Source organism: Juglans microcarpa x Juglans regia, chromosome 7S, assembly GCF_004785595.1.
Source record: "Juglans microcarpa x Juglans regia isolate MS1-56 chromosome 7S, Jm3101_v1.0, whole genome shotgun sequence".
In the NCBI taxonomy this organism is placed as follows: domain Eukaryota; kingdom Viridiplantae; phylum Streptophyta; class Magnoliopsida; order Fagales; family Juglandaceae; genus Juglans; species Juglans microcarpa x Juglans regia.
Window position 1 is genome coordinate 13,131,860 of NC_054607.1, and position 144,179 is coordinate 13,276,038.

At 36.5% G+C, this 144,179-nt stretch overlaps 1 protein-coding gene and 1 long non-coding RNA gene across 2 annotated transcripts; both read right to left on the reverse strand.

Annotated features, from left to right (window-relative positions):
• Window positions 1–16,898: 16,898 nt before the first annotated feature.
• LOC121240223 lies at window positions 16,899–87,404 on the reverse strand. The gene is made up of 4 exons (XR_005935493.1): window positions 87,176–87,404; window positions 86,993–87,075; window positions 20,029–20,038; window positions 16,899–17,056 (listed from the first exon to the last, which is right to left on the reverse strand). It is a non-coding gene; the product is annotated as an uncharacterized LOC121240223 (long non-coding RNA).
• A 46,285-nt stretch (window positions 87,405–133,689) lies between these two features.
• On the reverse strand, window positions 133,690–139,218 carry LOC121241215 (leucine-rich repeat protein 1-like). Its single transcript, XM_041138900.1, has 6 exons — window positions 138,837–139,218; window positions 137,690–137,761; window positions 137,360–137,503; window positions 136,868–136,939; window positions 136,702–136,773; window positions 133,690–133,990 (listed from the first exon to the last, which is right to left on the reverse strand). The coding sequence occupies exons 1-6, from the start codon at window positions 139,040–139,042 to the stop codon at window positions 133,918–133,920; spliced, it is 639 nt and encodes a 212-aa protein (XP_040994834.1). The 5' UTR covers window positions 139,043–139,218; the 3' UTR covers window positions 133,690–133,917.
• Between the last annotated feature and the right edge of the window lie 4,961 nt (window positions 139,219–144,179).

The window sequence follows — 144,179 nt, forward strand, 5'->3', positions numbered from 1 at the left end:
CCACACCTGTATTGAGCTTGTCCTTGCCCATTGCTCACCCTAGTACGGTCAACACTTTATTTACTTGCCTGGCATAGGGTGAAAAGCCCTTCATCACCAGGTGCTAAACCGTATCAGCCAGACTTTCTAAATTCGCTCTTCTTCTAGACTAGCTACACATTACTCACCCGGCCAACTCTTTGGTGCTTGCCTTTCATCTTTGGGAGGAGATTTCTTCCCTTACGTCGGCCAGTCCTTGCATCCTCCCATCCTTATAAGAAATCTTGTCCTACAAATTTCATGACGACTACCCCTTGTGGCAAAATTGCAAGAGATATGCCTGAGGCAGATCATCCTTAATCCATCTTTTGCTGACACCAGTTAGGGCGATAGCACACTCAATCTTTTGTCCACTTGTGGAGCTTCATCATTTACGACGGGATCGAGTGTTTCCTCCCCTTGTCTTCTGCTACATTTCTTGCTCTAGTTGCAACCATCTTTGTTGCTCTCTTGCATCCTAATCTTCCACTAGATTCAACGTCATGCGACATTGGTGAGACTTTACCTTTGTCCTTCTCTTGTCTATGATGTTCTTGGATAGTCTGTTTCCTTCCTCGTTGACTCACGGCTTCGTCAACGCGATCCAGCATCTCTGCAATTAGGGCCCTATCCCTCAGATCACCATCTTCATCTCGATGGCATTTCTCCTTGATTCGCCAGCATTCCTCCTCCAACCTTGCTACTTCTCATCGCTCTTTCAAAAAATGATGGATAACTTCTGACGGTATGGCTGCCTTCCGTGCAATTTTCTTCTCTAGCACCATAACAATGGTCTTGAAATTCAAAGAGTTATGAATGGAATGGGTAGTTGGAAGGCTATTTATAGTCGTGCTTCAACTCTTGAATTGACCAAAGTACCCTCACTTAATGGACTCTAGGTTAGTTACTACAACTCGAATAGATAGAGAAACTGCTACTACTTGACCTGCTCAGTTTCCCAAGTAAACTCCTCATTTCCTGAGCTTCCCCATTTCACCTTTAGCAACGGTATGGTTTTGGATTGTAGTCTCTGTTCCTTCCAATCTACGATTTGTACCGGCCTTTCCTCCTAAGTAAGATTAAGTTGCAGTGGAACTTGATGGACTTAATTATGTAGTGTTGTTGCTTGACAAAACTTTTTATGAGCGAGAAAATATGGAATACGTTATGGATCCCTTCATATTCCTCTCGTAACACCACTTTGTATGCCACTGGGTCTACTTTCTCCGATACTCAGTAGGGTCCAATGTACCTTGGACTTAGCTCCCCTTTTAGCCCAAACCCTTTTACCCTTTTCATAGGTGAGACCTTTAGGTATACCAAATCACCTTCTTCAAAGGTCAATTCTCTTCTCCTTATGTCAGCATAACTCTTCTACCTACGTTGAGTTGTTGCCATCCTTTCCCTTATGATCTTAACTTGCTCCACCATCTCTTGTACTTCTCTAGCCCAATTATTCTAGCTTCTCCAACTTCGTCCCAACATAAAAGTGATTTACACTTTCTTCTATACAAAGCCTTGTATGGGGGGCCATCTAAATAGTTGCCCAATAACTGTTATTTTAAGCAAATTCAACAAGAGGGATGTGGCTTTCCCAAGAGCCATTGAAATCCAACACGTAAGCCCTCAGTATATCCTCCAAAGTCTTGATTGTCCTTTTTGATTGTCCGTCAGTCTAGGGGTGGTAGGCATTGCTGGATCATAACTTAGTGCCCATAGCTGCTTGCAAGCTTTTCCAAAAAATGAGATGTGAATCTCGGATCCTGGTTTGACACCATAGTTCTAGCCACACCATCAAGCCTGACTATCTCCTTAACATACAATTGAGTTAATTATCCCTTATGTTTTATTTCAGAATTTCTAACATTAGTATACTTTTATTTCAACCCATGGAGATTATACTTTTTGTTAGCAAGGATAATTTTGTAAGTAAGGAGAATTTTGTAAGTTAACTTCTAACTTACACTTAAAATATGATTATGATTATGTGTAAATGCTTCATGCTTATTGTATATGTTCTAATTATTTCAAGTCATTCACATGTCATGCCATGATTAAATTTCATCATCACATGTCATGCAAAGAAGCGTGTATCATGCATTTAAAGTAAATTTTTGTCATGACTCCAATGCTAGGATGGGGGATTATCCTAGTAGAACTCACATGTCCACTCTAGAGTGATTAAAGATAGAGTGGTATCCCCTGAGTTGATAAAGAACATTCAGCAAATTTGAATGTGATAGTAACAATCCCAAAGTGAAGCTAAGAGAATTCTAGCTGGTGAATGCGCTAGAGTACTCATGGTGAAAGTCTTTTTACATTGTCTGAGTATTCTTGAGATGAAGTCACAAATGACATTACCCATTGTGTTTAAAGATAACTAGTATGTGCACACAATTTACAGAGAACCGTGAGGTATCCATACGTATGAACAAGAAAATATGCAAGATGTTTCATATATGTTATGATGTTATAAAGTTCTATGAATCTTGAAAAAGGAATCTAGATGGGAGATAAATACAATTTTCATGAAATGCAAGTTCATTTCCATACATACATGCTCATGTGTTATCTCTATGAATGTTTGTTACATAACTATTTGAGATTTCAAAGAATCTCATTGTGGTAGTCTCACTACCATTCCCATCCCAAAATAGTAAAAGTTGTAATAGATCTAGAGGTAGATAGTCAGGATGAACCAGAGCAAACTAGTTGGGATGAAGTGGACTAAGGATGGATTCGTCTTTGTTGGGAACAACAATTGGAGTTACGATGTATTTGAGGATTATGATACTCTAGTACAATGATGTAAGCTTTCCGTTATGTGTGTTGTTTGATTAATTATGAACAAGTATACTATTTCTTTTGAAGTTATTTATGAATTTGGAGTATTAGCTTATTCTGGTACAATATAATTATTGAGTCACTTATTCTGTTGTGATTTATTTATACTGCTAGAAACATGCTAGATGCAAAGTTTGTTAACTGTCAGGAACTTGACACTTTAATCACTGCAAAACTCCAAGCGGGAGTTGGTGGTGTCACAGTATGGCATAGCGCGGTAAGGCGAACAATATGGTTGGTGTTAGTCGCCAACCTTCTGGACGTTAATACATCTCATTCAAACATTATCAGGTCTTGAATGACACTTGATGTTGGAAAAAACGGCATGGTATTAAGTGCACGATAGAAACCTACATCTACAAGTTAACAGTGTTCGTCTAAGCGTTGACTCCTTAATTTGGATTGAGAGAGCCTCTCAACTCATCTCTCATCTCATCTAATCATTACAACTTTATCAAATTCTCATACAAAATATAATAAACAATTGAACTTTTTCAAATCCCCAAAAAAATAATATTCTAATAATATTTTATTCAATTTTCATCTCATCTCATCTAAACTCACTATCCAAACCTTCACAGTGGTGACGATTGCGTGCCATGCACAACTTGATGGTAAGGCAGAACAGTGTTTTGCAGCATGACTAGACATGGACATCGAAACTTCAAATGCCCCTATTTTCCATTCAGACGTTATACCAAAAGTTTGCCTATAAATACCATCAAACCCCTAAGACATCTTGTTAGAGAATTTCCTTTATTCTCGCCCTATACTTTTGCCAAAACTCTATATAAGTGAGTTGAGTGTATTCTTCAATGTACCAAGTGCGGATAAGGAGTTCTAGCCTCCAAAGAGGAGCTTTGAAGGAGAGTTCACCAAGGATGAGTATTTTTCTACCTATTTATGTTCATTATGTAGTCTAAGGGAGGACTATATGCTAGATATAGTCTCCCTGATATAAGAAAAACATTGTTTTTGCTAGTTATATGGAGAAAACACAAGGTCTTTCTCTATGATCGAAATTTATATAAAAACATGAAATTTCTACCAACATTGACCTAGGGAATTAGAATGAAATAAATGAAAAGTTGGTTCTGATAGATGTAGAGACCCAAAGATTATCAAGATTGAGACATGACTATGAGTCTCACAATGACCCATTTGGACACTGTTCTTGTTCGTTGAAACGATACCAACAGAATTACAAACGTTTTTATAACTTTGTTTTATGGAAATTCTATAGATCAGATCTCATGTGCATCTAGAGAGAGTGAATATGTGTTTTTCGACTATTTAGAAGTTTTTCCATATGGTAACTGAAATTAACAATAATTAAAATCAATCAAAGCAAGAGAAAAGTCACACAACAATTTGTTAAGGAAGTGGAAACTTATTTGAAGAGCATCTACAAAATCTAAAATCATCATGGATATAAGTTACCACCTATAATCTACTATAAAGTTAATCTATTACAACCAATTGAAAAACATTTTCAAGACCTTTCAAGTAGCCAAGTCTAGCTTGTAACAACATGAGTGACCCTTTTGGTCTTTGCATCTCAACAATTTCGAAAGGACTTCTGGCGTCTTCTATAGTTTCTCCAGAAGTACCCATTCAATCTCTACAACTGATCTGTAGCTTCGGAAAAACTTCTGACCAATGAAATCGTCACGCTTATAATGTCTAGCAATCAAACATTAACATGAAGTGACTGTTTATCGAGGAAGTATCTTGAAGGCTTAATGGGCGTCTTTAGGATTTTCTCTCAAAAATACTATGAAATTAGCAATAGGAGCCTTTCACTTAACCCAAAAAACCATGTTTCATAATGTATATGTTGTTTGGGTTTGAGTAGGTTTATCTGGTTTGGTGTCACAAACCTTTGAAACCATTTCAGTTCATTTCATCTCAACATCCAAACACCAATTTCAAATTTTTCATCTAATCATTACCTAATTATTACAACTTTCCCAAACTTCCAAACAAAATACAAAAAACAATCAATTTTTTCAAATTTCAAAATAAAAATTATATTAAAAACTTATATTCTAACCCTCTTTTAACTTTATAATTTTTTTATTCAACTATTTCTCTCTCCATAAAAATCTTAAGTCAAACCATTTCATTACTATTCATAAATTATAACACTACTATTGACAGATTTCTCATCTTATCTCATCTGTGCAACCAAACGAGGCATTCAAATCCAAGTAAAATTTTGATTCTTGAAATTGTTGTTCAAGCCAATGTCAAGCTCATGTTGAACAAACTGCTTGATTGAGACATCTCACACACGTCTAGCGAATCTTATTCTTAATCTTTTTTTCACAGTAAACTTGGGAATTTAGAGGTCTTTGTGAAACATGAAGGTGTAGAGCTTTGAGCTAGCTTTCCAACGACACCACCATTATTCTGTTTCAAGAATAGAAGATATGAATATTTTACCTCGATTAGGTTGATCTTCCTAAGTCTAACAAATTTGCGCTCTAATTCCAACTTAGATTTTACTCAACATATTTACATCTCAACTAGACAAAATGTTATCATAAGAATATGCCAACATATTATTTTACATTAACAATTTAAAAGGATTGTATTTTTGTAAAATAATATACTTACAGCTTTGAATGTCATTTAAAACAGAGTAGTAAAAGCTATAAAAAATAGTTTTCTTTACCATTTCTTAGGATGAAAAGACCATTAGAAGCCCAGTGTGACACTTAGAAAGTATATTAAACTTTGATATTAATAAGAAAAAGGAAAATGATATCTACAAGTAGTCTTAAATGCACAAGTTTCGTGCAAGTCTTTTATAAAAAAAATTAGATCCTACCATGAAAAAGTGTGAAAAATTCACTTTTTGTTAGATGAGATCTACACTTTTACAAAAGGTTTATACAAAACTTGAACATTTATAAAAACATAGGCAAGACAGTTGGAGATCTTTTGGCAACGAAGGTAGACAAACGCTCGTAAGAAAAGCCCGAGTTAAAAAGAGATCGTTTACTAATTAGCTAGCAAATTATTTATTTCGCATGCTATAGGAACATGCTTTTACCTTGTGAATAACATGTCTACGAATTCTGAAAGCACGTGTTTCTCAAATAAATTATCATCGCATGTTTTATGCTTGAAATCTGTTGGAATATAGCCTCACGGATTGAACAAAAATGGAGTTAAAATCTAAAGCCACATGTGTTAAACTGGAAGAGGAGGAGAAGAGTTAGTTATTATAGTTAGTCTGTTATTTCTCATTTTGCCTTGTATAAATATAGTTCAAGTACTTTGTAATTAATCATCCAATTCATTCATGAAAGTATTTTCCAGTTCATCCCCTCTGTTTTTGTCTCTGTGATCTTTTCTCACAAACCAAATTTCAATTCATCTGAAACTTGACATGGTATCAGATTGAAAATCATGATTTTTTGCTTCCGCGACCTTACAAAGATTTTGCTCTGAAATTTTTGTATTTTTCCTTCTACATACTTTCTTGCATTTCTTGGAGAAATTCCAGAAATGACTTCTGACGAAGAAGATTTTATCAGTTCTCATACTTCTCATCGCACAATCAACCCTTCGAATGATTCATCAAGTCCATACTACTTGCATCCAAGTGACAATCCTGGTGCATTAGTTGTTTCAGAAATCTTTACTAGTGATAACTATATTGGATGGAGTCTATCAATCACCATTGCTCTAACAGTCAAGAATAAAGCAGCGAATAAAGCAGCGTTCATTGATGGTACGATTCTTGCTTCTCTTGTTAATCAGTGTGTTCTTCATACTACTTGGCTGTGTGCCAACAATTTGGTTCTCTCGTGGTTAATGAATTCTATTTGCAAGGAAATAAGGAACAATTTTCTATTTGCAAGGAAATAAGGAACAATTTTCTATGTGTTGCATCTGCTGTTAATCTTTGGAAAGAGTTGAAAACAAGATACTTAAGGAGCAATGGTCCGAGAGTTTTTCATCTTGAGAAATCTCTAAGTTCTATTACTCAGGGTTCTTTATCGATCACTAAGTATTTTAGTTCTTTCAAGACTTTATGGGATGAGTATGTTAATTACAGACCATTCCTAACTTGTAGCTGTGGAAAGATGGCAACATGTACCTGCAACCTGTTTGATTTTTTGCTAATTAGATAGTAGTATCATTATGTGTTAAAATTCTTGGTTGCCTTAAATGACTCCTACACTTCAATTTGAAGCCAATTGCTTATGGTGTCACCGTTGCCAAGTATGGCAAAAGTATTCTCTTTACTACTTCAAGAGGAAAGCAAGAGACAACTCAATAATTCTGTCAGCAATGAAACTCATGCTTTGCTTGCCAAACAGAATAATCAGCCATTTGTTCCATCTGTTCCATCAGAATTTTCCAAAGACAAACAGAAGAGATGTTCTCTATATTGCACTCATTGTGGGTACAATGGACATACAGTAGAGAAATGTTTCCAACTTCATGGTTACCCCCCTGGCTGGACTGGACCAAAAGGGAAACGAAATCCATCCACTACTCTTGCTGCTATGTTAACCTCTAAGGTCTACATTCAAAACAGTAACGAGAATCAAAAGTTTTCTTTAACTTCTGAGGAATTCAATAAATTGCTAGCACTTGTAAATTCTAACTCATCTCAAATATCTACCCAAACAACTTCACTAACTGTAAACATTGTTACTTCTCAATTTTCTGGTAAACCTTCAAATCTTTGCTATTCTGTTTCTTCATCTTTATAGTATGTATCCTCATGGATTTTGGATACAGGTGCAACAGATCATATGATTTGTTCATCACTATTATATTCATCTACACCTAAATCAATCAATACCTCTATTAATTTGCCAAATGGGAACTTTGTTCCAGCTTCACATATTGGGAATATTTGCCTCTCAAACACATTATATTTGTATGATGTGTTTTGTGTTCCTAGTTTTTCATTCAATTTACTATATGTTTCTAAACTAACAAAGCAGTCTAATATTTGTGTCTCTTTCTTTGACTCCTACTGCCTTTTACAGGACCAATCAACAAAGAAGATGGTTGGGATTGCCTTTGAGAAACATGGACTGTACCACCTATCTCAAGCTACTTCAAAAGCTGCTACTTGCAATCAACCCAAGTTTAATTCTTCATCTTTTGTCTCAGCTATTACCCAAAATCAATTAGAGACTTGGCATAACAGATTAGGCCATATTTTTAACTCAATATTACCTTTTCTTAGACAACTAGAGTCATCTATATCTTTCAATTCTACCAATGTTTGTGATGTATGTCATTTAGCAAAGCAAAGAAAGATTTCATTTCCTGTATCTCAAACTAGTTCAAATAAAATGTTTGACTTGGTCCATTGTGATATATGGGGTCCCTTCAATGTTGTTTCCTAGTCTGGTTTCAAATACTTCCTTACTATATAGTTGATGACTATACATGTTGTACTTGGGTATACATGCTCAAGATGAAATCTGAAGTTCCTTCTATTCTCAAAAATTTCTGCAAAATGGTAGAAACACAGTTTAGTGCTCCTATCAAAACAGTAAGGTCAGACAATGGACCTGAATTCCTTTTGACTCAATTCTATAATGATGGCATTATACATCAAGGAAGTTGTGTGGAAACTCCACAACAAAATAGAGTTGTGGAAAGAAAACATCAACGTTTATTAAACACTACCAGGGCCTTAATGTTTCAAGCAAACATGCCTTTAACCTTTTGGAGTGACTGTGTGTTAACTGCAGCACACATTATAAATAGAAATCCTACCCCTCTTCTTAAAAACAAAACACCATTTGAAATGCTATTTGATAAACCACCTAATCTTTCTCACCTCAAAGTGTTTGGCTGTCTTTGCTTTGTATCAACTCTCACAAATCATAGACATAGATTTGACCCGAGAGCTACAAAATGTTTATTCTTAAGTTATCCTTCTGACATAAAAGGCTACAAATTAATGGACCTTAACACCAATAAGGTATTGATCTCAAGAAATGTAGTCTTTTATGAAAATGTCTTTCCTTTCAAGGCTTTTCCATCTAATCCTGAAACACATACCTTCTTATTTCCTCCTACAAATTCTACTTCAGATTTCTACTTTCATTCTTCTGATATTCATTCTGATCAAAATCTAGCCTCACGTTAGAACCTTAATTCAGATCAGAATTTTACATCAAATCAAAACCTCACCTCATATCAGAATCTTACAAACCATCAACTACCTTTAAATAATGAATCTGTTCCTCAAATAGCCTCACAACATCTTTGAAAATCTTCAAGAATTAAACAAGTGCCAAATTACTTGCAGGATTATTATTGTGGTACTGCTTCACAGGTTCCAAATGCAACTCACTCATCTGCTATTGCTGATTGCTCTCCTAATAAATGTATTCTTTATCCCATATCTTATTTTCTTTCTGCAAATCGATTGTCCACTTCTCATAAAGTCTTTCTAGTAGCCTCCTAAGAACCCAAAAATTAGAAATTGGCTGTTAAAATTCTAGAATGGCAAGTTGCAATGAAAAAAGAAATAAATGCCTTAAAATTAAATAAGACTTGGGAACTTGTTACTCTTCCTAAAAATAAACGGACCATAGGTTGTAAGTGGGTATTTCAAATCAAGTATAAGGTAGATGGAACTATAGAAAGACATAAAGCTAGATTGGTAGTAAAGGCTACACTCAACAAGAAGAATTGGACTTCTTTGACACTTTTTCAAGCTAGATTGGTAGCTAAAGGCTACACTCAACAAGAAGGATTGGACTTCTTTGACACTTTTTCTCCAGTAGCAAAGATTACTTCCATTCGGCTACTACTTGCTATTGTTGCTATTAAAAATTGCCATATTCACCAATTAGATGTTAATAATGCTTTTTTACATTGTGATTTGCATGAAGAAGTTTATATGGAGTTGCCCCCTGGTTTGGTTGTCAAAGGAGAAAATAAAGTTTGTAAACTTCTTATGTGTCTCTATGGCTTGAAACAAGCATCTAGACAATGATTTGCTAAACTGTCCACAACATTGCTTCATAGCTTTACTAGTCTATGTAGATGATATTCTTTTGGCCAGTGACAGCTTGCTTGAAATACAACTGCTCAAAACTTATCTACATGATAAGTTTACAATTAAAGATTTAGGGGAACTTAAATAGTTTCTTGGATTTGGAGGTAGCAAGATCTAAAACTAGCATATCAATTTGTCAAAGGAAGTATGCTCTAGACATACCTGAACAAACTGGAATTCTTGGTGCAAGATCTGCAGCTTTTCCAATGGAATCGAATTTAAAGCTCACTGCTTCAGATTCTGATTTGTATGAAGATCCTTCAGCCTATAGGAGATTAGTTGCGAGATTGTTATACTTAACAATAACTCCACCTGGCCTTGCCTATTTAGTCCAAGTTCTCAATCAATTTTTAGCCAAACCAGCTGTTAGTCATTACCAAGCAGCCATTCGAGTTCTCAGGCATCTGAAGGCAACTCCTGGACAAGGATTATTCTTCCCAGCTTCATCAGAATTGCAGCTCAAGGCTTTCTCAAACAGTGATTGGGCAGGGTGTATTGACCCTCAAAGGAGTGTAATAGGCTTTGCCATCTTCTTGGGTGATTCATTGATTTCATGGAAGAGTAAAAAGCAAGCCACAATAAGCAGATCTTCTGCAGAAGTAGAATATAAGGCCCTTGCTTCAACAACTTGTGAGATTCAATGGCTCCTTTATGCACTGCAGGACCTAAGTATCAACCACCACCAACCAACTTTGGTTTATACAAACAGTAAATCAGCATTATCTGTTGCAACTAATCCAATCCAACACGAGAGAACAAAGCACATACAGATAGACTGCAACAAAATATCATCAAGCTCTTCCAAGTCCCCTCAAGATTGCAACTAGCAGATATTTTAACAAAGCCTCTAGGCTCTCTTCCATTTCATCATACTCTCCGCAAGATGAACTTCCTAAATATACATGTTCATCTTGAGGGGGGGGGGGGGGTTGGAATATAGCCTCACGGATTGGACAAATGGAGTTAAAATCTAAAGCTACATGTGTTAAACTATAAGAGGAGAAGAAGAGTTAGTTATTATAGTTAGTCTGTTATTTCACATTTTGCCTTGTATAAATATAGTTCAAGTACTCTGTAATTAATCATCCAATTCATTTATGAAAGTATTTTCCAATTCATCTCCTCTGTTTTCGTCTCTGTGATCTTTTCTCACAAACCAAATCTCAATTCATCTGAAACTTGACAAAATCATATGAGATCTATTAAGGAATAGGACCTTTTTTTTTTGCCCTTTTCAAACACAACTTAGGGCTATATGTGATAATGTCAGAACCACGAAATGCAATCATTTACCTTCCAAAACACAAGCTCACTCTTCTTCTTTTCGGTCAACAAAAATGATGGGTTTGGACCAACTAAAGTTGGCTCTTAACCAAGTGTTGCTTCTGGTGGGAATTTCTTTCCTAGTTTGACCGTGATGGTTCAATTAAACACACATTTCCTCTTTGAAATCATGGCTGCATATTCCTATTTCAATCATGGTATAGATAATAAATGCGCATGCCACTACAAGTTAGCTTGGTTCTAGGCGTTGGACCAATCATTTTGATTTATCTTAAGACCTCATTTTGTTTTGAAATCATTTGTTCGCCAACTTTTGATCCAAGAACCATGAAAATGTTGTTTATGACTAAATAATAATTAATTTAGTCAATTTAAATTGACTAAATTAATTATTATTTGGAAAGCTGAATTTTGAAAAATGGTTTACCTAAATTAAACTGAAGAAAAGAACATTAAAATTAAAATTTTAAAGATAATAAGAATAGATCTAGAGCGTTTGACTTCACCTAGCAAATCCTACACAATTTAGTCTTCATTGTTATAGAATCTCAAGTTGATGATAAAAATCCATTAACTATTCAATATTTTCTCTCGAACAATACCAAAAATATCTCCAACAAATAACTCCATATCTCTATGTGAATTTAACTAATTGGAGACTCATTAAATTCTTTAGATTTTTCTTGAAAATCACACTGGTCGCAGTAAAGCATCTCTATTTTCGCTCAATAAATGGTATTTAAAAATAACCACTCGGTCTCATTGCAATCCAAAAGATCGAACAATAGTTAGTTAGAAAATTGTAAACATTAAGAACAAGGAATTAACACTCAATCATGGAAATATTAAAAATAAAATAACTTGGAATATAAATTGTGTGTTCAATACTAGGCTACATCAAAGCTCTAGAAAATAGAATTAGTTTATAATGGAATTAAAAAGAAAAGGAATAAAACCGGTGTTCTGTGTTGAAGTCGGTTGATAAAGCATGCAACTCTCGCCTCTGTCCTCCAGTTCCACCTTCTCGAAAGAACACTTATCAAATACCCCCAAACTTAAGCTTTGCACACCCTCCAGCAAAGAAGAAAAGAAAAGACAATTAAAATAAGAAATGGTTTGATTCATAAAATTTATTGCCTAAAAGATTGTCTAAAGCTTATAATTCAAATGGATCATTCAAGATCAATCAAGTTCAAAAGTTAATTCAAAACTCATTTCCACCGCATTATTCAACCTCACATTCACGCATACCCATCATTCTCACTTCATCATTAGCTCCCTGGTTAGTTTTATGCAAACAAGTAAATCAATAATGGATCTCTAAAAACTCCATAGGCTTGCTTTTCAAATCACTCTCCACTAATGTAGAACAGAAACTATCACCAAGGATCAATAAGTCTTTATCAAGCTTGTAATGTAAGGTCAGGGTGAGGGCTACAAATAAAAGGTAGGATTCAAATAATGGAACAACTTGTGTAACCATTAATTGCTCATTCGGGAAGGTCTCATTAATTGGGAAATTCTTCTCGCCAGTTGCCTCTTTAAACTCAAGGCGAGATAAGTGGTCGCCCACTACATTCACGGTACATTTCTTATCTCTTATTTCCAAATTGAACTCTTGTAGTAGCAGAATCCATCTTAACAGTCTTGGTTTGGCATCCATCTTCGATAGCAAGTATTTAAGAGCTGAGTGATCGGTGTAGACAACCACCTTCAAACCTATCAAATAAGAGCAAAATTTGTCGAAGGCAAACACAACTGCTAACAATTCTTTTTCAATAGTAGCATAATTAAGTTGAACTCCTGTTAAGGTCCGACTTGCATAATAAATAACATGAAATTTTTTATATTTTCTCTGCCCTAAAACAACCGCTATAGCATAATTACTGGCATCACACATTAATTCAAAAGGTAAAATCTAATCTGGTGACACAATGATAGTTGCTGAAATTAATAATTTTTTCGATGTTTCAAAAGCATGCAAGCATTCATCAGAAAATTCAAACCGAGTATCTTTAATTAATAGAGTGCAGAGAGGTTTAGGAATTTGGAAAAAATCCTTTATAAACCGACGATAGAATCTGGCGTGACCTAAGAAGCTCCTCATGCCTTTCACATTGGTCAGTGGTGGGAGTTTGTCAATAACTTCTATCTTTGCTCGGTCGACCTCAATTCCCTTGAAGGAAATGCGATGGGTGAGCACTATTCCCTCCTTGACCATGAAGTGGCATTTCTCCCAATTTAAAACAAGATTTGTCTCTTTGTATATCTGCAAAACTAAAGATAAATTAGATAAGCAGTTATCAAAAGAGTGACCAAAAACCGAGAAGTCATCCATGAAGACTTCTAAAAAAATTTTCACCATGTTCGAAAAGATGGACATCATGCATATTTGAAAAGTGGCTGGTGCATTGCAAAGACGAAAAGGCATGCGCCTATATGCAAAAGTGTCGTAAGGATAGGTGAAAGTGGTCTTCTCTTGATCCTCGGGTGCAATGGCTATTTGATTGTAACCTGAATATCCGTCTAGAAAAGAGTAGTAGGCGTGGTCGGCAAGTCTTTCAAGCATTTGATCAATAAAGAGTAAGGGAAATTGGTCTTTCTGAGTTGCGTCATTCTGTCTTCGATAGTTTATGCATACTCGTCATCCTGTGACCGTCCTCATCAATATGAGTTCATTGTTGTCATTCTTGATCACGATTATCCCTCCTTTCTTTGGGACACTTGCACTAGACTTACCCATGCACTATCTGAGATTGGATAAATGATCCCGGCATCTAAAAGCTTCAATACTTCTTTATGCACTACTTTTTGCATTGATGGGTTTAGTCTCCTTTGAGGTTGGACGATCAGTTTAAAATTATCCAAATCTTGTGCATGCAAATTAAAGGACTAATTTCTTTAATGTCCGAGATGGTCCAACCCAAGGCCATCTTGTGTTCCCGCACGACTCTCAGCAACTTCTCTTCCTCTACATCATTCAAAGAACTGTTAATAATGACTGAAAAAGTAGAGTCCTGGCCTAAGAAAGCGTACCTTAAATTTGATGGAAGCGGTTTTAGTTCAAGCTTGGGTGACGTCGATTGAGATGAGTTTAGTTCTTCCACTTTCGATTTTATTCAATGAGAAAAGGAAGGTGTAGCTCCCAAATATCTCTCACACTCATTCTTTTTCATCTTTGGATTCAATAGACGTAGAGTGAGTAAAACAAACCTCAAGTGGTAACTTTGGAAATTTGGCTCCATAAGTCTCATTGGCCTTGACTATGTCTCGGACGCTTATTTGAAAACAAGAATGTACCTTGGGCTGGAATTCTATAGATTTAAACACGTCAAACGTGACTTGCTCCTCGCCGACCCTCACAATGAGTTTCCCTAACTGGACATCAATTAAGGATCACCCCGCCGCCAGGAAAGGTAGGCCCAGTATCAAAGGGATCTCCTAGTCCTCCTCCATATCGAGTACAACGAAGTCGGTCGGGAAGATGAACTTATCAACTTTCACTAGTACGTTCTCAATGAGTCCTCTCAGGTATTTAAAAGATTTGTCCGCCAACTGTAGAGAGATGGTGGTCAACTTTGCTTCTCCAAGACCTAATTTCCTGGAAACAGAGAGAGGCATTATATTAATACTTGCCCCTAAGTCGCATAAAACTTTATCAAAATAGGAATTTCCTATAGTGCAAGGGATCGCGAAATTCCTTGGATCTTTCAACTTAAGCGACAACTTTTTTTGTAAAATTGCATTGCTCTCCTCAGTCAGCATCACAGTTTCATGCTCGTCCAACTTCTGCTTGTTTGATAATATATCCTTAAAATTTTTTGCATATTTAGGCATTTGCTCTAAAGCTTCAATGAGAGGAATATTAAAATGCAGTTGCTTAAATATACTCACAAATTTAGAGAACTGATTATCAATCTTATGTTTCTTTAATCTTTACGGAAAAAGAATTGGTGGATCATAAATTGAAGGAGAATAAGCTTCGGAAGTAGACTCCCTGGATTTCTTGGATTTTCGAGCCCCTTTATTCTCTCTAGTCTTCTCAGCTTGCTGGTCGATCAGCTTCTTTGGCATTGCTCTCTCTGCGAGCCACTGATAGTTGTTATATGCCAACTCTTCCAGAAGTTCATACGCGGCTTCAGGGGTCTAACTCATTAATATTCTTCCTGAGGCTGCATCAATCATAGATCGATTTGTGGATCCCAAACCATTTTAAAACTTCTGTACTTGAAGCCAGGCTGGGAGGTCATGATGTGGACACTTGCGCAATACATCCTTGTTGTAACAACCCCGCCCTGGGAAGGGTGGAATCGCTACACACATACCTGTCCCTTTCTTTTTTTTTCTTTTCTAGTAATATGCAATCAGCATGAACATAACATACGTGTACACTAAATTTATAATTTAATAAAGAGGAGCACCCGATAGACATTCTATTCAAACATTCAACCATAAGAGACGCTCAGAGTCTATCATACATTCAAAAAAATATAAATGTTTTAGTTAGGAAGGGACTCCATCCCTACCATACATACAGAAGGGCACTAAGTCAATGTATAAAGGGTTACCATCACCCCACCATAACGGTTACACCATACCAAAAGATACATTATTTTAAAGTCAAACCCGACAAAACTTCCCAACAAGGAACCCATCCTAACATAAAAATAACATCCATAAACATGACGTATCATCCATGTAAGGTTGAACCAACAGGGTAGACACTAAGCATCTGTCTCTCCCTCTGCAGTAGTGCCTTGCTCCCCAGCCTCTTCGTCATTATCTGGACATTTAAAACATAAACACAAAGTGAGTCGAATACTCAGTAAGTAGTACACCATGCCTTTAATGTACTAATCATCTATTATTTTTCTTTTGAAAACATGCATACATAAACATTTTGACAATTTGACAATGCTTTCATGCATAAACATTTTAAGGAATAAACAATACTTTCATGCATAAAACATCTTTGACAAATAACTATGCTTTTATATTTCACTTTTCTTTGGCTGGTACACACTATTATGCCCCGTGTGTTAGGGTAAGGAGTCTTCCTTTGGACCTGATTCTGCCCGTGGCCGTGGGTTGGGAATCCCTCAGTCAGGGGGCAGCATTAAGTGCACCGCCAGTACTACTTACCCGGCATTACAATCTGACCAGTCGTTTGGTACCATCATTCATTTATCAGTCATGGCCATTACGTAGTTTCATACAGTAAAACATTCATTTCCTTTTAGTCATTTCTTTATTTCATTCAGTCATTTCCTTTTCAGTCCTTTTCATTTAACAGCTCATTCATGTAAAAAAGATCATTTAAAAGCATGAGCTTAAATATTATCTTTCATAGCATCCATAAAGCATTAGTTCATAGGGACTTTTTAAAACATTTTATTCGCATCATTTAAAGTATCGCTTAAAGCATAAGGCATGAGCCTCACGTCTCATTTCATAAAAATACATACAATACATACTGCATATATACCTTTCCTTTGCAATCAAACATTTTTATCATAACCTTTGGAACATGTTCATAGTTACTTATCGATAGGGTGCTTAACAGGGGCTATCAAGAAATGCTTGTACATAATATATACATTTACTCTTTCGTTAGAAGAACCTTTGAGAAAAGAGAGAGACATTCTTCCATAAGGAGAACTTGGTATAAGAAACATGGTCATAGCTACTTACCGCTATGCTCCTCGATACTTCCAACGTCAATATAGGTCATATTCCAATAAATAGCATAAGCGTGTTAATACTCATACAATATTTTTTAGCCCTTCCTTTAAAAGAGAAAGCCACGATACTACAATCTAATGTCCATTCTATGCTTAGCATTAACCCAAATAATTACTCCTCATGTAACACCCTAATCCCGAAGGTCCGGAGAGTTAGCTTTTAATACTTAATATCAACTTCAATAATACAACTATAAAATCCAGAAAACTCCATAAAATGTTAATCCATTTAATCAATCCAAATATCTAAGTTCCTCAATGGGGACAACAAAGAAATTCTCAACAACATAAATTAGAAATCCTCCAAAAACTCAAAAATATCCTTAACTCACCAAATCAAAATACCCGAAAAATAAATCAGTTTACTAAGTACGACTCTCAAATAAGCACTTGTACCCTCAGGCACTTATTCCACCATGATTATCACACCTTGCTAAAACTTTCTACTCTTGTTCTCTAGCTGAGCCATCAAAATTATCTGAAAAATATATGGAGATAAGGGGTGAGTTATTAACAACTCAGTAAGCAGAGGACATATACCATGGTGTAAACATGAGCATTTATAGAGTTCAGAATGCAGAACATAATCTTTTCTTTCAGAATGTAGAATCAGAATAATGTTTTCAAAATGTAGCGTCAGAACAATGTTATCAAAAATATCAGAGTGAAAGTTCAAAAATATTCATAATCAAAATCACTTTGGCATAGCATAAACTGAAACAACACATCTTATCTTATCATATCATAACAAATACCATGTTTAACCCCTGTGTTAGAGTTGTGCAAACCCTGGTAGCTAACCAAGTAGAAACAGAATATGAATCTTCCCCTTATTCATTCTCGGAGCCCCAAGTTTGCACATAGGAAAGACCAAGCAGAAAACCACTTTGTTTCCAAACTGGGTGCACCAGAAACAGAAAAGTTCGTACCAACCTGAACAGAGGCCACAGTTTTACACCCATGGTAAGATTAGAATGGAACAGAAATAGAAATAGAATGTTATGCCTGAGGTTTTCAGAAATCACATCAGATCATATCAGAGCACAAGAAATCTTCAAAACAGAACAAAATCATATCACAACATAATTTATGCACAAAATTTCATATTCGCTCTCTTTTTCAAAGTCCAGAAACAGAATGCCAAAAATAAATTCATGTCTACACCAGTCATGACAAAAAAAAATACTTTCTTCTTAAACAGAATCTTATGAGTAATGCAGAACAAATAACTGAGATAGTTCAAATTTATTTTCATAACCAAATATGTATATTTTTCAAAAATCAACCTCAGCTCATTTTATTTTAATGCAAAGTCTAGCATAGGAACCCCGCTTACCTGAACTTATTAGCTTTTTTGGAATTTTCTTCAAAATTGTCGAACAATAATTAATCGTCACTTATAAAATAATCACGTAATTCTCGTAAATTTTCAATTAATTACATATTTCAATATTTAATCCTAAGCTTCTAAAATAACCTATTCTAATTTTTCAATATCTAAAAATCCTCATAACCTTAAAATATCATCATTCTCTAAATTTCTTTGATAATACTCAACATTTAAGGTAAGTACTAGTAAAAATTTTGTTAAATAATAATATAAAAATAGCTTTAATCATAATTTAAATGTTTAAAATAAAATTACACAGTTACTAAAATAATTTGCTACCAACAGTACAATTTGAAAATCCTATTTAATTTCTGTAAAATTTCTTATACTTTCCGCATAAACCATGTAAAAACAGATTTAACATAAACAAAATTTCAAATTGAAACCATCCAATAATAAGGGCAAAACTGTAATTCCATATCTAAATAATATGTAAAACTAAGTTTACGTAGACTTAAAACGTTTCATGCGATTTTGGTGCAACAGTTAGCGAGGACAGGGGTGCAAGGTGCTCACCTAGAAGGAAGGAGCTGCTTGCAGTGCGGCGAAGAAGGTGGCTGTCCCGGCAGCACAGCTAGGGGCGGTGGCAGATCACGATGGTCAGGCACTGGGAGAGAGAGAGAAAGAGAGATGAGTGAGAGAGAGAGAGCTAAAAGAAGGTAGAGCTGGAAACCGAGGGATATAGAGAAATCTCACAAATGGCAATGCGTGGGTTGGGCGGTGTTTGATGGTGTTGAAAGGTTCTCCGGCGCCCTCTGTTGCAGCTGTCTGTGGCGACGAGGCCTCACTGTTCATTGTTGGTGGTTGCGCAAGGAGGAGCTGTGTCTTGCGAAGTTTTGACGTAGAGAGAGCGAGAAAGGATGCTGGCCAGTGGTTGATTCACGGAGCACGATGGTGCAAACATGCTGGAAACTCGAAAGGAGGGGTGGCAGCGGCTTGGTGATAGAAACCCATTGCACGGTGGAGAAAAAATGGAGTGCTCTGTTTTGAAGAACAAAAACAGGGGTGTAACTTGCTGAGTTTCTGAGATGGGGGTGGCTGCGTACTGGGTTGTTGGTTGGTTGATCAGATGCTTACAAGGGGATGCACTAGTGTAGCAGCAGTACAGATGACGGAGGAGTAGGCTTTCTTGGGGTGACTCTTGGTATGGGGTGCAAAGTTTGATTTTTCCTGGTGGACGGTCACGCACGGCTGTGAGCACGGAAGGGAAATCTAAGTGGCTGTTGGTTTCACGTGGGGATGGAGGCTGGGGCTTGCGATTCTGCAACAGGGGGAAGCCGTGGCTGGCTAGGCAATGAAACCCTAAAGTGGTGCGGCTGCAAGTGTTTGGGTAGTTTCTAAAAGCATGGGATAATATATGTGTGTATATATATTGGTGACGGAAACCCTAAGGGAAACACTGAGATGAATAAACGTGCATGCTTTGGAGAAAAACTGATTCAAGTGTAACCTAGTGGAGTGCATGGAGAGGAAAAACAAACGAACGTGAAACGGGTAGTACGTAAAAAAAATAAGGTAACACGGGCTTGGGCTTTTTCCTTGAATTATAGGTCCCAAGTCAAACTCAAATAAAAAAAAAATCTAACTTGTTTAAAAAAAATTTATCTCTACCCATAAAATAATATTCAAAAAATTTCCCCTGGGTTTTTCATATACTTAACCCGAAAAAAAAAACTTGGCACTAGGCTCGGCTGTTACACCTCACCTTAACTTACAAGAGAAATAACTTAAATATTAAGACATGCTAACTATCTGTGGAAATGCTATTTTAAAACCTTTCATGAAAAGTAGTTAAGAATTCATAAGTTTGAAGCAAAGTCTCTTTGGTTCAAGCTCACTTTGAATTATGTACATTAGGAGATAAAATCTGAAAATTCTCAACAATGAGCTTTAAAATAAATTTAGGCATCTCAAGTAGGCTAAATAAGCTTAGGAAGCATCCCTTTAGAATAGTTAGTTGTCCCTTATAAGAAAAGGCTCACTTGTTATTAAAATAGGGTATACACATGGGATTAGGCTTGCTAGACAGCTCACACACAATATTATAACATGCACAAATAATCATCTACTTCTAATACCAACTCATACTATAAATCTAGTGACATTAGAATCAAATAAAAGTTTGTTATAACATAATTATTTGGCTAAACATAGCATAAAACAACTAGGTTAAACCCATTAAGTGAACTTGAAAACTTTAAACACCCAGTATTATAATTTACTCATTTAATACATTTTAGAAGCAAGCTATAAAATTACAACGAACCAAGCCAAGCCTTTAAACCGATCCTCTAGCATCCTAATAACAAGTCACCAACTAGACCTCAACACAAAACACATGGCATCAACATATATATATATATATATATACACACACACACATAAGAAAAGATCAACCAACATCACTTATTACTAACCAAGTTAAATAGCAAAAATACGATTTTTGAATGATAGGAAAATACATAGCAAGATAGCTTCAACACACTCGGTTTGGGCCAAAAACATAGCATTCACATTTATTGACAACATAGATAATAACTATAATTAAGATACAAGCTAAAACAACTTAGTTGGCCTCCAAAATCAAACTAAAAACCAAATGGGTTAAGCTAAGGTTTTTACCTTTGGTGAATCGTTCCCAAAAAAAGAAAATGGAGAAGAGGAGAGGTGGGTTTGGCTTAAGGAACTAGAGAGCACATGAACCCTTGGCTAGAAATCCAAAACCAAAACATCAACAACAATAAAAAGAAAACCCACTTGATTAAACCATGGCCAAGTTTGAAATACACAAAGGAGAAAGGTTAAAGGTACTCTTACCTTGCTATTTTCCTCTTGAGAAGAAGAAATAATGGGTGCTTGGCTTAAGATTGGAAGGAGAGTGGAAATGGGAGAGAATGTGTGGTAGTGTCGCACGGTTGAGGGCTTGAGAAGTTTTTTCTTCTTTTCTTGCCTTGGAAGGCGACAGGTTCAAGAGAATAAAGACTTAATTGCTTTTAATCAAACCTTGTTTCATAAGCTAGGGAGGGTGGACGGTGGGGATCAAGTGTGAAAAGATATTTTCCTTATCTACCCATCTAATGGTGGAGGGAGCTTGGGCCATTTCTTGAATAAATGAAAATTAGAAGGCTTAAGAGAAAAATATTTTAAGATCTTAAAATCATGCCCTTGAATTATTTTAATAACCCACATAAAAATAAAAGCACATTCATCTTAAAATAAAATAACAAAAATATTTATCTCAAAATATTTAACTTAAAAAATTAATAAAATGACGTAAAGACCTACATAGTAGGACTCGGGTATTGCACTTGTATCTCTCACACGCCTCATATAATGATTCACCCTCAAATTGGATGAAGGTTGTGTTATCATTCCTTAACTTCGCTGTCTTGGCCGGAGGGAAATATTTCGCTACAAAATTTTGTGCCAACTGTTCCCATGTGGTGATGATGCTAGGCGACAAAGAATTCAGCCAAGCTTTTGCTTTTCCCAAAGTGAAAAAACAAAAAGTCTCAATTGAATTGCATCATTTGTCACTCAGTTGTGTTTAAACGTATCATAAATTTTCAGGAAAATTGCAATATGGACATTAGGATCATCTTGTGACAACCCTCCAAACTGGACGGTTTGTTGGATCATTTGAATGATGGCCGGCTTGATCTCAAAGTTATTGGCTTCTATAGATGGCCGCCTTATACTGGCGTCGCCCCATTAACTGAGGGTATCGCATAGTCTCTTAACACATTGTGCTCCTGGTTTGCCATATTAACTTTGGAGGCAACGACCTCTTTCTTTCTCTCTTTATTGATCTGACGTAAGATTCTTTCAATCTCATAATAGAAAAAGAAAAAGATCAAACTGAGATAAAATATAATTTATATATATATTAAATAAATAAAATAAAATAAAATCTAAAATTGTAACAATCTAGTTGGTATCAATATCAATAACAAATAACTATTCTCCAGCAACGGCATCAAAAACTTATTCGTATAAAAATATATCTGCAAGTGCACAGAATTGTAACAAGTAGTGAAGTGTTTTAAAGAAAATAGTTATCGAACCGACAGGAATAATTATGCTATTGAGTATTGAAATTGACTAAATTAATTACTATTTGAAAAATCGAATTTTGAAGTAAATTAAACTGAAGAAAAGAACATTAAAATTAAGATTTTAAAGATAATAAGAATAGATCTAGAGCATTTGACTTCTCCTAGCAAATCTCACACAATTTAGTCTATCTTGTTATAGAATTTCAATTATCCCAAGTTGATGATAAAAATCCATTAACTATTCAATACAGAAAATATCTCCAACTATTAACTCCATATCTCTATGTGAATTTAACTAATTGGAGACTCAATCATGAAAATATTAAAAATAAAATAACTTGGAATATAAACTGTGTGTTCAATGTCAGGCTATATCAAAGCTCTAGAAAATAGAATTAGTTCATAATGGAATTAAAAAGAAAAAGAATAAAACTGGTGTTCTTCATTGAAGTAGGTTGATAAAGCATGCAACTCTCACCTCTGCCCTCCAGTTCTGCCTTCTCGAAAAAACACTTAAAGAATAAATTCTGGAACTATAAACTCGAACTCAGACTAAAACTAAAACTAAGAACTCAAAAACCAAAGACTCCCTATTCATCCCACAAGATGGAATTAAATAGATGTCAAAACTCAAATCCAGAAACAAAATAAATGTGGCTACAATCTAGGTTAAAAATCTGGAAAATAGTTTCTAAAGAAAGATGTTAACATAAAAGGAAATTATCCCAAGAATATCGGAATTGTCTAAAACGGAAGATTCAGTGATATGCGGCTTGAATTGCAATGTTCGGGAGGATTTGGTCGTCAATAGATTGATTGTGGAACTCAGATTGGTTCCACTGGGTAGATGTCGTGTGCGCTAAATATAACTAGCAGGCGTGGAGGTCACAAATGAATGGGCATGGTGATCACAAAGACCACACAGTCCTCTTCTTACCTACCGAGTGGAAAGACTCCCGACCGGGATGAAAGACTCATCTTGCCTTTTCTAGTCATTGTCCACAATGTCGTTTAGGTTGATCTTTTAAGTTGGTCGTTTTGACTAGTCGCCCGTCTAATCGCCTAGAGCCTTGTCACCAAATCTTCGCGCCTTCTGGTTGCAATTCTCCTCGCCTACCGAGAGGTAAGTCTTCTCACCTTTGTCAGAGAAATATCTCTTTGCTGCTCACGGGACAAGGCCCATCGCCCAAATCTCATCGACTCTCTTCAAATCTCGTTGCCTCTCATCTATTTGGATCTACAATTGCACTAAATCTTCTCATTCCTTCAAATCCAATAAAATAAATAAAAATATATAGAAATAAAATAAAATCAATAGTATTTAATGGAAAATGATATTTTTCATAAATAAAATAGTGATAAAAATCAGATAAAAATAACACTTATCAATTTGCTCTACCCAGCCCTAGGAATGCTGTTGTTCATAACTTTACTATTCAGGACTTCCCTTTATATAGGCTTGCCACTCTCTAGGTGAGTTGATGGCTTTCAGCCTGTCTTGAGGAATAGGGTCGACCCCTTGGTCTTTTTGTTGGTTGGGCCACCACAATCCCTTTTTACTACAGATCCAATGTGTAATATAGGCCATGATCCTAATATAGCCATTGATCTCTCTCTCTCTCTCTCTCTCTCTCTCTCTCTCTCTCTCTATATATATATATATATATAAAAATTATTATAACCCTGGAATTGAACATCTGATCTCTATAAATACCTCTGTAACGACCCGACCCAATAATTCCAAGATTGAAATATTGCTAATTTTTATTGGGCCTAAGTTATGTTTAATGGGTCCAAAAATATTTAAATGTATTATAAAATTTTATTAGGCTTAATAATTATATTTAAGCCTATTGTATATTAATAAACCGTGAACTTCATGCCATGCACGTCTTCATTATCAAGGTTCACTCAGATTACAACTCTACATAAGCCCTCTTCATGTTAAAACTTCTTAAACCAACAGTATATATATATGCCTACTTCTCCTTCATGAGAATATTTTAAGTCGCGGTACCAAACCTTCCTCAAGTTGTCGCTATGTTCTCCCTCCCCCACCTTGATTTTTCTTCTTCCACGGCATAAACCTGAACCAGTCGCACCTCACATACCTCACATTACAACCAAGACCAAAACACCACGCACGACGGAACCACCCAACCACGTAAACCATGACACCAACCACCACCTTTCCTCCCTCATAGCCCACAACCAAATCACTAGCAACACACGTCAGAAAACAACCCGAGACACTGCACCCTTACCACATAGTTGCACCGAGAACCACCAAGTAACAAAGCCGTTGCCAGCCTCCTCTATTTCACCCAACACCAAACAGAAACCAGCGATACACAAGAAGTTCGAGCATCCTCTATTTTTAGACTTACAAAACAGAGCATCTAAACCAGCCACGAGATAACCCTAAGTCACGGGGGTCAACAACATGTATCAGCCTATGACAAGTGAAAGATAAGTTCATGTTCATGATATTCATGTATGTAATTTAAGAGTATGCATATAATTTTTTAAACCACATGTTTATTATGTTTGCTATATGATGTGTTGTATGATGAGTATTCGATTCATTTTTGTATGTTTTTAAACTACCCCACGAGATAATATTTATGAGGATAGGATTGCAGGACAGGACTTGACCCCGAGAAGCAAGGCACAGGCCAAGACAGTTTATGCTATGATTAGTTTTATGATTTTAGTTTAATAATATATTTTTATAAGCATATGAGACTTAGTGATTTTCAATAAGTGTTTTCCCTAAACTCTATTTTGGATTTTAAGTATTTAAATAAGATGAGATTTATTTATTTATAAGGAATCTTTCGTATCTGGCACTTCGTTAAGAAGAAAAAAAATTTAAGTTTAAGTTTAATAGCGCATTGGTTCCCCAAAAACTTTAAAAATAACTTTATTGACGAGTGGATTGTTACAACCTTCTTCTCAATCCAAATCCATGGAAGATGGTACTTTGCATGTGTGCTGAAATTTGGTATTCCAAAGCTGACAATTCCTACCCATTAAAGTAAAATGGTTTGACGAAGTATAGCTTACCGTCAATTTCAACTTAACAAACATATTTGTAGATATGAACCCATGGGAATGGAATCCCTTGAACTGACAATCAATTTGAAAACTCCCCAAGAAAGTGAAAATTAAGTCAATGGATGGAGAACCTAGAGTCGTTGAGAACTCGTTTCAAGAACTTAGATTATATTAAAATCTAGACCCGTTGAAGAACCCGCCTCAAGAACCCAAATTGCGAAGGAGGAACGCCACTGTGATTTACCTTTGGTAAGTTTAAAATTTATATCAAGAACAAGAGGAGTAAAACTCAACTCACAATGAATAAATTCATCAAATTTCATAAAGTTCTTAAAATGAGGCTACAACTAAACCTAATTAAAACCCTAGCCAAAATAAAGCCATTTCTTCCAAAACTACCCCTGGATGAATAGTGTCGTGGCTACAGTAACTCGATACAGTACCTCATCAAACCCTAGTTCCTAAAAAGTAACTTTCCAAATAAGCCATTAGCCAAAATACAATGTCTTTCTAAAAATCCTAGTTCGTAAGAAATAAGGCATAAGTGGGTCAAGCATCCTCAAACCCACTTATTTTAAACTAACAAAATAAATCCTTTAAATGATTTTAATAAATTGAAAGTCTTCAATAACAATAGGCTCAAACAATAACTCTAAGTTATGTCTTCCACAGCATGTATCAAGTGAATCAAAACTGGTTCTTCTTCTTTAAAGCCCATCTTGTGAGTTGGGCTCTTACTGGTTTCATCCGAAGTGGATTGCACCAATTCTTGCTTTGCTTCCTTGATTTTCTTAGCTTTTGATCTTGTAATTGGCCCATCTGGAACTTGCAAAGAATCTTTAAAACTAGATCCACCTTGGTTCCCATCATTCCCCCTCTCCTCAAAATGGTTCAACCTCGAATCTCCACCTGCATCAAAGGGAAAAAGGTTAGTAACATTGAAAATAGCATAAACATGAAACTGTAACATTGAAAATAGCATAAACATGAAACTTACCTGGAAGATCCACTTTATATGCATTTTCATTAATTTTCTCCAAAATTTGAAAATATCCATCCAAGCTACTCATGTCATCAATAAGCAAAAGCATCAAAGCTAAAGGAGTAAATGGATTAAAATTATAAACAATTTCAACCAGAGAATAAAAAATAGTAGTACGCAAAGTTTTATTATATGCACACTCTAATAAGGACAAAGGATACTCCTGCAAACGTCCATGTAACAATTCAATGAATGGCAAATGATACTCCCACAAACGTTCATGAAACACACATAAAGTTTTCCTTACACCAAAATGACCGCTCCAATTATATGCAAACTCAATGAATGGCAAGTAATACTCTCACAAACGTTCATGCAACACGTTAATGAATGACAAATGATACTTCCACAAATGTTCATGCAACACGTCAATGAATTGCAAATGATACTCCCACAAATATTCATGCAACACATAAAAAATCTTCCTTATACCAAAGTTACCCAACAAACCACCATGTCTATCACACACAAGCAACTTACGCATAAAACTAGTAGGCACACAAAGTCTATTGTCTCTAAACAAGTACCAATCCAGTTTATGGAACTTACCAAATGATGCTTTCTCACATATTCCATACACACTAGCAAAGTCATCATTATTAGCATGCAATTTCTTATCATATTCAAATCTCAATAAATTTGTATTTAAAATCAAGATAAGGGCATACCTTCTTGCTAATGCATTAAGCACAAAATTTCCCTCACCATGTGTTTATTTGATTGCATGAGGATAAGTCTCAATACAGTCTTCCCACTTAGCATGTATTCTAGTCAACAACTTACCTTGTCCCTTCAAGTGTGTCAATGACTCATTTTCTTCAAACAAAAGTCGGGTAGGAATTGTCGCATCTGGTAAAAAATCAATGTAGTGCTTTATCTCCCTAATAGGTGGCAATCTACTAAACACACTGATAGGAAACAAGACCTCATATCCCTACAACAAAAAGACAACAACACTAGGCAAAGATATGTCAAGTTCGTTAGTATTAAGACTCACATTTGCATAAAAACTCACTTTTCTCTTTGTTTTTCTCTCACTTTCTTCACTCTCTCCTGTCTTTCCACTCTCTTTTTCTTTTTCACTCTCTTTTTTCCTTTCACTCTCTTTTTTCTTTTCTCTCTCTTTTTTCTGTCACTCTCTTTTTCTTCATCTTTTTTTGAACTCTCAACCTCACAATTGTTTTTCAACTCATTCTTTCTTTTCCATGAGGTCTCAGCCTCATCCTCATCTTTTTTCTCCCTCATTTTTCTCTCTCTCCTTTTCGACCGCACTATTTCCTTTTTTCTCAATCTCTTTTTCATTTTTTCTTTTTTGATCACTCTCACTTTCATTCTTTCTTTTTTGATCACTCTCACTCTCACTCTTTCTTCTTTGATCACTCTCATTTTCACTCTTTCTTTTTTGAGCAACCTCACTTTTAAGTTTCAATTGGTCTCCATGGACCTATATTGGAGTTAAAGGAGCAAGTTTGATTATTTTTCTATCATTTTCAAAATTGTACATGTTCCTTAACCCATCATGGATCACCTTCCTATCATACTGCCATGATTTACCAACAAAATATAGCCAGCATGCATAGGCACTACATCACAAAGGACCATATCCTGGTATTTTCCAATTGAAAAAGAAACTAGCACTTGCTTATTTACCCTAACCTCCCCAAAATACTCAACCACTGCAACTTGTATGGTCTAGGGTGTTTCAAGGTAGGTAAATTCAATTTCTCGACTAAATTAGTGCTAGCCAAATTAATACAACTCATCAAATCAATGATCATACTACATACCTTATTGTTAATGTGGCATCTAGTATGAAAAATGTCCTCGCTCTACTGCTCTGTATCATCCATCTAAATTTGTCTATTGAGTGCACCCTAGTAACAAGAGAATCACCATACTCTTCTTTCTTATACCCATTTTCAACATTAGACTCACATCACCTCCTATCTCTCCTGCCCTGTAGATTTCTAATTACCTCATCTTGATGATCCATCCTATCCCTCACTTCACCCAACACCAAGTTCAACCGCTCAAACTGTTGTTACATGGCTTGCAACACAAATGATGAGTTATCTGCCATCCCCTTGGGTGATGAGTCACTCCTATGAGACATTATAATGTGCTGCACAAAAAGTATGTTAGTGGAAAACCTCACACACTCCCTTACGTGTTTATACTCGAATAATGGCACTCCACTCGTATTTCACTCTTAATTGGCTTTTTCCTAATAATAGTCTCACACTCTCTTGCATTTTACCTCAATACTTTTCCTGCTCAAGTTCTTTAAGAACTAGTTGAACTAAATTAAGAAAATACAACCTTGTATTATTCCAACCAGCAATAGGTTCAAGAAACAAGGAATAAAATGACACAAGACTCAATGAATTTATACGAGGGAAAGAGTAATTATAAACCAAGATATCAACTAGAAAGATGTATTTAGCCCCTTTGAAGATAAAGCCCAATCAACAAATGTATTTCTTTCTCTTTGTTGTAATTATGTAGCAACCTTTGAATATGCTACCTTCTCTTTTCTTTTCTTTTTTTCTTTTTTTCTTTTGTTTTCCTTTCCTTTATTTTCTTTTCTTTTGTTTTCCTTTCCTTTCTTTTCTTTTCTTTTCCTTTCTTCTCTTTTCTCTTCTCTTCCTTTCCTTTCTTTTCTTTTCTTTTCTTTTCTCTTCTCTTCTTCTCTCTAATTAAATCACAAACAGCAATACTCAATTGTGAAAATCAAGCAACTGAAATCAAGCACACAAGAATTGACAATGAAATAGAAGAGAATCAATGGAACGGCACTCCAAGCAATTGACAAACTTAGAGATGCAGGAAACCCTAGAATTTTGAAACCCTAAGTGATGCTAATTCAGCGAAACATAAAACCCTAAGAATTTCGGCAACCTACTTTTTGTTTCTTTTTTTTTTTTTTTGCAACCCTAGAACAATGAAGGCCTAGAATCAAAATTAGAGATGCAAGAATTAAAAGATAGAACAGACCTGATTGGAAACCTTGCTCCAAATACCAAATGATATGAACCTGCAGGAATGGAATCCCTTGAATCCACAATCAATTTGAAAACTCTCCAAGAAATCCAAAATCAAGTCAATAGATGGAGAACCTAGAGTCGTTGAGAACTCATTCCAAGAACCTAGATTATATTAAAATCTATACCCGTTGAAGAACCCGTCTCAAGAACCCATATTACAAAGGAGGAACAACACAAAGGTTGTGATTTACCTTTGATAAGTTCAAAAGTTCTACCAAGAACAGAGGAATAAAACTCAACTCACAATGAATAAATTCATCAAATTTCATAAACTTCTTAAAATGAAGCTACAAGAGTATTTTAAACCTAAACCTAACTAAAACTCTAGACAAAATAAAGCTCTTTCTTCCAAAACTACCCTTGGATGAATAGTGCCGCAGCTACAGTAACTCGCTACAGTACCTCATTAAACCCTAATTCTTAAAAAGTAACTTTTCAAATAAGCCCTTGGCCAAAATACAAGGCCTTTCCAAAAACTCTAGTTCATAAGAAATAATGTGGGCCAAGCATCCTTAAACCCACTTATTTTAAACTAATAAAATAAATCCTTTAAATGATTTTAATAAATTGAAAGTCTTCAATAACAATAGGCTCAAACAATAACTCTAAGTTATGTCTTCCACAGCATGTATCAAGTGGATCAAAACTGGTTCTTCTTCTTTAAAGCCCATCTTGTGAGTTGGGCTCTTGCTGGTTTCATCCAAAGTGGATTCTACCAATTCTTGCTTTGCTTCTTTGATTTTCTTAGCTCTTGATATTGTAATTGGCTCATCTGGAACTTGCAAACGATCTTTAAAACTAGGCCCACCTTGGTTCCCATCATTTGCTAAATATATATATATATATATATGTTAATGCGTAAATTCACATAACAAGCCGGAACGGAAGAAAGAGTCATCTTTGACCTACGAGAATGATTCTAGCCTCGATACAATGCTCTTCGCGTTCATCCATGGGTTAAATAATAAATAAGCGAATAAAAGTAAACAAAGAGAGACACAGAGATTTTTGTGGATTGGCATAATGCCTACGTCCACGAGTTTTTTTTAGACGAATTCCACAATGATAGGTGATTTTACATATCTCTCATGGCCTCACATATCTCTCAACACAATGGATAAATTTAGGATTTTGGGAGGTTGAAGATGATGCCTCCCTTGAGAGAAGATCTTTCAGAGTCATTGTGCTTGGTGGAGTCTATGCGTAGAGAAGTCATATAGAGCCCATGTAGATTTTTGGAGATATCCTCCTTATATAGAAATCTATTTCCTTCCTTGAAGTGATTGAGTCCTACATGCCTTATGAAGTCCTTTCCTTTTAGGAGTCTAAATCAGATTGCCTTATCTCTTCTTGGCCATATCCTTGGGCTTGATTTTTGGTGGTTGATTTTATCCCCTACAAATGCCCGCTATTCTTAAGGTCAAATTGTTCAAGAAAAATTTCTTTAGAATCGTCAAGTCAATAATCTGCAGAGAAAATGAATTCCAGGAATTTTGTTTGCCATAAACGCTTTCCTGATAATTGAGTGTTCAGATGGTGACATGTGATGGTTTGTCACGATCACTGAGTGTGTATTTTCATTGATAGTTACGTTTTTATTTTATGGCATTAGCGGATGTTTTACCCCTTGAGGTAGTTTTCGGTTGGTATTGATATTAGAGTTTGTTTGTTGTAACCTACGCTAAATGGTTAGGAAGCCTATCGACCCTCTAGATCCAGCTTAGGCAGTTGTTGAGCTCGTCAACTCATTCCCAAAGATAACTTGCGCAAGGCAGTTGTGGAGCTCGAGGTTCGTTCCCTGAGGTAACCCTCTGGCGATGGTTGTGGCATGAGCGTAAGGGCACACTGCTTGAAGGGCGAGGGTCAAAGCAGTCAAGGGATTGCCATCGCCTGTTGTTTGCAACAAGCCAAGGGACTCAACTTTGAGGGCGAGGGTCGAAGCAATCAAGGGACTTGGCTTCGTGGGCGAGGGCCAAAGTAATCAAGGGACTATCATCGCCCGTTGTTCGCCGTAAATTAAGGGACTTGACTTCGTGGGCAATAGTCGAAGCAGTCAAGGGATTTTCATTGTCCATTTTTCACCGCGTGTCAACGGACTCAGCTTTGCTAAAGGAGATACTCGATCGCATTGTTGTGGCAAGAGGCTGAGTTAAACTGCGCTGCTGTTGCGGGAGACAAGGCTCAACCACATAACTGTTGTGGGAGATGGAGCTCAACCACTGTTAGAAGTTTCTACCAAAAACCAAACAGGTTAGTGTAGATAATCCAAATTACAAGTTTGAGATTTACAAACCTATACCATTTTGCTAAAGTGTAGTGAAGGCTTGAGGCGCACAGGCGAGATTCACAAGAAGCCGAAATTTGGAAATTATGAAGATCTGGGGTGTTCGCATTACCGAGCGGTCTAATTTGATGAAAATAAATTAAGATGTCTAAGCGATGCCTAAAAGGGGCTTTGTAGCCAGTGTTTCGTGCCACAGAGGGTATTTTTAGTGAAGGGTACAGCTACTATGGCGCTCAGGCCTTTTTCTTTTTTCCTTTTTTCTTTTCACATTTTTTTAATATATTTAAATATTTTTAAAAAATAAAAAGATACGCCAATACACTTAAAATCATTTTCAGAACCATTAAGTAAAAAATATATATATTTTTTGACCAGCGGTCAATTAGTGCGGTCAAACGTGGAGGGCATAAAAGCTTTTCCCTTTAGTGAAATATGTGGAGTAAATCCCAAAAACAGAAGTTGTTAGTAAAAATGAATTTAAAATACAAGTTTGAGAGAGACAAACAATAGTAATTTAGCTGCTGCTATCAATTTTTTCTAATTGAGATTGTTCATTGCTTAATGAGTTTTGTACGGTGGAAGTTGTTCACCCTTGGTATTTTTTTGTTGTGATAGAGAATGTCTATCTCCCTTTTTTTTTTCCTCATTCACACTCTCTTGGAGCCTCCTGAGTCAAGTAGCTCATTTTCTTTTTTTTTTTTATTCGCGAGCCTTACGGTTGCCTTTGAGGGGGGACTGGTGGGCCCATGGGCCATAACGGCCGATCAAGTTTGGTCGCACTTGTAGTGGCAGTCATGCCCATCCGTGCCTCAAGTGGGTTAGTGCATTAATGCCCGTCAACTTGGTGATCCTGTTGTGCGTTGCATGGGTTACTGCGGCAGTCAACATAACGTGGGTGAGCATTTACCCTGGGCGAGCAACATATATGGATGAGCACTTTTCTATCAGCGACCTTTTTTATGGTGAGCAAAGCTAATGTGGTGAGCAAAGCATCTGTAGGAAAGCGAATCCAGTGGGACAGGCATTTCTGTGGCATGGAAAGCAAAACCTTTGTGGCATTAAGTAAGAGCCACGTGCTTGTGGCCAACCACAAGGATGACGAGATGCTACACGTTGGCCACCATTCCTTGGCAAGGCACTAGACAGGGTGAGGTTGGTGCGTTGTTTGCCCGCCTTCCTCCATACCAGACCACAAAGGTGGCGAGATACTGCACGTTGGTCACCAATGTACACCCCACGTCAGTATGGTGGCAAGACGTTGTTTTCATCGGTGGAACATGGTGGCTCTTGTGGCGAGCACATGCAAGGTCTCGAGGGATGAAAAATTGTGGTGGTAGCCACGGTGTTACAGTGAGGTGGATGGTGGTTGAGAGTGCTCTGTTTTGGTGTCATGAAACAGGGGTTGTCGTAGCTCACCTTGGCATCATGCCGAGGGTTGTGGCCTTGTGGTGGTAGCTTCATGACGGTGCAATCATAGCGGTTTGTCCCTAACCGTATCTGAGGGAGGTGGTGTGGTGGAGATGCTGCAGTTGAACCTCGTTAATTGTTGCAACTTACATGGCTCAAGAACAGCAATGGGGGTGAGGAACCTCCGTAGTCGGGGACCACCTTGCTAGCGATAGAAAGCGCTAGCCATTCATGTGGTGACTGTTGGTGGCTCTATCAGCTCACAGTTGACTAGCATGTCCTTCCAGCTTGGTTTGTTAGAAACTGTTAAGAACATAAAGTGAAGATGAGAGGAAACTGATTTGAGAAGAAACTGATTCTCACTAATTAACTTTGGATCATACAAAGGTCATATATATATATATATAGAAAAACCTACTGTAAAACTAACTTTTAATTATCTACACAATTACAAGTATCAATTCAGAACTTTTATGGACAGCATGGTAGATGCAGCTTTATGCATCGTGTCCCTCATGCTTCTTTGTGTGAAGCTATGCATTTCCTTAGCTGAGGTTCTTCTTTTCAATGCACCATCTCTTGTCTCCTTTTTCCTGCCACTGTTTTCTTTTTCTTTTCATGTACTGCAGCTGTTATCTTTTTCTTTTCAGCATGCTTTATCAGCTTTTTGTATCTCTTGAGTGCTGCAGTGTATTTCAGGTATGCTCTGGTTGCTGTCCTTGTGTAGAATTAGATTGCATTTCATTTCGTTAGATTGTATTCCCCAAGGCTCCCCCTCAAGATGGGCCTAGATATTAACAATTCCCATCTTGGACAATAAGAACTAAAATGTAGAATTGGTAAGGCCTTAGTGAAAATATCTGCCAACTGAAATCTTGAGGACACATGCATTGGTGTAATAATACCAGCCAAGACTTTTTCTCTAACAAAATGACAATCTAGTTCTATATGCTTGGTCCTTTCATGAAAAATTGGATTCTTTGTAATGTGAATGGTTGCCTGATTATCACATAAGAGGGAAGCAGATTGTGCATGATTAACATTAAATTCCTTTAGCAAACTGAAAAGCCACATGATCTCACAACTTGTAGATGCTAGTGCCCTATATTCTGCCTCAGCTGAAGATCTAGAAACTGTTGCTTGCTTCTTAGATTTTCAGCTCATTAGTGAGTCTCTAATGAATATACAGAACCCAGTGACAGATCTTCTTGTCTCTGGGCAGGTAGCCCAATCAAAATCACTATAGGCCCTTAGATGTAAAGTTGATTTGGATGACAAGAAAATGCCTTGACCTATGGATCCTTTGAGGTACTTGAGAATCCTATAGGCTGAGTGCAAATGAGATTGTGAGGGTCTGTCCATGAATTGACTTAGAACACTTACAGCATAGGTGATGTCGGGTCTGGTGATGGTTAAGTAAATTAACCTTCCAATGAGTCTTCTATAAGCTGTAGGATCTTGGAGGATTTCTTCTGTGGTGTGGCTTAATTTATGGTTCAATTCAATAGGTGTGGAAACTGTCTTCATGCCAAGTAGACCTGAATCTTCTAATATCTCGAGGGTATACTTCCTTTGACAAATGTTAATTCCAAGTGAGGACCTAGCAACTTCCAATCCTAGGAAATACTTGAGGGATCCAAGGTCCTTAATTTAGACCTTGTTGTGAAGGTAAGATTTGAGTGAATCAACTTCTTCTTGAGAGTTACTTCCAACTATGATGTCATTCACATAGACTAAGAGTGCTATAAATCCATTGGGACTGACCTTAGTGAACAAAGAGTAATCAGATTTTGATTGATGAAATCCAATGGCAGTGAGTGAATTTGAAAACTTTGAGAACCATTGCCTAGATGCTTGCTTAAGTCCATAGAGAGACTTATTTAATTTGCATACCAAGTTCTCCCCCTCAATCTGCTTACCCTTGATGTGATAACTTGGAGGTAATTTGCCTATAGATGTCCTCATCAAGATCTCCATGTAGAAAATCATTGTGAACATCCATTTGAGTGAGGGACCAGTTTTTAATGGCTGCTATGGTAAGGAAAACTCAAACTGTGGTGAGCTTTGCGACTGGACTGAAGGTCTCTTGGAAGTCAAAGCCTTATTTTTTAGTGTAGCCTTTGGCTACAAGTCTGGCTTTGTGCCTTTCAAAAGATCCATCTGATTTCAGCTTGGTTTTATAAACATATCTGCAGCCAATTGCAGTCTTGTTGGGGGGTAAGGTGGTGATAGTCCATGTATTATTTTCTTCTAGAGCATGGAGTTCAGCTTTCATGGTATCTTGCCAATGCTTAAACCTGACAACGTCATTATAGGACTGAGGTTCATGAAAGTGAAATAGAGAATGACTGGTGAGAGGGAGATAGATTTTTGTAAGTTATGTAATCATGAAGGGGATGGGTTGTGGAGGATGGAAGACAGGGTTGAGATGCTGCAAGCTGGCAATGATATTGATGAAGATACGCAGATTGGTTCCTATTTCTGGTGGACCTTCGAAGAGGGAAAGGGTCAGGATGAGAGGGGGCAGGTGAAGGAAGTGTGGGAGCAGTAGGTGAGGGAAGGGTGGAGGGATCAGCTAGTGAAGAAGGTTCTTCATGAGCTGGTGAAGAAGGTTCTTCACCAATGTGTGATTGAGTGAGAGTTTGAGAAGTTTGGGGAAAGGAGAAGATGTCATCTGGTGGTGCAGGAGGAAGGACCAGGTTATTTGGGAAGGAGGATAGGTCATTGTCTAAAGGAGAACCAGATTTGAAAGGAAAAATGGATTCATGAAAAATCACATTTCGAGAGATGAAGGTAGAGTGAGATTCAATGTCATACAGCTTATAACCTTTGATATTAGCAGGATATCCTAAGAAAATGCAAGGTTTAGCTCTATGTTCAAATTTGGTTCTGTTGTGTTTGAGAGTACTAGCATAAGATAGACAGCCAAAGACCCTAAGGTGAGAATATGAAGGTGGTGATGAGAAATGCATCTCATATGGGGATTTATTGGAGAGGAGAGGTGTGGGGATTCTGTTAGTGATATATAGGTTGCTGTTAAGATAGCATCTTCCCAAAATTGGATAGGCAATGATGCTTGAAAGAGAAGGGCTCGGGCAACATTCAAGAGATGTTGGTGTTTTCTCTCAACAACATCATTTTGTTGAGGGGTATACACACATGGTGTTTGATGAATGATGCCATATTTTTTGTAGAAATCAGTCATAGCAATTCAAGTCCATTATCAGTTCTGATTTGCTTAATGTTTTTGTTGAATTGGGTTTGTATGAGATGGAAGAAAGATTGTAGGACGGATCTTGTGCCTGATTTCAGTCACATTAGGAAAACCTAAGTAGCTCTAGAATAATCATCCACAATGGTTAAAAATAATGAAATCCTTGAAGGGAAGCATGGAGTATGGACCCCATATATCACAATGGATTAAATCAAAAGGAAATGAACTACTGGAAACACTTGAAGGGAATGAAAGTTGTTTCTGTTTAGCCAAATGACAAACTGTACAATGAGATTTATCTTTGGATTTTACATTAGGTACATTAGAATGAATTAAATTCATTCTATGAGAGGATAAATGTCCTAATATGCAGTGCCATAAGTCAAAATCTTGATGTACAGCAGCTTGGTTGACTCGAGTTAGACTAGAGGGGCTTGAAGATGGAATATTGGTGTTGTCTGGAGGTGAAAACAGCAGGTAATAAAGACCAGCATGGACTTTAGCAAGTCTAATCGTCATCCATGAAGAGAGGACCTGAATGAAACAAAGATTGTTTAAGGAAAATAGACAAGTGTCTGGCCTTTGAGTAAGCTTACTGACTGAGATGAGATTGAAAGCAAATGAGGGAACACACAGGACATCAATGAGAAGGAGAGAGTCTGAAAGTTTAATAGTGCCTATGTGTGTGACTTGAGCTTTTGTACCATTTGGAAGTTGCACAAAAGCTTGAATGCAGCAGAAAGATTTAAAAAATGAGGTGGAGCACACCATGTGATCAGTGGCTCCTGTGTCCATGATCCATGGTGTGTTATGAAAGGTATCATGCTGATCTTGTGAAAAACCAGTGAGTTTATCATGACTTGTGACATTGAAAAGAGATGGTTATAAGAGATGCTAGGACTAGCAGAATAGTGATGATTACCTGCTAGATTGGAGTGGGATGTTGTTGGAAGGGCAGGTTCTGAGATAATTGGTGAAGGATGCACAAGTGGTTTATTGTGTCCTGAGGTCAGCTGAGGGAATTGAGCATTGACAAGATCCACGAGGTGCTGTGGTTGTGCTTGAGAAAGGTTTAGCTGAGAAGTACTTGGTGAAGGAGATGCATGGCCTGCAACAACAGTTTGATTAAGAGCAACCTGGTTTGCAGAGTGAGTAGCAGGTTTTCCAACACCATTTTCAAACTTAGATTTGGTAAATTTGAAAGTGGGTGGTAATCCTATTAGTTTGTAGCATTTCTCCTTTCTGTGTCCCATTTTCCCACAATGTCCACAAACCAAATCTGTTTTCTCCTTTTTCTTTGAGAAATTTTGATAAGCAAGCAAGGCAGATGGTTCTGAGGTGGGAACAACTATGTTTCTTGCTTGCCTTTGCCTCTCTTCTTGTAAAATAAGTGAAAAGGTCTTATCTAGAGAAGGCAAGGGACTCAACAAGATAATTTGCCCTCTAACAACATCATAGCTATCATTTAAACCCATTAAAAATTCGAAAACATAGTCCCTTTCCTGAACTTCACCAACATTCTTTAAAGCATCACATATACATAAACCACAAGTGCAACAGGGAAGTGGTCTATAGCTATGCAGCTCTTCCCAAATGGTATTAAGTTGGGTGAATTAGTCACTTACAGAAAGATGCCCTTGAACTATGCCACTGAGTTTGTGTTGAAGGTGATATAGCCTAGCTTCATCAGGTTGTGCAAAATGCTCTTTGAGTTTATCCCATACCTGTTTAGCTGAAGTCATGAAGAACACATTAGAGGCTATGTCCTTGGAAACTGAATTTAAAATCCAAGCAAGCAGGATATTGTTGCATCGTAACCAAGATACATAAGAAGCATCTGCAAGGTCAGGAGTGGGGATGGTGCCATCCAAGAATCCTGACTTGTTCTTGATTTAAATGGAAAGAAGAAAAGATCTGCTCCAAGAAATGTAGTTGGAGCCAGTCAAGGGTGGTGAAACAATGACAGTGTTTGCATTGTCACTGTGATGCAAGAAAAATGACTATTTGGATCTTCTGTAGGAGAAGAAGAAGAGGAAGATGAGGAGGCCATAGGTTCAATGAAAGATGATTAAAATCGGGAAGGTATCGCAGGAATTCCTCCTGCTCTGATACCATGTTAGAAACTGTTACGAACAGAAAGTGAAGTTGAGAGGAAACTGATTTGAGAAGAAACTGATTCTCATTAATTAACTTTGGATCATACAAAGGTCATATATATATATATATATATATATATATATTACAAAAAGCAGAAAAAGCTACTGTAAAACTAACTTTTAATTTGTTTCCAAGCTTTAGGCGACAAGAAACCAACTGGAAAACTCTCGTTGGCTCCATCTGGTTGTCCAGCTGGGCAGTTGGGTTCTGGCCACACCATGCAAGGCGGTGGCAGGCTGCAAGCACACCGCATGAAACACCTAGCTGCACCCCCTATATCCGATGCGCATGGCATGCACAATGTGTCCATTATGTGCACAATGCACGCAATGCAACCTAGTTTTTTTTTCTTTAATAGTTTTTACCAAAGAATAATTCAAAAGTAAACACTTTACAGAGCAATTTAGTAAGAGATAATGAGAGATACCCTTTGGATTAGTAAACTATGCATCTTTCCATAATTTCATAAACCAATAATCGCAGTTCTTTTCTGGTATAACAGAAAAGAAACAAACTATGTTTGTTATCAAAAATAATAATAAGAAAAGATAATAGATATAAGGTAGAAGAGATCTTATATGTTTTTTGTTTTTTCTTAGAAATGTTCTTGTGAGCCACGGCATCATTATTCTTCTATTTTCGGTATAGAGAATAAATCGAACGCACAAACGGCAGCAAATATTAATGCATAAATTCACACAACAGGCAGGAACGGAAGAAAGAGTCACTCCTGGCCCACGAGGATGATTCGGGTGTCAATACGGTGCTCTATGCGTTCATCATGTGAGGTCATGATTCGGCTTAATGCCTACGTTCGCGGGCTGTTTGGGGGCGAATTCCTCTATAATTGGTATTTTATATATCTCTCATGACCTCACATATCTCTTAATACAATAGAAAAATTTAGGATTTCGAGTGGTTGAAGATGATGTCTCGCTTGAGGGAAGATCTTTTGGAATCATTGTGCTTAGATAAGTCTTAGAGAGCCTGTGTAGATTTGTAGAGATCTCCTCCTTATATAGAGATCTATTTCTTTCCTTGGAGAAATTGAGTTCTAGTTGCCATATGAAACTATTTCCGTTTAGGAGTCTAAGTCAACTTGTTTTATCTCTTGTTGGCCTTATCCTTGGACTTGATTTTTGGTGGTTGATTTTATCCCCAACAATATATGTTGTGTGTGTGTGTGTGTGTGTGTGTGTGTGTATTGTGACACCCACAGATTCTGCTTGGGATCGGATGGACATCTGAAGTGTCGGGACATGCAACACAAGGTTATCTGCCCACGTTCATGACATATTAGATGCAATGATCTTAACATGCATCTGGCATTATGCAATATTCGCAGCGGATAATTTTTTTTTTTTTTTTAGCAATACTATGCACCAAACTTATAATATCTCAAATACTTAAAACATAATTCATACATAAAGACATACTAAACAACTGAGATCACAACATAAGTCCAAAATGGTTGTGAATAAAAGAGCGCTGGAGATTGAACTCCACAAAATACAAGTAGTAATCTAAGACAACTACATATACGTCGCACCGTCACTTAGTCAATCATTTCCAGTTGGTCGATTCCCGATTCTCCTTCAGATCTTGTAACAAGATCTACCATTCGGGGGGAATGGTAGTTGGGACTACCACAATGAGATTTGATTACAAATCTTAGCAAGTTAACAAAAAACCTTCATACAGGTTAATGATGTATGCATGGCAATAAAGACATGAATGCTCAATCAAAGTCAATAGTGAACATAACATAACCTGACATAACATGATATTAAATAATAAGCATAACGTGACTTGACATAACATAGCATAAAATAATACGCATATCGTGACTTGACATGACATGGCATGAGCTGACATAACTTGAACTGAAATTGAAACTTAGCTTGACGTGACATAAACTTGAAACTTGACATGGACGTAAACTTGAACATAACGTAACGTGAAACATGGCTTGAATGTGAAATACATGAACTTGCAATATCATTCAGTAGACTTAATCATAAAGTGACCATACGGGTGCTACAAGGGTCCCCTTGAGCCGCGTTTTCCTGCCGATTACCGCATCACAATACAGGTGTCTATACCAACTGTGAGTGCGTTAATACGTACTCCACAGTTGCTGTGGCCCCACATATTCTACGTGTCACAATTGTTGTCTCACGTAGTGTATGCTCCACAGTTGTTGTGGCCCCATACTTCATGCTCCACAGTTGTTGCGACCCCATGAATTGTTTGTGCCACACTTGCTGTGGACACACATAAAATAAAGTGTAGCTCCATTGGAGTTAGTGCCTGGTGCGCTTCGATGACAAGTTAGTTAGGCCCCATTCGCAATCTGTTGACTGTACTTCGTCAACCTAGGGAATTTCACACCTATTTAGACACTCCAACGTGAACAAAGGAGTTTCCCTAAGATATTATCCCATCCTAGCACTTAGGGTCGTGATTGACATGAATAACTTAACAAGACTGTACTCGAGATATACAAACTGTATTCGAGACGAGATGACATGAATACGAAAAGACAGAAGTCCTGACATAGCGTAACGTGAAGTGAACATAAGATGACAGACATGACACATACTTCCAAACATAAATGTAATAGAAAATATTTCATAACATGGCATAGATGTAACAGACAATATTTTGTAGCGTGGCAAACATGTAACAGACAATATTTTGTAACATGACATAACATTTGACAGTGAATATTATGTGACATCATATACATGTGACAGATGGAGTACGTAATGTGACATACTTACAATAGATAGTAACATGTGACTATATATATCGTGTAACAGATAAGATTTTCATGACAGAATAATTCATGTAATAAATAAACAGGTGATGACATGGCATGAAATGACACATATAACAACATACGAACATAAATTGTAGTTTCCTTACCCATCACACATACACCTTAAACTGATAGTAAGTTTAGAGTTAACTTACCTCGATAGTCGTGTTCTATGAGAATAAAGTGTAAAACACGAGTAACTATAAGAGGGTATTCTAAAAGTTAGAAATTAATTTACTAACAATTAGAAATGTGAAAGAGACAACTTAGAGTAAAATTACCATTTTACCCTTTACATGGAGAAAATGACCATTTTACCCCTAACTTAAAGATTTCACATCCTAACTCTAAAAATTACCAAAATTTACATTCCTTATATAAATTTTGTCCTAAACTCAAATATCAAATCAGAAAAATTTAAAACTATTCACAACTCTCACTATGGCCGAAACATCCATAGGATATTTTTCCTCATTTTTTGTTGCAATTTCTTCCATCTTCAAAACCCATGATTAAACCAAAATTTTGTAACAAAGATCTTCCTATCCTAAGTTTAAAAAAACAAACTTAAAATATCCATCAAGAAAGAGCTAATCATCAATACTAAACCTTCTTTTTTTTTTTTTTTTGGTAAAAAGACCCAAACTTTTTAACAAAAAGTAAACCCTAGAATCACAAGTTTTGACCTTAATAAAAACATCTCCAAAAATTTCAAAAAATAAATCTTACTTCTAACACATTCATAACATCATTATAAGATCAACCATGTTTTAAATCATCAAACAAAAATACAAAAAAATCACAAAAAAAACACTTGGAGTTTTTGGTTTTAAACTTAGTCCAAAACAGAAACTTTTCTCTCTACTAACTTTGATCAATCTCTTGATACATAGCTTAAAGACATGTGATCTTCAAACTAAAACATATCATGGTTTAAAACTATGTCCTAAAGAAGATCCAACCATCAAAGTTAAAATCACATGGCTAAAATTCAATAAAACATGAATCTAACCCAAAAAATAAAATCTTAGGCCAAACCGAAATCCTCCTCTTGCGTAGAAAATTATATCCTTAAAACTAATAGTAAATATCTAAATAACATCCTAACATGTATTTAAGAGGGCTTAGGATCATCATATAAAAATATCAAAGCCTTTGGAATAAGATTAAACCACGAAATATTCAAACTTTCACAAAACAAAAACTGTTTTTCTACTTCAAGTTTTCAAGTTTCTAAAGCTAAGGAAATCTATCATCAAAAGCTTTATTCATGCAAAAAAACCTCAATTAACATCCATAAACACATGCTAGCAACACTCCATAAAATTTTCGGACCAAGATATGTCCATTAGCTTGGTAAAAAATTCCAAAACATATCATACTCTCCAGTTTCACGCCCAGAATGACCTTTCTATGGTTAAAAATTCTTTTGACTGACCAAATGAGCATGGAATGAGACTAATAAGTTATCTACCGATACTAGACTCAAGGAAGAACAACTTTTATGAAGAATTATCATGATAAAATACTTACAAAAGGTCGAAAATGGCCACGTAAAAAGACCCAGAAATCTGCCATAGAGAGCTCTTTTGGGTTTCTCTCTAAGAATGGGGGAAAGAAGTGTGTCTTGCATGACTTTAGACTCCTGGAGGGGGAAGTTATGGGCTTGAAAGACCCTTAATTGGAGTTGGCTATAAAGTGGAGAGTAAGGAGGGCAAAGGACAGCCTGCAGCAGCTATGAGAGATGGAGGTTGATAGAGTAGACTTCTCCTTCACATCAAGGAACTAATGGGAGCAGCCAATGGCAATGGATGGTCTGCCATGTGGGAGAGGAAACTTCTTCAAGAAGTTTTGCCAAGGTGGCCAATTTCGTGGGCCTTGGTGGCCCCTAACCAAGTGGGCTTCAATTTGGGGTTTAAAGGGGGTTTGGTTAGGGTTTGAGATGCTATCAAGCCTAAAACCAATTTTTCTTGGCCCAATAAAATTTCTAAGATTTAAAAGGTTGGATAATGATGTCATAACAAGGATTTGATTAATTAATATAATGTAGAAGTGATTTAATCAAGTGATTAAACACAATGCTAGAAATCGGGTTGGAAAGGGCTTGGAGGCCAACTTTAGGGTTTGGGAAACCGTTTAGGGTTTCGGTTTCAACCAAGCTTTTGGCGTTTCAATTGGATTCCAACCATTTTGGGTTTTGCTAGGATTGAAACCTTCATTGGTCTGTCACAATTTGGTTGAATAGATGAAACAAAGTTTTGCTTAGGTGACATAATCTCACACCTTGATTTCCTTCACAAATCTACCTAATGGTTCCTCTTTGTACCAAGTGTCTAATACCATTCACTATGTGCGGCTAAGATCTTACCAAGTGTCCAAATAAAACTTCTCTAACCTAATTTGGACATTCCACACTGTGATTGTGAAAACACTGCACTAGGTGCGCTTATCGAGGTTACTATTCACTTAGTGTTGAAAAATTTTAAATATTCATATTAACCTATAGTGAAAATCGTTTGCCGAAATTCAATCTCGAAGTGCCCCTAAAAATAATTTCACAATCTCGAACAGCCGTTTCATCCGAAATTATGAAAATGAGTTATTGCGCTATAAAACCCTAAATAATCAATTGAGTCTAATGGCGTAGACCATAACACATTCGGACCCTTCTAACTATCTCAAATAATTAAACTCATATTTCTAGCACCATAATGAGTGATAACACTAACCATCTTGACAGATTAAAACCTGAGTAATTGGTCGATTCGTAAAAACTTATGGGGTTTTCACGAGGTTCCTAAAGTCAATAGAAATTTTACCAGTGAATTTCTAGTGGCTGTTACATATATATATATATATATATATATATATACATGCGAGGCATGTTTGCCTAGTTGGGAGAAAAAAAAAATGTTGATTACTACTGTGCATAAAGGGCAAAAATAATATGGCTTTTTACATAAAATTAATTAATCAACATTTTAATCCATACAAGCAAAAAAGCTGGTTTTAGCAAGCATCTATGGATAATGATAAGTCAAAGAACTATAATAATTACATATTGTTTGGATAGTACATAGAAGAAAAAGATCAAGATAGACAGTTTGATACAAATTTCCAAAATAAAGTAACATACACGAATTAAAATCTTAGTTTTTCTCTAAGAGTAGGATAGATGATGCAAATGTTTTTTCAAGACCTGAAAATGCTACTTGGCTGGTTTGGGGGATAATTGTTCACGTTGGGTCGTCTTCTTTGCGATTAATTGACAACACATTGAATCTTTTGTGGCATTGTTGCTTGAGTTGATCTACGTTTGCACCAAGTTGAATCGCTCATTCTTTTTGTGAAGTTTGTGTTGCAATGTTCTCCAAATATGGCAAATACTCCTAGATAATATGCATTTGGTTCTTATGTAGTAAAGAAATAAAGAATGTAAATGCAGAAAATTCAAAGCATGGAAAATGAATACAAATGCTATAATAGAATGTTTGTAGTTAAAATGTTCAGGATTTTGAGGATGAAAGTAATATTTAAATAGAATATTTTTATGTTTGATTTGGAAACTAGAGTGATTGAAATGTAGAAAACGAAAGAGTGGTTAAGAAGAGAAATTCATATAATTCAAGAAGAGAAGAGCTTGTAATTCTGTAGTATTTTTATTCCAATTTTTTGGTAAGTTCTTTCTTGCTATAGGAAAATATTCTATGATTTGAAATAGTTATTGTACATTCCACCGAAATATAAGGATATGTTCTAGGAGTCAAACATGGATAGCATAAAAGATACCTCTTGTTCCCAAAGGGGATTTTGGATCTCGTGCCCCAAGTGTTACAGAATTCTCGGTGGATTATACGGGCATGCCAAGTTAATTTTTGGCAAGATAACTGATTAGGAGAGGGTCCTCTTATTTCTCATTTACCTGTTGTGGGGAGTCTTGACTTGCAGGTGGCGGAAGTGTTTTCGGATGCAGGGCCAATTGATCACGTCATGCGGAACTCGTTCTAGAGGAATATCTAGTCAAAGTTCATGATGTGGATATTAAGTTGAAACCAGGGAGGGATGTATGCATATGGCAGCCCACATTTAATGAAAAATTCAGCACCAAGTCCACTTGGCATATGGTGCGAAAACAAGGTGAGAGTTGTGCATGGAAAAAATAGTTGTGGAAAAATTGGGTTCCAAAGAAGACATCTTTCTTTGTTTGGAGGGCTAAGAATAAGGCTATTCTAGTAAATGGCATCATTCAGCAGCTAGACATACCGATTGTTTTTAAGTGTGAATGTTGTGAACAGTCAAAAATGGGGACATTGAATCACATTTTATGTGGGGGAGTTGGAGCTCAAAAAATATGGCAATTTTTTGCGACTTCCTGTAGAATGAGAGTTCCACAGATTTGAAACTGGGAGGGCATGATGAGCTTTTGGCGACAGCGAGCTTCCATGTCTACACAAGTTGGCTAGCTTCGGGGGGCTCTCCTATTGCTATCTCCTGGGCTCTATGGAGAGCTCAACATGCTGCTAGAATGGAAGGTATGAACTTTAATTCGGATGCTATTAGTCAATCTATTAAAATTTTAATTACTGATATGTCAAGCAAGATAAAACATTTTCGGTGCCAAGGCCCATTGGATCGGGTGATTTTGGAGGAGCTAGGTTGTTCAATTATTCTGGTTGTCACAATGGAAGTTAAATTAATTGCATGGCGGCCATCGGAGTGAGGACAAGTAAAGTTGAATGTTGATGGAGGTTCTTGCGGCAACCCGGGTATTTCAGGTGGGGGAGGGATTATTCGTGATGATCAAGGTGGAGTAGTGGCGGGTTTTGCTCACTATTACAGTCATGTTACTAATACTATTGTGGAGTGTAGAGCTCTCATAGATGGGCTTCGGCTGTGCAGGCAACTGGGGGTGAGAGATATTTTGGTAGAGTCAGACTCAATGGTCATAGTTGGATGGTTAGCATCGGGAGTGTGTAAGTATTAGTTTCTTTGAAATTTTTTGGAGGAAATTACAAGTATGGTTGGGGAGCTTAATGTTTAGTTTCAGCACATTTTTAGAGAAGCGAACATGGCATCGGACTTTCAAGCTAAGCAAGGGATGTGAGGGGCCATTTTAGATTTTTATGATGATTCTTCCATGCACAGGCTTATCCGGGGTATCATACGTATGGATAAACTTGGAATTCCTTTTCTTAGATGTTGATTTTGATTGGTTTTGAGGAAATGTTTTTGGTTTGTTGGGATTTTATGCTTGAGGCTTAGGAACTCAGGGTGTTTGTTATTTTTGAGTATTCATCCGCCATATGTGAGGATTTTATAATAAAAATGGGAAGAGGTCACTATTAGACATGTGACCTCGGTTCTTCTTGAAAAAAAAAAACTCTTGTTCCCAAAGAGAAAAAGATGAATGAGGAAGATTTTGATAAAATAACTGAGGAATGTTATAGTGATAGTTTTGTTTTATTTAAATTCCTTGGGAATGATTATAAGAACAAAAAAGAAATTAAAGGAATTTAAATGATTTAGAACATACCATTTTTATAATGTTGTTCCATTATTTTATCAAAATCTCCATCATCCAACTTCCCTTTTTTGGGGACAAGAGAAATATTCAGGGCTTTTTGTTTTATCATCATAATATATCTCACATTTTTATGGATAATGTAACAAGTATTTCAAATTCACTACAAGAAACAGGGCCTTTCTCTGCGCCAAAAATCATCTTAAATAACCCCTAAATTCGCTAGAAATGCTCTTTCTCGGCGATTTTTACTGCGTTACATGTTTGTTGCAATTGTCTGCTCAATTATAAGTTACAACAGCGAACTGCAAAAATCGCCGCAAATACTTTACTTTTTCGGCAATTTTTTTTCCACAAATATCAATTCAAACGCCACAAATGCCCATTCAATTTGCCCATTAAATCGTTGGGAAAATATATTAGTGGCGGATTTTGGGTGTCGCAAGGAAAAAAAAATCGCTGTAAGTTCTACAATCTATTTCAATGGGCTAATTAAATCGCTGGCAAAATTTTTTTCCGACGCTTTCTCATCGTCGCAAAAACTATTTACATCACCGCAAAAATAAGTATTTGCGACGATTTTTAATTTATCATTGGAAGAATATATTCCCAGTGAGTTATTGTCACTGCATTTGAGTATTTGCAGCGATATTGTGTCGCTGCAAATATGCAATATTTACGAAAAAATTATTTCCGACAAGTTTTACTCGCCGAAAAACGATTTTCAGAACGTAAAAAAAGATGCACGCCAACAAAATTTTACCTTACAGATATGTAAGATAAAATTCTTTTGACATTCTCAAAAAAGATCACAGCTCCTAATATGAGCATATTATGATCTCCTTAACTCAAATGAAAGGACTATAGTATATGCTTAAGAATAAAAAAACCAAAACCAAAAAATCCCGATAAACCAAGCTTGAGAATGAAAATCCAATAAAATGTCACAAAAGTAAGCCTCCAAGTGAGCTTACTGCATACCCACTTAAAGTCACGCATTTCCAACTTATTACATTCAATCCAAGCTACATAATTTAATTCAAATTCAATGTAAAAAGCCCTTCTTCCATTACTCCATTAATACTCGTTCACATTCAACAAGTAATTGAGTCCATTCCTTGTAATAAAAATTAAAAAAAAAAAAAGCGAAGGAAGTGGTACCATGAGGGAGAAGGCTAGAGGATGGTCTGTCCAAGCCAAAACCAAGAAATTTATAAATTTCTTTTAATACTCATCCACCACAGAATCCAACAATGAGCTTCATAACAATACTACCAGCAGATCCATAATGAGAATTCGGAAAGCCAACTAAAGATCATAGGTTAGAATCTAGATAATAAACCCTTATAAACAATGTTGAAGCTACAATGCCACAAAAAAAGATCATGATATATATTTTACCTTACACTATGGGTTGGTTTATAGTCCTTTTTACATACTCAAAAAAGATCCAAACTACTAATATGACCAAACTTACTAAGAAATTACATAGAACCAACAGGCAGATAGATGTTACCTCTTCCTCACCCATGCTAGCAACCCCATATTGAGAGACATGTCAATATGGGGTCACCCAATTAAATGTCAATTGGTCAATTGTGAAACCAGCCCCATTATCCCAATGCTCCCACCTCCATACGCAAGGTCCAGCCTCCCTGATACCTTTACATGCACATGCCCAAAACATCTCAAAATTAGTACACTATCTATCACTAGAGGCCACCAAAACGCTGCGGACAGCCAGATATATGATGCAACTCCTCAACAGACATGTTGGAACATATAATTAGTACGCTAGTAAATATGCTAAGTATGTACAAGGAATAAACTTGAATTGCTTACCAGTAATTCTTCCAAGTTGTTTATGAAGTTGTCAATTCTCCCTTGCAAATAGACAGGGTTGCACTCAGAAGATTGGCTACTGCCTGTTGTTCAGCTCAGTTTTTGGCAATTCAAAAACCAAATACATTTTATGCTTCATCCCTCAAAACCAGAAAAGAAAAAAATACTCCTACTTTCAGCATCAAATAAAATCACCTCAGCTGATTGAAAAGTGGTTGTTCCACAATTTCATGAAAAAGGTTTATCAAAGCTTTCACTTTGATCGAGTCCATCCCAACATCATGCTCAATTTGAATATAAAGCTGCAAGTTCTCTTTGTCACTGGTGTAGCCCTAAATAGAAAATAAAATGGAACTCAATATCGAAAAAATAGAAGCATAGAGAAAAGAACAATGCCAAATAATACAGACTTCAATGCAATAATTATCTAGATAAAACTAATTTCCAATGAAAAAAATACGCCATAACTGCAAAAACTTTGGTCAAATGCTGAAAAATATTTGAGACTGAGATACATATCAAGTTCATGTATACAAACGACTAATACATCAGGAATTGTTCATAAGACTGAGATAAAACTATTTTTTCTCTCTCTCTCTCTCTCTTTTTTTTTTTTTTTTTTTTTTTTTGCCCATTCATGTACTAACTTGAGTATGGTTCTAAAAATGAAAAACTTAGTACCAACGACTAATATGTCAAGTGTCTCAAAAACTCGGGTTGGTTCCTAAGGAACTAAAAATGAAAGTAAATAGAGGAACTTATACCACTTACAAAACTTTAAAATTAAAACTCAAGCATTTTTTACCAACCTTCTGGAAAATGCAAATAATCGTGCTTCTACCAAACGAGAAATATCCAGACTATACAAGACAATAAAATTCCAATCAGAAAACCAAGATGATAAACTTCAAACACAGCTTAAAAAAAATTGTGAACATGAAAGGGGAGAAGACCCATGAATTATAAGATTGATAGAAGAATGTCACAAAACATGATAACAAAACACCCAAATAATGTGATAATAAAACCAAAAGGAGATTAAAGATAATAATAATAATAATAATAATAATAACAAGAATTCAAGAAGAAATAATCATGCATCACATTAATATAAGCTCATGCTTATATTATGATCTCCTTAACTCAAATGAAAGGACTATAGTACATGCTTAAGAATAAAAAAACTAAAACCAAAAAATCCAGACAAACCAAGCTTGAGAATTAAAATCGAATAAAATGTCACAAAAGTAAGCCTCCAAGTGAGCTTACTGCATACCCACTTATTGCATACATTAAAAGCTCAATCTGAATTGAAAGGGAAACACCTACATCAATTTTTTATGGTAAGTTTTATTTTATAATAAAACATCATTTTCAAATGCATGTAACCTATTACATATTAAAAACTAATTGCACTATAGTATATGCTTAAGAATAAAAAAACTAAAACCAAATGAATTCCACAAATCCATATTGAACCAGCGCCTACTTCATTTATGGTCTAGTTTTATAGCCTAAATGTCCAAACAACAGTTACTGGAGTTTAGAAAAGACCAAAAACAACATATAGATTTTGGCAGCTCACAAAGTTTTGGCAACTAAGCAAGATAATCATTCACACAAATTTCACTCAACACAAATTCCACACAAGAACATGAAACCAAAGAGAAAGAGAAGGAGAGAACACGAAACTTGCCAACCCAATGCATGCTTCTTTTACTCTATGTTTCAAGATTTCAAAAGCACAAACCAGTTATAAAGTATGCAGTTAAAAAGTATGCTGCAATGCAATTTACAATAAATTGATGCTAAACTGAAACGGGTTATGGAGATCCTAGGGAAAAACAACTTTTGGTTCTTCCACATGTTCAAGTTATAGCATTAGAAACATCAGAATTCAGACCCAATTAAAACTAAAATAGTCTAGAAAAAGCATAACCATGAACAAACAACAAAAAAACTAAGAGCTTGAAACAAGAGAAAGACCTAAACAAAAATAGTAAAAGATAAAAACTAGAATGAAAATTATTGCACAAGGCAAGCAACAACAAGTGCCAGTGAAAGCTAAGAGCTTAAAAGTCTGAAGGCATTCCAATAAATGTCTTCACTACAAGGGTAATTATAGAAATTGAAGTGAGGCTCTTAGAACTAATGTGATCAGAAGCAAAGGTAACAACTATTGTTATGCCCTGAGAAGCAACCATCGAGATGTGATGAAAAGGCCTCTTGAGTGCTGAAATGTACCGACTACCGCCTAATGCACATGGACATGATATTGGTTTACCAACTGCAAAAATAAATTACAAAATCCAAACTTTGTAGAAATGTATTTGATCACCTGAGAACTAATTAAAAAAATTTGTTATCAATCTATACAAGACTAAAGCACTGCACCATAACACCTATTTGTTGGTTTGGGAATGAGGGGTGACAATGTTTTTGAACAATCTTCAAATGAAGAGCAACTGACAGCACTACAAATGGCAAGTTGGCAACTAGCAATAACTATCTACTTTATGATGCTAAATGGTACCAAGCCCTCCCCTCACCCGCCAAAAACGAAAGCTACACGCACAAAAACTCGTAATCAAAAACTCGATCTCACCCCAAATGGCCAACAGAATACATCTAGTTGGCACCCTATAAGAACGAACAAGAAATTTCACATCCAAGCAACAGGCAAACACAACCAAAAATAGTCCATAGCGACGAAGAGTCCAACAACCAGATTCACATGGAACAAAAAAAAAATGCAGAACAAAAACAAAAAAAGCAAAAAAATGAAAAAATCATCCACATAGGTTTTTCAATCCATAAACAACGAGACAGTAAAAAAAAAATCCAAATCAGAGATAGATTCACATCCAACCAAGAGAAAATAAACAAAACTATAAAAAACCATACCCAGACCACACCGGCACCAAGAACATAGAAGTGGAACCCAGAGATACACCACTACGAGAGGAAGTTTTTCTTCAGCATCTGACGTCCAAAATCCCTCTATAATGGATACCGAAGACCAAGAACCCATAACTTTCCCCTCCAACGCTCCCATCAACCACCCAAAACATTCTCGAGAGGGTTTAAAGCTAAAAAAGTCCCTCCGATAGTGATCAAAACATCTTTAGCTTGCCATCTAATCTACTTACAAAAATCAAAAAAAAAAAATAGAGAGACAAGCTATGAGAATCAGAAGCCCTAGGTGAAGAATGAGAGAGAGTAAGAACCCCTATGTGAAGAATTAGAACCCTTTAGCAAGATTTTCGAGGAGTAGGTTGCCGTCGACCGTGGAGAGGCGGTTTCTATCAAGCCCTAGGAATACATTCGAAAGCCAACAAAAAAAATGGAGAACAAAATTCCAAGAAGCAAAAACTCAAATCAGCACACTCAGTCGTTAAAGGACCATAACCCATACTGAACAACGAAAAAGAGAGAACTAAACTGATACTCCGTCAGGGAGGAAAAATGTGGACATTGTGAGTGAGACAGAAAGACATGGAGAGGAAGACAGAGAGTGGAAGAGACCAGTCGCGCGAGCGGGGGGGGGGGGGGGGGGGGGTGGGTGGTTATGAAACAGAAGGGAAATGAGAGAGAGAGTGAGATATCGGGCAGAGGGGAGGGAAAATCGAACTGCGAGAGTGATTTCTCATTTAATTTTGAATACTACCTTTTCTGCCGATTTAATGTCGCCGTAAAAATGAGACTGCCAGTCTTTCACTATTCGCAGCGATTTTTAAAATTAAAAAATCACCGCAAAAGGTCACTTTTGCAATTCCATCAAATTATCAACCACCACAACAAGTTTTTTTACTTTCTCCAGTGAATACCTCCGTCGTAAAAAGTAAAAATTGCTGGAAAAGTCCAGTTTCTTATTTACGGCGAATTTGTTCTTTGCAAAAAGTAAAAAAATGGCCGCAAAATACCATCTTCAAAACTAGATGAAAAAAGATTGCGACGTTACAAAAATCGCTGCAATTAAATGTTTATTGCGGCAATTTTATTTCCAACAGACATAAAATTGTCGCAAAAAACCTTATTTCTTGTAGTGATTGTAGATTCTCTTTTTTTTTTTAAAAAAGGATTTATCTAAACATTGAAATGAAATTCTAGATATATATGTTGTTGCATTAAAGAAAATGACTGTAAGTTAGCTTTTCATAATGAGCTCCTAGAAATTACTTATAGATTGAATACAATAAATTCAAAAAAGCTAATATTCTGCTACATAGGGAAAAGAATTTGGCATGTACATACATGGTGTATGACTTGCCATTTGATGATATATAGCCTGGTATTAGATTTTTGTAATTCAATTTGTAAAATTTCAAAAATACTAAAAATTAATTTACAAATAAGAATGGCAAGAAACTGAGAAAATTCTAAAAATAAATTTACACGTAGACACAAAGGACAAATAAAATTGATTTTCTACTCTATTTGTGTTGTATACTTGTTAGTTCTGTGAAATATTTGACTAAATATATATATATATAAAATAAAATAATAATAATAAAGAAGAAGATTTTAGAAGAGATATACCATTGTTTGATGAGCATTTTGAGGTGTTTCTTTTGTGAGTATCGGCAGATTATAACATATTAATGTGTACATGTTGGGTCACCTATAATCAACTTAGTTATATTTATATGTGTACATATTAATTATCTCGTCAGTATGATTCATGAAGTCAGTTGTTATGCAACCTAATGCTTGCTCTACAATTGCGCCAAACAAAACTGTAGTTGTTAGTCCTGTACCATAATTGACTTCGACATATAATCGACAACTATTAGTGATGAAAATATGGTTGTGTCATGGATAGAAACCATATGTTAAATTTTTTATGTGAGTGATCAAAATTGAAAATTTGAACAAAAGATACATACCATGTTTGTACATGTTTGCAATGGTACCAGAGGAATGTTTCATTGTGCTCAATGCCCGTTCCCTTAATACACCCGACCCATGACATGTAAAAAATTATTTGATGCAAGTTAACCACATTTATCTTCGCTTTTATCCAGAATTTTAGTTTCTACACTATATTAGTGACAAATATTCAACGAAAGTGGTTGTAAATATTTCACAGTGTTGGAAAGTATTGTGATTTAGTTATAACAAAGTGGATTTAGTATGTTTCTACGGTTACATGCTAGAAGTAGGAATTTATTGCTAAAAATAGGATTTTACAGTCATCAGTTGTAAAGTCTGGAGCAGTTCTACAATATCGTAAATCTTGGTTAACGGTTGCAGACCAACAGCTGAGACAGATGCAGATGTGTGATCCAAGCTTTTTGCAATTATATCTTCAAGTAGTGCAACATTAAGTGTTAGCCTTAAAATTTGTTAAAAAATGAAAACAAAGGAGAAAAGTTATGGAGATGTAAATGCTAAAGTTTATTTCAAAAATTAAGATCAATGAAGATTAACATAGGTTCTAGATCTTGAGAGTATAGAATTTACAAATTGGTTATATAATATGGACGAATTGAAATGCAATGATGTAAATATGGCTTACCAAAAATGAGAGAATTGATCGTAAATACACTTGCTGGTCATGATGAAAGAGAAAGTCCTATAGTTGAAAAATGTATTAGGAACAATACAAGCATATAATATAAAATAAAATATAACGTTGTTATTTCTTAAAAATACCATTGTAAGAACCAAATCTTAGGCGTGTTCCAAGGATGATTGGTTTAGCTCTAATAATTTTTTAAATTTTTTCACATTCAGTATGCACAAATCAACCCCACATAGTTAAATATATAGAATTCAGGCAACAAAATGCAAGTAAGAGCACCCAATAGTTTAATGTTGATAAATGGAAGGAGTAGTAAACTAAGATTGAAAGTTAATTATAATAAATAAGTAATTTAAACATATTTTTATCTTTGGTCGATGACATATATTTCTTGGAGGATTGTTGGTCCATACATTGAGTTTATCTCTTTAGGTGGCTTGACATATATTGCAACTGCCAAAAGATCAAATAAATTAGATTTTAAGTTTTTTAATATGTTAATAATTAAAGTTATGAAAAAATTTCAAAATGTTGAAGAAAGAATTACCTATATCTGCAATTGTCTTTGTAGACATTGAGTTCACTAAAGGGGATAATGTTGTACTTTGGTGACTATAATGGTTCTTCATCATCTGTAATTTCCTCAATGATTATCCTTGAATTTAAGATCCGTTGGTATTGATGTGTTTCGATTCTATGCTTAGGATCCAATGGTCTCACATAAGCATTGTTTGATGTAATATGATTGAAAGATGTGTAAAGTGTCATCGCATAAATCAATATCCTTGTCAAATATGGTAGATTGCAGTCGATTTCCCTGCAAGACATACAAATAATGTAATTAGCGTAATAAGTTAATTTGGTTCTAAAATTACGTTTTGATTAAAAGAAAAGTAATATTTTGAAAAAAGATGTTTGAAGGAATTAGAAGGTCTTTTTAAAGACTAATATATGATTATCGTTAGAATACTGTTTTATAGCATGGAACATAAAGCTGAAGTTTGTTTTATCAAATATGAAAAATACAAGTGTTATGCCCAGGATCTATCAATGTCAGACTTTGGTATTTTACTGGCGAGTATTGTCCTGTTCGCTTAGGTGATTTGTCTACTACAATCATCATTCCTTGTATTTGGAGTGATATCTTTGATTGATCTATAAATGGTCCGCACAGATCTGAGAGGTGAGTAATGTAGAAAGATTAGAAATGTATTTGTATATACAGTTTAGTTTTTATGGAATAATTGCAGTAAATCAAATAATAGAATAATAAACATACAGGAAAAAAAAAGTCATACATCCAATTTTATTTATATGTAATGAAATTGTTTGCAATAAGAACTCATAATTGAATCAAGTTACATGTATAACATTATCATAAAGATGCCAGTCTTAATAATTCTTTATAGACAATATTTTTGTGTAATTTTCATCAGATCCATCACTTGATATTGGCCTTATTAGAATATTTATCAAACAAGCAATTTTGAATCTTGATAATGCCACATATAATTGTTCATGACAAACTACAAGCTGAGGATGATATATGCCAACAAAATCTAACATTTGCCATTGTGACTTATTTATTGTCATTACGAAACCTAGTCTGATAGGGAATTAAGTTCATTTGAATGAGAAGCCACTGTTTTTATCAGCATTTGGTAAGAATTGAATCCTTGGTATAAAAACTATTTTCCCACTATGGTGACCAACTGCAATTTTTGCATCAATGACTTTACGATCAAAGTTGCAACAAATCAGACATGTTCCGTTGTATAAACCTTCTGAAAGATTAATATTTCTAAGTAACATGATAGGACAATTTTTCTTAAGTAATAATTCATGAAACGGAAGCCCATTTGGTGTCAAAGTATTTAAAAAAATCCTCCATAATACATTGTTCAAATGTATCTATTATTTCATCCAAACTATAATAATGTCTAAAGTTCACCGGCAAATCCTTGAATGAGTATGACATTTATTTCATCAACAAAATTGTTCTCTGGTGTTAATATTATTCGATTCAACATTTCAAATAAATTTTTTGAATAATCATAAATACTTTAGAAAACAACATCTATCAAACTGTCCAATGCGACAACATCATTTTCATAAGGAATAAGTATGTCATCAGGAATTCTTTTCATTTCTTCAATTGTGATTGTTGCTGCTCCATTGCCTAATTGAAGTAGATATTTTGAGAAATCTGGATCCAATCTTGCTAACATATTTTCAGTTAAGTCAATCTTGGTCAGTGTAGACCATAAGAAAGAGAAAGCTAAATTGTGATCAATAAGTTCTTGCCTTGTACCTTTATGAACCATAAGCAAAATTTAAAGAAAATCCTCACCAAACACAACAACTTTGACACCAAATGATAATTCTGAATCATTAATATCTCAAAGCATTTTGTCCAATACTTCTGTAGATTCTTTTCTTGACATAGGAGTTTCATCCCATATGATTAATCTTGCAACACGTAACAATTTTGTGAGTGCACTTTGTTGTTGACACTGCATGTGTTGTTTTTATCAAGATCCAACGAACTTTTAAATCATAAATGTTTTTTCCAACCTCCAGGTAAAATAGATGCAGTAATACCAGATGATGTAGTTGCAAATGCTATTAATTGTTTTGATCTCAGTGTAGCAAGAAGTGCTTTATATAGAAATATCTTTTCCGTTTCACCAAGACCATCAATAAAGAATCAGGCTGCTTCATTTGAGAAAACCTTTTATAAGACTGAATCATAAGCATGTTGTTGTTTATCATTAAGAGTCATTGATGCTAGAACATCTTCTTCTCGAATTATGACATTCAATTCATCATTGATCTCCATAGACTCAAATTGGTCCTCATTAAAACAAATATTACCATCTATGCGATGAAACGTGTTGATGTAATCTTCCATCAAAGTATAGAAGAAATACTTTGCAAAAGCTAACCTCTAATATTCGTTGAGGCACTTTCAATTGTTTTAAAATCAATTGACATATTTTGATCAAAACGTTTTCACAGTTCTCTTGGATTTGTAGGATTACAATCAATCAGAATCGTTGCAAATAGTTGCCTCAAACTATATGACATTTGGTACAAAGATGCCTCATATAAACAATCTCCTAAGCTACTATCTCTCTCTAACAAACTATGCATAATAGCTGCCTCATGAAATGTTAGAGTTATGACACCACTAACTATTTGAGGTGATTAAATAATAAAAGACCTCTTATATGATTTAATAATATCCATAGATGATACATTTCACCTTCGAATAGGTCTATTGTAACCATTCGGCCTATAACACTTTTTTTTTCGAGGGATCCACATTTTATGTTGTTAGCTCCAAACAAAAAATTTGGAAAATTCTTTCTGCAACAGGTTTCGGGCATTTTCGTTTACTCGATTTGTTGAGAAGAACTTCATGAACATTAATTTTGCATAAAAACCAGAGTTCACAACATTGTTTGAGTTTTCTTGTGCACGAAAAACCACCAGATATTGATCTCCAAGATGCAAGTTTAAGCTATAGATTGTTGGATATAATTTTTTAAAACTAAAGCCATATATCATCCACATGGCTTCTGGTGGCAAATTGGCAATCCATCAAGTTTATTGGAATTGTTGGATTTCATTAATCTCTTGATTGCCTTGTTCATAAATCAAATTAAAAGCAACACGACCATGACCTTTGTATATGTATTTGTAAATATATTTGACCGCTTTGATTGTAGAGTAAATCTCTACATTAATATGGCAATCAAATGTTACAATCAAATATGGATTATGTGTAACAACCCAGCAGTTATCCAAGTTTTGGCTTTTGACCTTAGTAGTAATTCCATTATCAAGGCACCTATATTGTAGAAAACAATCATTTCCAACAGTTGTGTTAGGGATAAAGTTCTTTGGATAATGGTTTTTGCAGCTACCATATTTTTTTCATGCATACATTAGTTGGATTCAACATTTCTGTAACAACCCGCTCCGTCTTTCTGGACGAAAATTATGCAACAGTCCGCCCCTTCTTTATAGCGACTACGAGCCTCATCATGTGTGTCGAACCTCGATAGTGTGTTTTAAAGATATTATGTGATTTCTAAAGTACGCCCAATATTTTAAATGCATTGGAAATATTTCTATGGGGTATTTCCAGTATTATTGAACTAAACTTGATTTTAGATAAGACAATTATAATATTTTTTAAGAGCTCAAAAAATATTATAATTGTTAGAAATAATTTTAATATCATTTTATTAAAACGATTTCAATTATTTAAAATATTATGAGATTTAAATTATGTTGAAAACTCTGATTAATTAAATGGTTTTATTCTTTTAAAGATATTAAATAAGACTTTATCATTTTATTAATAATGGAGGAATATTATTTATAAACTAAAGTTTAATTCCTCTCAGTACTTTTAATTAAGTTAATATTTACGAATTTTAAATCAGTATTTAAAGTTCACCGTTAGATCGTTTTGAGGATTCCAAGATAAAGGGATTAGGATTAAAACCTAGACCCCTCTCTCTTTCTCCCTCACTTTTCTCTTCCCTCTCTCTCTCTCTCCTCCCTCTCCCCCAGCTTACGCCTCATGCCTCTCTCCCCCTAGCCAAATTCCCCTAGCCCAGTCTCACCGCCACCACCACCGGCGTCCTCTCATGTCAGCGACCAAGCCAACCACCACCGACCTCCCCCACGCGCAGCTCTCTCTCTCTTCTCACGGTAAGCCAACCGAAATGGGTAAAACCCATTTATCTCCCCATGCGCCGCCGTACGCCGCCACCCACGACCACCGAGCACCACCATGAGCTTCCCCTTCCCTCCCCTTTCCTCCTCTCTTGACCTGAAGCCCATAGTCCTCCCTCACACGCATTGATTTCCCCCCCCCCCCCCCACGCACGAGTTTATTACCCTTGCGCCATCGTACGCGGCTACCCAGGCCACCGCACCACCACTGGAGCCTCCCCTGGCCACCATCGGCCTACCCTAGCCACCCATAGCCCCGATCTACCCCTCATGCATGTCCAATCTCTCACGGACTCTCCCTCCACCTCACGACTAGATCCGCCGCCTCCAGCCACCGCGGCGCCACCACAAGCTCCACTGCACCTCCCTCAGCCCCTTCCATGGCCAGCCACGACCAGCCAAGCTCTCCTTCTAATTTCCCATGTTGAGACCCACGGCCTTAACTCCTCCACAAGCCACCATGTCTCTGACGTGTACCATCTCGACACCACCACAAGACCACCACTCCAGGACCACAACCCGACCCTCCTACGCTTAGACCCGCACCTCTAGCCACCTTCAATGGCCAAAACAGCCATTGTACGTGGCTAACTGCCACTGTACACTGCTAGATATGCCATGTTACGGCCATCACCACCACCACGAGGCCACCATGAGCCATTTCAAGACCACACTTAGCTATCCAAATGCCCAAACAGCCCTTCTGATGTCATCGACTATGGCGATCAGCGAGCAATGCATGGGTTATCCCGTCAATGGTATAACCCTCTATCCCTCGTTAATTATGTTATTTGTTGGTTAGTTAGGTTGTGGACTATGTTGTTAGTAATTGTGGAGTTCGTTGTATTGTGATGTGCTGTGTAGTGTAGTGAAATGTTGGGCATAGTTGGGAAGTGTGCTATGTAGTGTTGTGGACTGTGCTGTAATGGTGGCGTGGCGTCGTGTGGATTGGGAAGAGAGTGTGTACCCTCGTGGCATAGTGTGGGATAAGAAGAGTATATGTAAAATATACCCTCCTGGCATAATGTGGAATGGGAAGAGTACAGGTGGAGTGTACTCTGTGAGGCATAGCCTGTGTGAAGGGAGTACTCATGGAGTATACTCCATATGGTGGAGTGATGCACCATATGGCGTGTACGCCATAGTGGTGATGTGGCGTAGCTTGTGTGAAGGGAGTACATGTGGAACGTACTCCATGAGCTGAAACGACACACCTTGTGGCGTGTCGCAGAGATAAGGATGGTTGTGTGGCTGATAGGCATAGAGCTTGGTGAGTAGTGTCGGGAACTGTGGAGCAGTGTCCCGAGGTAGTTAAGACATAGCCTGTAGTCTAAGGTGACAAGTGTCACATGTTTGACTCATGGCTAGGAGTTTGTGTGAAATAACAGAACAAGTGTAAGAGTGCGCAGCGGAAGCATGACTGGGGAATGTCATGAAGTGACATGGTTACTGGCAATCATGCTTGTGATGGGTGAGGAGTTAGTGTAGGAATGATGTAGCAAGATGTCAGGTGACATGACAAGGTCACGGTGTAGCTTGGGAGTAGTCTCGAGCTATATGACGTGACGTAAGGTGTAGTTGTGAATGAAGTCTTGTCATGTTAAGTGTTGGAATGAACAAAAGGGATGGGTAGCATGAAGAGTCATGCTAACCGGGTTAAGAAAAAGTTGGTATTGGAGCATAGCGCTTGTCCCTACGAGCATGCGATCAACGTGTTATATGTTGGTCTTAGGTAATAAAGGGGGAAAGTACGTGTGTAATCTGGCGAGACACATGTACCGAACAGATTCACCATATGTAATGGGTAATCTATCCTAAGCATGGTTACACGGTGCTTAAGCCTCGGAGTTGGCTTAGAGCCGTGTGGCGTGTATGGATGGGAATGAGGATTAGTGTGAGCTAAGGTGCATGGAGGTAGTGACGGGTGTATTGTCTAGGATTGGGATGCGTGACTCCTTCGGTCGGAATCATGCGTCAGAATGTGGTTAATAGGAAGAGTAAGATGAAGGTCTTAGTGTCTTAATTCTAATGTGAATCATGGGTTCACTTTAGTGAATGGGCACTCGATGTAAGACCTTGAGTTTAGAAGATGTAGTGACCGTAAGTGGATTCCGAAGGTTTTAACATAGTAAAAGGCACGTAAGAGCACGATATAGAAGGAGAGTGTTCCAAGTGAATTGTAGTTTATGTTTTCTAAGTTTAGTTGCTTATGCATTAGATAAAAAATGACGTCAAGGTTATGTGTATGCATATAGGTTACCATTAGCTGACACGTACATGAATGGACTGCATGATATGAAAGTAGCATGGAGTCCAGGTAAGTATTACGTTGATACTCTTCTAGAGTTTTCTAAAATACACGAAATGAAAATGAAATTTTTTCCTTTACAATGCCTTACGAAACGACACTAAAGATGTTTTACAAAAGTATGCTAAGTATAATTGTTCAAAGGTATACGTATGTACGGCTCTCCTTGGCAGCCCTTTTTTACGCAAACAAAGTATTAATTGTACGCATGCGAATGGATGAGTATGCGCAGTATCTATTGTATGCATTTTCCACGAAAAGAAATGTTGAGGCTTGTGCCCCAAGTTTTGACTGACGTGGAGAAAATGTTTTAAAAGGTTCCTATGAATTGATGTTTTAAGGATGCCATAAACTAATGCTTTAAATGATTCCACGAAAGATGATGTTTAAGCCCATGCTCTTAAATGACTTTTTTCCATGAATGAACTGAAAAGATAGAGCTGAAATGAACTGAAAGAAATGACTGAAAGGACTAAAATAAATGGACTGAATAAAATGAATGTTTAATGCATGAAAATACGTAACGGCCACATGAATGATGAAAAGGGTACCGAATGAATGGGCAGATTACAATGCCGGGTAAGTAATACTGGTAGTGCACCTAGTGCTGGCCCTTAACTGAAAAAGGATTCACAACCCATGGCCATGGGCAGAGTCCAGGTCTAAAAGAAGACCGCTAACCCCAACACACGAGACATAACAGTGTGTATCGACCAATGAAAGTGATAAGAAAGAATGTATAATGTATGAATGCATCGCATTCTTTAATAAATGAAGACACTGACGGGAGAAACGTTTAACAAAGAGGAAGCCCATTTTTGAAGAAAAATCCCGTCCAGTGATGTTTTCAGACGAACACATGTATGCATGTACGTATAGTATGTATGGAATGATGAATGCATGAATGAAAATCTATGTTATTATATTTAAAATGTATGAAGTAATGCTTACGAGTCATCGACTCATTTTAGTTTTTATGTATGCCCCTCCCCCACAGGAACTGAATGAGCAGTACGTGTCAGGACGGACACAGCCCCAAGGGAAGAGCACAGAAATCTAGACATGAAAGTTTTAATTGTATGAGAGGCATTTTTATCTTAAGATTAATGTTTTCCGCTGTAAACCTCTTTTATTCTCAAAGTACATTTTATTTTATAACGTAAAGTCTTACTCCCTGGTTATGGAAGTAAAATGTTTTAAAACAAACGGTAATTCTCGTCATCCTTTCTAAAATCATTTTATAAAAAGTCTCACCACAAGGACGGGCATTATAATTTCACATGGACCATGCATCATATGTTTGACAACAGCATTATATAGATGCAAGTTTTTATTTTTATTAGGTACTTCTGCTTATACAATCTCGTCAAAAGATTCAAGAGTATAGATTTTCAATCTATCTGAAATATCATTAAGAAATGAGTATGTGGAAATCATCTTTTTTGGATTCAAGCATCCGCTTGAATAATTGATCCTTTAGTTCTAGTTTTCCTTTGAAAATTTGGGCAATTAAATCAGGAAGATTTTATTTCTCTTGTTGTGACCCTAATTCATTCAAAATTTATTTCCAACTTGCATTACATGTCATTGTTAAGAAAATATCAGGTTTTCCATAACGTTGGACTAAAGTCATTCCTTCTATATATCTTTTTCACATGTCTCTTAGACCTCCAATAAAATATATAAAGCAAAATTGTAACGCCCCGTCCCCGAGGGTTCGGAGAGTTAACTCATATAACCTGATAATCAACTCTAAAAAGACTAGAGTACTTCCAAATTCAAGAATATATATTTTCACAAACCTAAAATCAAACGTAAATACTTCAATTAAATAAACCATATAAACTCATCTATCCAATTTTCAATCCAGCAACTCAAATAAAATCAACTCTTTTTCATGTCTCAAATAACAAACTAGAAATAATGAAACATTAACATAAGTCTCCATAAACCGTCTAAATCCATTGAAGCAAACTTAAGAAATATAAATAACTTCCAACATCAACACTAATACCACGAGATAGCCAACAACCATTCACTGCTAATCTTCTCCATAAACTCTAATACTGATCCTCAGCTGAACCATCAATGTCATCTGAAATATTATGGAGATAAGGGGGTGAATTATCAACAACTCAGTAAGCAGAGAGCATATACTAGCATGTAAACATGAGCATTTATAACATTAGATAAGCCGAACAAAATATTTACTTTCAGAATGCAGAAACAAAACTTGTACAAAAACATTAGAGCGAAATTTTCAGAAAAATATACTTGTTCCAAAAAGAGAATCCGTTAGTATTTCTAAACTGAAACATTATAATCTTATCATCGTTTAATATCACATCGGGACAATACCATGTTTAACCCCCGTTGTAGGGTTATAAACCACCATTATACCCGTGGCTGGGCATTTTCCATGTTTCACCCCTGTGGTAGGGTTATAAACCACCATTATACCCGTGGCTGGGCCATATTCCATGTTTCACCCCCGTGGTAGGGTTATAAACCACCATTATACCCGTGGCAGGGCCTTAACAGAAACAGAACGGATTTCATCGAAAATCCGGTTACAAACATATACAGAATCAGAACTTCATGCCAAGATTTTCAGATGACACATCATATCAAAACAAAACACTGAAAAGCTTCAGATCATTTCACATGTTCGAGATAAACATAAACAAAATATTCTCATTTGTTCATAACAAAACTTTTAGAATTCCTTATCCGCTCTTTTACATAGTTCAGAAACAAAGTGCACAAAACTAACTCATGTCTACACCAGTCATGACAGAAAACACTTTCTCTTATATTGAATTTATGCATATGCAGAATAAACATCTGAGGTTGTTTTCAGATCATTTCTTTTCAAAAACAAACATGTTTATTTCCAAAGTCAACCTCATTTTATTTCTTTTATGCAAAACTAGTATATGAACCCCGCTTACCTGGACTTCTTAGCTTTTCAGAATTTTCTTCAAAAATGTCGAGTCGACTATAAATCGTCACCTATAAAAATAATCACACAATTTCTGTAAGTTTTCAATCAATCACGAATTTCCATATTTAAGCCTAAGCTTCTAAAATAATCTATCTTAATTTCTCAAAACTTAAAATCCTCATAATCCCAAAATATATAACCACTTCTTAAAAAAAAATACCAATATCCACCATGACCAACGTCAAACTCAAAATACCAATATTTAAATCCGAAACAGCCAACAAATTTCATAGCATAAACCAATCACACAAACAACTCCATCATCCAATCCAACCGACCCCCTTACTCCTCGGACTCAGTTCGGCACAAACAACAAATTCACAGTAAATATAAATTAGCGCAAAAATACATTTAAATCTCAAAAGTTCTTCGAGAAAAAAATACTTATAATGCTACAATATAATTTTTGAAAGATCACGGAGGTGCTAAAAGCGGCAACGCAGCAACAAAATAGTGTCAAATGCACTGTGGCCGTGGGTCTCAAAAACCCACTTTTGAACGGGTGCAAACGAAGACCTGAGATTGATAGGGTAGGGCTTAGGGATGTCGGTGAAGCTAATGGTGGTGGTGGTTGGCCGTGGGTGGCGGCGCAATAGGCGGTAGAAGACCAAAATACCCAAATCAGAAATGTTGATGAATGTGCTTCACCGGTGACGGATCGGAGGTGGGGTTGGGTCCAATGGGTTGGCAAGAGGTCGAGGATGATGTGGTGAGAAGATGGTGGCCGGAGGTGGTGCGACGACGGCGCAGCGGCGCAAGGAGTGCCGCGGCTTAGTGTGGTGCGTGGGGGCTAACGGCGGCGCGAGGAGGGCTGAAATTGGAGGGGTGAGGTCGCCGGCCGGTGGGGAGCACGACCGGGTGGGCGGTGTCGCGCACGGCGGCGCGACGGCAGTGAGCTGGGTGAGGAATAGTTGCACGGCGAGATAGAGAGAGAGAGAGAGAGAGAGAGACGTCCGTGCGGGAAGGGAAACCAAGGGAGAAAAAGAAAAGAAAGAAAAAAAAAAGAAAAGGAAAAGAAATGGAAAAGAAAAATAGAGGGAAAAGAAATGAGGTCCAATCCTCACATCTTGGGTCACAAAAAAATGATTCAACGGAAACGGTTTTAAAACAGCAAGTGAAATAAAATAATTCAAACGCAGTGATTAAAATGAAAATAAATAATTAAACCCAACAACAAGTTAATTTAATTCGAGAAGAAATTTAAACACATAACAAATTAATTTAAAGAAAGCACTTCAAAAATAAATTTCACAAAATTAAAAATCATAAAAATAAACCCACTAAAAATCCAACAATTTTAAAACAAGAGAATAAAATTTTAAATTAATAACAAATAATCTTTCAATTAAAAATACACTAAAATATGGGGTGTTACAAAAATAATGCACTTGCCAATTTTGGAACCACTAGTTTTTCCAAGTGAAATATTGTCAACAATACCTTGGTACACCTCAGATTGAATCTGTTGTTACTTATTACGAAAGTAATCCAATCTTAATGTTTAAATCTTAACATACATATCATCCATGAATTGCTGCAACAAACGACCAAAGAATAGCAAAATAAACCTAACACTGTCTCTGATTTGTAACTGTAGTATTCATGGCATGAAATAATTTGTTCTTTCCTTTTTCTATTTAGCACTACAACAAAATGAATGGCAAAAGATTAGGTAGTTGTAAAATTAAGGCCTAAATATTAAAATGTCAGAATAGGAAAATTATTCTGACCTTGTTGTTCTCTTCTAAGTAACTCATCTGCTAATATTGATTGTTGCGGATCAATTGAAGTTGTTGTTTCAGTATGTAATATTGTGGTTCCTTTATTTACTCTTTGTATGCCCTGGTGCCATCCAACGTCACTGAAGGGAAATAACAATGGATGTTGAAATGGATCATAACAACCAAAATAATATTGAACTATATGACTACAGCCTTAATGATTGAAAATCATAATGTCTCGTCCCGTTAATTGCTCTGAATCATCATTTTCAATCCAAATTATTTCCACTTGTGATGTAGTAGGAGCATTAAAAACATGTTAATCTAAACCAAGATCTGATCTAATATAGATCTCATAGTTTTGCAAGTTGGGTAGATTACGAAGGGTTTGAAAGAAAACAGAATATGGATTAATACGAAGGATGATCATGAGTTGAGCAATAATCAATGAGTCCAATCTTCCTAAGTCAGAACCATAGTTCTCTAATTTGTGTTTAGGATCATAAAAATGCAGTTGTAAATAAGGACGTTCATCCAGAGGCACTAAATCGTTAATATAATGATAGATTTTTCCTTGAGCTCAAAATGTGTAAATTCTTTTTTTTCTTCTATACAAATCTCAATCAAATTTAACTCCAAATGATGTAAAAGCAAATTTGTTATTATTTATGCAGACTTAGGTCAAAATTTTGGTAGTTTCAGCTGTGTTAGAAGTAAACAAATGATAAAGTTGATCAGGAACATCATTCGTAACTAAAGAAATTGTTCCATCAGCATAGCAAAAACCATTTATTTCATGATAAAGTCAATTTGCTTTACAATATCCACAATATGGCACGAACATTAAGGAATCTACCTCTTAAGTGGTATAGTTTGTAATATTTGCCTAAAGCTAGCTAATCGTTTGTGCCACTTACCTAGGGCACAAAGCAAACATACTCCAAATAATAGAGGCAAACTCTTAAAAGTGTATAAATATTTTGATTAAGCATATCATTAAAGGAGTAATAAAGCACAGACACAAGATAAGAAGAATCATGATTCAATTATATACTTGTTCCTTACCCTGACAAGCTACTGATGTGCTTGTTTCAAAGTTGGGTTGGCCTTGAACAAGATAAATAGCCTATTGAACAAAATGTTCATTGTTTTGAATGAAAAGAATATAAGGGTTCATGTAAAAGTATTACAAAAAAGAAAGTATAAACAATAAACATGTTGAATTACAAGTGATCACATCTGTCTATACTTTCTATACATGTATTTGTTGATCTAGAGAAATCTATAGATTTGTTCCAATTATGAGAATTTGTTACATTGATTGCAGATGCATCCATTTGCTAATCCATTGCAGGAACATTGACATTTTGAGAACATTTCTCAATATCACCATGAAAGATACGTTGTTTTTTTTTTTTTTTTTTACGTAATAGATCAGTGTTCTCATCGCTGTTCATAAATTCTACATCATCATTGGAGACATTTGATTGATCAACGTGAAATAAAGAAGATTGTCTCAGTTGAGAATAGCATCACTTTTAGATACGTTTTGTTGAGCATATCTTTCTCTTCTTTTTGGACGTAGATCTTCTTTTCTCTCTTCTGGCAATGCACTATATGAATTTTTTTTGCTGGTTGTTTTTCACGTCATTGTGAATTTTTTTAAAAGAAAAACATAATATATAAGAATGTTAATTGATTGTATCCCTAAGGAAACTTTGTTGATTTCTTAATATAACCTTACCACTTTTCATTAGGTTAGTGAAGAAAAAAATTATTTCAACAATTGCATAGAATGGAAGAAAACTAATTCCAAAAATGATCAACACAATCAATTTGGAATTTGTATCTAAGAGTAGATACAAAATGTTACCAAACATCTTCATAAATTTCTATGTTTAGCAAGACATAATGCCTAATTGTTTATATAGTCAGAATCAACATTGATTAAAAGAGAAAATCTACACAAGAAGAAAAAATATGTACATACGATCAATAAGAACAAAGATGTAAAATACAACTATACAACACAACAACATAAGAAATGGATATGAAAGAAAGAATTTGAACACAAAAACATTACGTATTCATATTATATAAAGAAAATGAATTTTGAAGTGAAATAATAGAAATAATACGTGAGCATAATACAATAAGAAAGTTATAGATCTAAATCTATCGAAAATATGTATCAAAACATATAACGTAGAAAACAAAGCAACGACACATAGACAGTGAATATAAAGCTTATCAACAAGCATGTATTTGTAATTAATTATGCAGACATTATAGAGAATGTTTAAGTTTGGCATTGTCCATGTAATTACTTCAAAACAACACAATAACCATATGTCTTAATGGTTAAGTGCAACACCTGGAAGTATTGAATGATTTATACATTTTCATCAAGGAATTGTTTAAATTATGTGCTTCTAAATTCAATATTCTTTGCAACTAAATGTTTTATACATTTGAATTCTTCTCCATTACATATAGCTTATTTAGAATCAATTAGTGTCGCTGAATTTGGAAATTTATAGATTTATACATTTCAAGTATACATGCGACAATATGTTTTCTACATTTTATATATGTGTGTGTGTGTGTGTGTACAACATATGTTCAATCCTTTGTAGTTTCTTTCAAGAATATACATTCGGTCATCACATATAATAATTTAGATGTATCCACTCCAAGTGGATTTGATCTCAAACCTGACTATAAGCACACATGGCTAGCATAGGAATAAGCTTTCTAATTTTATTTTTCAAGAAATATACATTTTCAAGGTTTTCTTGTTTCTAATTTAGTGTTAAAATCTTCTCTTGATATGAATACATTATAGAGCATTCACAAAACATGGATTAGAAATTTTACGCCTATCTAAAATGGAATTTAGTGTGTTAGATAAATTTAGTCAATTCTTAGATAGGATTAGTTGATTGATTTTATTTCATAAGACTAAACATACAGCATATTTTAGTCAGGTCTAGCATTAACAAGTTAATAAATCCTACCAAAATCCAAAAGAAGAAAAGTACTAATGAACTTTGATTTTTATTTGTAACTCTGACTTGATTTATTCACAATGTATATTGTTAGAACCTAAAATGGAATTTAATGTGTAAGGTAAAATTACTGAGTTCATTATATGTAATTAGTTTATTGATTTTATTTTAGAAATCAATAAAACAAACTTTGGGTAAATGATCAGTTTCTAGCTACAAACTGAAATTTAAAAACAAGACGAGTATGTGTTACAGCACCATAAAATCTACCTACACGAGGTAACTAAATTCAACCAGAAACGACAATTGTTACAATTGGTTAGCCACAAGATTCTAATTAAATGAAACAAATAGCAGTTTGGTTTTCTTACAATTGTTTTTATTTTCATTCGAAAGACTTCTTTCCTTTAGTTTTACATTCCTATCCTGAATCTACATTCTTATCTTGAAATAATTAATTGAGTTTATGTAGGCATATTTTCGATCCCACTTCGCCAGGAACTATTTCTAGGCTCAAAAGTGATCAAAAACATATTTTTTAACCCATATTTTAAATTTAGATTTATAAATATGACCATAATTTAAAAACTAATAACATAGTTTTTAAATATGTTCCTATATATTAAATGTAAATTAATGTAACCTAATATATATGTATATAGACACACACTAATATATATACATATTAGTGTTATTATCATTATGGTATGCATCTACTTGGGATCTAAGTTCCAGCTGAATGCTTTGTAGCTGACAATAATAATGCTTATTAAAAAGAACAAATAACAACAAATAAAATTAAAAATAAAAATAAAAAAGTCAAATACTACTTTCTGCCACATAATTAACCTTATTGATCTGCTTTTATTAAATGGTTTCATCACTTAATTTATTCTTTTCTCAATTTTTCTTAGGTTTTTGTTTAAATGAACTTTATTCAGAGTTGTACCCATCATAGAATTAAGTACTACAGTAGAAAGGAGTTAGATTGTGAAAATTAATTATGAAATTAAGCTCTAATTCACAAACTCTTGTTAAACAAAAATCTTGGGATCTGACTCCCAGCTTCTTGCCTTGTGGCTCACAATAATGATGCTTATATGCCAAGGTCTTTTGGACTAATTGGCAACATCTTGATTTCTCACTAAGAAAATCAAGGATCGAATCTCTCATCCCACATGTATCAAAAAAATAATAATAATGCTTATTTAAAACGGAAATTAACACTAGATAAATTACAAATTTTAAAAAATATATATATAAAAACGAATACTACTTTCTGCCATATAATTAACCTTACATAAGAGGTATATCATTATATTGATACATCACGTAAAGTCGCACAATTTTATGAAAAAACTTTAATTTTCCGCTTGTTATACTAATTACATTTACTCTTTGTTGTTCCAAAATAATGCTTAAAATGGCCAAAAAAGAGGGAGTGAAAAAATGTTGTGCGTGAGTTAGCATGGGAGCATGTAAAACCAAATAAAATGGAGAAGACAATCGAGCATATCAGGTGTGACAAAGACCACACTATTAACTTATGTGATGACCCGAGCTTGCCTAAGTTTGGCCCATAGAATTTATTTTTAATTGCCTTTAGCATTTTAAGAGCCTTAGTTATTTTTGGAAGGCCTTAGAGTCTTTGATTTAATAACTTGAACTCAAGAGGAGAGTGGCCCTACAATGCCTTGTAATTTTCGGCCCTATTTAGAAACCCAGGCCCAATGGTTTTAGGTTCATGACCCAAACCTTAGTCACTAGTGTCATGTGTCATGTGTCATGTGTCATGTGTCATGCATGTGTTACACTATGAATCTGGCCTTGTTAGTGGGCAAAAGGGGAGAGAGAAGTGTAGGGAAGCACCAAAAGGTGGCTTGCACGCCCACCCTAGAGGATCTGCCACTTGTCAACATGTTGAAAACCATCTAGAAGAATCAAGAGACAAAAGGAACCTAGGAAGACTAAAAGATTTTTGGCCAACCCATTTTCCACACGCCTAGACCATAGTTTTGTCTTTATTTCAAGTTCCAAGGTAGATTTTCTTAGAAAATGAAGCCTAGAGAAGTGGAATGAAGTTTTTCAAGAAAATATGCATGAAAAACCAAAGGGGGCACATGGAATTTCAGATTTTGTCAGACTTTGCCAAGTGTCAAGCATGTATTAAACTTCTAGAAGATTAGATGAAGGGACTCTTGTAGCAAAGGACAAATATGCCCCTAGAATTTCGACTATCACATTTCCAATGCACATCTTCACTTGCCACTTGTCACTTAAGTTATCTTTAGACCAATGGCACACGAGGAGTCACCTAGGGAAGGAGGATTAGGAGATGAAGCATCAACTTGGGAAGTGAAAAGAGAGAGTGGACGGCTAGGGCATGGCACATGCCTATGTCATGTGTCACTCATGCAAAGTTTATCTCTTGCGAAAAGGAAGAGACTTGGAGTTGTTTTACTTCTTTGCCCTAATGTACAATGCACTTAGTTAGGAATTGGAAGGGGTATAGATGGAAGAGATGGATTCGGCAAAGGGAAGACCCACATGCCACCCAATAGCTTTTTACCTTCCCAACGCAATCCAAAGGTGGGGAACACCAATGGTCATTTTCGGCTAGAGAATAAGGAAGAGGGAAAAGTCACTTGTCTTGCATGCAATGGACTTGAAGCATCCAATAAGGGATTGAGGAAAGTTCTATAAAAAGGGAAGAGAGCCACACGCCCAAGACTTTCTTCTTGGTCATTTTTCGAGTTTTGCATGTGTTCTCATCTTCTCCACATTCTTCTCACACCTTCATTTGAAGATTCTTTCACTTTCTCACACTTTCTTTCCAACCAAATAAGGAGGATTCATTTTCAAGAGAGGATTTCGCCACCATCAAGGATAGACAAGGTAAGTGTAACATCCGAGCCCAACACAAAACTCGTGCTCGATTTTTTTTATATAGAGGAAAAGCCTATTTGAGTTTTTGCGAGTATATTTGGAAATAGGTTATGGGTCCAATTTTTTTATATTGTTGGAATATGAAATTTTATTAGGCTTGATATTTAGGTTTAATTCAATTATTATTTTATTGAACGAACAAGTGGACTTTTTTTACTTTTGGTATCGAGCCGGCATAGTTATGGAACAAATTAGACTAGTTTGGACATAAGTCAAGGCCCAAATACTTTTTAGCGAGCCCTAAGCCAAACCAATGAGATCTCGCCATGCACGCTACTTCCTATCTTTTTTTTTTTTTTAGGGTTTCAACAACCTATTTACGCATCATCACATGCACGGAGAACCTCCCTCAACTACAACTAGGGTTACACTGGACGTCAGTTTTCTCCACGGCATGCACATTCCTATCCCTACGACAGTCACGACAGTTTTTCTACCATTTGTTTCTCTAGGGTTTTTTATCAGTTTCTTTCCATATATATATGTGTTACACACTTCACACACACGGCACAACCCCTCAAGCACATAGTGATCATCTTCAACCTAAGTTAAAGTGCCACCGCCTGAGTTGCAGTGAAGCAACACCACCTCCACAACGCTGCCTTTCACCACTGCACCCAATAAACCACACAACCTGCACTTCTACACCAAAGAAGCCCCTGTTTTTTACTCCCAAAAACAGAGTAAGCCACTTCCACGTCGACTGCCCCTTTTCCTCCACACCTACACCGCACGGGCCCTTGTTTGTGCTCCTCAAAATATTTTCAAACGATGCTAGTGATAGAAGCCGCCACCCATCGTCCCGACTGCTCACCGTAAGCTATAAGCCGTAAGACGTAAGCCGCTGTCTCTTCTTCTCTCACATTATCTCCCTCTCTCATCATTTTCTCTCTCACCCAGTGCCCTACCGCCGCACTCACCACCGCCAACCTCAGCCAGCTCCCTACACCGTCGCACGTTCCCTTCCCTCAAGGTGAGCCTCTGCCACGTAAACCTTACTTCACGTATTATGAGTTTGTTTTCAAATAACAAATTTTCTACTGAAGCTTATCGTGTAGCTAGTCAAGCATATATTAATTGAGATGAAGTTACATTATTACCCTTCGAGTACAAGTTGTATTAGTGTGTTTTAAACTTTTAATATGTATTAGTGGACTCTATTTTATTTATGTTTACATAAATCTTTTAAGCAATTTAAATTGTTATTAAGAAAATATTTCTTTCAAAAGTAAACAATAATGATGTAATTTTATTTTTAAACATTTTAGATATGATCTAGTTTATTAAATAAAAGTTGTTTAATTTAAAATATTTTGGTATAATTATATGATCTAGTATTAAATTTTGTAGTTTGATTACACTAGTTTAAAAGTTAGGATTTAATGTTTTAGTTAGAGTTATTAAGTGGACACTGATGAATTTAGAGAGTAATGGTATTTTGGAGTTAAGAGAAATTTTAGATTTTGAGGAATTAAAATAGGTTATTTTAGAAACTTAGGCTTAAATATCAAAATACGTGATTGATTGAAAGTTTACTGGAATTATGTGATTATTTTATAGGTAACGATTGATTTTTGTTCAGTACCGCTGTAGAGAAATTCTAATAAGCTAAGAAGTTCAGATAAGTGAGGTTCCTATGCTAGACTTTGCATAAAATAAAAATGAACTGTGGTTGATTTATGAAAATGTGCATGATATATTTGTTTTTGAAAAGAAATGTAAAAATAACCTTAGTTATTTGCTCTGCATTGTTCATGAGATCCGTAAGAAAGAGAAGAATATTTTTGTCATGACGTGTAGATATGAGCTAGTTTTTGTGCATTTTGTTTCTGATCTGGAAAAGAGCGAATATGAGTCTTTCTTTTTGAAAGTGTTGTCTTCATGAAATAAAGATGTTCTGATGCATGAGATCTAAAAGTTTTGTTGTGAATAAATGAAGATGTTTTGATTCTGTTTATTTCAAACATGTGGAATTATCTGAAATTGTTCAATATTTGGTTTTTTATATGACGTGGCATCTGTAAACCCTAGGCATGAGATTCTGATTATGTATTATGATTAAATTCTGATTCTGATGATTTTTTTATGTTCTGATAAGGCTTAACCACGAGTTATAATAATAGATACGACCCTTCCATGGGTTATTATTGTGGTTTATAACCCTACTACGGGGGTTAAACATGGTATACAACTCAACCACAAGTGATAATAGTGAATACGGCCCAGCCACGGGTAATAATAGTGGCATACGACCCAACCACGGGTGATAATAGTGGATACGGGCCATGGTGGTTTATAACCCTACCAATGTAATGTTCTAATTGATGAAGATGAGGTTTCAGATTTTGATATGCCAAAGGATTTTTGAATAAGAATGTTTTTCTGAAAGTTTCGCTCTAATATTTTTGTAACATGTTTTGATATTTGCATTCTGAAAGTAAATGTTTCTGTTTCTGCATTTTGAAGGTAAACATTTTGTTTTGCATTTTGAATTCTGAAAATACTCATGTTTACATACTAGTATATGTTCTCTGCTTACTGAGTTCTTGATAACTCACCCCTTATCTCCAAATATTTTTTAGATAATTTTGATGGATCAGCTGGAGAACAAGAGTAGGAAATTTTAACAAGGTGTAATGATCATAGTGGAATAAGTGTATGAGGGTACAAGTTTATTGGAGAATCTTATTTAATAGGTTTATGATTTTATGTTATTTGATATTTGGAGTCCTAAATATTTCTAAATATTTTTGGAGTTTTTAAATTATCTCATTAAGGTATTTATTTGGTGTCCTGACAGAGGAACATATATTTTTTGTTTGGATAAATGATTTTTACTTGTTGGGAATATTGGAGTACTTAAATATGTTATGTAAGTTGGATTTAGGTTACAAGAGATAACTCTCCAGACCTTCGAGGACGGGATGTTATAGTAAAGATCGGTTTTCTCTAGTCTTACATGCACAAGTCATCTTCTCAACTCAAAATGAGGTTCAAATCTCATAAGGATTTCAAGAATGGTAAAATACACAGACTTCTATCCATTTTTTTCGAAAAAAGTTTTAGGATTTTCAAGGAACTCTTGAAGCTGAATGGTGGGGGATGCATACCCTCTATGTTTTCAACCACCACGTGTGGACTTTCTTGTTTCAAGTTTTGTTTTGCTACATGAGTGGAATGAATGGGTTTTTTACCTAAAAACCCTAAAGGCCGAATGGTTTAAGATCAAGTGATGCCCTAGAAACCCTCAGATACTCAAGAACACGAAATAGGATTTTTCTAGACACTTTCTAATGAAGCACATTCGGATTTACAGCATGCTAGTATTTCCTTACGTGGATCTTTGGTAAGTATACACTCAACTTACTCTTGGTTAATACTTGTATATATTTGTGTAAATCTTTTCATTGATATATTTGCTTTCGTGGATCTTTGGTAAGTATACACTCAACTTACTCTTGGTTAATACTTGTATATATTTGTGTAAATCTTTTCATTGATATATTTGCTTTGTTTGCTCTCTCTTATTTGTTTGTTTGGATATACTTATGTAATCTTGGAATATGAATATTACACGAATGGTATGATTCGGTTTAAGATGAAAATGGCAAGAATGTTTTTAGCATGTTTCAGTTCTAAGGAAAACATTGTGGTTGATTTGTGTTACTTGATGATTCGACTATACATGTCTTAGAAGTTTCGAATCATGGCCAAATACCATAATTTAATGTTTCATTTCATTATGCTTTGATTTCTAAGCAAATATGTTTGAAGAAGAACAATGTTCAAGTGACTATTTTTCATGTTTTTGCACCTACATATTTCAACCAAGGCCCTTTTTCATAGTTTCATGTATGTGTTTTGATATCTCATGTTATTAATGTTATCGTGCATGAATTGAACATTTTATGCATGGTTATTTCATGCACGGCATTTCATGTATCATATGTCAAGTGTAAGTACGTATGTCTTAAGTCTCATGTCATGTGCATTTGGAGAAAGTGTTTCTAAAAAGTGTTTTCAAAGAAAAGAGTTTGTAAGTTTTATCATGACCACAAGTGCTACGGTAGGGGAATGTCCTAGTGGGACTCCTCCGTCCACTTTGGAGTGCTTAAGAATAGAGTGGTAACCCCTAAATCGACAAAGTATCGTTGACGAGCCTCGAATGAATTCTTTTCAAAGAATGCCGAAGCGAGGAAGCGCCTAACGCTAGTGGGTGCATAAGGCATATAACCCGATGAAGTAAGGTCAGATTAATATGAATCTCTATTTATGATGTAACACCTCGTATTTCAGTGTATTTTTACTGAAGGGTTATTTTTGATTGTTCAAAAATTTATCCTCTTATTTTAAAATTGGTTAGATTTTTAGTAAGTTTATTTCTATGATTTTAATTTGGTGAAAATTATTTTTATGTGCTTTCCAAATATTTATTTATTCTTATGCATTTAAATTGCTTTTAATATTTAAATTAATTACTGTGGCATTTAATTATTTCAATTTGACTTTACCATTACGTTTAAATTATTTTGTTTAACTTGTGGTTTTAAAATCATCTCCGTTGGATCATTTTTGTGACCCAAGTTATGAGAATTGGACCTCATTTCTTTTCCCTCCATTTTTCTTTCCTTCCTTTTTCTTTTCTTTCTTTTCTTTTTTCTTCTTTATTTTTCTCCTTCCCGCGCGCAACTCCCTATCCCTCCCTCTCTCTCCGTCCGTTCTTCCTCACCGCCCAGCCCGCCGCCGTGCGCGACACCGCCCGGCCGACCAGCTCCCTCTCCCTCCGGCGACCTCACCCCCCAAATCTCAGCCCCTACCTCGCCGCCGGTAGCCCACACGCACCCCACGAAGCCGCGGGCCACCTTCACGCCAGCGCCGCCGTGAGCCGGCGGTGGCCTTCACCGCCCAGCCCGCTAGCTTCCCCAGCCGCCGGCGACCTCACCCCACCAACCTCACCTCCATCCGTGCCGCCGTTAATCACCAGTAGCCCTTCGAAGCCGCGGCACTCTTTCCGCCGTTGCGCCGCCGTCGCACCACCATTGGCCACCATCTTCCTACCACTTCATCCCCGACCTCTTGGCAATCCATTGGACCCAACCCCAGCTCCGATCCGTCACCGGTGAAGCTCCACCATCTACATTTCCGATTTGGGCATTTTGGTCTTCTACCGCCCATTTCGCCGCCACCCACGGCAAACCACCACCACCATTTGCTTCACCGACCTCCCTAGGCCCTACCCTACCATTTTTGGGTCTTCGTTTGTCCTCGTTGAAAAGTGGGTATCTGTGACCCACGGCCACAGTGTATTTTACACTATGGTGTTGCTCAGACATCACCACTTGCAACTTCGTGATCCTTCGGAAATTGTTATATTGCACTGTAAGTATTTTCATTAAAGAATTTTCGTGATTTAAATATATTTTTGCACTAACACATATTATCTGTGAATTGGTTTGTTTTGCCGGACTGAGTCCGAGGAATTTCGGGGGTCGGATGGATTGTGGACGGAGTTGTGTGTTTGTTTGCATTGTGAATTGTGGTTGTTGGTTATGACTTGTTCACGTACATCGCATATTGCATGCATGATCATGTTTGTAAAGAAAACTGGGTTTTCACATGATTGCATACATGTTCATGTGTTTATTGGAATTGGATTTTCATGTGAGTAAAAGGAAAAGAGACTGTAGGGATGGTGGTAAGCAGGGATGGTGGTAGAGTCCCGCCTGTGATTCCCGCCTACAGTGCTCTGTTAAGTACTCATTGTGTGTAAAGGAACTGTAGGGATGGTGGTAGAGTCCCGCCTGTGATTCCCGCCTACGGTGCACGCGATAGGGATGGTGGTAAGCAGGGATGGTGGTTGTGTCCCGCCTGTGATTCCCGCCTACGGTGCACGCGGTAGGGATGGTGGTAAGCAGGGACGGTGGTAGAGTCCCGCCTGCGATTCCCGCCTACAGTGTCCGATAAATGGATTGTTTGTGTGAATCATTTTATGGGAAAATGTTTTACGGATATTTTGGGCCAAAATGGGATTTTTGGCGTGTGTTGGAAATAATCATTTTTCACGGAAAAAATGGTATTTTATGGCTAAATGTATTTTGCTATATTGTTGGTTGCATTAATGTATTTTTACCCCGAGAGTTGTTTGGTTTATACTTACCTGTGGTACCATTTTTATGGTATCGCAGATTTTGATGCAGATGATGATGACGAGCCTTAGCTTGGCTCCCTTGGAGGAGTGATCTGGGATTGCTCCTGTTTAGTGAGTTATGTTTTTATCAATTTATGTATTTACCTTTTGTATTATATTTGGGATGACTGTATATTTTTAAAGATAAATTGTGTTGAATATTTGTATTTAAATTTCTGGTACTTAGTTGACTTATTTATATTATCCACTGCGACTTTTATTGTGCACCTTTGCATGTTGCACACACACTTGAGCACATTTTGTTGGGATGCGTGACCGTGCTGTCACCATCCTGACGTCACGATTCCCTTGTTTTTTGTACGTGGGAGTCAGGGCGTCACATATGACGTATTCATCACGATACACGGACCGTTGATAGTGCAGTAACTAGTAGGAACACACATTGGAAAGGGGAATCATGTTATGTTCACCCTCTGAAAAAGGATAAGAGCTCATAAGATATGGATCAATTGATGAAAATCTCGTGATAAGATAAGGATCACTTGATGAAAATCTCGTGATATGATAAGGATCACTCAATGTAATCTTGTGATATGTTCTGATAAGGCAAACTCTGATTAAGATCAACATGAATAAGAAAGTTAAGAAGTTTTTCTGAAAAACGAAAGTCTCTATTATAAGTCTTTTGAAAATGGTCAAATCATATGTCAAGTACATGTCCATACATGCATTTCATGATGTACCTCTTATATGCTTGTGCTATCTATTGTATATTGTGTGATTACTTGCTGAGATTTCTTGAAATCTCATTGTTGTAGTTTCCACTACCATTCCCCAACCGAAATGGTAGAAGTTGTTACAGGTACCCCGGACTCCCAAGAAACATGAACCTAGATGGTTCCTTGATAGAGGACGAGTATATTGTTAGGCTCGTCATAACTATACTGCCAACGCATTAAACACACGACTAAGCTTCTCAGGGAGATCCTAACTAGCATTAATGAGACCGAGATCGATGCTATGATCTATCAACTATCTAAGAATCTGAAATTTTGGTGGAATATGGATCATATGTCTACTTATCTAAAGCGAGCCTCGAAAGCCTTGATTGACGCAAAGGCAACATCAAAGGACTTATGTTTGACACCGCCAGAGCCTCAGCAATCCCATGAGATCTTCTAGTGTCTGTCTCCTGATGGGATAGCAGTTATGAAGAAAACGAGAACCTAAGTTGTTTTGTGGAAAAAAAAAAAAAAAGGAACTTATAGTTTAGATCTCAACTTTTGAGGAACAATGTTTTGAGGATGTCTAGTGTTTTGGGAGATTTAAACTATACTCTATGCTTTGGGATGCTATATCTTTTTAATACATGTTTATGGTTTTTGGACAATATTGGAATATTATGTTAATACGGTGTCATGTGCTTTGCAATTGCTTGTCGCATTGCTTAGATCACCAGACTTTTACTATTTTTCTATTGCTATGTTATTGCATACTACTAGTGTACTTAGATGCATAGCATATTATCTGTCATATACGAGGGGTTTGTAGCCTTGTGTTACATGTCCCGGCATTTCAATCACCGTCCAATCCCAAGCGGGGGCTGAGGGTGCCATAGAGCATGATATCAGAGCAATTACGTCTCTGGGTAAACGCACACATTGTCCTAGGAATGCATGGTACCTTTAACTAGGTTTGACATTTGTAGTTGTAGGCTTGGATCTTATAGATATAGGCTTGAATCTAGAGGAAGAAGAAGATATGCCGTAAGATCACAAGTTCAAGAAAAGAAAGGTTATCTTTCTCTAAAGAAGAGACTGACCCATGCTGGTTTTGTGCATTTTCAAGAGAAGAAAATCATGGTTCAAAACCGACGCGAGAACACTTCTCCAAGAGGTGGGGATCACAAAACTAGAAATCCTCACTGGAAAGGGGACAGGCTATAGCAGAAGCGATTCGCCAGATGACTGAGGTGGTACGTAATTAGATGGAACAAGGACAAAACACTAGACAAGTACCGCCCATAGGGGAACATGGATGTACTTACAAGAAGTTCATGGTATATAGATATCTGAATTTCTTTGGAATGGAAGGACCTTTAAAGACTAACAAATGGCTTATGGATCTAGAAAGAACTTTCAAAGTTAGTGGATGCTCGGAAGAGCAGAAGGTCCAGTACGCGGGTCACATGCTTCAAGGAGAAGCTAGAATCTGGCAGGACACCAAACGGCAACTTTTGGCCTGAGAATTGAAAAATTTGACTGCACTCACATTGGATCAATTTAAGACGGAGTTTGATAATCGTTTCCTCCCAAAAAGGCCCAAGCAGCAAAAGGTTTTGGAGTTTGCAAATTTGACCCAAGGGAATATAACGATTGGTCAGTACATTGCTCATTTTATGGAGATGGGGAGGTTCGCACCTCATTTGATCAGTATCTAGAGAATGCAAGCAAGGAAGTTCCAAGACGATTTGCAACCTCGTATCTGAAACCAAGTAGCATGTCTACAGATAGAAAATTTCCAAGAATTAGTCAATGTAGCTTCGATAGATGAGGCGGAGCAACGTAGACTAATTGCACAGACTCAAACGGATAGGAAAAGAGGATTTCCTTACTCGCCAGGAGGTAGTACGTGGAAACAAAAGGCCCCTGTAACTCCAAGCAAAGGAAAAGGTGTGGTAGTCGGAAATGCAACAATCGTCACTCAACCACCTTATCCCCGATAAGGGAAAAGGCACTGTGGAGAGTGTCATATGGCCACTGGAGCATGTTTCAGATGTGGTCAAACCAGCCGCATGATCCAGGATTGTCTGCAGATTACGCATGAAGGAGCGTCAACGCCAAGAGTTAAACCCAAGACTGCTCTGAAAGCCAAGGTTTATGCTATTACGCCAGGAGAGGTAAACCTAGAAGCTGATGAGACGATAGATGCGGGAGTGATTACTAGTAACATTTCCAACTTTGCCTTAATTCATGGATAGCTTGTGTTTGGAAATCTTAAGTAATTATAGTTACCTCTTTAGGTAAAGTTAGAATGAAGCAGTGTGTGCTTTGTTTGATTCTGGAGTATCAAGATCTTTTATCTCTAGTAGATGTGTGCGACAGTGTGAGCTCTAGGCTGAGGCAATGTCTCAAAAAGTTTTAGTAGCTATTCCAGACGGGAAAGTAATTGGCTGCACAAGTGTAGTTAAGAATTGCTCGGTGGAAATCGTAAAATTAGTTTTGACTGCAAATTTGATTGTCTTTCATTTGATGGAATTCGACTTAATCCTAGGAATGGACTGTTGTCAAGGCATTATGCCAAGATAGACTGTCGAAGGCGGGAAATAGTATTCGATCTACCTTTTCAAGAAAGGATCTGCTATATGAGTGAGATTGTTCGACTTGATCTATCTGTGGTAACAACTGAACAAGTCAAGAAGGGTTTGATGAACGGGGACATCATTTATCTAGTAATGATGACAAACATGACAGAAGAAGTTAAAGAAATCCAAGGAATTCTTGTGATTGAGGATTTTCGCCGATGAACTACCTGGATTACCCCCAAATCGAGAGATGAAATTTGCAATTGAGTTGGAACCAACCACAGCCCCAATGCTTAAGGCACCCTACCGAATGGGCCTAGCAGAGTTGAAAGAGCTTAAGGTGCAAATCGAAAAGCTTCTAGCGAAGGGTTTTATCAGACCTAGCTCATCGCCGTGGGGAGCACCAGCCTTGTTTGTCAAAAAGAAAGATGGGACTCTTAGGATGTGTATTGATTATAGGGATTTGAACAAGATGATTGTCAAGAATAAATATCCTTTGCCAAGGATAGACGATCTACTAGATCCTCGCAATTTTCTCAAAAATTGATCTACGATCTGGATATCACCAACTCAGAATCAGGGAGCAAGACATATATAAGACTGCTTTTCAAACTCGTTATGGACACTTCGAGTTCCTAGTTATGCCTTTTGGATTGACGAATGCCCTTGCAGCATTTATGGAACTAATGAATCGGATTTTTCAACAATACTTAGACAGTTTCGTAGTAGTGTTCATAGATGACATTTTAATCTACTCCCATGATGAGGAGGAGCATAAGAGGCACTTGAGGATTGTACTAGAGGCAGTGCAGGAACATCAGCTATATGCCAAACTTAGTAAGTGTGAGTTTTGACTCTACAAAGTGAAATTTTTAAGACATGTCATTTCTAGTAAAGGAGTGGCAATGGACCCAACTAAGAATAACGCTGTAACAGAGTGGCAAAGGCCAACTAATGCCCATGAAGTACGTAGTTTTCTTGGTTTAGCAAGATACTGCCGAAGGTTTGTATAAGGGTTTTCTAGACTTTCTAACCCTTTAACAGCACTTACAAGAAAGGATGCTAGATATGTTTGGACCGAATAGTGTGAGAAGAGTTTTCAAGAGTTGAAGAATAGGTTGACTTCGGCCCCAGTATTAGCACTACTAGAACCTCACAAGCCCTACATGGTCTACAGTGATTCCTCTAAGATGGGTTTGGGATGTGTTCTAATGCAAGAAGGAAGAGTCATCACTTATGCTTCGCGACAGCTCAAGGATCATGAACATAACTATCCTACCCACGACTTGGAATTGATAGCAATAGTTTTTGCACTAAAGATTTGTAGGCAATATTTGTACAAAGAGAAATGCGAAGTCTACACAGACCACAAAAGTCTCAAGTACCTGTTCAGTCAAAAAAATCTGAATATGAGGCAACGAAGATGGGTGGAAACCATTAGTGATTATCAGTGTGAGATCAAATATCATCCCAGCAAGGCTAACGTTGTAGCAAACGCACTTAGCCTCAAGGCTAAAGTAGACTTGACATCTGTCTTAGCAAGATTAAGGAATCTAATGATTGGAGATCCATCGTGAGATGCTATTTTTGTAGTAGTACAAGAGTTTATATCCGTGATTGAAGAAATTCTGGAAGGTCAGCGTAAGGATGAAAAACTAGAAAAGCTCTGACAGAAGATTTTGAAATCAGAACGACCGCAACATTTCTCTATTGGAAGGAATGAGATGCTCTTTTATAAGGAGAGGAAAGTGATTCCAAACATTGTTGAGCTGAAGGAAAAGATACTAAAGGAAGCTCATTGCAACCCTTACACAGCGCACCCTGGCAATACAAAGATGTATCAAGATTTGAAAGGTCAGTTCTGGTGGGACGGAATTAAGAAGGAAGTTGTTGAGTTTGTGGCAAAATACTCTATTTGCCAATTGATAAAAGTTGAACACCAAAGGTCGGCAGGTGATCTACAGTCATTGCCTATCCTGGAGTGGAAATGGGAAGATGTGTCAATGGACTTCGTAATAGGTTTACCAAGGACGTCGTCAGGAAAGGATTCAATATAGGTTATAGTCGACCAACTGACTAAGAGTGCACATTTTATACCCATAGCTAACATGGATTCTATGGAAAAATTCTCCCGAGTTTATGTTAGGAAATCCTCCGACTACATGGTGTACCTAAAACCATAGTATTAGACTGAAATACCCGTTTTACTTCGCGATTTTGGCAGAGCTTGCAAACGATGTTAGGCACTTGTCTGAATTTTAGCAGCACATCACCCTGAAACGGATGGACAGATGGAACGTACAATCCAAACTTTGGAAGACATGTTGCGAGCATGTGTTATGGAGATATGTGGTGATTGGGAAAGTCACCTACCTTTGGTGGAATTTGCCTACAATAATAGTTTTCAAGCTACCATTTAGATGGCACCCTACGAGGTATTATATGGAAGAAAATATGCAAATCCTTGTTGTATTGGGATGAAGTGGAAGAAAGGAAAATACTAGGACCCAAGTATTTACAAGAAGTTCAAAAACAAGTGACCATGATCCAAGAAAGAATGAAGGCAGCCAAGAACAGTCAGAAGAGCTATGCCAATAACCGATGGAGCAATCTGGAGTTTGTAGTAGGAGATTGGGTATACCTCAAAGTATCACCCATGAAGGGAGTCATACGTTTCGGTAAAAAGGGAAAGTTGAGTCCCCGATTCATAGGACCTTATGAGGTAATCGAAAGAGTTGGTCCAGTAGCTTACAGTTTGGATTTGCGGGTAGAGATGCAGCTAATACATAATGTGTTTCATGTGTCAACCTTAAAGAAGAGCTTTGGAGAAAGACGGCCAGTACTATCACAACCCCGCCCCGGGAAGGGCGGGATCGCGACGTACGTGCCTGTTCTTTTCTTTCTTTCCTTTTCATCACTTTTCTTTTTCAAATAACATACGATCGACATGGACATGATACATGTGCACTCTAAATCTTTGATCTAATAAAAGGAACACCTAATGGACATTTTATTCGAATATTCATCCATAAGAGACTCTCAGAGTCCATCCCAACATAAAATGTCTATACATAAACATGACCTATCATTAGTAACATAACTGTTCTAGTTAGGGAAGGTTCTAAGCGTCTGCCTCTCTCTCTCTGCAGTAATGCCTTACTCCCCAGCCTTTGCGTCATTACCTGGACGTTTAAGACATTTAAAACAAAATGAGTCAAATACTTAGTAAGTAGTACACCATGCAGTGAACATATGAAGCATCTATTCTTTTCTTTTGAAAACATGCATACATAAACATTTTTGCTAATTCTTAACAATGCTTTCATGCATAACAGTTTAAGGAATAAGCCATATTTTCATGTATAAACATTTCTTAGAAATAACTTTAATTTACGTTTCACTTTCTTTGACCGGTACACACTATTAGACCTCATATGTTAGGGTTAGCGGTCTTCCTTTTGACCTGGATTCTGCCCGTGGCCACATGTTGGAAATCCATTTTCAGTCAGGAGGCAGCACAAGGTGTACTATCAGTACTACTTACCCGGCATTGCAATCTGCCCATTCCTTTGGTACCCTTTTCATTCATATGGCCGTTACATAGTTTCATACATTAAAGCATTCATTCATTCAGTCCTTTCTTTCATTCATTCATGTCAGTCCTTTCAATCCAATTCATTTAATAGTTCATTCATGGAAAACGTCATTTAAAAGCATGAACTTAACATCATCTTTTCATTTAATAGTACATTCATGAAGAAACATCATTTTAAAAGTATGAGCTTAAACATCATTTTTCATGACATCCATAAAGTGTCAGTTCATAGGAACAATTTAACATCAGTTAATAGGAACAATTTAACATCAGTTCATAGGGACATCTTAAAACGTTCATTCACGTCATTTAAAGCATCAGCTCATAGGGGCATTTTAAAACATTCTTCGCATCATTTGAAGTATCAGTTCATAGGGACATTCTAAAACTCGTTTAAAGCATCACTTGAAGCATATAGCATGAAACATTCATTACCCTTCCTTTGCAATCAAAACATTTTCATCATCTTTCTTACATCGATACACATGCATTTTTATGAAAAAGATACATTTTCATGCCATACTACATATAGGAATAATCAATGAGTTTATTGAGAGAGCATGTATGAAAATCTTATGACTTAGAACCTACGTGCGTGCATTACCGTATACACATACACACAATTATAATTAATAGGGTACTTAACAGGGGCTATCAAGAAAGAGCTTGTACATACTATATTCATTTACTCTTTTATTTAGAAGAACATTTGCAATAAGAGAGAGAGACATTCTTTCATAAAGAGAACTTGGTGTAAGAAGCATGGTCATAGCTACTTACCTCTATGCTCCTCGATACTTCCATCATCAACATTCGTATTCCAATAAATACCATAAGCGTGTTAATACTCATACAATATTCTTTAGCCCTCCCTTTAAAAAGATAAAGCCACGATATTACAATCTAACATCCATCCTATGCTTAGCATTAACCCAAATGACTACTCCTCACCTCGATTTACAAAAGAAATAACTTAAATATTAAGACATGCTAGTTGTCCATGGAAAGGCTATTTTTAAAAGATTATATGAAAAATAGCTAAGAATTCACAGACTTCAAGCAATGTCTTTTTGGTTCAAGCTCACTTTGAGTTGCTGACATTAGGAGATAAAATCTGGAAATTCTCAACAATGGGCTTTGAAATAGATTTAGGCATTTCAAGTTGGCTAAACAAGCTTAGGAAGCATGCCCTTTTAAATCAACTTGTGGTCCATCATTATAAAAATGATAGTTTATCAATATTTTGGACTCTTGGGTTAGGTAGAATTTAATCAAACGAGGGACAACATAAATTGGCTATTTTTACATCAAGACATGGCGTGACATGGAGTTAGGAATACTTGGACAGTTTTGCATATTGTAATACCTCATGAACAATTAATCCCTTATATCTAAACTAACTAAGCTATAACCTATTCACATAAGCAATATATTAATTAGTTTAGATAAAACCTCCCATTAAAATTAAAATAGCATAAAGTATAGCAAAGTTACCCATTAAGAAACTTTTAAACTTTTAAACACTCATGCTTATGATTTACTCACTTAATACCTTTAAAAGCAAGATATAAAATTATAGGACCAAGCAAAACCTTTAAATCAAACCTCTAGCATTCTAAAAATAGACTACCAATCAAATCTCAACACAAGGCACATGATACCAACATATATAATTTAAAAATCACTATAATAATTACCTATAATTAAACCAAGTTTAATAACAACATAGCATTTTCGAAATATAGGAAACTACATAGCAAAATAACTATAATACTATTCGCTTTAGGCCAAAAACAGGGCATACATATTTATTTACAATATAAGAAATTAAACATATCAAGACACAAGCTAAAACAACTTAATGGGCTTCCAAAATCACATTAAAAATATATAAGTCAAATTATGACTTTTACCTTGAACTCTTAGCTTCTTTCAAAATACAAGTGGAGGACCAATTGGTGATAAACCCGTGTAGATGAAGAACAAAGTGATAGCACTGTTTTAACTCCAAAACCGAAACATCAATGGGTAAGGTAATGGTGAAATTCGAAATCCATATGAAAATCATGCTAGGAAGTGAACCAAGAGTTTATTACCTTCAATATTTCATCCTTTGGAAGATAAGATCAAGCTTTGGTTCCAAGCTTTGAAGAAAATATTTTTCTTCTTCCCTTGCCATGGAGTCACAAGCTTGAGGGAGATAAAAAAGCTTGTTTTCTTGAAGATGAAAAGAAAAGAGAAGAAGAAAAGAGGAAGGTGTGCATCGGTTAGCTCTTGGAAAGGAAGATGAAATTTTATTTCTTTTTCTTGGGTGAAGGTCAACGGTTCAAGGGAACGAAGGGGAAATTGGTTTTAATTCTTAACTTTTGTATTGCTTTGGACGATGGGTGGAAGGAAGTAAAGTCAATGGCTTCCTTAGGAAGCTCATGGGTCAAAGGGCTTGATGGCTTGCTTTAGAAGCCGATGGGTGCTAAAGAGAGAAAAAGAATTTGTTCTTCTCTTGGAAGCCAACGTGTAAGGGAAGGAAAAGGGGATTTCAATAGCTTGTTTGGGGAGTTACGGGTTCAAGGGCGAAGAAAAGTCAAAGAGATTTTATCAAACTTGTCGAAAAAGGTAGAGAATGAATGGTGGAGATCAAATGTGGGGAGATATTTCTTTTACCCACCAATCCAATGGTAAAAAGAGTTTGGGCCATTTTCTAAATAAATAAAATTAAAGGGCTTAAGGGAAAATATCTCAAAGTCTTAAAAATAATACCCTTGATTTATTTTAATAAACCATATTTTAAAATAAAACATACTCATCTTAAAATAAAATAATTGGAAGTAATAAAAAATATATTTATCTCAAAATATTTAACTTGAAAAATTAATAAGATGATGTAAGGACCTACGTAGTAGGACTCAGGTATTACAAGTACTAATGGAGCCCGGCGAGATTCGGCTTCAACCCAACTTGTCTTATAAAGAATGGCTAGTACAGATTGTGGATCACAAGGAACAAGAGTTGAGGAATCAGAAGATAAATCTAGTGAAAGTACTCTGGAATAACCCAGATTTTGAAGAAGCAACTTGGGAACAGGAGGATATACTAAGAAGTGAATACCCTCATTTGTTTGTATCTTAGAACTCTTGATGTATGCATGAAATTGTTGTGTGTGTGTGTGTGTGTGTGTGTGTGTGTGTGTTTCGCCCTATGTGAAATTTGTATGTTCCATGTTGTTAGTTTAAACCTGGTAACCTTGTGTCCACCTACCAAACCCTTGGAAAAGGTTACCACCTACCAAACCCTTGGAACAGGGGATGCCACGATCTAGAAGGATGTTTCTTCAATGGCTCAATTGAGAGAATGAAGAGAACGTCGTATTAGAGATCGCCTCAGGAGAAGGCAACAGATGATAGCAAATCAATCAAGACAGATGGAGAAATTTGAGCATCATCGCACTCATGTAATGGATGCAAATCTTGAGGAAAGCTTTATCTTATACGAGCATTACCACATCAGGAGAAGCAACCGTGTTGTGGCTAGAAGGAAGCATAAAGGAGAAATTTGCACAATTTTGATCCAGAGGCAGAATCGAGTCGCACAGCAGAAGAACGCGCAAGTAGGTTTATACCTTGTGAGACCTCAGACACGTCTGCGGATCATATTCGCTTCCATGAAGAGAGTCAACCTATCGAGGATATGGAGCTTGAGATAGAACATAGGTCGAATGAGATGCGGGTTAATATGTACTTTGATTACGATTTGGAAGCAATATTCTACTTTTCACAGGATTTCGTGATAAAAGTGGCAGATGAAGTACCCTCATCATCAACATCATCCAAGAAGTCTACGGCCGCTTATGGAAGAGGTAGTAGCCTGGTATTTCTTCTTACGAATGTTTTGATTGATGGTTACGGTGCCGATTTCGAGGACGAAATCTTTTTCTAACGAGGGGAGGATGTGATGACCTGAACTTGCCTAAGCTTGACCCATAGAATTTATTCTTAATTGCCTTAGCATTTTAAGAGCCTTAGTTATTTTTGGAATGTCTTAGAATCTTTGATTTAGAAACTTTGGCCCAAGAGGGGAGTGGCCCTAGAATGCCTTGTAATTTTTTGTCCTATTTAGAAACCCAGACCCAATGGCTTTAGGTCCATGACCCAAACCTTAGTCACTAGTGCCATATGTCATACATGTGTTGCACTATGAATCTGGTCTTGTCAGTGGGCGAATGGGGAGAGAGAAGTGTAGAGAAACACCAAAAGGTGGTTTGCACGCCTACCCTAGAAGATCTGCCACTTGTCAACATGCTATAAACCTTCCAGAAGAATCAAGGGACAAAAGCAACCTAGGAAGACTAAAGGATTTTTGGCCAACCCATTTCCCACACACCTAGACCGTGGTTTTCTCTTTATTTCAAGTTCCAAGGTAGATTTTCTTGGAAATGAAAGCCTAGGAAAGTGGAAGGAAGTTTTTCTAGAAAAGATGCATGGGAAACCGAAGGGGGCACAGGGGATTTCAAATTTTGTCAGACTTTGCCAAGTATCAAGCATGCATTACGCTTCTAGAAGATTAGATGAAGGAACTCTTGTATCAAAGGACAAATATGCCCCTAGAATTTCGGCTACCACATTTTCAATGCACCTCTTCACTTGCCACTTGTCACTTAAGTTATCTTTAGACCATTGGCACATGAGGAGTCACCTAGGAAAGGAGCATTAGGAGATGAAGCATCAACTTGGGAAGTGGAAAAGAGTAAGTGGACGGCTAGGGCATGGCACATGCCCATGCTATGTGTCACTCATGCAAATTTATCTCTTGCGAAAAGGAAGAGACTTGGAGTTGTTTTACCTCTTTGCCCAAATGTACAATGCACTTAGTTGGGAATTGGAAGGGGCATAGATGGAAGAGATGGATTTGGCTAAGGGAAGACCCACACGCCACCCACAAGCTTTTTACCTTCCCAATGCAATCCAAAGGTGGGGAACACCAAGTGTCATTTCCTGCTAGAGAAGAAGGAAGAGGGAAAAGCCACTTCTCTTACATGCAATGGACTTCAAGCAACCAATGAGGGATAGAGGAAAGTTCTATAAAACGGGAAGAGAGTCACACGCCCAAGACTTTCTTCTTAGTTATTTTTCAAGTTTTGCATCTGTGCTCATCTTTTCCACCTTCTTCTCACACCTTCTCTTGAAGATTCTTACACTTTCTTGCACTTTCTTTCCAACTAAACAAGGAGGATTCATTTTGAAGATAGCATTTCGCCACCATCAAGAATAAATAAGGTAAGGATTGCTTTTCTCTAGTCTTACACACACAAGTCATATTCTCAACTCAAAATGAGGAGGTTCAAATCTCATATGAATTTCGAGAATGGTGAAATACACACACTTCTACCCATTTTTATGAAAGAAAGTTTTAGTGTTTTTAAGAAACGAATGGTGGGGGATGCATATCCTCCATGTTTTCGACCATCGCATGTGTACATTTTTTGTTTCAAGTTTTGTTTTGCTACATGAGTGGAATAAAGGGGTTTTTTACCTAAAAACCCTAAAGACCAAATGGTTTAAGATCAAGTGATGCCTTAGAAATCCTCACACACTCAAGATCACAAAATAGGATTTTTCTAGACACTTTCTAACGAAGCACGTTCGGATTTACAGCTTTCTAGTAATTCCTTACGTGGGTTTTTTATAAGTATACACTCAACTTACTCTTGGTTAATACTTGTATATATTTGTGTAAATCATTTCATTGATATGTTTGCTTGTTTGCTATCTCTTATTTGTTTGTTTAAATATACTTATGTGATCTTGAAATATGAATATTACACGAATGGTATGATTCGGTTTAAGATGAAAATGACAAAAATGTTCTTAGCACGTTTCAGTTGCTAATTAAAATGGTTGAGATTTTCAATGACAGGTGTGATAATGAAATAAAATATATTTTAGAAGAATTTTATTCAAATTTTCTTAACTATCTTTGCAAAATCCAATAAAACACATTATGTAGAGATTTTTCAGAATTTTTCCAAAAACTCTCGAATCTTCACTAATTAAAATGGCTGAGATTTTTAATCACACGTGTAATAATGTAGAAAAATGCTACTTTGTCCACTCTATTTACCCCCCCTCATTTTGACATCTCATGTATTTTACTTTTTTTTATTTTTTTACTTAATAGTTAAGAAAGTGATTATTAGTATATTGATATTTTTAAATTTTATTTAAAAGAAAATTAAATGATAAAAAAATTAGAAAAAAAATAAAAAGATGATTTATAACTAGCGGTATGTTTGAGCGGTCTACTCTGAGCGGCAGAGTAGCACCGCTCAATAATGTAATATTACTCAACAATTAGTAGAATATTGGCTCAAGCGGTTGTGTCTCGCTCGAGCCCATTGTCGCGTGAGACTGGAGTGAACTCACAGGTTGAGTTTCGCTCGAGCCCACTGCCGAGCGCACCTCGAGCGAACTCACGGGTTGAGTTTCGCTCAAGTGCCAGTTCGCTCAAAGTCGAGGGAACTCTCTGTTTCTTGATTTCCTACTCACAGACCAGTTTCCACATGCAACCCAATAATCTCCCACTTGGAGACTAGGTCTAAACATGCTAGCCATTGTTTCCAGTCAAACCCTATCATCTTTGCAGCTCACAGCTCCCGTCTTCAAGCTTGAAGATGCACTGAAGTTGAACCCGACTTCAATCTCCCACGTATATCGCCCTTAGTCAACACATCCATTGGGCGATTCACAACTCCCACTACACTAGGAGTATATGCTCTCGAACCAATCTTGGCAACCTCAGCCAATTTCCCCAGGCTTATATGAGGAACAACAAATCTGACTCCCTTTGGCTTCCTCATATGTTTCGCGCGATCAAACTTGCCTTTTTGCACTCTTGTATTTCCCTGTACATCACCAGACCTTGATGTTAAATACAAAGAGTTAGATCTCTTACCATGCACTAAGACCAATGCACCCTTAGTGACTTCCAAGCTCCTCTAGAGAACACTACTAAATAACCATTGTAATCAAGCTGTCCCAAAAAATAAAGATTTTTCTTCAGATCTAGAATGTGTCTGACTTGCTATAAAGTCCACACACCCTTATTTGGAAGTGTAATGTGCACATCACCCACTCCCATTACATTCAATGCCTCTCCACCAGCTGTATACATCTTCCCAAGATCACCAGCAACATAGTTTTGCATGATCTCTCGATATGAGGTGCCATGGAATGAAGCTCCTGAATCCAACACGAAATCATCAATCGGGTTGTGAACACAAGAGTTAGGGCATCATGTATTTAGCCACTACATTCACAGCATCATCCTTAGCACTTTCTTGATTCCTGTAGTTTCTCTTGATGTGGCCTGGTTTGCCACAACTCCAGCACGTGATCTGCTACTCAGATCTCATCTTACACTTCCTTTTGCTTTTAGAGCTTGACCTATCATGTCCTCTGCCCCGATTGTCAACATTCAAGGCCGATCCCAAACCCGAGAACTCACCCGTCTCTTCTATGTATGTCTTCAGCAAGGATCATGTCGCATATGTTGATTTGTGATCGTACTGAATCCAATCAAGTGTTGGGCCACAGACATACCTTCCGACATCCTAAGATTGAAAAATTTCATCATCAGGTGCACTTTATTATTCGCCAACGTCTTTTCATACATACCTAACAAAGCCGTCATGAGATCTATCGTGGTTCTCTCCTTACTAACATTGTGTACCACTGTTCTGGACAAGGTTAGCCGAACAATCCCCAGAACCTGTCGATCTAACAGGGTCCACTCAGCATCATTCTTGCTCTCCAACTTCTTTTCCAACAGTGGAATATGGAGCCTCTTCCCACAGAGATAATCTTCGATCTACATCTTCCAGTACCCAATATCAATGTCATCGAACTTCTCAATCCTGGGTGCTTTCACTTTGTCTCTAACCATCATTTTCCTTCATATCCAACCTTGGCTCTTGATACTAGTTGTTGTGCAAAACACACACCAACAATGGCAAACAAAGTAAAAGCAAGCACGATCAAGTACGTGACACACAATATGCATGGTTCGGCAAATTGTCTAAATCCATAGAGTTGCATAAATCTTATTAACCAGGAAAAATTACAATCACTCAATCTCAACTCACACTCTCTAGAACTTTTTGCTCTCTCATACAATATACACTCACTTGACAATTGTTCTCACTCAAAATATGAAAAAATTGTACACAATAAGTCAAACATTACATATTTATAGTAAAGGGTGCTGGAAACCTTAATCTGGCAAAAATACATCGTTCGCTTAAGCGGCGTGTCAAACGCGCCTTGAATTAACAACCAATGAACATTTGTTGGGTGGTGTGTCAACCGTAACTCAAACAAACACTAGGGTATGTGTCTCACTTAAACCCACTATCGCACAAGACTCGAGCGAACTCACGGGTTGAGTTTCGCTCGAGCCCACTGTCGATCCACCTCGAGCGAACTCATGGGTTAAGCTTATCCTACCAGGTCGAGCGAAGTCATGTGAAATCTTTGTTTTTCGATTTCTTGCTCACAGACCAGTCTCCACAAGCAACCCAACAGCTTGTACTCTCTCTCTAACTAAAAGTTTGTTTTCCTCTCTCTCTACTGCGCAAGAGAGACTCCAAGATAATACATAGAGACCAAACGAAAGGGTTTCAAGATTTAAAAAAAAAAAAAAAAAAAAAAAAAAAAAAAAAAAAAAAAAAAAAAAAAGCACAAAATCGAAATTCATCTTGACTCCACACCCTAATTGAACAATCTTAACTTTTCAAAGGCAACAAATTTTGAAAAACATATGGAGACTGAGATCAAATTATACCCCACCCTTTTCTGTTTTCTTTCCCAACAATATATATATAAATTAAATTAAAAAAAAAAAAAAAAAAGTTACTCATCGTTCTTAAAATCAAAAGCACACCTACTTCTGTTAGTCTGTACGTCTCCAAATTAAGAACTAAAAAGCCAACATCTAAAAATAAAAAGTATTTTGAGAGACAAAAAGGTTGTGTCTAGAGGGAGAACAATATGCCAAAAGTATTTCTGAATCCTAGTTTTTAAAAGAAGAAGCAGAAGTAGTTCTTGGTTAATCACAAGCAGATATAATAAAAACTACCTTGACTTTTAATCACAAGCAGATAAGAGAACGATATGGCAAAAGTATTTCTGAGTCCTAGTTTTCTAAGGAAGAAGCAGAACCAGTTCTTGGTTAATCACAAGCAGATATATAATAAAACGCCGACTTTTAAACACAAGTAGATATTTGCCAAATTTTTTGATATCCAGAAGGATATCTATCACAAAATGCAAACAAAAAAAAGTAAAAGCCATTTGTTTTGTTTTTTTTTTTAAGAATGCTGGAGGTCAAAACATTGATATCACACAATTAAAAAAAAAAAAAACGTAGGACCTAGTCAATCAAGACACATCCAACACCACAATGATAGAGAAGACAAACCAAACCAAGAAACCGAATCGATTAATGCAACAAAATGAGAAAATCAGATAAATACAAATCTCAAAGCAGCATAAATTTCAAACCAAACCGTAGAAATTCTCTGCACAAAAAAAAACCAACAAATCGGATCAATTAAAGGAACAAAGTATGAAGATCAGATAAATATAAACTTCAGAGGACCAGAAAATTAGAAAGCAAACTGTAGAAACTCATTGAGGAAATCGAAGATAAACACACAGACACTTACCTGTGACCGTAAAGAAGACGATTTACAATCTTGACGAGAGAATAGAAACAATCTCCAGATAAAAGCAAACACGAACAAAGGGTTTCAGAAGGACAGAAAAAGCTTGATCTCAGAGAGAGAGAGAAAGAGAGAGAGAGAAGCCTCGGTGTGAGAATGCAAAATACCACAACCCAGCACTCTATTGTCCACCCTCACATTAACCAGGGAAAAAATTCCTCACCCTAACAAAGTCCCATCACAAACTCTAGAACAAACCAGCGAAAAAGAACAAAATCCAGAGTTCTCCAAGAACCAATTATACAACCCAAACGAACGAAAAACGTAAACAAGAAACCATACTCGGTCAACCACGAATGATCCCACACTGTATGCGCCAACCAATTAATAAAATAGAGGGGCATAACCGTAGTTATACACAAAAATAAACATTAAAATATCGTTTGAATTTGAAAATGAGTTGAGATGGATTATAAATAAGAATAAAATGAATTATAAATAATGGTAAAATTTATAAGTTAAAATTGATAAATAATAATAAATAATAATAAGATGAGTTAAAATAAATTGAGATGAATTACGAATATAAACCGGAACTAAAAGACTCGGCCAGACAAACTGAGAGAAACAGAAGAAAAAAAATGGAACATTAAAAGACTTGGTCAAACGGACTAACAGAAATAAAATATAAAATGGAAGAGATAAAACACAGGGTCAAAACCGTAATTAAAGACAAAAAAGAGACTCGGTCAGACAGAATGATAGCAACAGTACCCCTCTCGTCAGCCTCCCAAACCGTCCCCTCACCCTAACAAGCAACAAAACCCAGCCACAAACTCGCTCTAAAAGAACCAAAAAGGAACAAAACACACTCACAGCAACGAGATGGCATTGCAAGAAGTAAACAAAGAACAGAAAACTTTGACTACACGGAAACACCAATGTAATAAAACGAGAAACAGAAGAACAAGCATTTGACACAAGGGCATAAACGTGATACAGGAAAAAACTGATGAACAAATCTACTGTTCACAGACTGATAGGCACTTTAATAATAGAACTAGTGGAGGCGCAACGTGCACGTTTATCTAGTTGGATTTTTTTATTGTTTTACAAAAATTTGTTTAGAGAAATGTTAAAAAAAGTTCAACAACAAGATAAGTTATAAATTTGTTCTTTTTCCCATCATCATTGTAGTTTTAGGCTTCATTAAATGGGATTAATTGAGACAACATTAAAACTTTTGTGTTATTGTTGGTTAAATTTGTCTGGGTCTGCTGCAAGTTGAATCATCCACTATTTTTCTGAAGCTTGCAATGTCATGTTTTCTATAAATGGTAAATATTTAGCGAGATTAAATAATCAACAAATATATAAATAATTTGCATATAGAAGAAAATTGAAAACTGAAAAATAACACATTTTTTTATAAGCAATTTAATTATAATATTAGAATTTTTAAGTTTAGAAATTGAAGTTTTTATTTATGGTTTACATGCTAATTGTTATAATATATAGTTAAATTATTTTATAGAAAACATAAGAGATATCTTAAAGTATAATTAAGTATTTTTTGTCGAAAAGCAAAAAATAGTAAAAATGAAAAAAGTTACCTCTCTAGTATGATTCATGAAATCAATTGCTATACAATCCAATGCCTCATCTACAAGTTCACCAAACATAATTGCAACTAATTTTCCTGTCACATCATCAAGCTCAACATATGTCTAGCAACTACAAATGATGAGAGTATTGTTTTTTGTTAGGTTTAGTAAAAATTACATACAAAAAAATTTTGGAATGAATTATTAAGTAGTGAAATTTTATGAATATATACCGTGGTTGAGCAACACTTTGATATTTGTTGTGATAACAAAGAAAGCTTTCATTTTGGTCATGCTCACTTGTTACAATTGATGCATGACATGTAAAAGAATATTTGGCGCAAATTGATGATATTTATCTTTGCCTTGATCCAGAATTTTGTTTTTACACAATGAGAATGAACAAAAATCTAAACATGGCATTAAGAAAAGTATTTTATCTCCATTGGTTGCAAACCTTTCAGCAACACAGCAACATCACAATTTGTGTTATTTCTCGAACACCAACCGATGATAAAGATGTGGATAGATATTTCAAAGATTTTGCAAAAATACTTTCAAGCATTGAATCATTAATTGCCGCCCTAAAAAATTAAAAATAAAATTTAATTTAAGAATGAGAAAAAAAAGTTTAGATCTTCAATGTATGTAGTTAAGTAATTTAATATTAATCAATATATAATTGTATTATTTTAACACATTAACAAAAGGGAAATATAGATTTGTAGCAAATATACTAATGAAAAATTATTTAAATATGGATTATCATCTTTGCAACAACTCTGCCTCAAGAAGAAGATGATTAATTGTAAATACACTTGTTGGTTGAGACGAGAGAGATAATCATGTTTTATAAATATAGATAATTATTAGTTAGAAAATATATTATTCAAAAGAACATTTGAAAATGTTAATTATTAAAAATACCATTATAAGACCGAACTCTTAGCTTTGTTGCAAGTATAATTGGTTTTGCTTCAATTATCTCTGAAATTTTTTGGCATTCATCTTGAACAAAGCAACCCCACATTGTTAAATAGATGGGATTTAAGTTATGACATATAAAACAAAAAAATCAATAGAAAATTTTAAAAATAAAGATTGCAAAGTAATTTTAAAACGCTAAAGAGAATGAATTTTCTTACCTCTAATCTATAACATAGATTTCTTGAATTACAGTTGGTCCACTTGTTAATGTTATCTCTCTAGATGGCTTCATATGAATGGCAATTGCTAAGAGGTCTGATTAATAAGATTTAAATTATTAGTTTTTTGTTAATAAAAAATTTTAAAAGAAAATAATAAATTACCTATTTTTGCAATCGAGTCTTTATAAGGATATAACTCTTCGATAGGAATGAGGTTGTACTTTGGCATTCCTACCTGACCTTCATTCTCTGGCACTTCTTCAATGATTGTTTTAGAATTTAGAATCCATTGAAATTCATGGTCCTTAATCCTATATTTAAGATCCAATGGCTTAACATATGCCTTTGTAATATAATAAGATCAGAAAATCTACAAAGAATCATCCCGCAAATCAAATAGCTTTACCAAACAACGCTGCTTGGACCCGATTTCCTTGTATCACATGAGAAAATATGAATAATTACTTTTTATGATAAAATATAATTACTTAGAAGGTAAAAGATATATAATAAAAAAATATAATGATTTTTTTATTGTAAAAAGAATGATAATCACAAAAATAAATGAAGTACATCTTGATCGACCAATGTCAAGTTTTGGTATTTCACTGGTGAGTGTTGCCCAATTCGTTTCGGGGAATTTTCTGCCACAAGCATTTTTATTTTTCATTTTCTTGTGGCTGGAGAAATATCCTTAATTGATGTATAAATGGTCCACATGTTAAAAACTGGCAACCTAAAAACAAATTAAATGTATAAGTATAGGATATAAAATATACAGTTAATTAAAGTCCAAACTAAAAAGGATCAAAAAAAGAACTTTTTTTGATTGATTGACAAAAAGAAATTAGTAAAATATGTAACACAAAAAAAAAAGTATAATGAACATCTCATTTGTTAGTAGTGGTTAAAAAGGAATTTTAGAATTTTATTTGATTACATGTATAATATCAATCAGAAGATGCCGATGTTAAAAATCTATGTACACAATATTTTTTTTGCAGTTATTTTCTGATTCTTCAGCTGAGATTGGCCTTATTAAAATCTTGATTGCAGAAATAGTTTTAGCTCTTGATAAAGCCACATATAACTGTCCATGCGAGAAAACTGGATGAGGTAAATATATTCCAACAAAATCCAATGTTTATTCTTGTGATTTGTTTATACTCATTGCAAAGCTTAATTTAACAGGGAATTGAGTTCGCTTGAATGGAAAATCACTATTTTCATCAGGATTTGGTAAGAATGAGATTTTTGAAATAAAAACTTTTTTGACACTGTGATGATTAACTGCAATTTCTGCATAACTGACGTTACGATCAAAATTGAGACAGATAAGTAGTGTTCTATTGCATAATCCTTTAGAATGGTTAATGTTTCTAAGCAACATGATTGGACAATTTTGTTTTAGTAATAACTCATGAGGAGAAAGTCCATTTGATGTTAGAGTATTCAAGAAATCTTCCTTAACTGTCTGTTCAGATGCATCAATTGATTTATCAAAACTGTAATATCATTTTAGCTCCCCGGGAAGTTTCTGAATTAACAAAGTGTTTATTTCATCAACATAACTATTTTTTGGTGTCAATATAGCTCGATTTATCATGGTTGAAATATTTACTGAATAATCACAAATATCATGAAAACCGGCATCCACCAAATGATCCAAAGAAGTGGCATCATTTTTATATAGGATTAATATGGCTGCAGAGATTTTGACATGTTCATCAATTGTGATTGGTGGCATCCCATTGTCTAATTTCAATATATATTTTGAAAAGTTTGGATCTAATCTTGCACGCATATTTACAGTCAAATGAAACTTTGTTAATGTTGGCCATCGGTAAGAAGAAACCAAACTAGCATCAATTTGTTGTTGTCTTGCGCCTTTTTGAACCACAGGTAGAATTTGGCGAAAATCTCCACCAAACAAAACAACCTTTCCACCAAAAGATAGTTCTGAATCATTAATATCTTTCAACATTTTATCCAGTACTTCTATGGCTTCTTTTCTTGACATAAGAGTTTCATCCCATATAATTAACTTTGCTCTTTGTAATAGTCTTGCAACCTTTGTGGCATTCCTCCTTGAAATCTGGGTTCTTGAGACATGTTCTTCAATGGGTCTAGATTTTAATATAATCTAAGTGCTTGAAACGAGTTCTCAACGGGTTTAGATTCTCCATCTATTGACTTGATTTTGGCTTTCTTGGGTGAGGTTTCAAATTGATTGTGGGTTCAAGGAATTCCATTCCCACGGGTTCATATCAAAACTTTTTCCAATACAGAATTGTAAATATTCTATTGTTCACTATTAAGTAGTGTTGATGCAAGAATATCTTCTTCCGGGATTGAAATAGCCAATTCATCATCAATTTTCCTAGATAAAAATTCATCTTCATCAAAATGAATGTTTTGGTCAGCAAGATGAAACGAATTAATGTCTCTACCCATTGATTCGTGTATTGTGGAAATGGAGCACAAAACTTCTGTTCTAACATTCAACAAAGAATGTTCAATTAAATGAAAATCAGCTGACAACTCTTGTTCAAAACGTTCCCAAAGAACTTTTGGATTGGTGGGATTACAATAAACCAAAATTGTCTTCTCAAATTGAAAGGCATCTGATAGAGAGAGGCTTCATATACGCATTCTTCTAAACTATTCTCTCTATAACAAATCATGCATAGTAGCTGCTTCACGAAATGTAGGAGCCAAAACACCATTTACTGTTTTCAGATCATCAAATGATAAAGGATTTCTTATGTGATTTAGTAATATTCGCAAATAATACATTTCTCCTTCAAAAGGATTGGTTGTAATAATTTGACCTATCACATTTTTTTTTTTCGAACAATCCACATTTTGTATTGTTTGGCCCCACACGGAACTCTGGGAATTCTTTATACAACAATTTTCTAGCATTCACATCAACTTGATTTGTTGTAAAAAATTCTGTTAACATTTACTTTGCAGAGAGATCAGAGTTCACCACATTGGTTAAGTTTTCATATGCTTGGAAAGCCACTTGGTGTTGATATTCAAGATGTAAGCGCATGCTGTAAACTGCTGGATATACCTTATTGACAATAAACCCAATTATTCTCCACATAGCCTCTGGCGGAGCAATCCATCAGGCTGATTGAAATCGTTCGATTTCATGCACTTGTTGATTCGATTGTTTAGAAACCAAGTTGAAAGCAACACAGTCATGGCCTCTGTAAAGATACTTAACTGCTTTTATTATAGAATATATTTCGACGTTAATATGACAGTCGAACATCACAAGAAAATAAGGACTATATGGAACAACCCAACGATTATCCAAATCATGACCTTTAATTCTGATTGTTGTTTCATTTTTAGAGCATCTATATATTGGGAAGCAATCATTTTCAACAACTGTGTTCGACACAAACTGTTTAGGGTAATTATTCTTGCAACAACCATTTTTTTCATGTGTTTGTTGGATTTAGAATTTCGCACAGTCCATGCATCATATGTTTAACAACAACTGTATGTAGATGTAGATTCTTGTCTTTATCGGGCAATTCAGCAGAGACAATCTCATCAAAAGATTATGGTGCATATAACTTCCAATCTTGACGCAATATAATAAAAAAAATACGCATGTGGAAGTCCTCTTTTTTGGTGTTCAAAAATATAAACATATGATGAAACTTTTCCAAATATCTCCCATTTGAATAGCTGATACTTTAGTTCCTCTAATTTTGTTATGAAGATTCGAGTAATTAAATCAGGCTGATTTTGAGTTTCTTCATGTGGTTGCAATTCATTTGAAATCTCTTTCCAGTTTGGGTTGCATGTGATTGTTAAAAAATTGTTTGGTTTGCCGTACCGTTGAACTAAAGTCCTAGCTTCCATATATCTTTTTTGCATGTCCCTCAGACCCCCAATAAAAGATGAAGGCAGAATCACACGCTTCCCAATTCTAGAAACATTTGTCTCTCCAAAATTGATGCTATCAACAATACCTTGATATAATTCAGATTTAATGTGTTGTTGATTGCTACGAAAATAATCTAACATTAATGCTTCAATCTTAACATACATATCAACAACAAATTGTTGAAGAAGTCGACCAAATAGTAAGAGGATAGATTTGATATTTTCTTTGATTTGTAACTTGTAACAATAATATTCAAGGCACGAAACAATTGGATGTTTTCTTTTTTCCCTTAACACTACAAAAAAATAAGAAATAATTTAGAAAATTACATACCTAATATGTAAATAGTGGGTTGTTATATAAAAAACGTAATGTAAAAAAATTATCCTTCTTGTTCTTTTGTAAGTAATTCTTCTGTAGATGTTGATTGATGATGATCAATTAATCGGACTGTGCAATTATTAGCAAATATATAGATAGAGCTCTTTTGTTAATCCTTTGTATACCTTGGTGCCATCCAACATCATCAAAGGGGAATAACAATGGATATTAAAACGGATCATAACATCTGAAATAATACTGAACAATATGACTCCCACCAACATGGTTAAATGTCACGAGGTATTAACTGTTCTACATTATCATTTTGAACCTAGATTGCTGCAACTTCTAATGATGTTAGACATTAAATACCCAGTGATCTAATCCAAGATCTGATCTTATACTGATTTTTTGATATTCTAAATCTGGTAGATCACTAATAGATCAAAAAAATATGAAATATGGATTTACACGAAGAATATCCATGAGCTGAGCAATAATTGATGGATTCATTCTAACTGAATCAAGAATGCGATTTTCAAATTCATGTTCAGTATCATAGAAATATAGCTGCAAGTTAGAAGGTCGACCATTTGAAAGAACCAAATCAGAAAGATAGTGATAGATTTGACCTTGATCTCAAAATATATAAATTCCATTATTTCTTTGGCATAAATTTCTGTCAAATTTAACTCCAAATGATGTAAAAGTAAATTTGTTGTTGTACGTTCGAACGTATGCCCGGAATTGTACAAATTCAAAAGTGTTTGAAACAAACAGACTATAAAGTTGATCAGGAACATTATTTGCAACCAAAGAAATTGACTCATCAGCATAATAAAAACTATTTGTTTCATGGAAAAATCTCTTTACTTTACAATGCTTACAATGTGGCACATCCAGTAAATAATTAGCTTTAAGAGGAACATTTTGTAATAATTGTCTATGCACAGCAATACGGCAACGCGATGCACCTATTAAATTAGGATAAAATCAAGACAATGGGATAAACTTGATTAGAATCCTTTGAATGATTTCGTTTGGATCAATACTCTAAGTATGGTTAAGGGTAGAGCGCAATGTCACGAAGAAACTAATTCTATTTAGACTTCTTACCAAAAAAACTTCTTGGTGGAGTCCTTTGAAGAGGTGATTGTAGTTGATCAATAGAAAGAGCCTATTTTGGAGAAAAAATCATTGTTGAATGGAAAAAATATAATAAGATACGATAAAAAAGATATTAAATTTGTAAACCTGTGGAATCGTATGTTGTTCAGAAACCTGTACTGTTTTTGTCAGTGCATTTGCTGATTTTTGTCTCAACAAATCCACAAAATAATTCAAACTGGTAAAAGAATCTAATAAAATATTTAATTGTGTAGATCCTTCTGAATCTGCCCCAAGGACGTCAACATCTGGAGGGACACTTGCCTCTTGTGAGGAGGTCATTCCAACAAAGTCAACATCTACATGGAAAATTCAGTATCTTTTTCGTTGAGATTATTGAACATTATAATTTTGACCGTTGATAGATTGAAGATGATCATTTGATGTACCATCAATTGATATAATCATTTGATCAACATCAGATGGAATTGAATACTTCAGCTCGATCACATTTCTTTTAGCAGCCTTTCTCTGAGCATATCTTTCTCTAGCTCTTTGTCGATGTTCAGTTTTTTTCTCTTCCGGAAAATCTTTATACGAGATTGCTATAATAAATATTTTATAATTAATTAACAAAATCTTACTGCTCATTATATTAGCAAAGCAAACCACAGGCTGGAAAAACGCAAATTGCAATAAAACCAGAAGCTAACGAACCAATGATCACGATTTAATGTAAAATCCTCAATGAACAATGTATTTTAGATTCTCTAAAATGTTTACTGATTCTAACACTGAACAATGCATAATAAATATGTCTAAGCATATAAAACTTGAACCAATATTATTTCAAAACATAGAAATAATTGGCAAATAAATATACATATTTAAAAATGCAAGGAACAAAAGAAACAATTTGTAATAAATAACACAAAAATACTTACAATTTCTTTTCCAGAAGGAAACAATATTTGGTTGAATTTAGATCTTCTGAATGAGAAAATAATTCCTATTTTTCAAAAAAAATTATGTTATTTTTGGGCGAGAATATTTTCTTTATAATTTATAAAGTAAAGAAAATTTTTTAAGTCGTTATATTTATTTTTGAAAGCAAACAATACAACAAATATTTATAAAAAATTAAAAAATAGTTAAATAAATAAAATTTTAAAATCTATTTTTGAATTAATCTAAAACACTTGTTTCTGAAATATCAAATCCAAAATACAAAAAATATTTCTCTGTTATTAAAAAAAGAAAATAAAAATTTAATAAAAAAATAACTAAGAGTTTCTTTGCATTATTACAAAAAGAAACTTTTAATTTCTGTAACTTAATCTTAAAAAATGAGAAAAAATTTTGAATGTTTGTAAAGTTACTATTAGAATAAATAGGCATTATTCTTGAGAATAATGCAATAATAATTTAAATCTATAAAACCCGCAACTTTTTATGAAAGGCAAATTGTTTGATAACGTAAGCAAATTAAAATTAAAAATAATTAAGAATAAAATTGACCATGTCTTTTTTGAAATGGATTTTTGAATAATACTTTTGGATGGTTAAATTACTATTGTTAAAAATAATAGCAAATAATAACAGTATATTGCGTTAAACAGATGGTTTCAATTTTCATTGTATACTGAATTTGATTTTGTTTCAATTTTTATTTCTGATTAACACATTTCCTTTAAATAAATTAATTTTGTACTTATAACGTCAATAAATTGTCTTAAACCATTGAGTTGTTTTGCCTTGATAATAGTAAATAAGTTGTTAAGATTGTCAGCAAGTAAAGTTGTAAAATATAAACGCACAATAAAAAATAACATTTACACTGTAATTTCATAATTCTTTTTACAAATAATAGAAATTTGGTTGAGTACAAAATGTTAGAATATGATTTAAATCCTGTTAATTTTGCACAACAATTTTAACGATGAGAAATTGACTCTAATGTTATTTTGAAAACCTCTCACAATTTTTAAAATTCATGAAATTATGTTTAAGAAAAAATATATGTTTGTTCAGCAAACACTAATAGATTCTATGACTCCATAAGGAATTCAGCCAGTTCAAAAAAAAAAAAGGTGCTTTCTTGAAACAAACGTCGTTAGATACAGTACTCTTTACGTTGTATCGGATCTATACAATACTTTATAACTGTTGTCCTTAATTCTGTCACATAAAAAAAAATATCTACTCTTAACAATAAGCCATCTAAAACTTTCCAATTTACAACAAAATGAAATTTATCATGAATAAAAAAGTTCATAAAATCAAAGTGTCAATAGTATATTACAAAGTTTATTTTGAAAAAAAGAGTTTGCAAAATCGAAGAATCAACAAAAAAAAAAAATTATAAAGTGATTTTGTGGCATGAATATTTGATACTAGAACTAATTTCAAAACCCAAAATTAGACAGGTTATAGAAAAATGTTTAAGCAGACAAAGATGTTCAGGAAAATACAAACAGTTTGCACAAGTTTTTTTTTTTTTTTTTTTTGATAAAAATTTCATTCATTCATATAAACTCTGAATTACATATAAGAGTTGTCCAACCAAACATATTGAGCAATAAAAGAAGGAACATAATGCATCCACATTTCGACATCTTGTACTCTCCAAGCATGTCTTGCTAAGAATGAGCCACTTGATTCCCCATGCATGGAACATGCTACACCCTAAAGTCTTAAAACTGCTGAAGCATTCTCTTCACCAAAAATGAGGTTTTCTAACACTGATAATGACTCCCCTTCTGATTGTAAGGCCCCCACTAATATTAGACTATCACTTTCCAGGATTATCTTGGCGAAACCCATATGTGAGCTGAACTGTAAGCCTCGAAACATAGCTAGTAATTCCACTGATTCAGCTTCCAGTACCTCTGGTTCTGATTTGCAAACTGCCATGATAACTTGGCCATGTTCACCCCTAACCACAGCCCCCACTCCTACCTTTTGATAATCATAAAACATTGCCCCATCCACACTGAGCTTGACAAAACCTGAGGGAGGGGCAATCCAACAAGAAGTAGTTTTTGAGCCTAGAGTGTTACTAATAGCTGAAGCTGGCTGCTGAAGACTCAATGCATGATTGATAGTAGCTTCAGTATTCTCTTTTGATTTCTCATAAATCAACTTATTATGTCTATACCAGAAGCCCTAAGCAATGAGAAAGAATCTCTCCAGTTGTGATAAGCCACCTGTTTCCAATAGCTGTCTAGCTACCCCTTTAACAAAATCAGTGGGATTAAGAGTACTTATCAGAGGCATAAACGTGTTCCAAGCAGCAAGAATATCCGGACAGTTAATAAGTGCATGAGTGAGATCTTCATAATAGAACCCACAGAATTCACACTAGGCAGATTCCACAATCTTTCTTTTAAACAAATTACGTTTAGAAGGTAACCCATCATGACAAGCCCTCCATGCAAAGCTTTTAATCTTTTAAGGGATATGCATTTTCCACAATGATTTGCATAACTTCTTATCACCATTTCTTGTAGAGTTTTCTGGTGAGTCCTATGATTCCAAGATTGTCATGAATCTGTATGCACTCTTGACACTAAAATTTCGACTCCTCTCATGTCTCCAGAACCATACATCTTCACACCTACCTGGGCTCAACACAAACTTGAGGATATCAGCAGCAATATTTGGATTGAAGAGGGCTCTAACTTGTTGTACATCCCATCACCCTGGGTGTCTATCAATTAGGCTTGCAACCTTCACTGACATGTCAGCCCCTTCACAGAGAACCATCTCGGTTTTCAAAGCTTGATTTCCTAGTACTCAAATGTCCTCCAAAATTCTAGCAATGTTCCCATTTTCAATTCTCAGTTGACACCCTTTCAATAGGAGCTTTCCTGCCTCCCATATCCCTTTCCATGCATAAGATGGGTTAAAACCCCTAACTTTGATTCAAAGAAAGAGCTTTGGGGAAAGTACTTAGCTTTATAAATTTGATGGAGGAGGGGCTCTTTATTCTTTAAGACACTCCATGCCTATTTAGCAAGTAGAGCAGAATTAAAACATTTCAAATCTCTAAACCCCATACCACCTTTAATTTTTGGTTCACAAAGTTGACTCCATTTGCACCAGTGAAATTTTCTCTCCTCAGCCCTCTGTCCCCACCAAAACTGAACCAAGAGCCTCTCCAAGTCTTTACATAAACTTTTTGGCAACTTAAAGTAACTCATTGTATAGGATGGGATTGAGAGAGCCACTGTCTTAATCAAGATTTCTCTTCCACCTATAGACAGAAACTTCTCTTTCCGGCCCTGTAGTTTCTTCCATACTCTCCCTCTAATTTCAGCAAAAGCTATTGTCTTAGATTTCCCCACAATAGGGGCAATCCCAAGTATTTCTCATGTTGTTGTGTTGAGCTTCCCCACCCCCCCCCCCCCCCCCCCCCCCCCCCCACGCACCCACCCCCCCACATTGATAAAATGTTCCTTTTGACAGGTTCTGTAACATTCTTACTAAACAATACCGAGGCTTTTTCCTTATTGATTTTTTGACCAGATGCCAATTCATATCTATGCAATAGATTCTGGATATTTATATTAGTATCCACCTCAGCCTTGCAAAAAATGACTTAATCATCTACAAATAGAAGATGATTAATACAAGGAGCTCCCCTACACACCTTGATCCCTGGCACATTCTAAACTTCATCAGCTTGTTTTAGCAACCTAATTAGGCCCTACTTACAAAATAAGAATAGGTAAGGGGACAAAGGGCCCCCTTGCCTAAATCCTTTAGAAGGTATGATAGGAGTAGTAGGTGCTCCATTTATCATTACTAAGAAGGAGACAGATTTTACACATTTCATAATGATTCCCACCAATCTGCTACTCAACCCCAACCTTAACATGATCTCTTCTAAGAAATCTCACTCGACCCTATCATAAGCCTTTGACATGTCTAATTTCAAGGACATGAACCCCTTCTTCCCCTTTCTCTTTTGTTTTAGGAAATGCACCAACTCATATGCTACTAGAACATTATCTGTGATTAGTCTCCCTGGTACAAATGCAAACTGTGTTGCAGAGATAATGGAGGCAAGAACTCTTTTAAGTTGATTGGTTATAACTTTAGAGAATAATTTGTACATGACATTGCACAAACTAATTGGTCTAAAATCATGAACATGAATAGCATTCTTCTTTTTGGGGATTAGTACTAACAAAGTATGATTAAGACCCTCAGGAAATACACCAGTATTTAGTACATTAATGACTGTTGTAGCAATATCAGCACCAATGACATGCCAATATTTCTGATAAAAGAGAAGGGACATACCATCAAGGCTTGGGGCTTTGCTAAGATGCATTTGGTTCAATGCATAAGTCACTTCTTCAGCTGTAAACTCCCTTTCTAGCTCCAAATTCATCTGTGGCGCCCCCAATCCCCCTTATATAAATACACAGGGATTGAGACACCAGGATGGTGACAACACGGTCACAAATCCCAACGAAGTGCCAATGTGTGTACATGCAACAGTGTACAAATAAAATAACGCAGTGGATAGTCAACTAAGTACCAGAATTTATTTACAATCAAACATCAGTAAAGATTTAAATAGCAGTTATACAGTCATCCATAAAATAATTTGCAATAGTTTCAGATAAACAAACGAGTGATCCCAGATCACTCCTCAGGCGGAGCCGTCTCCTCAGGCTCGCCCTCCTCCTCCTCATCTGCATCAAAATCTGCGTTACCACAAAATGGTATCGCAGGTAAGTATAACCCAAAATAACAACGTAATATAAAATGCATTAAATGCAACTAACATGCATGCACATGAAAAATATGCATTTTTCCACAAAACATCATTTTCCCCGAAAATGATAATTTTCCAACACACGCCAAAATCCCATTTTGGCCCAAAATATTCGTGAAACATTTTCCCAGAAAATGATTTACCCAAAATTCAACTCGCACTATTTTCCCAGAAAATAGTGCATTAATTCCAAATGCACCATGCATTATTTCCATATGCACCATGGCCTCCCCTATGGACCATCCGCACGTCCTGGCTTCGTAGCGGTGCTCAGTTCCGCGCCCAGCGCGTACATGGCCAAGCACCCACACTACGCAATGAGCGATGCCCAGTTCCGCGCCCAGCACGTACATGGCCAGACATCCTCTAGTCCCCACCAGCAGAAGGACCACGGAGTCGACACGAGACCATCTCGTCTGATCCCATTGTCGCCCAGGGACAATCCAGGGGACGTTACTCAGTATATTCCGCTCCCGAGTAACCAGAGGAGCTCCACCGAGTTAATGCCCTATCTCGGCTTGGGGTCGTGATACACACGCACCAAAAATCCATTCTCACATGAAAACTCAGTTTTCATAAACACATGAACATGAATGCAATACACGAAAACCCAGTTTTCTTTTACAAACATGATCATGCATGAAATAATGAAATGCACATGTACCAACACAATATCCAAACCAACAATTACCAATCCAGTTAAATCCAACCAAACAACTCCAATCACAAATCCATCCGACCCCCGAACTCCTCGGACTCAGTCCGGCATGCCAAAAAAATACGGTGAAATGGGTTAGTGCAAAAATACATTTAAATTACGAAAGTTCTTTGGAGAAATACTTACAATGCAATATAACAATTTCCGAAGGATCACGAAGTTGAAAAAGGCGACGTTTGAGCAACACCATAGTGTAAAATACACTGTGGCCGTGGGTCACAAATACCAACTTTCAAACGGAGGCAAACGAAGACCCAAGATTGATAGGGTAGGGCCTAGGGAGGTCGGTGAAGCTAGTGGTGGTGGTGGTTGGCCGTGGGTGGCGGCGAAATGGGCGGTAGAAGACCAAAATGCCCAAATCGGAAATGTAGATAGTGGAGCTTCACCGGTGGCGGATCGGAGCTGGGGTTGGGTCCAATGGGTTGCTAAGAGGTCGAGGATGATGTGGTAGGAAGATGGTGGCCGGAGGTGGCGCGACGGCGGCGCTGGAACGAAAGTGACGCTGCGGCTTGAAGGGCTGGTGGTGGTTTAACGGCGGCGTGAATGGAGGTGAGGTTGGTGGGGTGAGGTCGCCGGCGGCTGGGGAAGCTAGCAGGCTGGGGGGTGTCGACCACCGCCGACGCACGGCGGCACTGGGTGGTAAAGAAGGAACGGACGCGGGGAGAGAGAGGGGGCTCGGTCGCGCGCACGGGGAGGGGAGAAATAAGGAAGAAAGAAAGAAAAAAAAAAGAAAAGGAAGAAAAGAAAAGGAGAGGAAGAAAAATGGAGGAAAAAGAAATAAGGTCCAATCCTCATAACTTGGGTCACAAAAATGATCCAACGGAGATGATTTTAAAATCACAAGTTAAATAAAATAATTTAAACGTAATGGTAAATTCAAATTGAAATAATTAAATCCCACAGTAATTAATTAAATATGAAAAACAATTTAAATGCACAACAATAAATAAATATTAAGAAAGCACATAAAAATTAATTTTTACCAATTAAAAATCCTAAAAATAATCCAATTAAAATCCAATAATTTTAAAACAAGAGAATAACTTTTGAATAAAATAAAAATAATACTTCAATAAAAATACACTAAAATACGGGGTGTTACATCCTCCCCCTCTTAAAAACAATTTCGTCCTCGAAATTAGCAAGGTCAAATATTAAACCAAGACAGGATCAAGATTCAACCAAGAGAATACTTAGAACATACCGTCAAAATCAATCAAACAAGTACGGATATTACTCCCTCATGTCGGCTTCTCTCTCCCAAGAGAAATCTTGAGCCAACGGATCACCCCATGACACTTTCACCATAGGTATTACCTTGGACCTTAACTCTTGCTCTTTCCAATCCACGATCTGTGTTGGGGCAACTTCATAAGTAAGGTTGGGCCGCAGTTGAATGTGTTCGGGATCCACAAAACGTGGCTCTTGCTGTCCAAAACTCTTCTTCAATGAGGACACATGAAACACATCATGAACGTCCCCAAAATAATCTGGCAAGGCAACTCTATAAGCAACAAGCCCAACCTTCTCTACGATCTGAAAAGGGCCAACATATCTTGAACTAAGCTTTCCTTTCTTACCAAAGCGCTTAACGCCTTTCATAGGAGAGACTTTAAGATAAACCCAATCACCTTCTTCAAAGGATAAGTCTCTTCTTCTTGTATCTGCGTAACTTTTCTGGCGACTTTGCGCTTCAGCCATCTTCTTCCTGATAAACTGAACTTGATCCTTCATTTCTTGAATTATCTCGGGCCCAAGCAATTTGTTCTCGCCAACTTCATCCCAACATAAAGGCGATCTGCACTTCCGTCCATATAAAGCTTCATACCGGGCCATCTGAATGGAGGAATGAAAACTGTTATTATAAGAGAACTCAATAAGCGGTAAGTGATTTTCCCAACTTCCTTGAAATTCCATGACACAAGACCGCAACATATCCTCCAGAGTCTGAATAGTACGCTCTGATTGGCCGTCCGTTTGGGGGTGATACGCCGAACTAAACTTCAATTTAGTGCCTAATGCTGCCTGCAAACTCTTCCAGAAATGGGACGTGAATCGCGAGTCCCGATCTGACACGATACTCTTGGGTATTCCATGCAAACGCACTATCTCCTTGACATATAACCGAGTCAACTTACCCAACGAGTCAGTATTATTAACAGGCAAGAAATGGGCACTCTTGGTCAACCGATCCACAATCACCCAAATGGAGTTCTTCCCACTAGGAGTCCTCGGCAACCCTACCACAAAATCCATAGAAATATCATCCCACTTCCACTCCGGAATAGGGAGAGGTTGGAGTCTACCAGCAGGTCTCTGATGCTCAGCCTTCACCTGTCGGCATGTGTCACATTTCTCAATAAACAAAGCGATGTCCAACTTCATTCCTTCCCACCAGAAATTCTTCTTTAAATCTCTATACATCTTCGTGCTTCCTGGATGAACCGAATAAGGAGCCGCATGAGCTTCTGCTAAAATCCGCTCTTTAAATTCAGAATCTCGGGGAATCACTCTGCGATCCCGAAACCGAAGAATGCCATCCTTATCCAAGCTGTAATGCAAGGGTCCTCTAGACTTTCTGACTCTTTTCCTGATAGCCAACAAATTAGGGTCCCTTCTTTGAAGAGTCTTTAATTCTTCAAAATCCACTACTCGGACATCCAAGACTGAAGATAATAATTCTTCTTGCTGTGAACTCTCGATAAAAAGTCTCCTCATTCCACAAAGGAGAGAGTCCACATCTGATGATTCCGCTTCATCCACTTGTTGTGACTTCCTACTCAAGGCATCAGCGACTAAATTTGCCTTTCCTGGATGATACTTGATTTCACACTGATAGTCGCTAATTAGCTCTAACCACCGTCTCTGCCTCATGTTTAGATTCTTCTGAGTAAACAGATGCTTCAAGCTCTTGTGATCAGTATAAACTTCACAGGCTTCGCCATACAGATAATGCCGTCAAAACTTAAGCGCAAAAACTATTGCCGCCAACTCCAAATCATGCGTGGGATAATTCCTTTCATGAATCTTCAGCTGACGAGATGCAGAAGCAACAACCTGTCCCTCTTGCATAAGAACGCATCCCAACCCGAATTTGGATGCATCACTAAAAATCACAAATGGCTTGTGTGGCTCCGGAAGTGCCAAAACAGGTGCCGCTGTCAATCTTCTCTTCAACTCTTGAAAACTTCTCTCACATTTGTCAGACCATACAAACTCAGTATTCTTCCTAGTCAAGGCAGTGAGAGGTCCTGATAGTCGAGAAAAACCTTCCACAAATCTTCGACAGTAACTGGCAAGTCCCAAGAAACTTCGTATCTCACGAACTGTCGAAGGACGAGGCCACGACAAAACAGCTTCTACTTTACTAGGATCTACAGCCACCCCTTCTTGAGAAATCACATGTCCAAGAAACTTAACTTCTTCTAACCAGAATTCACACTTGCTCAACTTAGCGTACAATTGATGCTCTCTTAATTTCCCAAGTGCCAGACGAAGGTGACAAGCATGCTCTTCCAAATCTCGAGAATAAATCAAAATGTCGTCGAGAAACACCACCACAAAAGAATCCAAGAAAGGCCGAAACACCCTATTCATCAAATCCATAAAAGCAGCAGGGGCATTAGCTAACCCAAAAGACATCACCTTAAATTCATAATGCCCATACCTCGTCCTGAAAGCAGTCTTAGGCACGTCCTTATCTCTTATTCTCAACTGATAGTACCCTGACCTCAAGTCAATCTTCGAAAAGATAGCCGCTCCCTGAAGTTGGTCAAACAAATCATCAATTCTCGGTAGAGGATACTTGTTCTTAATAGTCACCTTGTTAAGCTCCCGATAATCTATACACATTCTGAGAGTACCATCTTTCTTCTTGACAAACAACACGGGCGCTCCCCACGGTGAAGTACTAGGCTGAATAAATCCCTTGTCGACCAGTTCTTGCAATTGACTCTTCAACTCTTTTAATTCAGCCGGTGCCATGCGATAAGGTGCTTTATGCACAGGAGCCGCACTAGGTTCCAAATCAATAACAAATTCCATCTCGCGAACGGGAGGCAATCCGGGCAAATCATCTACAAACACATCAGGAAACTCGCCCACAACTGGAATATCTACTAACGACTTCTTCTCAGATGGCGTAGACACGACTTGGACCAAAAAAGCATCTGCTCCACAAGCTATATCTCTCCTAGCTTGAATTGCTGATATAATTGTTGGTTTTGCCTTCAACTTACTTCCCGTGAATTCCAAATAATCATCATCCGAGAGTTGAAAACCAATTATCCGACTTCTACAATCAATATTTGCTGAATATCGATATAGCCAATCCATTCCCAAAATTATATCAAATCCCAGCAACTTGAATACAATCAAATCTGCATCCAATGTCCTCCCTCCAAAATCCAAAGGACAGCCTAAAGCAACTTTAGAGCACCACACCATCTCACCATTTGGAAGTGCCACTACTAGAGATTGCGATAAAGGCTCTGTGACCAGATTACACATCCGAGCAAAAGTGGCAGACACAAAAGATCGAGATGCCCCGGAATCAAACAAAGTACATGCATAGAAATCATATAGGCGAACTCTACATGAAGCAAACACATCCACCAGACAATTCCAAATAATCCAACCATATCAAACATTAAATCAAATTAAAATAATTAAATGCATACCAGTAATAACCCCAGCATCGTGGGTCTCTGGAGCTCCATAATCCACATCACCAGGGGTCACTGCATAAACCCGAGCTTGTACCAACTGTCTCTGGTTGCCCCTTCCACCTCGTCGACCTCCTCGCGCTCCTTGCCCTCCTTGTACTTGACCAGGACACTCGAGCAAAGTGACCCGGATGGCCACATCTAAAACACTGAATTCCTCTCTGGCCGCAGTCACCCTCATGGGCTCTATTGCACCTGTTACAAACTGGAGCTCGACCTCCAGCACGAACACCGGTGGTCGTCTGCGAACGGGCACTAGTCCTTTGCACGAACTTATGAGGCGACCCAGAACTACTCCCTTCACCAACGTAACTCCGCCTCTTTTGACCCGGAGGGGAGCCTACTCCAAAACTATTTTCCCGTTCTGCAATGCTGGCTAAATCCACTAACTCTTGAAAGTCCTTAATCCGAAGGCAGGCCACTTGTTTACGTACCTCATGGCGCAAACCCTCTTGGAAGCGCTCGACCCGCAACTCCTCCGTAGTAATGAGGTGAGGAGCGAACCGTCCAAGCTCCATAAATTTTCTTGCATATTGCTCAACAGTCATGCCACCTTGGACCAAATTATTGAACTCCCGAGCCTTTTGCCTTCTCACTGAAGCAAGAAAGAATCGGTCATCAAACTCTTTCTTGAAACGCTGCCAAGACACAGCAGCCAAGGAACCCAACTCCATTTCTAATAATGTCCGCTTGGTCTCCCACCAATTTGCCGCTTCACCTTGCAGCATATAACTTCCATATAATACCATCTGAGCCTCCGTGCATCCACAAACTTCAAATGTTCTTTCCAAATCTTGAATCCATCTCCTAGCTCGCATTGGGTCCTCCTCCCCAGTGAAGGCAGGGGTCCTATGAGTTAGGAAGCGCTCATAGGGGCACCCCACTTGGGCTCCTCTACTTGAATCTCCCTGCGGCGGTCGGAAATTCTGTCATTCTATTTAATGCTCTTGCCATCGCATAATTTCCATCACCTCTAGGTAGCTCATCTTCAGGCACCTCAGCTTGCCTTCTTGGTCTCACCATAATCCTGTCATAGAGCATTCTCCAACCCCGCTTAAATCCAGATAAATTATACTCAACCAAAAATAAACAATAATTAAAGCGATAAATAAAATAATTTAAATAACATCAATTAACATAAAATAACATAGCAATAAACTCATAATATAAAATAAATAACTTAACCTACATCACTTAAACAAAAAATTTTATTGTTCTAAAATAATAATAAAAATAATTTTCTGGTACTATCCTAAGGGACATGTGGTTTTACCTAGAGCCGAACTGCTCTGATACCACCTGTGGCGCCCCCAATCCCCCTTATATAAATACACAGGGATTGAGACACCAGGATGGTGACAACACGGTCACACATCCCAACGAAGTGCCAATGTGTGTACATGCAACAGTGTACAAATAAAATAACGCAGCGGATAGTCAACTAAGTACCAAAATTTATTTACAATCAAACATCAGTAAAGATTTAAATAGCAGTTATACAGTCATCCATAAAATAATTTACAATAGTTTCAGATAAACAAACGAGTGATCCCAGATCACTCCTCAGGCGGAGCCGTCTCCTCAGGCTCGCCCTCCTCCTCCTCATCTGCATCAAAATCTGCTTTACCACAAAATGGTATCGCAAGTAAGTATAACCCAAAATAACAATGTAATATAAAATGCATTAAATGCAACTAACATGCATGCACATGAAAAATATGCATTTTTCCACAAAACATCATTTTCCCCGAAAATGATAATTTTTCAACACACGCCAAAATCCCATTTTGGCCCAAAATATCTGTAAAACATTTTCCCAGAAAATGATTTACCCAAAATCCAACTCACACTATTTTCCCAGAAAATAGTGCATTAATTCCAAATGCACCATGCATTATTTCCATATGCACCATGGCCTCCCTTATGGACCATCCGCACGTCCTGGATTCGTAGCGGTGCTCAGTTCCACGCCCAGCGCGTACATGGCCAAGCACCCACACTACGCAACAAGCGATGCCCAGTTCCGTGCCCAGCGCGTACGTGGCCAGACATCCTCTAGTCCCCGCCAGCAGAAGGACTACGGAGTCGACACGAGACCATCTCGTCCGATCCCATTGTCGCCCGGCGACAATCTAGGGGACGTTACTCAGTGTATTCCGCTCCCGAATAACCAGAGGAGCTCCACCGAGTTAATGCCCCATCTCGGCTTGGGGTCGTGATACACACGCACAAAAAATCCATTCTCACATGAAAACCCAGTTTTCATAAACACATGAACATGAATGCAATACACGAAAACTCAGTTTTCTTTTACAAACATGATCATGCATGAAATAATGAAATGCACATGTACCAACACAATATCCAAACCAACAATTACCAATCCCATCAAATCCAACCAAACAACTCTAATCACAAATCCATCCGACCCCCGAACTCCTCGGACTCAGTCCGGCATGCCAAAAAAATACAGTGAAATGGGTTAGTGCAAAAATACATTTAAATTACGAAAGTTCTTTGGAGAAATACTTACAATGCAATATAACAATTTCCGAAGGATCACGAAGTTGAAAAAGGCGACGTTTGAGCAACACCACAGTGTAAAATACACTGTGGTCGTGGGTCACAAATACCAACTTTCAAACGGAGGCAAACGAAGACCCAAGATTGATAGGGTAGGGCCTAGGGAGGTCGGTGAAGCTAGTGGTGGTGGTGGTTGGCCGTGGGTGGCGGCGAAATGGGCGGTAGAAGACCAAAATGCCCAAATCGAAAATGTAGATGGTGGAGCTTCACCGGTGGCGGATCGGAGCTGGGGTTGGGTCCAATGGGATGCTAAGAGGTCGAGGATGATGTGGTAGGAAGATGGTGGCCGGAGGTGGCGCGACGGCGGCGCTGGAACGAAAGTGACACTGCGGCTTGAAGGGCTGGTGGTGGTTAACGGCGGCGCGAATGGAGGTGAGGTTGGTGGGGTGAGGTCGCCGTCGGCTGGGGAAGCTAGCGGGCTGGGCGGTGTCGACCACCGCCGACGCACGGCGGCGCTGGGTGGTGAAGAAGGAACGGACGCGGGGAGAGAGAGGGGGCTCGGTCGCGCGCACGGGGAGGGGAGAAATAAGGAAGAAAGAAAGAAAAAAAAAGAAAAGGAAGAAAAGAAAAGGAAGAAAAGAAAAGGAGAGGAAGAAAAATGGAGGGAAAAGAAATGAGGTCCAATCCTCATAACTTAGGTCACAAAAATGATCCAACGGAGATGATTTTAAGACCACAAGTTAAATAAAATAATTTAAACGTAATGGTAAATTCAAATTGAAATAATTAAATCCCACAGTAATTAATTAAATATGAAAATCAATTTAAATGCACAACAATAAATAAATATTAAGAAAGCACATAAAAATTAATTTTTACCAATTAAAAATCCTAAAAATAATCCAATTAAAGTCCAATAATTTTAAAACAAGAGAATAACTTTTGAATAAAATAAAAATAATACTTCAATAAAAATATACTAAAATACGGGGTGTTAAATCATCTCAGGAGTGAGTATGCTTACCATCCCCTCTAACATATCCAATGCACCCCTTTCTAAATAGGCTGAAAAGAGTGATTTGAAATAATCAATTATTAGTCTATCCCTACTTGCTCCTTCTCTCCATTGGCCTTCACTATCTTGAAGTTTTGCTATATAGTTTCTTTTTTTCCTCTGCGTGGCTTTAGAGTAAAAGTATTTAGAGTTTTTATCTCCACTTTGCAACCATAATACTCTCGACCTCTGCTTCCACAACAGTTCATCTCTTTCCAACCAGAGTTGGACTTCCTTCCTAGCAGTATTAAGATCCTCAGCTTTTGCACAATCAGTATCTACCGCCTGCAAGGCTTGTAATTTTTCCTTTGTTGAGGCTAGATTTTTATGAGCCAAACCAAAGCAGGTACGGTTCCAATTGTTTAGCTTATTGCTGCATTTCTTAACTCTTCTCATGGCCTCAGCCATATTCCCCATACCTGCTCCATCTTGCCACACACCTTTTATGATTTCTTCGCAATCTTTATGCCCCACCCACATTGATTCGAATCTGAAGATTTTCTTCCTTCTGACCTGCTGTGAGACACCCTCAGTGTCTAACCAAATGGGTAAATGGTCTGAGTATGATATAGATCCATGAGTAACCTCAAAATTTGGAAAAGCCTCCACCCAATCTGGAGATGCCAAACGTCTATCCAATCTTTCCTAGATTCTCTCTTCTCCCTTTCTGCCATTACACCAGGTAAACCGAGGTCCCCTAATGAAGCCCAAATCTTGCAGATTACACTCAAGAATTGTAGAGCAAAAATCCTCCATAAGCCCCTCAGGTCTCCTGTTTCCTCCCCATTTCTCATTTGGCTCTAGAATCTCATTAAAGTCCCCCATGAGAACCCAGGGACATCTTACTGAATTATACAATTGGCATAATAAGCCCCAAGTTTCATGTCTTCTATCTGAGACAGGATTACCATAAATGCCAGAGAACAACCAATCCCTTCCATCACAATTAACCACACTGTTATAGACATTGTTCTATAAAATGTTTCCACCGTAAGATCTCAAATATATTCAAACCAAAACATCCACATCAAAAACACTAACCTCAACATAATAACAACATCTAATCTGTTTAAATATCAAACCAAAATTAGGTTCAATTCATAGAAACATCTAATATAACACAAACAAACCTTAAAAGAATAGAACACGAAAACAGTACTTCTAGCTTGCCTCTAGCAAAGATAAACAAATTAGAGCAATCAAAAGCAGATCAGAAATGAAGCAAATTTCATAACTAAGCCAACACAAACCAAAGAAGACAACACAAAGATGTCAAACAACAAAAATGTATAGAAACATCCACGAAGATCTTCAACCATAAAAAAGACAAGAAATGTTCAAATAAGTTACAAATTTGAATGGAACAACATAACTAAACGTTTAAACCATGAAAAAAATAAAACAAATGTAAAAATATAAGAAATGAAAAACACAATAAAACTAATTCGTGGTCTCAGACAGAAGTTATATCACAAAAGAAGAGATAAACTATGGCCTTAGATATAAATAATGGAATGTTAAAAAAACAAAACTGAATAAAACTTCATTTTTCAAAACTGTAAGTATTTAGAACTGAACTCTACACAACAGAGAAATGACAAAAAAATTGAGGAACTTTAACAACAGAAGATACAAACACGCAACACAAATAACCGTTTCCTATCATGAGTAGATAACGAGGGAGAATGATCTTGAAAAAAAGTCTAAATTTTAATCTAATTACTTAACTGTCACAAACTCTCTGGCCTTGACAACTCTCAAGGCCGGAGAGATTTTGAGAGTTAAGTAATTTGACAGACATTTCTTCAAGATAATTCTCCCACGTTGTCTACAAGACATGAAGTTTGTTCACATATTGTTCAATCTCTCTCTAGTTTAACAATATAACACTACTATTTGTTTGACATTGTTAATTTATAAAAATAAAATAAAAAATTAATAGTTATGGATCAAAACTTCAAATTTTTCAACAGGCAACAAAGTATTTTATAGTGACCTTGGATTGGCTGGAGCTATCTTATGCGAAATACTACAATGATTGATCTTGGATTATTATTCCTAAATTATAATTTTAATTATTATTATATACCTTAGGACATTGTTAATTGATACATATGTGATTTTAATTGTTATTATATAATTTTTATTATATACTAAACATTTAAACCATGAAAAAATAATTTAATTGCAAAAATATAAGAAATGAAAAACACAACAAAACTAACCCGTGGTATCAAACAGAAGCTATATCACAAAAGAAGAGATAAATCGTGACTTAAGATATAAATAATGGAATGTTAAAACAAAAAATTGAATAAAACTTTGTTTTTCAAAACTGCAAGTATTTAGAAATGAACTCTGCACAACAGACAAACGACAAAAAAAATTGAGAAACTTTAACAACAGAAGGTACAAACACACAACACAAATAACCAGAGTTACAAATCTGAACATATCACAAAAGAAGAGATAAACCGAGGCCTCAGATATAAATAATGGAATGTTAAAAAAAAACTAAATAAAACTTCATTTTTCAAAACTGCAAGTATTTAGAAATGAACTCTGCACAACAGACAAACGACAAAAAATAAATAAAGAACTTTAACAACAGAAGGTACAAACACACAACACAAATAACTAGAGTTACAAATCTGAACAGAACAACATAACTAAACGTTAAACCAAGAAAAAAATATTCAAATGCAAAAATATAAGAGATGAAAAACACAACAAAAATAACCCATGGTCTCAGACAGAAGCTATTTCACAAAAGAACACAGATAAACCGTGGTCTCAGACATAAACAATGGAATGTAAAAAATAAAAAATAAAATAAAACTTCGTTTTTCAAAACTGCAAATATTTAGAAATGGGCTCTGCACAATAGAGAAATGACAAAAGAAATTGAGGAACTTTAACAACAAAAGGTACAAACATACAACACAAATAACCCGTGGTCTCAGACAAAAACAACATAAAAAAAGAACACAGATAAACTGTGGTCTCATATATAAATAATGAAATGTAAAAAAAAAATACCTGAATAAATCTCGTTTCTTAAAACTGCAAGTATTTACAAATGAATTCCACACAACAGAAAGATAACAAAAAAATGGAGGTATATTTAACAACCGAAGGTACCACCAAAATGTATCACAATAATACTGCGAAAAAAATACATCAATAACACTGAAAGGCAACCCAGATGCCATTTCATATACTATTTTTCAGGAAAAGGAAGTGCATCATCGACCTCAGGATCAAACTGAAAATAACTAACGGTAATAAATAGAACTCCCAACGCATAGAAACAAACCGTAATAAATCCAAGGGCAAAAAAGACAGTACAAAATGCACAAAAAGATAAAACAGAGGGAGAAAATTATTGTAGCAACACTGTAGTTCAGAACTCCAAATCCAATCTTCATTTTTTAATACAAAACACTCGACCAAAGAGAAAACAACGAGAGAGAATAGAAGAGCGAGTTAGCGTATGATAAAGGATATATAATGGTTTATATATAAGTGTGGACATAAAGTATGGATCCCGTAAGGAAGGACTTGCAAAACGAAAAGCAATAAAACAAGAAAAAACTTTTCCACAAAAAATATAAATCAAATCACCTTTTCCGATACACAATATACTGATGACACAAAAATCCAAACACTCAACCCATCCTCTCAAGCTAACAAACAGTTCAAATGGTTGGAATATCTAGTAAAGGACAAAAAAATATTTCAGAAACTGCCCTAGGAACTGAAATCTCAGAAACTGAATGTCTCATACATTTAAAAATGAAACAAGAATGCACCAACCAAACAAAAAAAGAATGGTAGAACTAACAAAACAAAAGGAACCAATAAACTAAGAAGCTGTCAAATCAAATATAAAAAAAAAAACAAATCTTGAAAACCATAATGCACCAACCAAACGAAAAAATAACAGTAGAACCAACAAAACAAAAGGAACCAAGAAACTAACAAGCTATCAAATCGAATATAAAAAAAAATCATGAAAACCACAAAAAAATTATCTATATGATTATTGAGAAAAAATCTCCGAAATACAATTCTCGAATCCATCATCAATAACCAGCAGACTCAGAGCACCATTAATGCACTGACCACAGGATGACACATCCATTTAAAATAAAACCCCCACTACACAGACAGAAACATATAGGAAATAAACGGTAAAAAAATATAGAGCAAAATGCACTGAAGGGAAAAAACGGAGTGGGAAAGTTACTGTATAAACACTGTACTTCATAAATTCCCGCTAAATAATAGAAAAGTAGAAATAGAAAAGAGATAGAAATAATAATAAAAATAAGCATATAGGTAAACATATAACTATCAAAAACCAAAAACCACAATTAAAACAATTACCTAAACTCTAAGAAAAACAACAACAGATTTCTTATTACATAAACGAAACAGAAAAGCAAAAAAATCATATATTTGATCAGAGTTTCCCCCCAAAATAAAATCTACAAACAACAATAATAACAAAACCCATAACTTTCATAAAAATTCCTGCAAAAAATAAAAGTACATCATCGACCACAGAATCAAAACTTATACCCAAAATCAAATTTGCAAACAATACTCAACCACCACCACAATAATACCACGGATAAAATACAGGAAGAACATGGAAAGGCAACCCAAATGGCATTTTACATACTGCTTTTCAGAAAAAGAAAGTGCATCATCGATCATGGAATCAAACTGAAAATAACAAAAAATGTAAGCTTTACTGAAACTAAAACAAATCAAATGAAGTGCATCATTGACCACGGGATCAAAGCAAAAAAAATGAAAAGGACAACATCACCACCGAAACAAAACCACAACCTTCAACCCACAGAAAGTCCCCGGAAGAGTCAAACAGCAACATGTTCGAACCCTTCCAAACTCTGCAACTCTTTCAAACCAACCAAAATGCACCACCAAAAATCCAAAAAAAAACACAAGACAAAAAAAAAAAAAAAAAACGACACACTTCAAACCCATCCAAAACCAGTAAAAAAAAAACCTCAACTTTGAAGCCACAACAACATTCCCACCGAAGCAAAACCGCAGCGTTCAACCCACAAAAAATTGCAACTTCGAACCCACAACGAAATCAAACTAAAAATAACAAAAAACGTGAACTTTACTGGAACTAAATCAAATCAAACTAAGTGCATCATAAATCCTTCAAACTGACCAAAATGCACCACCAAAAACTCCAAAAAAACACACGAGACACACCCAAAAAAACCTGAAACCCTTCAAACCCTTCCAAAACCAGCAAAAAAACCTCAACTTTAAACCTAAAACAACATCCCACCAAAACAAAACCGCAACTTTCAACCCACAAAAAATCGCAACTTTCAACCTGCAAAAAATTGCAACTTTCGGAAAGACCTACCAAAACTCCACAAAACAAAAAACCGCAACTTTCGGAAAAATCCTTGCTCTTCAACGAGTACCACCGAAAGGGAAAAATAAAAAAAAAATCCAAACATCCCAAACAAACCCACACAGCAAAGAAATAGAATAAGCACCAAGAGCCATACGCAGAGAACAGAAAGGCAAAATGAAAAGCAAGCCAAACATTCCAAACAAACCCACACAGAGAGCAAGCCAAACGTCCCAAGCAAACCCACACAGAGAGTCATACGATGCAGAGAATGGAATGGTAAAATGAAAAGCAAGCCAAACGTCCCAAACAGACCCACACATAGAGCCATACGCAGAGAACGGCAAAGAAGGAGAAGACGAAAACCTAGAGAAAGAGAGAGAGAAGACCAAAAACAATGGACGGACGAAACGCGAAAATGAAAAGCCACCCAAGCGTCCAAACAAACCCACTTAAATATCTACCCAACGAAAAGACAAAAAAAACTCCAACACACGGAAACGAAGGGTTGAAATGCAAGGGCAAAAGAGGCAGAACCGAACATGTACGGAAGGAAAAAACAGAATAGAAAATTACTATAGATTATTATAGCATGCCGATCCCCACTTATATAATAACTATATATATATATGACATATATTGAGAATAATTTTTGTGCAAGTATTTTTCAACTCATACCTTCCACAAAAATATAAAACTAGATGAAGAGACAGTAACATAAATTTCTATTTTTAAACTTGTGTGGATGACACACTCTCTACAATACTAATATGTAAGAATCAAATAATTTAAAATTAAATATCTTAGTCTCTACCATGTCAATGGTATCGAGAATATATTCTTTATATTGACTTGCGTGACAACCAAGACTTTTTAGGCTTTTTGATGTAATTTTTTTTTTATAAGCCCATGAGAGTTTCGGCCTTCATAGAACTAGGACTCACGCCCAACTCAAGTTCTTGCACGCCACTTTTCATGCAATGGAGCTTATGTCTAGGACTTGATGATCCTAGATGGAAATGAGGGAAGAGAGGTGAGAAGGATCTAGGGTTTGGCCTTACACGCCTACCATAGAAGATCACCCATCTTCTTGCCATGTGTCACGCATGCAAGAAGGCCTGCTTGTAGGAAGAAACTTTGTGACACTTGTCACTAGGAAAGAGAGATTCTAGAAGAAGAATGCTGAGGTTATGGAAAAGTGGAGCCTAGGGAAGGCCAAAAGGCCTTACACAGCAACCATGGAAAAATGGAAGAAAATATTCTTGCTTTTTAACATGTGTCATGCATGCAAAAAGGTATGAGAGGGTGTTTGCCTCTAGGGCAAGGGAGTTTGTACATATTTTTTACCAATCACATGCTTGTCCAAAAGTTTGGTAAAAAAATATCTTCTTGAGAAAAGATGGAGGTTTCGGCAGCCACCATGCATACACAAACTCCTTACATGCCACTTGGCATACATGGACACATGTAAGAGATTGAGGAAGATTTTTAGCTTGACAAAGACTATTTAGCCACAAAGTTCATTGAACCAAGACATGAGGCAAAGGGGCAAGATGGGAAGAAAGTTTTAGTTTTGAGGAAGAAGGCGCCACTTGTCCAAAAGGTCTTATTGTGCTTCCAACACAATCAAATGATGAGAAAGTAGGAAGAGGCCTTAGGGTGAGATGCCACTTGGCATCCATGCAATGAGCATGGCTCATGCAAGAAGCTTTTGTGTTTATAAAAAGGAGAGGAGCCGAAAACCCTAGGTCTTTTAGTCACTTGGTGAATTTCTTTTGAAGCATTCGGCCACCACCTTTCTCTCCAACTTTCAACCATTTTGCTCACCATCCAAACACTCTTCACATTATTCTTTTCTCATCCAAACATTAATTGGAGGGTAAGCAAAGCTAGAAGATACTTTGAAGAGGAGAGCCATAGAAGGTATGAAGCCAAAATCATCATTCACACACATTCACAGACATGGCATTAAGGGGTGAAGTTTCAGTGTTTAGTGAGTTTATCAAGAACTCATGCTTACACACACACATTTGAGCTAGAAGAAGTTAGCTCATGTTTTGAGAATAAGTTTTCCACATGAACCCATGCCTATATACTCATGGTTAGATTAGGGTTTTTCTTCAAGGAAAGTGGATTCAACCCTACTTGCTTTTAAGCATGATATTTTGAAGAAAGAGGGTCACGACCTTGGAGTTTATTTGAGATAGGGTTTAGTGCATGTAAGATTCGGACTTGAGGATATGGAGGTCCGAATATTTGAAGTCTTTTTCTTGGAAAAAGATGTCATGAGCACAACACTCAATCACATGGGTTAGGATTTTTCTTGAATGATGAACCTAACAATTACTATATATGTATTTTCAATTTGCTTGTTATCTATTGCAGATTTTTGTAAGTAAACCTCAAACTTGTGCTTGGATATTTTATGTATACGTCATATGAACTTGTTGATTGTTTGGTTTATGTGAATGTTTGTAATATTGATGTTTCTTCCATGCGTTATGATCTCTTCTTTGCATGACTATCTAATGTATGAATAGAATGGCCTATGGAATTTATCCCTATTATGAAAATGGAATAAGAAGCCATCTTAGGATTCGGATTGCACAATGATTGACTTGTATATGAATGTTTGCTACTTGACCAAAACTTGTATGGGATTAAATTCATGAAAATGCTTGTCTTTTATAAGTATGATCACTAACATGTTTCGGCCACTATGAATGTTCATTGTTAAAATTCTTTTTAACACATTAGAAGAATCTAAGTATATGAAAAGTTGAATGGAATGTTTGTTTTCAACTTAAAGGTCTCTGTTATTGCTATAAATGAGGTATGATTATTTGTGATTAAAGTTTAATGAAGCTAAGACCGATTCTTGGATGTACTAGGGTTTACATGTTTCGGTCACTACATGGAAAGCATTGAATGTTTGATTCTTGATTGATATTTAAAATGCCTTGGAATTCTTATAAAGGAACATGGTCTCATGCTCTAATATTTTCAAGCCGTAATGCGAAATGTACTGGATTTGCATGTTTGAATGTCATATGGTTATGATGAAACATTCGGCATTGCATGTGTCTCATGAAAATTCTAAGTTTCATTGTCATGTCACATGCATTGGGATTGTGAAAATCTTTTGAAAGGAAAAATAGTTTTTTTTTTTTAAGTTTTTGTCACAACCCCAAAGGCTAGGATGGGGAAATGTCATAGTGGAACTCCTCTGTCCACTTAGGAGTGACTAAAATGGAGTGGTAACCCTTGGGTCGACAAAGTACAGTCGACGGATCTCGAATAGTTCCTAAAAGAAAAGGATACTGGAGCGAAGTGAACTGTTGTAATATGAAAGATTAAAAGTAAGACGTAGTCACCTTGGTCAAAGTAGTCAATGGTTGATGCAGTAACTAGCATGGAATAGCCAGTGCATAGGGGAGCCGTGAGGTATCCATTTTACATGTTAAAGGTCAAGAAAGGCCTCGAGCTCAAATCTATGTTATATGATCAAGAACCGAGCTCACAAGTATTTTAAGTGAACAAGTATGAAATGAAGAAAGAATATTTTTATGAAAGAAAAAGTTATGAAAGTTATGATATACACGATGTCTTTTTGAAAAGTCAAATGCATAAGTAAAGTCTCATGTCCATGCATTCATTGTTAAGTTTGCTTACATATGCTTGCAATATCTATCACATGTTATTTGTTTACTTACTGAGATTTCTCGAAATCTCACTGTTGTAATTTTCACTATCATTCCCCTACTCGGAATGGTAGAAGTTGTGCTAGGTACGCAAAACCCTTAGTCATGGATGAGATTTCCGAGATAGTGGAGGATGAGTTCACAGTGGAGGCTTGTCATCAATCCACTCTGGAATTGCGTAAGGTTACAGCTCAGTGGCTCAAGAAAATTTTAGCAAACTTCAATGCGTCTAGTGTTGGGATTTCCTCCCTGGATCCTAAGAGGATTTTGAGATTTAAGAACAACATGAATTTTGTGTCAAAGTATCTGGAGCAAGCCAGAAACTCTTCTGTAAAAGCTAAGGAAGTTGTTGTTGAGTTGGGATTGCTAGATTTGGATTCCCGAAAGACTAGTGGAGTGTTCTTAAGTTTAACTGAGGATGGAACCTTGGCTCTAATCCATAAGGCTTTTGGGAAATGACCCCTTTTTGAGAACTTGATGTATTGGTCCCATATTTTGGGAGTCTCTTTTGGGAACACTTATCTATTTTGATAACTCTTATGAAATATGAAATGTTGGAATTTTATGTGCATTGATACCATGATTATTGTCCTATTATTTGTCCAATTATTTTATAAACTAAAGTTAGTTTAAAATAATATTTACCTTAATTCCTCTAAGTGCTTTTAATTAAATTAACGTTTATGCATTTTCAAATCAGTATTTTTAATATCTCAACGTTAGATCGTTTTGAAGGCCCCAAGACGAAGGGACTGGATTAAATACCCAGACCCCCTCTCTCTTTCCCTCACTTTCCCCTAGCCCTCTCTCTCTCCTCCCTCTTCCTTCGGCGTACATTATAGGCAGCCCTTCACGCCGAAGCCTTCACTGCTCAGCCCGGCGCCGCCATGCGTCGTCAGACCTCACCGCCGGCACCACCAGCTCCGCCTCACGCCGGCAAGTCTTCCCAGCCCGATCTCTCTCCCTCACGATCTCCCTTTCTCCCTTTCAGAAGTGTAATGCCCGAATGGGCATGATGCCCATTCCACCACCGTACGCCACCTACTGGCGCCACCACCGCCACCAACAGCCTCCCCTCTCACCGGTGAACCCCTCCCATGGAACCCAAGTCACGAGAAGTCCCCCTTCCCCTCCGTCGCACGCACGCACGAAACTCATTTATGGGGTTCGCACGACTTCAAGGCTACCGACACTGCTAGCGCCACCGTGCGCGACTCCCACGGCCACTAGGCACCACCGTGAGCCACCATAGCTCCTCCCCTTCCTCCTCCATGTGACCCACGGCCCATAGCCTCTCCTCCATGCACGGGTTTCCTCCGCCTCAAACGCACGGGTTTTACACCGTGCACCGCCACCCACGGTAGATGACCACCAAGCCAACCCAACCACCCACGACCCCGATCTATCACCCATGCACGCACACTCTCTCCCACGGCCTTTCATCCACTTCACGGCCCTGAACCGCCGTCGTGAGCCACCGTGGCGCCACCTCGAAGCCACCACGAGATCCACCGCACCTCCCTTAGCCGAGCCCTAGGGTCTAACCACCACTTTATGTGGTGGGTAATCACTGCATGTGATGGACAGTCACTGCGCGTGACTGACCACCATTGTACACAGCTAGAGTCGCCATGTTATGCCCCTCACCACCATCACGAGCCCTTCCAAGACCACACTTAGCTATCCAAATGCCCAAACAGTCAACGTACATGGGTTAGTCACCACGTACGACCTCTCCGACGTCATCGGCTGTGACGATCAGCGAGCAACGCACGGGTTATCCCGTCGATGGTATAACTCTCTATCCCTCGTTAATTATGTTAGATATTGATTAGTTGATTAGGTTGTGGATTGTGCTGTTAGTATTTGTAGAGTTCAAAGTGTTGGGCGTTCTGTGTAGTGAAGTGTTGGGCATATCTGTGTAGTGTGGTGATGTGATGTGCCGTGTATGTGATGTGTTAGGCTTATTGTGTAGTGCATTGTGATGTATTGGGCGTAGTTGGGAATGGTGTTGTGCAATGTTGTGGACTGTGCGGTGTAGTGTGGCTGAGGAGTATGTGTAGTATTGGTGTCGTGGCATGTAGAGTGGGAACTGTACACGCTGAGTGTACTTTGTGTGTGGCATAGTGTGACATAAAGAGAGTATATGTAGAATATACTCTCCTAGCGTATTGTGGAATGGGAAGAGTACACGTAGAGTGTATTCTGTATGGTGTGGTGTGTGAATGGAGTAAACGTGATGTGTACTCTATGTGATAGAGTGATGCACCATATGGCAAGTATGCCATCATGGTGATGCGGCGTAACGAGTATGAACGGAGTACACGAGGAGTGTACTCCATGTGGTGGAATGATGCATCATATGGCGGGTATGCCATATTGATGATAGGTTGTAGCGAGTGTGAAAAGGGAGTACACGCAGAGTGTACTCTATGTGGTGGAGTGATGCATCGTATGGCGGGTATGCCATATTGATGATAGGTTGTAGCAGATATGAAGGGAGTACATGTGGAATGTACTCCATGTAATGGAGTGACGCACTATACGGCCGGTATGCCGTAGTGGTGATGTAGCATAACGTGTGTGAAGAGAGTACACGTGGAGTGTACTCTATGTGGTGGAGTGATGTACCATATGGCGAGTATGCCATAATGGTGATGTGGCGTAATGTGTGTGAAGAGAGTACATGCAGAATGTACTCTATGTGGTGGATTGATGCACCCTATGGCGTGTACGCCATAATGGTGATGTGGTGTGTATGAAGGGAGTATACGCGGAGTGTACTCCATGTGGTGGAATGATGCATCGTATGGCGGGTACGTCATATTGATGATAGGTTGTAGCATGTGAAAAGGGAGTATACGGGGAGTGTACTCTATATGGTAGAGTGATGCATCGTATGGCGGGTATGCCATATTGATGATAGGTTGTAGCGTGTGGAAAGGGAGTATACGTGGAATGTACTCCACGAGGCAGCGACACTTCTTGTGACATGTTGCAGAGATAAGGATGGTTGTGCAGTTGATGGGCGTAGAACATGGTGAATAGTGTCAGGAATTGTGGAATAATGTCCCGAAGTAGTTATGGTGCAGCCTGTAGTCTGAGGTGACAAGTGTCACCGTGATGGACTTATGGCTAGGAATATGCGTGAAGTAGTAGAACAAGTATAAGAGTACGCAGCGGAAGCATGACCGGGCAACATCACGTGGTTCCTGACAATCAGGCTTATGATGGGTGAAGAGTTATTGTAGAAATGATGTAACAGGAACGTGACGAGATGTCACGATGTGACATGAGTACGTGAGGAACCGTACTCGTGATGAGTTAAGTAGTTGATGTAAGAAATAACATAGCGGGTGTGAGGTGACGTGACAAGGTCACGGTATAGCTTGAGAGTAGTCTCGAGCTATGTGACGTGACGCAAGGCGTAGTTGTGAACGGAGTCTTGTTGCGTTAAGTGTTGGGATGAACTGTAAGAAGGGACGACTAGCATGAAGAGTCATGCTGGCCAGGTGAAGAGAATGTTGGTATCGGAGTGCCTGTTACACAAGCAGATGATCAACGTGTTATATGTTGATCTCAGGTGATGAAGGAGTAAGGTACGTGTGTAATCTGGTGAGACACGTGTACTAGATGGATTCACCATATGTAGTGGGTAATCTGTCCACAGGAGAGTTGCACGGTGATTAAGCCTCAGAGTTGGCTTAGAGCCGTATGGCTTGTATGGCTAGGAATGAGGATTTGATATGGGCTAAGGTGCATAAAGATAGTGACGAGTGTATTGTCTAGGATTGGGATGTGTGATTCTGTCAGTCGGAATCATGTGTCAAGATGAGTTTAAAAAGAAGAATAAGACGAATGTCTTACTGTCTTAATCCTAAGGTGAATTATTGGTTCACCTTAGTGAATGAACACTCGATGTGAAACGTCGAGTTTGGAAGAGATAGTGACCGTAAGTGGTCTCTGAAGGTTTTAGCATAGTAAAGGGCACGTGAGTGCACGGGATAGAATGAGAGTGTTCCAAGTATAGTGTAGTCCTATTTATAGTTAAGTTGCCTATGCACTAGATAAAGAGTGACGTTCAGGTTATGTATGCATGTAGGTTGCTAGCTGACACGCACATGAATGGACTGCATGGTATAAAAGTAGCATAGAGTCTAGGTAAGAATTATGTTCATGCCCTTCTAGAGTTTTCTAGAAATTACACTAAACGAAAACGAAAAGCTTTTATCCTTAAGAAAATGCTTACGAAAGAATATGCTATGCTTTCAAATGTATAAGTACGTACGGCCCTTCCATGAAAGCCCCTTTTTATGCACCCAAAGTTATTAATTGTACGCATGCGAATGGATGACTATAAGATGTATATATTGTACGTATTTTTTAAGAAAATGAACTGATGTAAATGCATGAAAGACGAGCTTGAGCCAACGCCTTCATGGATCCTACGAACCGACGCTGTCGCGAGCGCCACGAGGTGATGCTCGTGGACTCCGCAAAGGCCGACATTCAAGGTGATGCTTACAAATGCCATGAAAGGTGAAGTTTAAGCCCGTGCTTTATGTTTTATGGACGGTACGAACTGATACTTTTATGAACGCCACGAGGTGATGCTCGTGGATGTCGTGAAAGAGGACGTTCAAGCCCATACTCACGAAATGATGTTTTCTCATGAAAAGAAGTATTTTCTCATGAAAGGACTGTTAAAGGAAATGAAGAACTGAATGAAAGCTCCAGCTCTTTAGAGCTGACATGAATGAACGAAAGAATAAAAGGAAAGCATGAAATGTATGAAAATATGTAACGGCCGCATGAACGAATGAAAAGGGGTACCCAATGAATGAATGGGCAGATTGCAATGCCGGGCAGTAGTACTGGTAGTGCACCCAGTGCTGCACCCCAACGGAATGGGATTCCAACCCGTGGCCACGGGCGAATCCATTGGCCATAGGGCTGCTAACCCTAACACACGGGGCGTAATAGTGTGTACTGGCCTATGAAAGTGAAAGAAAGAATGTATGTATGTATGTATGTACGTATGCACGAATGCACTTTAAGAAATGAAGGCACTGCACTCTTGCAAAAATGAAGGCATTGACGGGGGACACGTTTTACGAAAAAAAATGTCCATTTTAAAAAGGAAAACCCCATCCAGTGACTTTTTTAAATGAATGCACGTATGCACGCATGCATGTAAGAAATGAAGGTACTGCACTCTTGTAGAAATGAAGGCACTAACGAGTGACACGTTTTACGAAAAGAAAGTCCATTTTCAAAGGAAAATCCCGTCCAGTGACATTTTCAAACGAACTTACGTATGCACGCATGCATGTAAGTATAGTATGTACGAATGATGAATGCATGAATGAAAACCTATGTTATTATATTTTAACTGCATGAAGTAATGCTTACGAGTCTTCGACTCATTTTAGTTTTTATGTATGTCCCTCCCCCCACAGGGAAGGAAATGAAATACGCATCGGGACAGACACGGCCCATGGGGAAGAGCACGGAAGTATAGGCAGGAGCATTTAAGTGTAAGAGATGTTTTTTATTAATAAAATTGATGTTTTCTGCTGTAAACCTCTTTTATTGTAAAAGTACATTTTATTTTATAAACGTATAGTCTTGCACCCTGGGAAAAAAGCAAAAAAGTTTTAAATCGGACGGTAATTCCCGTCGTCCTTTATTTAAATATTTTATAAAAAGACCCACCACAAGGACGGGCGTTACAACTACATACTGCTAGTTATCATTATAAGGTGTATTGCATCTTATCTGTAATGTATGAGGGATATGTAACATTTGCATCATTAAGGTGAGGGTGGTAATATATGGTATAACCTGTATGTGACTATACGAAAACTTCACAAAATAACGTGGTTTGGATTTGGATTAAAAAGGGTTGACTTAATAAGATACTAATAAAAAATGGTGGTCAACCTATATGCAATAAATCCGTATAATATGAATAAATTATACTTTTAATTTTTATAAATGTTTAGTTTTATATGACTTTTTTAGTTTATGAGATGTAATATTTATAGTATTTAACTGCTTAATATCTCAAACTATTAAATCTTTTTTCTTAATATATAATTTTATTTTATGAAAATATTAATTTTCTTACATGTCATTGATTTGGATATTGATAATATAATATTTTATTATGAATATAGTTATAATTGTGAATGACTTGTATAGTTATTCTTGTATTATATATGAAATTCTATTAATTGGATTAAATGGGTTGTGTCCACATTAACCTAATAGAAATAAGCAGATCCTGTTATGTAACATGTTACCTATTATTTATATTAGTCATGTTAGGATTCTAGGATCTGGCCAATTCAAATAAACAGGTCATGTTTGGATTAATCTATATAATCTAATACTCATTACTTGACACGCCCGTAGCACAAATTGTCACCCTACTTTAGAGTGCACTCTTACTATTGTACGCATGCACATCATTCTCACTGCAAAGAATCAAATTCACTCCATTCTAATATAGGAATAAGGGAGAACGATAATTCGACATGCACCACTTTTTTTTCACTCTTCAAAAATTGTAATGAAATCAAATAATAGTGTATATATATAACATTGCTCGATAGGAAGAGCACAAACTTTTTTGAAACATATTATATAGTATATACCATACCATCTTCCTAATGAACTGACATTGACGACAGCACTTGAATAGGCAAGTTTTTGTAAGAAAAAGAATTTCTACGATTAATGAAGAGTGCCATATTAATATAATGAGATAAGACTAAAGTATATAACATTTGTTTTTCCTTTACAAAGCACGAATCTCGCAAATTTTGATGCGAAAAAGATATCCAACAAAAAGAATATGGGTTTGAAATAAGCGAAAATGAAATCATGGATTGGCACAATAGGTAAACCCTTCTATAGTATTGCAACAAGACAGTAGTGTTGAACATCTTAGAAACAGAAAGAGCATGACAATGCAGTAGTGTGTAAACTTTACAAATAGTTATATATGAGGGAGTGAATTTCCCACCATCCCCCTTATAGAGAGTAATACACTTCCAATTTTTTGAAGTACATATCTAATTTGATGCGACGTCGAGGTTTTGCAGCATCATACATCTTCATGAGCAGCTTGTGTCATAAGTTGCAAGTCCCAGCAACTCTGGACCTTCTAGCCGAGGATTCTTCTCAAAGCTACATCATTGGAACGATATAAGTTTTGGATGACCACAAAAGGAAAGAGCGGCTAGCAGTGAGATTAAAAGTAATAGGATGGACATAAAGATGACACAGTAGGATTAACTCAAAATTCAGCAGTAGCCAATTTTTAAAACAAAGCAAGCTGAAACATTAAGAAAGGGAAAAAAAAGAAAAAAAAGAAAAAAAGGAATGAAAAGTATGCCACCAGTTGAAAATACAATGTGACTAAAACAAAATATTTTTCTGGCTCGTTTGGATAATGAGATGAGAATGAAATGAGATGAATTTAGATGAAGTGAATAAAATATTATTAGAATATTATTTTTTAATATTATTATTGTTTTGGAATTTGAAAAAATTGAATTGTTTATTATATGTTGTGTGAAAATTTGAAAAAGTTTTAATAATGAGATGAGATGAGGTGAGATGGTTTTTGTATCCAAACGAGCCCAGACAATGTGATTAAAACATTTTAATACTACAATATTGTTTTCTGGCAATTAATATAACAGAGTAACAGACAACTGACATTTCAAAACAAGGATAGGCTAGCAAAGATGCTCAGTCTCTGAAACTGGTTCCTTTCAGCAACACAATCAGTTGTTTCCTTGTGCTCTGTCACTATGCTTTTAGAAGTTTCCTTTGATATGACAGTATTAATTCATTGTGTATCGAAATACCCATGATTAGTTCCACAGTCCAATGATATTTATCGCTGCATTATTATTCGAGCGAATTTTGGATATGCTATGTAAAAGGTTCTTTGCTTGTTAAGTTGGTACAATCACAAGGCACTTGTACTCAATTAATTCAGGAAATTACAAGCCGAGAGACCCCAGACATTTGCACTGTAAGATGACAATATTTGATCTTACATAACTTTTCACCCCAAGAAATATGATGTAACCCAAAAATTTGGGTAGGTGTTAGAGGTAACTATTAATTTATAAGATCTATATGAGAATCAAATGCTTGTATTCTTTAATGTTTTCCTTGGCTGCTGTGTTTCTCTTGAACTCTATCATTTCATGTCCTCAATTTATTATCCACAATTACTTGTTAGTATTGTCATCCAATAATATGGAAAGCTCAACAGTCCATCTAGGAGCTTTAGTACTTTATATTCTTCATGGTCCAATCCTACAGCTTGGTCCACCAACCTAATCCTACGAACCTGATCTAATTGCACAAAAGAGAATTTAGGATAATCTGGATTTTTCGTTAAATTCTATTATTGGAAAAAATCCTAATCTGGAATTCAATCTTAATAACGAGACTCGGTTCTAGTAAGGGGGCATTAGAACCTTTTCAGTTTTGTTTCCACTGAAAAAGATGTAGCTTTTGTATAGTCAGTGCGTAAAATTCTTTTGAGATACATACATAGAGAGAGAGAGAGAGAGAGAGAGAGTTGATTCCAAGGAATATCAATGCCTAATTCATCGAAAATGGCATTGCTAACTAATCTAACAGTGTGAGACACCTTGCAGTTATACTCAAAATACGAGTTTTTGGTAAATAGAAAGATACAAAAATCATTTAAACAACCAAACTCTATAGCAGTAAGTTACCATCTTAATCCTCAACCTTTCATATAGAAGTCTCGGTGCGAAAATATTTTGTGCTTCCCCAAAAATAAAACAGTTTATAGCAACTCCACACTGAATTGGCTCATTAAATACCCAAGATCCACAATGTACCAATTGTAATGACCCAAAGAACACCCAAACCACATCTAGACTTATTTTCCAAAACGACCAGTCAATGTTATGATTGGAGTCCCTTGGAATCATTATAAAGGTCAAGAGCCAGTCCCTCCCAAGCAATGTGGTAACCCATTCACCACCTTCACATACTCAATGTGGGGTTTTTGTTTCAAACATTTTTCATTCTCTGTGTTATCTTTTTTGATAAGTAAAAGAACATTTTCCATTCTCTTATGTTATTAATTTCTTTGGTAATTACGTACTTGTATTGGACATGATGGCTGATAAAAGAGAATTGTCAATGATTTTTTTTAACAATTAATGAGAATATTATAATCACTTCAAAATAGCATGAAAGATATATTGTCTCCAACATGTGAAAATATTGTCATATGATCATGTACATGACCCTTTTGGTTGTCAATTTTGAACAGGTGGGAAAATGCAACTAACATTATAAATCTCCAATTCCTAGGGTCAAGGCAGAGAGGTAAAATAGACACACCCGAGTACATACCAGAGATGCATTACACATATATAATACAATTTTAAATGAGCACTTATATGGAACAGGGGAGGGGGAGGAACAGAGAGATGCATTGTGGTCTATGTGAAGTCTCAAACAATGGTCGGACCCATGAAAAGTAAAAAAAAAAAAAAAGTAGTCAACTCTTGAAGTTAAAAAGAACACAATGAAATGGAGATAGTCAGAGAAAAGATAAAATGGAAAACACAAAACCTCCCAATAGTTTGAACTAAATGAGGTTTTAACTTTTAAAAGTCCAAGATATAATTTGCAATTGTTTATGTCGAAGTGTTAAAGATATAAACTTAGCTTATAAAATAAATCATGAAGTGACACAACTTGATTGGATATAGGCAAGACATTTCAACTTTATACCCCGAACTTAAACAAAAGGATGCTATGCCGGTTTCATGTTTTACTGTCTAACCACATAAGAGTACTTACTTTCCCAAAGATACAAACATAAAAAAACTTACTTGTTCAAAGGGATGTGCTCAAATGGTCCGCTGGTTGGAATAGTTCCACATAAATCATTGTTCGAGACATCTCTGGAAAGACAGTTTTCAAGTCTTTTCTATAAGTGTGTTACCCTACAAAATAGCATGAGACTGGATCCACCAAAAGGATATTAATAAAACTTACACAACTTTGAGGCTAGAAATACCAGTAAGCTCCCTGGGGATTGGCCCATTTAACCTGTTGTCATTAAGCCGTCTGCCAAAACAAGTATTAATGAATAATGAGAAAGACTATTTATTGGATGTGTTCATGCTATGGAAATTATACTTGAAACTACATAGGAGAGAATAATCATCAGATCAAGACATGACAACAATTTGTCAATGTCTACATGAATTTGGTGAAAATGTTAGCGAACCACAAAACTTTTTACTTGCAGGTAGCGAACCACAACATTGATGCTCATATGTTCACTTGGCATCCTAAATTTAGGCTCTTGGTCGATTCAGATGTCTGCCCATTTATTATTTTACAGATCAATCTGAGAGAAAATGAAGGTGAAAGGAAAAATAATATATCCAGCTCTAATTAAAGAGGGCAATTGAGAGAAAGCAAATCCCAAAACAAAGTCTAATCATGCATAAAGAGAACACTGGTAAATTTAATAAAACTCACAGGAACACAAGAGACTTCAATTTCCCCAACGAAGGAGGAATTGTCCCAGAGATGTTGTTATTGTATAAATCCAAGCTGATGAGACTCTTCAGGTTACCAAGTTCTGAAGGAATAGTCCCTTCAATGTGGTTTTTATATAGCTCCCTGTATCAACAAAGAAAAAAGTGGTCTCAATTGATTAAAGGATACCCCGATATGAAGAGGACACTGGCAACGGATACTCATGGCAGTCAAAGCGGGAGACAAATGCCTTTAAATATCAAATATGTGATCATTTCAGAACTAACAATAAATCAAGTGAGCATACTGTCAAGAAAAAAATAAACTTACAGATACTGTAGATGCTCTAGCTTCCCAAGTTCAGGCACCAAATGTCCAGATAAATTTGAATTACCAAGATCACTGCAATATAAGAACAGAAAAAGGAAAAAAATTATTCTTGAGACATTACAACAAAGTTGCACATGTAACTTAAATACTGCAAGTGCATCTAACATAATAACCACATAGTTGTACAATCAAACTTGGGTCGGTCGCTAATTCCACAAACCCAAATTAAATGTCAATAAGAATATGTTGCTAATTCTACAAACTTTAAACGAGTAGTGGAGACTCAAGATATGGGCCTATTCACTTCAAACAAAAAATACACTTGTAGGGAGAATCATAATATTGGTTTAAAACCTTGCAGTACATTTTTTAGTAACATACATAATAGACTTGCGTATGAATATGCAAATGCATAGCACAGAGTCCTCAGCATGCCTAGGCCCTTTTCCCCCACATCACTTCGAAGTCGAGAACTCCATTTTGGGTCATTCATTGGCACTAGTCCATGTTTGTCCAAAATAGCCCATATTGTAAACTTCTTAAGGTCAAAACAATTTGTTCGCTACCCCCCTCCCCTAAAAAAAAAAACGAAAGAAAAAAAAAAGGTCCCTAGACTATGACAAAGGCATATTTTGCTGGAAAGCAATGCAAACAACTGGATGTAGATGGTCAAGCAAAGTTCCAATACCTAAAGGGTTAAAAAGAAAAGGAATGTTGGTTAGGAACAATAACATCCACATACGGAGTTTGCCTACGGAGAAAAGTTTAATCAAGTAGATTTGAATTTTTAAAGCAAGCGAACTTATTCGAATCAGAATCCAAAAAGCAACAGGAAGCAAACACAACTAGCATGGTTTTCACAGTTGAATTAAAAACCCTTTTCTCAAACCAAGTTTTTAACCACAATTCCACAACGCTGCCTTCCATAAATATATAAAAACAAAACCTATTTTTTCTTCTCTCCCGCTCAAAATCCAAGAATTACAAACTCAAAAGCCTTGTGCCACTGAAAAAAACAGCATTAAAATTAAAGCCGAAAAACTAAGCCAGAATATCACCCCAAAAAGAAAAGAAAAAGTGAATTGGATCAACTTTATTTGCCTCAGAACGAAAGATCAATAACAGGAGAGGGATATGAAAAACTGACAGGCGGGTGACGCGGTTGTCCTGGTTGCAGGTGACGTGGAACCAAGTACAGGGGTTAACAAGGGTGGGATCCCAGCTCTGGAGGACGTTGTCTGGATCTGTTAAGCTCCGCCTCAGCGTGTACAGAGCGTCCCCTTCCGAGTTCCCAATGACAAATCCTAGAGTAGCAGCCAGAGAGAAGCTCAAAACCCAGCCCAGTGCCGCCATGCCTGAGCTCGATCTCCTTTCCTTTAGGGTTTCTTTTCGTTAGGTCTGGTTGGGTACGTCAGAGGCAGAGAAAGAGAGTCAACAAAGACGGGAGGATCGGCTTTGGGAATATCAGAGTAAAACATGGAGCTTTTTCTCGTTTTGTTTTGTGTTGTTTTGTTTTGATTCGGTTTGTTTTCTTTTTTTTTTTTTTTTTTTTTTTGGGTTTATGGTTTTTAGTTAATTATATTTTTTGAAGTGGTTGTTCCACTCCACTTCCACTTGCATCCACAAACTGCTCTCGAGATAAAAGATTCCTTCTCTCCATTTTCTCAACCTTTCTTCTTCGCTGTATGTCCAGATATTTTCTGTTTTAACGGGTCAAAAAAGTGGGATTTATCAAAGTTACCACATTTTGATTCATACTCCAGAAGATGCCAAATCAGACCGAAGTAATAAATCAATCACTTTGAACAAAATCATACAGTAACTAATATACGTATTCTTAAAGAAAAAATATATTTATAATCATAAATTATGTAATTATTGTATAATCATTTTAAAAAAAATAAATAAAATATAAGATTTATATAAAAAAAATTAATTTTTAATAATGAACCATACTCTTTTTTAAAGTGATTACCCAACATTTACATACTTCACAATTATACCTATAATTACTCATTTCCGAAAGACAAATGATTTGTAAAATATTTCAAAATAAGATAAATCTCGTGCATATTTTTATAAAAAAATGTATTTCACTTTAAAAAAATGTTAAAACTTTTTAGTGAAATCTATTTTTTTATAAATGATTTACGCTAAATATATTTATTTAGAATTTGTATTTAACATCACTCTTCTCAAAATGGATAATTTGTTAGAAATTGAAATTATTTGTTATTTGAATAAGGAAATACATTAATGTTAAGATTGGTTTGTAGTCTTTTAAGTAATTTACGTCGTTTTTTATTTTATTAAAATGAAATGAAATATCATATTAACAGTATTATGAACAGTAAAAATTGTACGTTTCCGTGCAAAATCCATGAAATATTCTCGAAATGTATCAGTCCTCTTTATCTAATAAGCCTTTGTACGCTTATTGATGTTAATAATAAGAATATCGATTGTTGAATCAATTTTGTTAACAAATTTTGATTATCAATTAAAAGGTTTAGAATCTCTAGAAACATCCTATATAGAGGAGTTATGGGGGCTGGGGTTTGTTTGGAGAAAATTTCTACTCATCATCTTCATATCACACATCACACATAATTTTTTATTTTTTTATTTTATTTTTTACTAAATAAATAGTGTATGGATGATAAATAAAAAAACTCAATTAGCTTAAAAAGAATAAAATAAAATTAATTAATTAATTAAAAATAAATAAAAATAAATATAGTGTATAGAGATAATGAGTGGTAAAGCTCTTCTTTGCAACGTCGTGTTTCTCATGGAGAAAAAATGATAAAACAGTTATTACTAACCTTATTAAGATTTTTCTTTTTCTTCTATATTGCATAAGGTATAAAAGATTTCATAAGTAAAAAAAATTAAAATAAAGCATGTGCAGACATTTATTAAAACCTTAATTAACTAAATAATCATTTTACAAATTAAAGAAAGTCTATCTAACCTTCTGTCTCATTTCCCTAAGCTAAATCCTCGTCTTGGAGTCCAATTTTACTTTAGAACCTGAGATATTAACATAATAAAATAAAATGAATTGAATATTCAATAAATATTATTACATAATATAAACATATTGAATAATTTATTTATTTATAAAAGAACATTCAACTCTACAATATTCATTTAAATATAGTTTACAGTTCTTACCTTCATTTATCAATACACGTATTTACGCTCCATGTGTTAGGATTAGTGATCATTGTGACCTTGATTCCACCTATAGCCATAGGTTAGAAATCCATTCGTGAGAATGGCGTAAATGAGTACACTACCAATGTGACTATCCTGGCATTGCACTCTTCCCATATATTTGGTACCATAACATCATATCTTCATGTGGCCCATCATTTAAGTTTTCATGCATTCAGTCCTTCATTTCATTCATCTTTTCATCTTTCATTTCATTAACTATATGGTAATACCATATAACCATGTGATAACATTTAAGAAACATCTAGTCCATTGTATTCATGCATCACATTTATCATTTGAGGGTGCATTTAAAATGTGCTACCAAAGCAAGGCCAATACAAATAGTACATTTTCATTTAAAAAGACATTTTCATTTTCAAAAATTTATGAACACAATACCCTACCTAGAACTCCAAACCATTACTCAGTTCATATAGTCCACATTCTTTTTTCATAACATACCATAACCATAGCATAACATGTTGGTAAGGGTCATAACATGTTTTTTTTTTTTTTTTTCAATTTGAACATTCAGACCACATTTTTTAAACTAATAATTTGTCTCATGCAGATTCATCCAATTTAAATCGAAGGTCTCCATCAACAAGAAGAAACAAAAACATAAGCAGAATAAAAGTCTTTGACAGGACCACTATATGGAGAGAAACATGTTCTACATAGTAAAGAAGAAGCATGATGATCGAAATGGAGCATAGGCCGAAGAGTTCCCAGAAGTATTGTGGGCATATATAACCACCGTGAGAACCCCAACAAAAGAGACTCCCTTTGCGGTGACATATTGCAGTGAGGCAGTGATGACCGTGGAAATCGACATACCAAGTCACCAACTTCAGCATTACTGCGAGGAAGTTAATAATAATGGCTTGGAAAGGAACCTTGACTTGCTAGAAGAAAAGAGAGAAGAGGCTGAGGCAAGAGCAACAACCTATTGGAAAAAGAAAGCGAAGTACTTCAATAAGAGAGTCAAACACATGAAGGCATTCATAGTCGAAGACCTCATGCTAAGGAAGTAGGTACTCCTACTAGGAAAGAGGGAGAAGAGAAGCTCGGGCCAAGTTGGGAGGGGTCATACGTTGTTGTAGCATGCAATAGGCCTAACTCGTAACACTTGGAGGACATGAACGGAAAAAGCTGCCATACCCATGGAATGTACCACCTGAGAAAGTATTTCGTTTAGTGAACTCCATATAATTGAAACACAGAATGAATAAAAAACACCTATTTGAGTACACAAAAAGCAATGAGCAAATCTCACGCAACGCTATAGCTAAACCTCGTAGACTAGGCAGACTAAGTATAGGCTACTAAAGCTAACACATGAGCATGCAACCGATTGCCATAATAGCGATAGTAATCGAGCAAGTATCCAGCAATGATATAGCTAAACCTCGCAGACTAGGCAGGCTAAGCATATATAGGCGACTATGGCTAACGCACATGCTTAAGATCGAGATTAGCCTTCGCCACAACTTGTGGTCCAGTAAGTCTCTTGCTCCCCTAACACACCAAAGACGAGCTAGCCAGTATTGTTAACGTACGTGCGTGCAACTAGGGTTAACACTCGCACCAAGCATAGGCGACTAAGGATAACAAATGCACACAACCAGAGTTAGCCTTCACCTCAATAGCGGTTGAGCAAGTATCCCGCAACAATATAACTAAGCCTAGCAGGCCATGCAGGCTAAGCCTTCACATGCAAACAGAGGTAGCCTTTGCCAAAATCTAAGGTTGAGCAAGTCTCCCACTCCCCAACATACCAAAGGTGAGCTAGCTAGAACTATTATATAACACACGTTAATGTGACCGGAGTTAACACTCCCACCAAGCATAGACGACTAAAGTGCCGTTTGGATAGTGAGTTGAGATGAAAGTTGAAAGTTGAATAAAATATTGTTAGAATATTATTTTTAATTTTAGTATTGTTTTGAGATTTGAAAAAGTTGAATTGTTTATTATATTTTTTGTAGAAATTTGATAAAGTTGCAATGATTAGATTAGATGAGATGAGATGAAATACTTTCACTATCCAAACGGGGGCTACTGCACGCACATGCAACGAGGGTTAGCCTTAGCTACAACAGCGGTCAAGCAAGTCTCCCACAACAATACAGGTAAGCTTAGCAAACCATGTAAGCTAAGCATAGGCGATCAAGGCTAACACATGCGACTGGGGTTAGCATTTGCCACAGTTCATAGTCAAGCAAGTCTTCCGCTTCCCCAACACGCCAAAGGCATACTAGTGAGAACTCGTAACGCACATGCATGCGACTAGAATTTACACTAACGCCAAATATAGACAACCAAGCCTAACACACATGCATGCAATCAGGATTAGCCTTTGCCACAATCACAAGCGAGCAAGTCTCCCACTCCTCCAGAAAACTATGCTTAGTAGATAGGTAGGATAAAGATACGCAACCAAGATTGACCCATGCTCGTGCAACCAAGTTTAACCTTGTGCTGCAATAACACCGAGCCAGGAAGCCAAGCGAGGTAAGATTAACGTTTAAAATATTAGACTTAACGAAACCAATGAAACCCTAATCCAAGAAGGTGTGTGTGTCGTGCTAGGGTTTACCCCATTCAATTCTAGGGTGATTTTCCTTACTTGGTGTGACTCTTCATGTGCTCGGGCTTAAGGGGTTGCCCTAGGCCAAAAGGTGCTCATGCTTATTGACAATGACTTGGTCTTAGTGGCTTTCTAGAGTTCATGGTGTGTGTGGTATGCATGTCGTCCATGTGATCATCAACCCCATGGCCTAAACCTCATTAGAAAGAAATCCTCACTTTGAAACCTTAATGATGGTCGTGATCCCAACCTCTCAAAGGTTTCTTTCACTTTTGCTCTTAGCTAGTGGGGATTCGGATTCTCTAGAAGAAAACCATAGCCCTACATTTTGACAAAACTCCTCAAGATAGAACCCAAACACTCTTGTTCTTCGCCATGACTCGAGTAAGGTGGAGACCTCCTTACTCAAACAACCCTCTTTCACCCAAGAAAAACCCTTGTGGTCGTGTGTGTTTAGGAGGGTGATTGTAATAGAAGCTGAGTGGTTCTTATCGTGCAGTTTTCTTCCAACGAGGGCTCTTTGCTTTTCTTGTCAACCGTGCTTGAAGTGCACTTGGATGGAGGGAAAGGTATGGTGTGTGTGAGGGTGAGGGTGTTTGATGGAGAGAAAGTAAGAGAATGTGGTTAGCTTTCTCTAAGGTGACCGTGCTTGAGAGAGAGGAGAGGGATGGTGACAGA

Bases quoted from the DNA above. Each gene is read 5' to 3' on its own strand.
- LOC121241215 (XM_041138900.1), bottom strand. From the start codon at position 139,042: ATGGCGGCACTGGGCTGGGTTTTGAGCTTCTCTCTGGCTGCTACTCTA. The intron at 137,504-137,689 runs GTAAGTTTATTT...TTGTTGATACAG, and splicing joins CTAGAGCATCTACAGTATCT to GGAGCTATATAAAAACCACA. The intron at 136,774-136,867 runs GTAAGTTTTATT...CTGTCTTTCCAG, and splicing joins ATTTCTAGCCTCAAAGTTGT to AGATGTCTCGAACAATGATT.